Source organism: Glycine max, chromosome 5 (genome assembly GCF_000004515.6).
Source record: "Glycine max cultivar Williams 82 chromosome 5, Glycine_max_v4.0, whole genome shotgun sequence".
NCBI classification, from domain to species: Eukaryota; Viridiplantae; Streptophyta; class Magnoliopsida; order Fabales; family Fabaceae; genus Glycine; species Glycine max.
This window is the reverse complement of record NC_038241.2, coordinates 39,944,697-40,088,160: the sequence shown is the minus strand read 5'-3', so window position 1 is coordinate 40,088,160 and position 143,464 is coordinate 39,944,697. Positions and strand designations below refer to the sequence as shown.

The following is a 143,464-nucleotide window of genomic DNA, read 5'->3' as shown; positions in this document are numbered from 1 at the left end:
AGCTGTAAGAAAACAATAAATAAAAATGTAAATGTACAGAAAAGGAGAGCCAAGATGCCAATTTTTAGTAATCTAATACAATTTCATCGCCGGAGCGGCTCGTAATCATAAAATGACAATGTGGAATGTGAAAGATCCAATTGCAAAATATTGCATAAAAAATGCAGCCCCGGATTAAAATCTGCAAGTGTGACTGACTCTACAAATTTGGTCAGGAACCTAGTAGACATATGAGCTTACCACTTTTTTCCATCAAATGAAAGATTTCTTCCACTTTAACGAAGCTTTACTCTATCAGAATGAAGCATTTTTTGGGATCAAATTCAGTATACCCTACATCAACTAGACATAAACCATCAGGGGGTGCTGGAGGAGCAGTAGCACGTCTACATGTGGCATCCATGAGCTTTATCAAGGCATCATCTTCAGCACCAGCAGCAGCTTCTCTAATTGAGGTTGCCACAAGTACTCGAACCATCTATAAAAATATGATGCGCCTCAACCAAGTCAGGGAGTGAAAATAAACAAATACACATGCCACAGAAGCAGCAAATTTTAGCCCAAATTAGCACGCCAATTATTTTACTGAGAGGAATTAAGACTAAGATTTTCACAGGAAAACAAAAGAGAACAGTACTTTGCAAATATTATGGAGAATAAAAGGACTATTGAAGGCAAGCTATGAGCCAGAAAGCAATCAGGTAATTAGAAAAACCTTCTATCGGTAGAAGGATAAAGCTTGTGTCCTTTAAATTGATTCATCTGTGTTTGGAACATCAACTTGTTATAATATTTAGAACAATAAAAGGTTTTACTCCAAGCCATGTTAATATATCAACTTCTATTCATATTAAGTTACATTAACCTTACAATCAAACTTATGATGCTTTACTTTTCATATTTGCATCAACAATTTCATTATCTATATTTAGTAACAGTTCCAAGTAAGAAAAGCCAAAAACTTCAATGTATATATGTTTCCTCTAAGGAAAGCAAAAACACAACAGTTACCTTACGCAAAAAGCGATCAGCTACCAGCTCAACACACATAACCTTTGTTTCTTCTCCATGATCCTAAAAATGTCACAAGTGAAATCAAACATAAATATAGCTTTTCTCTCAGCAAGTAAAAGAATCTCCAGCTAGTTAACAAGATTCCATTATATATCTCATAATGTGTATGTGAATGCATTATAAAACCATTGAGATCCTAATGAATGAACAGAAGGTTCTCTAGTCCTTTAAATGATGCTTGTGTCAAAAATTCCCATTTAGTCATGCACTCTTCAGCAATTGCACTTATTTCCCATATTTGTTATTCACTTGGAAAAATTTACCCCAGCCATTCTGATGAATAATATTATGAATAATTGATTTTTCATCAAATGGTTAATGAATATGACTTGAATTCAACTCTTGGTTTCTCAGTCATGTTTCTGCCTAAACCGTGTGAAAGAATAAGCGTGAAGCTAAGCTAGAAATAAAATGAATCTATTCTTCCTCTAATAGAGCCAGCCATATTTGGGCAAAGCAATGTTGCCAATCTGGGGCAAGCCACATCCACAAGCTTAACCACACATACCAAGAGCCGCACAAGCTCAAATAATTTCATTTATAGAATAACAATTGTGGGCAACAAAAAAGAGATAAAGGTAAGACACAAAAAAAGGTTACATGGCACTCACAGTTGTAGGCGGCTTAACTTCCATAGCTCGAGCATGGTAAACAAAACACTCAGTTGGGGGACCACTGAAACAGAATGACAGTCATAAGCCAATTGAATGAATGATAATTTTCCTCTTTTAGGTCATGGTAATTGGTAACACCAAGCAAATATGCAAGTGGTGTCATGCAACAGCAATCTCAAAAGTTTAAACTATTAGGTGAAAACATATGAATGGTTTTATATCATATTTCTAACATGCTCCCTCACACAAGAGCCCTTTCAGCCTTGAAGAATATTATGTGGTAATTTCTATAATGTGCACTGCAGATGAATGAGATAATGAAGTGAGCAGAGATAGAAATTCAAGAATTAAGTTCTTACTCATTTCTTGAAGCTTTTGTATCACGGGCAAACATTTTGTAGGATAACAATTTTCCTTCTAATTTTCGCAAAAGCCGGTTTACTTTGCTTGTGCTGAACATGTAGGATTTCTTTCCATTTTCTAACTCATCCTTGCTGGCAGAATCATGAATTTCGTTATATTTACAACTGTTGTAAAAGTGCCCATTGTCATTACTTTGGTCAGTATACCTTCCATTGGTGAGTGGAAAAATATAAAGGTAACGCCTCCATTTGGCAGAGAAATTAGGATGAAAGACACGTGACACCTACAGTAAGTCATACCTTATCAGATTAACTATACTGTGAAGTGTGAACAACAAAGAACTCAATTCTGCAAGCCATATTTTTTATTTCGTTTGCTTTTTTCTTTGGATTCAAGGCAATTGATATCTCTATTGAATATTAGCTTCACATTGCAGATTACTTAAGGATATTACCTCAGAAACTGATATGACCCTAAATTTTCCTGGTGTTGCATGATTGATAGCATCCTCAATATCTCTTGGTTTAACATCCTTCTTCCAAGTGTCTGTGCATAATGAACCCTAGATCAGGGGCAAAAAGGCTTAACCAAAACCAAAAAATGCTAAAAATGAACCCACTCACCCACCCGCCCTGCATGCCTCAATAATTGGGAAAAAATTATGTAACTTCTGAACATTTCCTTTCCTTTCATGGCATAACAATAATTTAATACATTGAAAAATAAATCCATGCATAATTAGAGCTATTTCCTCCAAGACTATAACTTGTGTTCGTGCAAGAATGTTTTAGTGTTCTTGATTCCATACATAAGAACATGGGAACAGTCTACTGAAGAAATGAAGATTTCTTTGCTTCTTTAACTAGTATTTAATATGTTATAAATAATTTCTATCAAAAGTTCTTACATGCTTAAATCAGAGTGTGTGACAATTCATATATACAAAGGCTTGGACATAGCAAAACCATTGCTATGAACAGCCGAACAGGGAAATGACTTACAGAAAGAACAGACTTGTTGAAGGCCTGTCACTCCTTTGTCTGTACGACCAGCAACAACAGCACAACCTTCAATAGGCAAACCATTGTCCTTGAGCAGTTGAGTTTTCTTTTCATCAACAAATTTACCAAGTGACCCTTCTACTATGCTGCATGAAGAAATGAGTACAAGAGCAATAAGCATAATGATCATCCAATAAAAAGATAATTCATGGTAACACACTTGTTCATTTTGACTACCGTACATATTAATATAGTTACAAAACAAAAGGCATGTGTGTTGAATCCAGAAGTGGGGCATAAAGCAGTGAAGGAAGAGACAAGAAAAAAAAGTGTTTAATTGTATCACAGTTTTCTCAAATATCAATATGCAATGTAAAGATTAAATACTAGGTCATGGATTTTTCATACACATAAAAATGAAGTACAAAAAGAGAAAGCTAATTGGTAAAGGCATGTTATGTGTGACCGAAACCACCATGTGCTCGTATTTTAATTCTCTGATAAGAAAAAAGCATCCCATCCAACAATTCGTAAGAGCCCTGGACAAATCAACGATGCTTCCTAAGACATGTCGTTTGAAATATGCACAAGACTGTAGAATTTGTAAGAAGAGCAACATGCCTTTGGACGGTGTTCAAGCCTGGCTGCTTTTGCCACCCATCAAACGAACCCCCGTGATACGAAAGAATGATTTTGAACGTTGTCCTTGCCCGCCTCCCACTGCGATCCTCAGTTGCAACACTTTCCAACTCACATGTATCAGAAAGTGCTGCAATTCCAGTATCATTATGATCAACAACAAGTGTCTGATTGAAAGTCGCGAATTAACATACAAAAATAGTGAAAGGCAGTACCCACACACCTAATCATGCATAATTTTCAAGTACAAAGTGATAGCAGCATGTAAGATAGCATTCCTTTTATATTGAAGCCATCGAATCGAAATGAGAAAATTAGGGCTCAAATGTTAAAAGCAGGAAAATTACAAAATTACCTGGGCTCCGAAGAGAAGTGGCAGAGACAAGTTGGCACGGACAATGTTCAAGTAGAAATCATCGACTCGTTGCCAAGGCCTTGCATACATAAATTGGAAGCTCTCTCTGTGAAATCCAAATAACATAACACCCATCGCAATCAAATCAATGTCAAATTAATATAAAATGTAAGCAAAAAGAAGAAAGTTAGTTACCTAGCGGTCCATCTTGCGTATTTGGAGGGATGAGTGTGTTGTAATGCACGTGAGTTTCAGTTTGAAGTTCGTTATTCATGGAAACGGAGGATTGAAAGAGTAAGCGATGTTGACGCTGAAGGTTTCTGGGGAAACAGAAGAATATGTGTTTACCAATGCCAACAGAGAAAGAACTCAGCATAAAGAGCATAAGCAATGGAAACCTGTGACGAATTCCAACCCTGAATCAATTTCGCTATTTTCTTCCACTTTGATTTTTGATAGACGGTGTTAATCTGAGATTTTACCATGTCTTTTTCGATCGGATAAGAAGTGAAACAAAGGAGGAAAATAATAGAAAAAATAAAATAAATAAACAAGAAGAATGAGAATAAAAAGAAATATTGAAGAAAAAAGTTGCTTAAAAAGGAAATAAGTAAAAAAATGTTTTCTTTTTATAGAGTAAAAAAATCATATTAAAAATCTTTTTAATTATTTAAAATTTATTTTCTAAAATCTAAATGATAAAACTGTTTACTGAAAATTGGAGACAAAAAAGTGCATTGTAATTATATACACTAACCGAAACAAACCCAATCACAGGCACGACTCAAGTCCTTGCCCCCGCATTTTTATTGTGTTAAAATTTATATATTATAACACATTTTCTCATTGTATATTGACATATATATTAATTTTAATTTAATAATTTATTTTATGTCTATCTATCTATGTATATTGGCATTCTTTAATTTTTAAATAAGATGTTAGGATTTTTTTTTATTGAGAATAATTTAAAATAAATATACATAGTCTTAATTGTTCACGTGAGATATCCTAAAAGAAATTTTCATATATTATGAAAAATGATTATGTTACTAATAAAAAATATAAGTATTATAATGCAGTAAACATATATGGTTATAAAATATACGAAAAAGGCTTCAACATCCTTTAAAAGTTTGACTCGTTATTTGTAATTAATCATTCAACTTATAGAAACACACAATAAAATATCTAGATTGGTTTAAATAATAATGCAATCATTATCATCATTTATTCTGTCTGATAAAAATATATTTGATACCTGAGATATACACTACAACATTTTTTGTCTACAGCTATGCTAATCTAGATATTTAACCAACTACAACAATAAATATTAGATATTTAATTTTTGCATTATGGTGCAAAGACTTGGGTGTTGGATCGTGTGATTCGTGTCACGATTGAGGAACTGCACCATTGCATTAGATTTAACATTCTTGATGGGTATTTATAGAAGTTTACAGAGCATCTATAATCTTAACATTACAAAAAGTTAAAACAAAAACACAGTGATTATACACACATAGCATCTTGAAATTTCTAGAAGGCTTTAGAAACAAAAAATTTGGAACAAAAAGAAAATGACGACAAATGTGTGTGAGAAAAGCTTGAAATGAAATGTCAAGATTTTCAAACCACTAAATTAAGGGAGCAACACCATCAAACCATGGAGTGGATACCACCTACAATAGATCAAATAAAAATTAACTATGATTCGTTGGTGGTAGCAAGAGTTGGGTTGTAATGTAGGATGCAACAAGTACAATGACTGTTACTGTCACAAAATTTTCAAATCAAATCATCTCTTCCCCCTCCTTCCTCTCCAACCAGTAATATTATTTGTGAGTATGCAACTATTCATATTTAATAGAAAAGGCTACTTTATAGAATAAATCATATATGTCCACCATACAATTGGAGCATAGCATAAATTAATTATTGAAAGGACCAAAAAAATAAAATCAAAATCAAAAGAAAAAAAAAGAAACATGTGCATTATACCTGAATTGAGTCAAATGAACCTTCTTCTAACATATCTTCTTAAAACATGTGCATCCTCTCTTTTGAACCATCAAGCACAATTATTCCTGAAGTGAAAAGTGTTTGTTTGAGCACTAAAATGTGAGAACATATCAAGTTAGTACAAAATGGGAGATAAATTTCCTGAATAATTTGTTTGGTTATTGAAGCGATAGGTGTTTCCTTGACAATGAATTGGGTATTTGATTGAAATTTGAGATTGAGAAAGATGTTTTAGTTTTCTCTTTTCTTTTTCATAAGCGAACCCAAGTGAATAAGTGCAACAAAGGATATTGAGATTTATTCTTGAATGCAATGTTCTCCCCTTATCCCTTTTTCTAAGTGTCTAACAATGCAAAGGATCTCAAGAAGTAGCCACCCACATTTCTTCATTTATTTTTCTTTGATTTTCTTTAAATTTTTATCTACATTTTTTACCTTCACACCCTCTCTTTCTCAAATTTACCTGCAACAAACATATGGATAAGGGGGTTACTCAATTTCAAAACTAATGTCAGTTATGTAATCCAAGAAGTCATGTTAGTTACCTAATCAAGAGATAAGTATGGTTACTCAATTCAAGAGATAATGTTAGTTACTTAATCAAGAGATAAAGAATGTTAAATCATCATCCTCTTTTCTAATTCAACTATTTATCTACACACATAAAAAATTATAAGTATGCAGATGCAAATATATAAGTGGAAGTAAAAGAAAAGATGATGAAATTTAAGTGACTAAAATTTAGTGAGAGCAATAGAAAAATAAGAGAAATCTAAAGAATAAAAATGGAGTATTATGGACAGCATCCCATGTGAATCAAATCCTGTAATTACCATTAATGAAAAAAATGTTAAAATGTTGTACTTAATAAATGTAAAATATAAATTGAAAAGAATAATGATAATCTAAAACTTTTGAACAAATTAAAGCAATGCAAAATTAGAAGGAAAAATTGATTAAGAAAAATGATAGTCCAATAGAATGTAGAATCATGAAATTAAATGTCAACTTTAAAACTGACCTTGAGAGCCTACTCATCCCTACCATTGTCCTTCTCGTTTGGATTTTCACCCGATTTGAAATTAGGTGGAATTAGGCCCGTGACACTTCAATTTGAAGCGTTACGAATGTGGGAAGTTAGTTACCATATCTTGAAGAAAGTGAGGAAAATTTAGTAGAGATTGCAAGATCATAAACGGAGAGTGTGCGGTGAGTCAATATGCGTGGTTACATGAAAAAAAAAAGGAAAAGGTTTAAATTGCACAAACAAAATGTTGGTAAGAGAAGAATAACATTTCAGAGTCCAAATAGTAGTGAGGTTTTTTTTGGGATAAATATGTATGTCTAAGATTCAATCCATCATGTTATTAATTTTAGTAAATAATTGTTCTTTATTTCATTATCATATTTATTGTTTTACTAAATTGTTAATTTGACAAGTCCTTAATTAAAATTAGAAGTATGTTATCATGATAAAGAGTATAATAACGATAAATAAATTTTTTATAATTTTAATTTAAATTGTTTTTGATAATAATCAGGATATATATATATATATATATATATATATATATATATAATGGTCTTTATTGGATAAAGATTAATAGGTATCTTTTACTAAATTGCATATATAGATGATGTATATATGGACGTCATAATTGAACTGACTTAGAATTCCTAATCGTTAATATTACCTTGATATGTCAATAAGAATTTCTAAAAAAAAAATATAATAGTTTCCTTTGACATGAGATTAACTAATTAACAAGTTATGTGTTATATTTTAATTTTGGAAAACTAATGCCTTGGAGCACTAGTTGAATCAATATTGAATATGATTAAATAATTGTAAATTAATGATTAATAAAAAAAGAATTCATGATAGAATTAAGACATTGACCAAAACAATTGAATGAAAGAAGAAAATAGTTTTTTTAAGTCATTAAATGTGTTAGCCTATAGAGTTTGACAATAATATTAAGAAGTGTTGCTAGACGCATACCTTGATTAGAAATTTAATTATGATTAATTTACTATCTGTTTAGTATTGAACTTATAAGATTACACACAAACGAGTGTTCCAATCGCAAAAGAAAATAATTTATTTGACAATTTAATCAGAGAATTTAATTTAACCAGATAAATATTTTAGTGAAATATTATTATATTATTTGCTAACACCAAGAATGTAATTAATATAAGAAGGATGTATTATTTTATAAATATGAGAGTTGTCCTTAAAATAAGAATAATAGTTTATTGTTACATATCAAGATAAGATGATGTGATTAATTATCGGGATGAGTTATGTAATTAACACTGAATTATCTGTCTTATATAAGGAACCTCTTAAAAAATAAAAGATATGAGATAACTTTTATTGGTATAAAGATATAGAGATATTAAATTATTTAAAATAAAATTTTTCTTTTTTTATTTGAAAAAGACTCAAATTCATATCTCCTTAACATAAGTATATAATTGAGACAAATTATACTTAACAAAAACTAAAAAAATTTAAGCCTAAAATGTGAAAAGTAAAAAAATAATTTATTCTTTAGTCTTCACACTATTAAAAAAAAAATGCGCATTCGGGCATACAAATCTACTTTTCTCTATTTATTATTGTTATTATTGTTGTATATTATATATTTTGAATACAAAATAATCCTAAAAACTATTAATTTTAATTGAAGCTTTAGATAAAATTAATGAAGACCATGTCAAAAATGGCAGAGAACCCATTCACCATTGCTATGATCATTGTAAAATTGTAACATTGAGAACCGACTATGTCCCCGCTGGGAGCGGAGAATGGGAATGAGACAAAAAATAACCCCATCAAGAAGCAGGGAAGGAAAACAGGATAAGATTCGGGACGGAAGGGTGGGAGTACTCCCTGCAGGTGCCATGCCTAGAGGGGGATGTTGTTGTCTCTCTCATTCCTCTAGTGCGTACATAGGGTCCTTTCTCTCTCTCTAATTTTAGCTCTTTTTCATCTGAAATGGGATGGAAGTCAAAGCTTTCATTGCATTTCATTCACCGGAAACAAATGGAAACTTTAGACAAAACATGCCACCCCAGGTAGGCGGAGAGGGAGTTTCATGAACAAGGTTGTTCCGCTGACGCTTGTCGTTCTCTCATGACCTACTTTGTAAACATAGAAAAGTGCTTTTCGTTTTTATTTGGAAGAAACAACCGAGTAAAAAAATAAAAGAAGAAGAAAGAAACATGTGGAAAGCTTAGATTAATTCATAAAAATCAAACGGCTATAACATTTTTAATTGCACTTACAGTTGCCTCAGAAACAAGAAATGATTCGTGCCCTTATCTAACTTCTGAACAATTTCTATATAATTATAGATCATAGATAACAAAATTTACATTTTTACTATACGAGTTTCATTAAAAATTTATTTAATAATTAAACGGCTATAACTTTTTTAATTGGACGTACAGTTCCCTCAAATACGGGAAAGGATTCGTGTCTCTCTAACTTCTGGACTGATTATATATAATTATAGATTATAGATTATAAATATCAGATTTACATTTTTACTATATGAATTTCATTAAAAATTAATTTAATAATTCCTACACTCACTTTATATATGATTTCTTGTATCTGAAAAACACGACGTTACTTTATTTTAGCACTATTTTAAAAAAATATGAAATTACTTTGACAAAATTCAAACTCAATCACACTATTTTATTTTGGTAACAAAATCTGCATTTATTATTTTATTTCCTAGAAAAGAAAAGGAAATTAGTTAATTAATTAATGATTAAAAACAGCGGTGGATGAGATGAGGATGTCATTCCCGTAGTTATTTTTGAAGACGAAGGTTGAATGTGAAAAAGCAAAGAAGCGTTAGCGAACTGAACAGTGTAAAATAAATTAAGAGGAACCCTCGATTTGTGCTTTTCAATTTTCTGCCCCTTCTCTTGCGTTGCGTTGATTTGATTAATACTATCAACTAAGCCCTTGTAAGTACACATTTCTTCCTCTAGGGTTTTATTTTTTTCGCGGCCTTTCTGTTAAATTTTTTACTTGAACTTATTTTCGCTGCTCATAAGTAAACGGATACTATGCATTCATTTAGAATACATGTATGCATGTTTTTTTGAAATTTATTTGTAATGATTCGTGTTATGTAGTTCTGTTTGCAATCTGGAGCTATGAGTTCGTCTTCGGCAGATGTTTTTCCAGCAATTCAGGTAATAATAATGCCTTTGTATGTCTTCAGTTGATGTTTCCCTCCCTTTTATTCGCTCATGAAATTTTCTCTATGTTGAGCCTAACACAATCTGGATTTTGTGAGAAAGCCTATGGTAGTGCTGTGCTACAAAGTTTATAACATTATGGATCCTCATTACTTTAAATATAGATTATTATATGTGTGCTACAAAGTTTATAGCATTAAGCCTATGGTTTGCCATTTGATATGAAGTTAATGGTAATTTTTTTTTTTTTTTGAATTCGATGAATGAAGTCAAAGAGATCTGGGATCAAAGTGTTAGGGTTTTTTCATTGTGTTTTCCCCCCTGTTTTTTCATTGGATGAAATATATATTGACAGGAAGTTATGCTGGAGTTCCGTGCTGGCAAAATGTTTCTTGAGGAAAAAAGGGTTGTTCCCGATACACGGAAAGGACTTGTTCGAATTGCTAGGGTATGGTTTACTTGCATATCTAATACTTTATTATTCATTGTGTTTTAAACCCACGACTGCAACTGGATTTTTAAAGTGTTTGCTTCTGTTTCAGGGTGAGGAGGGATTAGTACATTTTCAGTGGCTTGATCGCACACAAAATGTTGTTGAAGATGTATCCTTTGTTTTCCCTCCTCAATTTTGTACACTTGGTCATCATCATTTAAGTGGATGCACAATTAGGTTCCTTCCTTTTTGGTGCAAGTATTTTGTACTCTCTAGATTCTTTTGTTGTTATTCTCTTCAAGTGAATGTTTTCTGGTTTTGATTTGTGAGGCTGATTGAGTATTCTGATGAAATAGATATAAGAAAGTTCAGGGGTTGAATTTCTGACAGAAGAAACCTAAGGCTTTAAGAAACTGTTGGAGAAGATTGCTCTGACCTAGGTATTATAATAATAAGTAGAAAAAGTTTAATAAATTGCAGACACTGCTGCTAGAAGCAAATTCACCAAATGATGGTAGTAAGTGGTCCACAATTGTAACTAAGCCAATTTCATTTTGTGGAAACAGTGATGGATAACTGAAGTCAAGAGATTGAGCTGTGAACTTATAATCCTAGTTTTTTTTTTGGGTGAATATTTATCTGAGTTTGTTCTTAATGAAATAATCCAAAGTCTATTTTTTTGGTCTTAATCCTCCGGTTCATCAGGGGAAAGGGACCCCAACTTATCCGGAGTTTGGCCAAGAAGGTAAGTAATCCAAAGTTCATTTCATCCAGTGTAGGAGGTACGGGAGTTTTCATTTATTCTACATGTTTAATTCAAAGTGCAATTTGATTATTATTCTCAAATTTAATGTCTTCTGAGTTGTTCTTCCTGCTCCTTTCTGAGCATTATTCTGCTGATTATCTTTATTTTTATACCATATCACAATCATAATGATATTTGAAATGTTATGTTGCTTCCCGCTGGATTTATCTAGATTTTTCTTGACCCAAGCTAACACAGGATCAGATAATATTTCCCAATGAGGCTATTTTTGAGAAGGTTTCATTGCTTTTCTCTCAATCATTTTGGTTATACTATTTGTTTGATGATTCTTACAGCTCTAATTCTTGGTTGTGTAGGTTAATCAAACATCTGGAAGGGTTTACATACTGAAGTTTAATAGCGATGACAGGAAGTTCTTCTTCTGGATGCAGGTTGGTCTTATTACTCATTTCCTCTGATCTCCTAAGTGCTTACCTGTATGATTAGTTCTTACATTAATACATGATCCTTCATTGTGTCTAGGAATCAAATGCTGATGGTGATTCACAACTGTGTAGCTCAGTGAATGATTACATTAATAGACCATTAGGTAAGATGCTTCCTCTTGGTAGCTTAAGCCTTATTTCACTGGATAGTCCTGCTATTCTGCTTAAACGTCATTGTTAAATAGGTTTTTGTTCCTAATAAAAATGAAAGGAAAGTAGTCATGATAACATTTGTCTATGTCAAATTTTAAATAGTTCTAGAAAATATTAGAGTTTGCTTTCACTTTGTATTGATTTTTGGATCTGAGAAATTTAATACATTGGAAACCACTTCTTTTCAAGAAGTATACATATTTCTTTGTAATTCAACTCTATTATTGACAAAAGTTTTCAGAATACATGAAAACCATTGAATGTGTTTCAAATGACTCTTAGTTTTTATCACGGTTATAGGTACAGGTGCTTGTACCTGTACAGGTATGGGTATGGGATACAACAAAATTTCTACATACTTGGGGATCATTACCGCAGGGTGTTTTATAAAAAATATAAAAACATGTATAAAAGGATTAAATTATTAATTAAGTCAGCAAAATTATCTAAGGGTATGTACCCAGTATGGCTACAACTAATATTTAGAAGTATCCATGTGTCACAGACACTTCAATAGATTGATGTTTCTGTTTAGTATTCTGTTATTGTTTTATGGGAATATATAACACTAAAGCATTTTACAGTTGTTTATTGTTTGGGTTGTTTGATCCTTTTGATTAAGGTGACTCATATTTTCTCGTTATTGGAGCTATTATTACAAGACCAAGTAGTCTGAGTTGGCTCCATATTATCTTACATGTAGTCATATACATAGTTGGGTGAATCTTAAATTTCATCCGTCCACTGGATAATAGGTGAACCCAAATATTATGGTTATTAATTATATATGTAGAGGGTGCCCTCTAGCTATTGAACACTACTGAAATTTTTTTAAGTTGGCACCCTTTTATTTGGTTTTGATTCCTAGATGTGGTTGAGTTCTACAGTCGTTTCAGAGTGACATGGGCAAATAGCCAAATTTATAACATACTTCAAACTTTTATCTCTTGAAATAAAAGACAACTATATACTGATTAACAGAGTTGCTTGGTGAAGAGGAGCCTGATGGATCCCTTCCACTTCAAATTTCTGAAGATATGACAGAGGATGACATCTCGTCCAGGTACTGATGTATTTTGGATATTCAAATGTTTGCCGATGCTATGACTTGCAAAATTAATGAGTTTTGTTTCTTTGTTTTTTGTAATCTTGTAATTGATGAAAGGTAATTTGCACTTCTTGTAGATGAAATTCTGGTAAAGTTTCAATCAAAGTGGAAAATAATGCATGTTCATGCATTTTCTGTGTTTATTCAATCTTTCAGATCTTCTCACTCTGTACTGTCTATCTTATTTACTTCCCATTTTTTACCCATTTGCTAGATACCTCCATTCTGTTAGAGATTGTGCACTGGCCAAATCTGATATGGGTGGTTTTGCCTGTAGAATTCAGTGCGTATCCTCTTCTTTTTAGAAGGATTTATATCCTTTTTGTGCTAGACCGATTGATTCAAAACAGAGCTACCCAATCATGGCTATGAATTTTGTACCCTTGCCTTTTGCAAGTTCAATGAATTAGTTGAAAAGAGAATCATCATTACTCTGGATCTTAGAACCAACATCAAGTAGATTGGGTGTGCATGTAATATATGCTGTAGCAAATGGTTCTTTAGTGAAGAGAAAGAAAGTATAGGCCTGAAAAGGTCATGTCTTAAACTACTAAACTTTTCATTAGCAAATTGTCTCATCTCAGCCAGCCAATGTTTTAAGTACTAAATGACACATGGCTTCATATTCATCTCACTGCTAAATATCTTCAATTTTTCTTTTCTAAACATGAAATGATGTTATTTAAGGTTGTAGTGAGTTGCGACCGATCTTCCTTTGAGATTTGGTTCCTCTAAAATGAAGGTTGCATTTTATATAGGGTAAAATGTAGAGTTATGACCATTAATTGGAAAATAAATAGTTGGGATTGTGATTAAATACAAACATATGTATAACAAACTATGAAGTTGTTAAAATCTCAATTCTTTATATTTTATTTGGTGTGTTCATGCATCTAGGGAGGTGGGTTTGTTATCAAAGGACCCTTCTTATTGCTTTCTCTTATCTATGGCCAACTGGACACTAAATGTATTGAATTTTGTTGTTAAAAAGAGCTGCAAACTTAGGTATCCCAAACTTGGGTGTGGAAGCAACTAGTGATGTAACATCTTCTGGTCCGGTTAAATTGGAAGATCTCCAAAGAATATTGAGTAACATTGGACCTGCAGGTAATAAGTTCAATTGAAAGAGATAATCTTTTATGTACTTTTTAATTGTTGAGATGTAACCTGTTATTTTTCTGATGATGTTTGCAGATAGTATTGTTGATCCTGATGGAGGTAATCATTTGATACTATATTCCATTCCTGATTATCTATGAACACAATAATAAAGATGTGTGTCAACAGATAATATTGCATGCTATTACATTCAAAGTTCAAACTAGAGACTGTATAGGCCATACTGAAGTACATTTTTCACAATGACGATGACGGGGAAATACATGTCAATTAACCAGGATATGAAATTTTATCTGCTTAGTGATGAGTAATAATGTTTGGTTCACCACTGGAGTGATAGTTTTTTTGGGGTGCAGGGGGAGTCATTGTCTAATATGTGGGTGCATTATTATAATATCCAAGCATGTTTATTGCTAGTTTCATTGCTGGTATCATGCTTTTTGATTTTCATTGTATTCTTTGAAAACTTAAGCCATCCACATACAAAACTGTCTCATGATGAGGTGGAATAAGTTAGATTTTTTTTCATCTTATTTTGGGGCAACATGTTCATAAAATATAAATCTACATTGACAATTTTCTTGTATTTTTTTATTAGGCTTGGGACTCGGAGATATATTGAAGCCTGATCTAATAATGCCATTGATGGACATGTTACCTTTGGAGCAGCGTTTAGCTCCCTACTTACCTGAGGTATATGTCAATGTGGAGATTAAGTTTTAGTATTCTTTCATTTACAGATTCATGCAATATTCTTTGATGTAGGGTAAATGGTCTCCAGAAGAGATATTGGAGTTGTTGCAGAGCCCACCTTTCCGTCAGCAAGTAGATTCGTTTACTTATGTGAGAATGCAGTGCCTCACTACTCTTATTTAACATTTCTTTTCAAAATATACTTAATAAAGGTTTTTATGTATTTATTTATTGCTATAGGTACTTCGAACGGGACAGATAGACTTGTCTCAATTTGGAATTGATCCAAGTAAATGTGAGTAGTACTTTCTTAGTCTTTAGTCTACCCCAAGTATTATTGAGTTCTATACTAGTGTTTTTAATGCCCACAGTAGTTGTTTCTTCTCTCATCTAGCTTGTTGTATGACATCTAGCTTGTTGTATAATGGATGCTGATGTTTTTTTCCCTTTATTCCCTTTTTCTATTTGGTTTGTTAGGGGTTTCAGTACAAAAAAATTTCGCAAGTTTGGAGTGGGTGGTATAGTGGGAAAAGGGAATTATCCTTTTAGGGTTTAAACGTCTGATGCATGGTAGTCTCATATGAAATTGGTATTTTTACTATTTCATGTGTTTCTGGAAAGGACACAAAATGACAAAAAATGTTAGAAACTATTATCAGATTATTGGTTTGATGATTTAATATTGACTTTTTTTTTCTTTCTTGGCAGACAAGTTCACAGTTTTGTCTTTTCTTGAGGCTCTTGAGGATTCTGTTTCCAAGTCGGTTGAGTCTGAAGAGGCTAGGCAAGATGATCAGGATTTGAGATCTCAATCTTGTAACCGTCATGACCCAATGGATGAATCTCAGTAGCGTGGTTCGTTCAGCATTGTTCTTTTTTCTATAGATACAAGAAACATCTCATGTTTTTATTTTTATTTTTATTTTATCCGACACATTTTCTGCTTGAAAAAGGAAATTTAAAATGCAGTGAGAAAAAAGTACAAATATTATTTGAGATCTTTTAAGGTTATACGTTGAATTATTGATCAATAAAGGCCAAGCCATTTGTTTCCCTTTCCTTCAAAATGTTTATAATTTATAATCTCTATAATAACCAATGCTTCTCATTAGGTTATTGCTCAAAGTGCATTGAGTCACATAATGAGTTTCGATTGATGATGCATTTTGGTGCATAAACTTGGAAAAATGTTTTCGTTATATCTGAATTGCGTATAAGCAACTTGGTGCCTGTATTTAACTATTTTGTTTTTGTTTTTGTTTTCGTTGGAATCGAATATAATTCGATTTTGGAAAAGTTAACAGAGAAGTGTTGAAACGCGGTTGTCATTAAAAAAAATGTGGAAATTGAAATGGTCTAATTTTGAGCACTTGGGATTGGTCTCTGCATTTGAAAAATTTGCAGAAAACCAAGATGAATGCAAATCAGTCACTCCATACAACCATTATTTCGCGATCAGTATACTTGAAAGCGTTGAGCAAGGTTGCCGAAGCCCGAGAAGTAGGTTACAGATGATCACATTCATCAATGACTTTTAAATGACCTATAAGTATAACGTTTAATTAAACTTTTAAAACAATTAAGTATAAACTAACTTAAACTAAAATGTTATATGTGAGTTCGTTAACAATTCGTGTAATCTATTAACATCCTCACTATTGATTAGACGCACAAGATGCTTAATTGAATGCATACCGAATGCAGAAAGTAGTTTAAAGAATGTTTTACAATAACTCTGTTGAATACTCCAATAAACAGCAACTCAAAATTGGAATAAAAAACAACAGAGAATGCTTAAGCCACATAATTGCCTTCGCCAATTCTGCTCAAAGCAAACACACATCTGGAAACACCGACCGGATCCACCTGTTAACATTTTGTACAAATTTTAATTGCCATCCACATTGGTGAAACTTCAACTTCTGGAAGAAGACTTATCTCGGGCACAAACATAGGTGAAGGAACTACATAAATTAGAGTCTTTTGAAGGCTGGCTTCAGCTTTTTTCTTTTCTCACCAACCTTTGCTCCTGTAAACCTCGTCGTCATTTGTAGTTTGGTTTTAGCCCTAAGTTGGAGTGCCATTGCTGCCCTTAGGAACCTCATAAAGGGTTATACTGGTATCGCCAGTTTGAAGCATTTGATCTTCCTCATTTTCCCCCTTTGACTGAAAGTTTTCGAGAATTTCAACAACCTGGCTCATTAGTGGTCTACCTTTCGGGTTTTGGCTAAGACACTGGTATGCTAAATGGGCCACCTTCAATGCCGTTTTACTTGAATATTGCCCCTCTAGTTTTGGGTCTAGAATTTTCAAAAGCTTTTTGTTATGATTCAGTAGTGGACGGGCCCACTCAACCAAGTTGTGCTCTCGGCTGGGCCTGCTCTTGTCTAATGCTCTTCTACCAATAAGCATTTCAAGCAGCACCACCCCAAAACCATACACATCACTTCTAGCTGTCAAATGCCCTGATCATAATGACAATCCGGTTAGTTAACAGATGTAATCACTCATACGTAACTGTTAACATAGTGGCTTGATCATCAGTTTAAGATTGAAAGGACTATCAACAAGAATAAATGTAGGTTTCCTACACCATAAATAGTTAATATATACCAAAAGTTAGAAATAAAAAAGGACAGTCAAGTGCACAGGGCTTACACTTGTTAGGTTCACAAGGCAGCAACCTTGTTGCCAAGGGTCACCCCCTCACACTCTGAATGAACGAAATAAAGCACTAAATATGTTTTTAGTTCTTACATACAAATAAGATAAAATTGTTTCTAGTCCCTCAAAAATCAATCTGTCTACTTTTTGGTCCCTTATTTATAAAAATGTCATGTGATTCTTGTCTTTCATAAATAATTGTCTACTTTTGGTTTCTCATGTATGGAAAAATAGGGATAACAAATGACACATTTCCATGAGGGACCAAAAGGAAACAATTTATTTATTAAAGACTAAAAAATATATTTAATCCTAATATTTATTACGTCTCCGAGTACTTGGTGGAATGCTACTTCCACCTTTTCACTTATCATTAAAATGCTTATCTAGATAAAGAAAAATGGAATCCAAAAGCAGAACTTATGATATATTATGACCTCAAAGAAAAAAAGTTCACATATCACACATAAATATCATACCAATTCTAAATTTCTAATTTGTCATTAAACTCCAACCACGGACAGAAATCTAGAATATAGGAATTGACATACTTGTTTCTAATATGTCGAATATGTTAATGCAATACATGCAGGCTTTCATTTCCAACAACATGCAGAAAACGGCTCAGCATGTCTAATAACAGTTGTTTATGTCAATTCACAATTGTGTAAATTACATAAAAAAAAAAGAGAATTGCACTTTTTTTATCATTTATGATAAATCCATATTTCTGAGAAATTAGAAAAATGAAAGGAAAAAAATCAGCATCAATAGCTTTGAGTAACTCACCAGTCATGACATACTCAGGAGCAGCATATCCATATGTGCCCATTACTCGTGTTGAAACATGGGTTTGGTCCCCCATCGGACCATCCTTTGCAAGGCCAAAGTCTGAAAGCTTCGCGTTGAAATCCTGCTGGTTTATATACCTTTATTATATAGCAGAAATCTAGGTTTATATACCTTAATTAAATTCACTTGTTTTATAGAGGCACACAAGTACACATTTTTATAAAATCAAGGCCTGTTTTTCTACTTTACTCTTTTCAAATTTTCTTTTTAGAAAAGGAAAATACTTTGTCGGAAGATTTCCAATGAGATTATGACAGTCTTTATCAAATCAGCAAAATAATAAATTTTGCTAGAAAAGGAAAATAGAGAAATAAGCAGCTGAGGATAAGAATCCTCCAAAAAGAATCAAGAAAATACAAACCACGCATTGAAACAAAGACATATCAACTAAGCAACGGTCATCCATCTCTCTGCATTATGGCTATTGAAACTTGAAACCCCTCTAAAGAAACCATTAACTGAGCACCATAAAGATGTTAAAATAAAATTTTATACCAGGTCTTTTTAAAATTCTTGGTAGTAAGTCAGGTTGAATAGTTAGGAAAGATATTTATGGAAGATCAAAGCAGTTTCTTTTTCCTTTCAAATTTTGCAGAAGCAAAAAATAACTACTAATGTTTAAACAAAAGAAGCTCGCTTTGAGAAAGCTACAAATCTGTCTCTAGTAAAAAGCTGATAACAAAAACTTAGTTTTCCAGAATACGATAGAAGACAACAAACCGCATCTAGCAAGATATTTGAAGTCTTGAAATCACGATATATAATAGGCCTTTCTGCACCATGAAGAAAAGCGAGTCCCCTTGCAGCATGTAAAGCAATCTTCATTCTTTTTGACCAAGTCAATGTTGAGCCCACTCCTAGCATCAATAAACAATGTGATGGTTAGGATGGTAAAGTAGAGACAATTTCCTTACCAGTTTTTTTCTTTTTAGTTTTTAGATACATTGGCCTATGCAATGCACTTAAGGAATTAAATGGTAAGAATAAAGAGTTTATTCAAGGTTTCCATGTCAAAAGGAAGCTTTGACGAAAGATGGGACACTCATTACATGAATTGATGACATGACTGGGAGCTTTATTTGATTAGATTTAATTACTCATTTATCCTTTTTAATTCTTATAGTTAATAAGTAGATTTTTTAGTCCTAAAATTTACATTTTAATTTTCAAGAGCTTCTTGCCATTAAATTTTTTTAACTAACGAACTTAAAAAAATTTAACGACATGAACCTTTTAAAAATTAAAATATATACTTGAAAAACTAAAAAATTCACTTAATAAATTTCAGGATTAAAATATCCATTTATTAACTATAAGAACTAAAAGAAATAAATTTAAAAATTATAAAGGACTAAATGAATAATTAAACCATTTAATTACTAGCAAGTTAAATTTAAAAAAGAACATTTACAAATGGATAAGTTTTTTCAACATTTTGTTTGGTCATATAACTAACCCATCATGCTAAAAGCCATATAGAAGACATATGCAAAAGGCCAAATACTCCAGTATCATGCACAAGGTTAAAGGATAATATACTAAAGGCGTTAACAAATTTGGGACCTTCGGTGCCCCCAAGCAAACTACATTTGAGAAACAGCCACCTACATAAAAGGGAGAGATGGGCAGAGAGGGAGGACAGGAAGGTGGAGTACACTGTACACCATTTTGAAGCTCAAAGAAGGCTTCCTGCCTCCAATCCAGAAGTTGAGCTAGTCTTTCAGATAAATAGATAAATATGTAGGCCTTAGTAAATAACATGATAAGGTACAAACCCAATTACATATAACATTGGTTATGAGAATAATCTGATTCCTGTACATATAACCTTGGTCCAATTTAAAAATTCAAAATTAGATACATTTGCAAATTTCATGCAAAGCTTACTGCGAAAAAGATGTTTCTCCAAGCTCCCACTTGCCATGTATTCATAGACCAATAACCGGTGGTCGTCCTCACAGCAATATCCAATGAGCTTCACCAGATTTGGGTGACTGAATTGACCTAAATAGTTAACTTCCGCCTGCAAAGGAAACAAAACCATGCAGCTAAGTTCGGTCCTGTCTACTTTTCACTTGCATAAACTCCTTTCCACTCTAACTGTCTATTCTCATTGTTCAAACACCAAATCAAATTCAACAAATAGAATGCTCAACAACAAATGATCCATTATTTCCTCTTCTCAACTCCTGACTGTATATCTGTACACCATTTGTTTTCGTACATTAACGGGAAACCAAACAATCATACAATACCTACCTTACATAATATGTTGGGAATATTTAGCTACCATGTTCTCAGAAACAATTTAGATAGAATAATGATAAATCATAAATGTACCGCTGAGATTCTCTACCCAGTTTCTACCCATCACACTAGGTTAACCCATGCTAATATGGTTAAACAGTGGTTAATAAAAAATAGAAGTAATTGTATACAATTATCAATTTGTACTTGCGGCACAAATGGTTAAAATGTCTTAAGATTATAGAAATGTCTAATGGTGATTAACTTTATCTCACAGGAAGTTAAGAGTAAATGAACGTGTCTATATAATTATCACTGTGTACTTGCATCACTAATGGTTAAATATGTCTTACAAGTGTTTAATAGTTTCATGAGATTATTAAGATGTACTTATAACGGTGAATTAACTTTACCTAACAAGTGGTTAATAATAAATGAATGTGCGCACACAATTATCGATATGTACTTATGGCATTAGTAAAGTCAAGGCAAATGCTAACCAGTAAAGGGACTGGTTAAGTAACTTAAAAGTATAAATGATTTTATTGGGTGGCGAAAAATTACACTCTTCATTGTTTGTTTTTTTATTTTTACTTTTGTATGATTTTCACAATAAATAATTTCTTTTTTTTTAATTCTTTAACTAATATTTTATAATTAAATATACATCAGAGGTGATTAATATGTCACGACCTCATTAGTTAAAATGTCCAATGGCAGTTAACTGTGCATTAAAATGAGTTGGATGTTACAAGAGAAGTAGGGAAAAGTGAGTTACGTACGAGCCATTCCCTATCGCCTTGAAATCCTTCGCGATTAAGTTCCTTAATGGCGACTTCAGTGGACTTGTAACCCGACCTCACGCTATGGTCTATGACGCCTTTATATACAACTCCGAAGCCTCCTTCTCCCAAGATGAAATCGGGCCGAAAGTGCTTCGTCGCGAGCCTAAGCTCCTCGTAGGTAAAAATATCCACATTGCTGTATCCAGCACCTTCGCGGAGATCTTTGATGTTCATGGAAGCCAATGGAGCGCCAGATTCATGACCTACTGATCAAATTTTCATACGACGACTAACGTTAATCGATGAATGCAAAGAAAACGGTTCGGATCGAATCGGAAATTGAAGTTACCTGCAGGTTTAGGCTTCGCGTTGGAATCGGAGATGGAAAGGTGGTTTTGGTCTTCAATGCTAAAGCAAATCCCCATGAATCTGGATCTAAATCGAAACCGCGTTCACATTCGCATTCGCATACAGTTACATTATGTGGCGGTGGATTTGAGATGGTTCGTCGGAAAATGGAACCAACTCCCCAGGAATTGGAATTGCAAGTTGAATTTGAAGAAAGAAAGAGAGAGATAAAGGTTTGACTGAAACGAGTGAATAATGATTCAAAGTTCAATGGCGTTGGGTTCACCGATGGGCGTAGAAAGCGCCAAACTAAGGGCTCTAATCTTCTTTCGTTTTGGTCCCTTCTCTGTTGCACAAAATACCCCCAAACTCTACACTATTTTCATCCTTGCCATTTCCGTCACGCATGCTAGCATCAGTTTTTTTTTTTTTTAATGATCAATTTTGTCCCTCCACTCTATAAATATAATTTCATTCTTGTACCGTAAAAATAATTAATTTAGTTCACAATTCCATAATTATACCGAGAATTTAGTTATACTATTAATTTTTCTATATTTTTGTTAATATTTAGTGTGAATGTAGGATGTCCTCGATGACATAATAAATCTACGTGTGTAAGAAATGTTCTTCGTCAACTAACGATAAGGTAAAAAAAACATATACTTCATTTGACAATTTGATCTAGACATACTTGATCTAGTACATGGCTTTAACTTTCATTACGTGAATTTGTCATGTTGTCTTTCACGTGCTATGTCATCGAACACATTAATGGAAACAAAGTAAACTTGATGGTATGGTTAAATTGTTAGTACATTAGCAAAATTGTGAACTACATTAATCATTTTCATAATATAATGACTAAATTGATCGTGAGGGTAAAGTCTTGGGATGAAATTGATCATTTATTCTTTTTTTCAAGCAAATGTTGATCGAATCGATAATAAATAAACTCATGTTGTATAAGGACACGAGTTTAATTCCATTGTCAATGAGTGTGTAACTCATCTAAACTTTTGATGCAACAAAAACAAAATTTATTTTTTGTTTGGTTAAATTAATGCGTAAATTTGACAACTTTAAATTAATTTTTTGAATTATTTTTTTTAATCTTATCTTATTTTTAATTGAATCTTTTCATCTATCCATCATTATGGAAAATTAACTTCAGAGACCTCAAATCATACCCAATATTGCCACATATGTCAATCTACGTTAAGTATTCTCACATTTTCAAATCAATTTTCTCACTTCTCCAAATTAATATTCTCTTATTTATAGGGTCCATATTTTCAATTGTCATATCTGGATGTCCATTTAACTCAACTATTATTTTACAAGTCTTTAAAAACTTCACCTTGCAACAACTTTGTTGCAAACTCAAACAACTAATTTAGATGGTTAATTTTTTCTAACAATGCTTAGATGAAAGAATTCAATTAAAAATAAATATGAATCCAATGACCAAATAAAAAACAATTCAAAGACCAAATTAAAAATTATCAAACGATTCAAACACGTATAATTTCAAAAATCATTGCTTAAAATTAATATTTTTCCATTATACAAAAAATATGATTGAATGAAAATATAATAAGTTTTACATGTATTTTAATTTTTCATTGATTAAATTATTTTTTAAAATCTTACATATAATTTTTTTAATTTGATTAATTTTTTGTTAACAAATTTAATTAATATTTTTTTCCATCTACTTATACGTGTAAATACCATACAATGTCTGGGGTACCTATAGATTAACCGTGAACGGAATATGTTTTTTTTCGTAAATACATATTTTCTCTTTTACTTTTTCTCAATTTATACTACTTTGCAATTTAATACCCAATATACACGGGACTTTTTCTCTCTTTTTTATTTTTTTTAATTTAAAATATTATAAAATATAAATATTATATTATACAATTTTTTTAATTGGTTTTAAAATTACTTATTTATTAAATTAAATTTTATAATTTTGTTTTTTAATTTTTTAAAAGAAAATGATATTATTAAATATAATTATTTTTGTTTTATTATTTAATTTACTTAACATATTTTTTAGGTGAATATTTTTATTTAAAATCTGAATTTTCTAATATAATTATTTTTAATATAATTATATTACTAAATATAATTAGTTTGTTTATGTGATTAGATTTAATTAAAAATAAGAAGACTTTTTATTTAACAACTCATTTATAGAAAAATTTAAGATGAAGATATATTAGGACAATTGTTTCTGTAATGATCATGTTATCGGCAAATTTCACATTTTTTTTCTACTTTTTCGTTCATTTATTTTTCGTCCATCTCATTAGGAATGCTAGTTGAAATAGGACGACGCTTTGTCATCCTCTTTCTCTTTGGATCATGACCCCACCCCACTTATTTCGTTCATATTCTTGCCAACATTCGGGTGACAACAAAAAATAATTGCTAATTAAATATCTTTAAAGATATTTTTAATATATTTTTATTATTAAAAATAGCTTATATTCAACCGTTATCGTATCTTTTACATATTTTAATATTTTCTTTTCATATCTGCAAGACATAAGTAATAAAAAAAATCAATTCTTATCAATTAAGCAAAAAATAACGGTTAAATAAATATTTTTAAAGATATTTTTATTTAAAGATATTTTCAATAAATATTTATAAAGATATTTTCAATATAGCAGTTATTATTCTTTGAAATTTTATATTTATGGTATAAGATAGATGTATCAATTATTTTTTATTGTATTTTTTAGTTTATTTTAATACTACTAACTAATTTTCTTATTTTTTAATTAACAAACATAACAAAAAGATATCAACAACACATAAATTTAACTATAAAAGTACATACAAAATAACTAAAAATATATATTCTAATTTTATCCAATTTTTTTATTTTTCTTTATTTGTATACTTTTTCTTTAAAAAAATAAAAAAAATATAAAATTTAATTTAATAAATAAGTAATTTTAAAACCAATTAAAAAAAATTATATAATATAATATTTATATTTTATAATATTTTAAATTAAAAAAATAAAAAGGAAAGAGAAAGTCCCAAGTAATATATATTGGGAATTAAATTGTAAAATAATGTAAATTAGAAAAAAATAAAAAAAGAGAAAGTATATTTAGGGGAAAAAAACCCATTAATTCACCTACATGACCAAATCTATATTAACAGAATTTAACATATTTAGAAGACAAGTTTTGAACTTATTTTAAAATAAAATCTTGAGCAACACATCTTTTCAAAATTATGCATACACGGACAGATATGATTTAAATAATCTATTTATTAAAACTATAATATATATATATATATTTAATGAAGTGAATAAACTCTTACAAAACTTATTTTACTTAAAATAAAGAATAATTATTTTCCAGACTAATAAATTTACTAGATGAGATATGATAAATACAAGTTTTATTAATAAATAGCAATATAAATCACCGAAAATAAATCAAATTAAAAGTGACAACATTTTTATTGTATCAAATAGTAAGATATGATTATTTCTCGTAAAAAGATAAATAAATATATAAATAATATAATTATAAGATATAAATTAAATTTTTTTTTCATAACTGATATTGTTCAATTGTAAATAATATATATATATATATATATATATATATATTTATTTAAAAAATAAATACAAAAAAATTACATCATTGAATCAACGGATCGTCGGGTAAAGGTAGGGTCAAATCAGATCATATGCGCATTCAATCCAAATGCTTGGTGGTTTGGACTGATTGAATGTTCTGGTTCTTGAACCAATGAGTTGATCCAACATCTGAGTTGAATCTGATAATTATTATCTCCTATGTCTACCTAACATTCAAAAGGATAAAACACGATTAAAGTTGTTGCCATTGGCGTTTCCACGGAAGCTCTTAGCGTCGTATTGAGCATTAATAACCAGCTAATATTAATTCAATATACTGAAATTTACTTAATGAATTAATTTTTTAATAAATATTTTAATTTGTATAGATTAGAAGAAAAGAAGATAATTTTATTCAAATAAGATAAAATTAATATATCAGTATGAACAATAAAAATTTTCTTCTAATTATTTACCTACTATATACGTAATATTTAAGAAGTAAAAAAATATTAAAGTGAACAATTTTGAAAGTGAAATCTAGGTTTGCATTCTTCATAATTACTATTGACAATTTCCAAAGTTTGAAAATAATTTTTTTTTCTATTTATTTTACAAAACTTCAATCTTAGTAATTTCTCTTCAAATTTCTTTAGTTCTCTCATTTTTTTTGTCTTATCCTAATTTTTTTTTTTGTGTACAACTTTGACTATAATAACAATTAACTTGAGTTTTCATACATCTTTTTATGTCATGAAGACCGGATATGAAAAAAAGTTTTCATGCATTTACTCCAATCCTCCAACCCTAGTGGGTTCTCTTATATATTCTTATTATGATCATACATTAAGATTTGGATAAATAGTGATTTTTTTTTCTAAATATGTAATTTCCTGAAAAATGCGTATTTGAAAGATAAAAATATAAAATTTAGTCATCGAAAGTGTTAAAAGTGCGTCAAATATATTTGACTGTTAACTTCCATATGTCACCGTTAATAAAATAGCTTACATGGCACAGAGGGACGAATTTGTCACTGAAATGTTTGTTAATGTGATCATGTTGACTGGATTGGACGAAAGTATTAATAAAATATTATTTTTGAACGTAAATGTCAGTAATTTTTTGTTGGATGAAAATGTCAATATTTTTTTATTAGAGAAAAATGTCAGTAATTTTTTTGAACCTAAATGCCAGTACATTCCATTGGACCAAAATGCCAATAAATTATCATTATTGGATGAAAATGTTAGTAATTTTTTATTGGACTAATTTGTTAAACCTGAAATTTCGTTTAATTTAAAGGTAAAATATAATTTTAGAGTAAATTTTTGTCATTTTTTATCGTTACAAGCATAACATTACAATAACCACTTAAAAAATATATATTGACAAACATAATTTAAAATAAACATAATAATAACGATAATATTGATTTTCAGCCATAATTTATCTGTCACAATAGAAATTATACAAAATAAACATTATAATAGTCTACCAAAATAAACATTATAACAGTGTATCAATCATTATAATTTTTTTTTCAAATTATAATAATTACTCACAATCTACTATAAATAAAAGATAAATATATGACATATTTCACTTTTTCGAATCTTGACTATTTTATTAACGATGAATTGATGATGGTTGAAAGTTAATGACCAAGATATATTTGTCACACTTTTTACACTTTTGGAAACTAAATTTTATATTTTTTTTTTCAGAAACACATTTATCAGCGAATTATACATTCAGGAGACAAAAATGACTATTTATCCATTCCTATTTCCAAAGAGTGGGAAGAAAAAAAGTTAAGAAAATATTATATGACACATATGTTCCTATATTGATAATTAGAAATGATCACGTTGATAATCATCTCAATAAAAATTCGTCCATCAATATCATGTTGGCTATTTTATTAACGATGACAGACAAAAGTTAACGATCGAATATATTTGTCACATTTTTTACACTTTTGAGGACTAAATTTTATAATTTCATGTCTCAAGAACGTATTTATCAATAAATTACACATTTAAAAATAAAAAGTTTTTTTTAATACTTTCGCTTAAAGTCTCAGTTTTACGGAGAGCCTTACTTGATAAACTAGTCCTTACTCTTGCAAATTGGGAAAACTTGAATCAAACCTAAACCTACTTAAAACTTTATTTTCTTAATTATCATTTAGACATATATATGTCCATAGAATCAGATTTAATTTCCATACCTATTCCTCCCTTTTAACTTTTAAGGCTAGGTTTACTTTTATAAAAGATAAACTTTTTTTTGTTTTTTTCTGTTAAAGAAACAAACCGACAAGACAAACACTACAGTGAAAGTGGAAACCCCAAGTGTAATTACGAAGTTGATACAATATAGAAAGGTAAAATGCAAATTATCTCATCAACCCAGTAATTGATGCTTTATACAAAACAATGTTCACTTGCGATGCATTGAATAATTAGGACAGGTAACAAAAATCATGTTTTGTAAAGTAATCATTCAATTCGAGAAAGATGCGTGCCAATCACATGCGACCATACAATCTTTCTGCAAGTCACATTTGTAAATTTGGTCTACACAAAAACATTTGGAAAAGAAGTTGTGTGGCTATTTTATTTATAATAAGTCCCTTGAATACAAGAAAGGATCGATCGATACAACATAAACTGTAAATGAATAAATATAAGCGAGAGAAAACATTTGGGCAATATATGTATTGTATGTATGTATATAATAGATTGATAGCACACATGACTTGTATAAGTGTGCTGATTCAAATAAAACATGTTTTCAGGGTTTGTGAGGATGAAGACGAATTGGGAGGTTCTTTGCAGGTACGGGCAAGGGATCAACGATAATCTTCTCATCTGGAATCAATTTTTCCCACTTAAACCTCTTCACTAGGTTGTGCATGAAAACCAATATTTCCAATCGAGCATACTCTTTTCCGGGGCACATCCTTGGTCCTCCACCAAATGGTACAAAAGTAAAAGGAGCTGGCCCTTGTCCTTCGAATCTAGTTGGATCGAATTTCTCTGGCTCTGGAAAGTATTCCGGATTTTTATGTGTTGAATTTGCACTCCAATACAACTACACACATAGCAAAAGAACCAAATTAAGTGACATCAAAATAAATAGCAGAACATATGTTGGATATCATTTTCATCTAATTCTATAATAAGGATTGTTGGATGTCATATAAAACTCATCTTCATCAATTTCCTTACCTTCCATCCCTTTGGAATTGAGAAGCCATTGAAAATAAAGTCATTGATAGCTTCCCTAAAACCTCCTTGAAGTGGAGGAGCGATTCTCATTACTTCACAAGCTACATTCCAAGAATACTTCATCCTGTTGATATCATCCCAATTCAATAACTCTCCGGGCAATTTCGATTTTGCGATTTCCATTTGTTCTAAACACATTACACAAAAACGAAGCACGAATAAGTATATATCATCGAGAATCACGGCATATATATTAAAATATTTATTTTATTTTATAAACAAATACCGTCTTAGACAATTCTTAACACAATAATGTTTAAAACTGTATTTTTATATAGTTTTGGGCTTAACCTAGTTATTCATCAATTCTTATAAAATGTTCATTTCAGGATGAAGTGTCCTAAAAGAAAGGTTTCTTGTGGAATTGTATTTAAAAAGGTAAGTTTTACTATATTTTCAATAAAAAATATATAATTATATTATTAATAAAATAATAATATGCTTGACTAGCTTGTTGCATGAAGTGGGATTCTTTCAAATTTTGACAAAAATAGCACGAAATTAGAGCAACAATCAACCGCATAAATGATGAGGTCAGCCTTGATAATTTATTTAGGAGCTAGACTAGTTCGTAATTCAAACGTCAGCCGAATCATGCATGTGAAAATCGGTGTAGTTTGACGTACGTTAAGAGGAATTGAAATCACGAAGATTTGGACTTGTAGACTTGATAGTTGACTTTAAATACTTTTTTAAAGATAATTCAGAAAAAAGTTTGACTTTAAGTATTGATATTAACTTTTTAACAAGCAAAATCAACACAAAAATTTAACGATAGACTCACCTTGATAGACACTATCATAAATGTGAGGGAGTTCAGCAAGATATTTGACAATGAAAGTGCATGCAGCACTAGCAGTGTCATGGCCTCCAATCAAAAGGCCAAGAATCTTGTCGGCAATATCCAATTCATTCATGAATTGTCCATTCTCATTGCATGTTAACAACATGTGAGATAAAATGTCTTGTGTTGGTGAAGCTTTTCCTTCAGCTAAATCAACCTTCCTCTGTCTAATGATCTTTAACAGTTCCTTCCTGATTGCGTTTGCTGCCTTGATTGCTTTGTTGAACGGCGTTCCAGGAAGATCAATAGGCACTGATATGATTCCAGACGCCAACAGGTGAAAAGGGTTCTCAAATTTTGCTACGTGATTCACATCCTCAACGCTCATAAACAAACGACAAGCCAACAAGAACGTGTACCTGTACTTAAGCATATGCATAAAATCAATTAACTCATGCACTTTAATTAATTGATTACAAGGTACTTGAATTGTGATTAATCTACTAAAATCAGTCTAGTGATGATAGGTTTGAAACTAGCTTGTTGCATACACACACACACACAAAAAAAAACGATTATGATCACCGATGCATTAGTGGAATGTGTGATTGTGTAAACGGCAAAATTTGTAATATTGCATTTCTAGTTGCACAATACAACTGAAAACCATGGTTATTAACATGAACAAAACTTAAAAACAATATTTATGTGTTTTTAGTATTATATATTTAAAGAACAAAATCTAAATTTGTGGACATATATATATATGATTATTAATGAATGAATGTATGACCTCTTAGCCAAGGGATAGACGGTGAGTTCCGTCTTGTTGTCCCAAAGGGAAGCGAAGTGGTTTTGAGCGATGGTGTCCATGATGCCAACGTAGCGTTGGAGAGCCTCGGGCTTGAGGAACTGAGGGAGCAACTTCCTCATCTTTTTGGACTCTTCTTTGGAGTTGCTCTGAAGCGTGGAGGGGAACACCTTGTTGACGCTGTTGGGCCACCACGCTGCAACAAGCTTGTTCTCGTTAGAGAACAAGAACTTGTTGCAGGTGGCCCCACAGAATATGACCGCGGGTTCCCCGAAGATGGAGGTCTTGAACAGTTGGGAGGAGTACCTGATCATCCGGTCGAAGATGAACTTCTCCGGATGACCCTTCCATCCTGTTGACAGGAACTCCAGGCTCTCCCCGATCACCGGGTAACCGGTTGCTCCAGGTGGCAGGTTCGGGGCCACGAATGGAGACCTGTGTTTGTAGAAGAGGAAGAAGAGGGAGAGGGTCACGAAAGAAACGAAGAGGAGAAGGAGGGAGAGGTACAAGTTATTATGGTCCATGCTTTTCGTGTGAGTCCCAGTTTGTTGATTAGCTTTGCTTTGTTAGTGATAAATGAGCCTTCTTATAATGTTTTTAACTCACAGTACTGGTGCAGTGGCATGCCAATTTATAAGCACAATGTTACGGGGTGCGCAATGTGAACAGATACATCAAATGATTAATAGTAGTTTAATCTTTTTTCATATAGAAAATTATTTATTAAAAGATGTGAGCTTTTTGATAGATTTATGTATTTTAAGGAGCTTTTTTTGGTAGGGACTCGCGAGTATTTTTCACTTAATTATGTAATCTTACTTGAGGGGCTAGAATCATTAATTATGTGTGTCGAAGTATTCTCTAAATCTTTGATGTACTTGGTTGTATCACTAAGACTATAATTTAAGATTATTAATTAACTTAAAAACAATTTTGCATTAATTAATCCATGGAATAACTATATTAGATATTAATTAGTCACTTAAAAGAATCTATATATCTCAGGAAATTAATCTTTTGTTGCGAGGAATATTCTGGACAAAACAAATTAAAGAATGGAAAAAAATTCCAAAGCGGCAACACTATTGATTAGTTACTGTGTGTCATATATATAGTCAAATTTATAAAAGGCTGAAAAAATGAAATTCAATTCATTTTCATCAGGTTTCGTCGGATTCAAGAAAACACATCTCACATTAAAAAAATATTTTAAATAAATCATAAATTAATTATTAATTATATTTTAATTCAATATATCTATATATATAATTTAATAAAGAATAAATAACATAAACATACTTAAGAATTAAACTATATTTTTAGTTAAATATATTTTTATAATTAGTATTATAATTATAATATTATTTATTTAACTATCAAAATAATTATTCTATATTTTTAATAATTATGAAAAATAAAATATAAAATAATTCTATAATTAACAATTATATAATATATATTTATATAATTACATTATTAATAAATATAAAAAAAAACATATGTGGTGGGTGGATATGAGAGTGAGGAGAAGAATAACATATCCGTCTTTATTCACACTTTTTCAAATCAGAGAAAATTTATTTCCGATCATAACATATTATTTTTTTCCGAGATGGAACGGACACTCGATCATAAGTTCCTGTTTTTTCGTAATTATTGTTTGTGTATTCATTAGCTGCAAGAAATATGAGACTAGTATCCGCGTTTGGCAAAGTGCAATTGATAATTAAGGTCATTTGCTGCTTGAGGTTATCTTACCAACTTCTCAGTAGAACCTATAGTTCCTACTTGTCTCGAGTCCCAATACCTTTAACCCACCCATTTAATGAAGGCTTTTCATTACTACGCCTTTTGATCTTTTCATACAATTGTAACTACATGCTTTTGATATTATTGCAACAAACTTGTAATTCAAACTGCTGTAGCTCTATTGGTACTGCTGCTACCTATTTACATAACTTTTTTTGTCGATAACAAAAACCTTTAACCCAAGCTAGGCATATTAAATTACACGTACGTGTTTGCTTACAAATGAGTAAAAAGATAAAAGCAGTTAGCCAGCAGCTCCATCGTGAAGATAGGATTACCAGTGTATTATTGGAATCACGCCCTTAATTTATTTTAATATTTCAAATATTTTTTTAAGATAATCTTATTTAAAATAGGATTAGACATTAAATATGGAATATTAATTTAATAGTTATACACTTTTAATATAATTTTTTACAGAAAAATTATTATATATTATATGATTATTTATAATTAAATAATAGTATAAAACTAATTTATAGAGTAATATATAACTTATTTTCTCATATATATATATATATATATTAAAAAAAAGTGATATTTTATATATATATATATATATATATATATATTAAAAAAAGTGATATTTTTTATAGCAAAGATTCAAATCATAATTATTATGATATGAAGACTAATCAATTCTATTAGATTAGACCCGGTGCCGTTGGCAGTTGGTGGTATCACCCTTTATTTTCAACCTACTGTCAGCTATTATATATTAATTTAGATTAACTAAATTTTTAATCTTTCAACTTTTTAAAAATTTAGTTTTTAGTCTCTAACCTTTACAAATTTTAATATCTAATATGTAAATAAAAATTTAAACCTATTATTTTTATTTAATTAATGAAATTTCATAGAATAAATCGAATTTTTTAAAAGTTTAAAAACTAAAAACTTTAATGAAAAAAATTAAAGAATCTTGACTGGTCAAACTTTTCTTTAAATTAAAAATTGAATTTAAAAAAAATTAAGAATTAAAAAAGTAATTAATCCTATTAATTTTGACTTTATTTCTGTAAACAGGGAGATAGACTTCAATTTGTGACTACGTAATGATTATATATAAGACAAGAGTTTATATGTGCATGTTTAGCTTAACATTACTGATTTAGCGTCCAAGTTGTATATCATTGTGTCAAGATAATTCGCTTAGTTGCACCGAAATCTTTTTAAGATTAATATACGTATCTTAACCGTTAATTACAATTGCAACTGCTTTTTAATTTTACTTTTAAAGTTAAAGCTAGTTAAATCTGATAAAACACATGACTACATATAACTAATTATTCTTGAAACTCTCCTAATTATGATGCTATTATTAATGTTATGGAGTACCTAATTTCAAAGGGATTAATTAAGATTCTAATTAATGAGTTGAAAAACAATCATAGAAAGTTTTTGTTTTGTTTTATGCAAATGCATGTGCTGCATGGAGAAAGATGCATATATATGGAGAAAACTGTTTTATCAATACATTCAGATAGACATGTAGTCTTCGCTAAGGTTGAAATTACAGCACAAGGAAAAATCTTCTGCAGAATGAGGCAAAAAGCAAACATTGCCGCGTAAGTTACTGATTCAATGGATCTGCACTCGTGCGAAGAATCATAGTTCTGCTGCAGTATCAAAATTGAAGATCACATGCCTTTATCAAAAAAATAAAATAAAGTTCAAGATCATGGTCTGAAAATATGCTTTTACTACTGCACAAGTGCTCTTCGTTCATTTTATTCTATGCTTACTCCCTCTCTTTTTCCATAGTATAGTAGATCTACGATATCGACAACGTTTTTTCTTTTGTTTTGTTTTTATAAGTTATTTTCTCTAACATAACCTTGACCAAAGTAAATATAGCTGAAAAAACAATTAAAATTTATCAAATTGAGATTTTTATTTTAGCTTATTTATACTTTAGTTCCTTAAATTTGAGTTTAATCCGATTTTGCTCCTCAAATTTAAAAAGATAGTTTTAGTCTCTCAAACTAATTTGAAAAAAATACGTTTTAGTTTCTAAACACTCAATTTTAGTGATTAAATTTTTTTTAAAACATTTACTAAACACTCAATTTTTTTAAGATCATAATTTATTCTACGTATTTATTATCCTATTTATTGTTAAAAATTGAAACTTTATTTGGACATTAGAATGTCTTTTATAGATATTTCTTTCAATTCGCACATATCTCATTAGTTCTAGACATAGGAAGACAAATAAGAACAAGAAACCTCTCAGCAAGAAGGATATTTTCTGACTACTATTCGACAATAACAATTAATAAAAGAAGTAAGTCAATACCATCATATTATTAAACTTCGAATCTTCCTTCGCAGACGAAGTCATGGCTAATCCATGCCAACCACGCATTTTAATTTTCTTTACCTCGTTAACACGGATTAATTTAATTCTAATTAATTCAACTCGCGCGCAGCACAATTCCTCTTGTGCGAGCCACTGGTTGTATTATTATTAGAACAAATAATATTGCATACCTTTGCGAACCACTCGTGCAGCACAAGGTACGCCAGGACAAGATGAATAGATTGAATAAGATTATTATTAATAATAAACAAATAAAAAAGAAGAAGGCCTGTATTGCATATCTTTTTTTTCTGAAGCAAAGGGTAGAAAAGAAGAAAACGCGACAAAATTAAACAACCACAATTTTTTTTAATAATGAAAAGCAAGTATATATTTTTTATAAAAAAAATTAGTTCATCGTGTATGTAAAGTTTATGTAACTTGTGTTTTAAGAAAGATCGATTTTCAAACTATATGTTCCCTCGTATGTTTTCCTTTTATATATACTAGTATTTAAAACCATTTACGTGTGTGCAAACCAATATTAATCGTGGCCCAATGTCTATTGCCCTATATGTATAACTATAATGTGAACCTTCCAGTTCCGCGTTATTCTGTGTTTGACACGAATGTCGGAATGAAGCACACAAGAGCGGAATTGAGTTAGTCACAAATTGAATCGCATTACATATATATGCGTGTGGGAGGATTATTAATTAGTACGTAGCCAAAGACATTGACCATTAATATAAGCATTAGCTTACAACATCAATAATTTTTTTTATCAGCCACATAAAAACTTTCATTATTAAAAAGGTACCAGTGATACTACAACAATACACAGCATTTGAAACTAAGTTAATTACCCGAAGAGAAAGCACTTGATAGCAAAGCCACTTTCCCAACATAACTCAGCTCAAGATAAAACATAAAATCTAAACTAAGATACAAAGACCAGCCGCACCTATAGTATCTCAGATAGTCAGATATACTAAGGCTTAAGAATATAACTCTCCCAACCAAAGGCTAATATAACTCTCCCAACCAAGGTGGATCATCTACACACCTGAGACTTCCCAAAAACCATTCAACCAGGTTGTAGCAAGCCATGCTTCCAAAAACAAACATTTTGATCACTTACACAATCCTTCTTCTACGGAATCCCAAAACAACAAAGTTCTGTTACCCCCCTATTAGGCATTCCAAAGGTAAATTTAACCAAACGTGTAGAGGATAAGAGAAGTTTTTCACCTTGCATGATAACCAAGACCATGCAGGATTTCAACACAATCAAATCCCATACCATGTCAAAATTCATGGCTGCCCCACTGAAAATAATATCGTTTCTATGTGTCCATAGGGCCCAAATCGTTGCAAACAACAACAACAATAAGAGAAGGCATCCTTACTAGCGTCACGCACACAGGTTGGGTTAATAACCAAGTTACAAAATATAGAATATTGGAACTAGCTATAATATATTAATTATCAAACTAGCTAGCTAGCTAGCTCATGTCATCTCGATATGATATTGTTGAAAAAAGCATACTACTCTATATATCTCAAAAACCTGTATATATGGCAACCAAACTCAGCACGAAACATTCCAAGTTGGTAAATTAATTTGGGATAGAAAAGTGATATTTGAACACCCCATTACATCAGATACTCCTTTCTCTTTTCCTATCATATTATATTACATTGTCTATCATATAGATATTTTTCTCTTTATCTCTCTCTAGTGTCAATAAGCATTGGGTGTCCATATATTTTAATTTTTTTCCTTTGGGACATCTGAAATTACAGAGGGGTATTGGTTTGCACCTCCAGCACAATAGGATGAGTCCTAATAATATAATCAGGACATTAAGTACACCTCCAGATAAGTCTTCCCACTCCCTTTGCTTTTATGCTTTTCGCCCACCCGATCGTGTCAAAGTAGTGATATCATAGCGAATACAAAACATATAACAGGTGCCCTTGGTAAAAAAAAAAAAAAAACCGTGCAGAAACCATTAAATCACTATCAAACTAGCTAGTGTTATTCTAACTGTAGATACAAAACATATATAACACATGCCCTTGATGAGAAACCAATATCCGAAACGCCATTACGCCACGTACTGTCAATAAAAACGTCCCGGTAAGGTGTATCGGTATCATAACACGATAGCAGCAACATAAAAGATACGATGGCGGAAGTTGCAAATTCATATCCAGCTCGCATATCCTTTGCAAGTAAGCCAGTCTGTTCCATCAATTGTGGATAAGATTATGAATCTCAATACTTTTATACATCTTACTACCATAAATGTTATCTTCAACAATATTTTTTGACTTAACTCAACTAAAAGCTTTTGACAATATCTCTATTACAAAATATGATCTTTAGTAGCATTGTTTTTAATCTACACTTAATAAAAATATTATTAAATTTTGTTGACGAGATTTGAAAAGTATTGTAAAATTATGAATAAATGATATTAATATGCTTTTATAATATTTATCAAATATTACATATAGTCTGTCAAAGTCTTTTTATGATATTTTTAGACTTTAATAACATGAATTATATACAATATTTGATAAAATATCGCAAAACATATTATAATATTTATTTATAATTTGACAATATTTTTTAATATGATCAAAGACTTTTAGTAATATTTTTATTAAGTGTTAGACAAAATAATGTTACTAAAAGTCACCGACAAACATAAATAAATATGACTAATATGTATTTACAACACTTTATTAAATATTGTATATAATACATCTCACTAAAACCTTTCACACAAATTACAGTTATGAGCCACATTATGGATTAATGCACCAAAACCCTAAAAAGAAAAAAAGCCTATATATTATAACATATACATTTTTTTGGGTTAATTTCATATTGTTATTATCCTTTTGATATGATATGTTTAAGATACAAGGTGATTTTAAATGTAGAAATTAAAACCTTCATTCTTGGTATTGTTAGAGACTAATTACTTATATAAACTAATTCACTTATCACGAGATTAGTATGTGATTATTTTAACTTAATTATAGATTTTGATTTTGACCTAAATATATAATTATATTAAATATTTAAAGAAAGAACTTAATTTATTGTCTATAATAGTTCTAGTTAACCTAACAAAATTGTCTCCAAAGAATAAAGAATATATGTGGCTAGAAAAAAAAAAAAAAAAAACCCTCAACCCTCGTTATATAGTAATGCATGTATTCATTTTCGAAGGGCGGGCTCTTGAATGATTTACAACGACAATGAATGATTTGCGTTATTTTCTACTCGTATTCATTATATGAAGATGAGGAATATCAATATATTTAACTATACAAGAAATAAACTACTCCATTAATTTTTGGTCCAAGAAAAACACTACTCCATTAATTTACAGCTGGATTGCCTTCTATGTCAACGGCACAAGTTTTAGTAATCAATATCTATCTGTAACTGATAGTTACTTATTAGCTAGTTAGCTTTATAAAATTAATTCATTATTGCGTCCACGTCTTCAATTACGTATGTTCATGCGTTTGTAGCCTATCTAATGAAAGTCATCCTGCAAAAATTAATCAAAAGGTTTATTATCATTAAAGCAAAAGTAATTAATAAGGTTCCTTTTGATTAATTTTTCCCATGAACACTTACTGGGAAAAATAAGCAGGTAAATTATTAAATTGATTTTCTCGCATAGTTTTTTAACTTTCGTAATTAGGATTTTGGTTTTCCGATAAAATCCTAATTAATATATAAAGCCTGGGGTCCTTTCAATTAAAAATATTTAAATTAATTAATTAATCTTTAATATATAAACCATACCTAAAGTTTATGCTTTAATTCCACACATGATATGTTTTCTTCCACTGCCGTACAGCACATGCAATTTCAATTTCAATTCCAATTCCACACGGTGCATGCTTCACGTACGGGATTCCAACACAGACAAACTGAATAAAAAAGTGCCAAGGAAAATTTATTTAATTTAAAGAAGATATTGGAAAAATAAGTTTTTAAGAAAATATTTGAAATCATATATTTTTATATTCAGATATAGCAAGTACGTATAGAAAAAGATATTATTACTTTGTGACTTTCTTTTAAAAAAAAATATTTTTTAGTTATGAATATTTTGTTTTATATAATTATTGACCTTGCCATGTGTAACACGTCTCTTATGTATCTTGGAGACCTTTTTTTTGGAAATGTAAGGAAAGAAAAAGAAAAAACTACGGCAGAGAAGAATCAAATTCTAATTGAGCTAGAACCAGTGGGTTGTGAGTACCAGGACTGCATCACCGGAGCCCGGAGGGATAAAGGAATCAAATTCTAAGTATTGTAATTTTTTTATCTATCGATGTAATTTTAAATACTTTGAATTAATTTAGAAAAATAAAAATGCGTTAAAAATAATTTACTCAATAAAACTTTATTGAAATTAATCATTTAAAACTAAGATTATTATTTTTTTATCGTATCATCATTTATTTTAACATGTGTAATTTTACTGTGACTTAAAATATTTTACTTTAAAAGTTAATTTCATTTAGTATCACGTTATTTTTTATATTTTAAAATATAAGCATACAAAATCCCTTGATATCACGGCACAAGGATATTAATTCTCATGTTTGTAAGTATAGGTAGCTAGATTCTTCCTATAATGTTTTAATATTTAGTTTTTTAGAATAGTATTATCTATTTTTAAACAAATATTTATATGCATGACTCATTTTCAAACAAGCATAAAGATGAGCACAATGAAACCTGTGTGAAAGCACAAATTATGTAACTAAAATTCAATTGAACAATTAAAAAATTCATAACAGAGATCCCGTCACTACAATTAGAGAAAAACGAACATAACAATTTAGCATAAGAATGAAAAGGAAAAGAAGCCACACAAAAAACTACATTGAAGTTTCACATTTCATTCTTAGAGTATAATTCCATTAATGATCTCTCATAACTCAGTCCTAACTCTCTTCATATGCATACGTGTGCACGAGAAATTGTTATAAAATTTGGGGCCATCATATGATCTTATTGGGAAATACAAGCACTATTTCCATCATCTTTCGGAGTTTGGACAAAAGCCTTGCACCCAAAGACTCTCAAGTGATCATAGGATGCTTTGTTTCTAGACCGAACTTCTCTGGTATCTCTCCATTTAAAGGTCTTGAAGGAGACAAATTGATTAAATCAACTGCAGTCTTCACTGTTTCATCCCAAAATGTCTTTAGGAGTTTTGAATGTGAAAACATACATCTGACATTCTCTGCAATTGTTATTCATCCTTTCAGCTAATTCATTCAATTGAAGAGTTTTGGGAGGTACCTTCTCATGTTGTATCCCATGAGCCTTGCAGTATGCCTCAAATGAGCCTTTGTACTCTCCACCATTGTCTAATCTAAAGCATTTTAGCTTTCTTCCAGTCTCCCGTTCTACTGAGGCATGAAACTCCTTGAAAGTTTGAAGAACTTGATCTTTCATTTTCAATGGATACACCCATGACTTTCTTGAGTGATCATCAATGAAGGTAACAAAGTATTGGGCACTACTAAGGGACTTTTCAGACGTTGAGCAAGCATCTGAGTGGATAAGATCCAGGATTTGTTTTATCCTTATGATCTCATCCGATCTTTGGAAAGACATTTTGTGTTGTTTACTTGCAAGACGATCTTCGCAGGATTTAAGTGGTTGTTCTCACTTGTGTGACCCAATTTCTTATGCCACAATTCTTTGGTTGTATCTTGAGTAATAGTTGCCTCCCCTTTGCATATCTTTCCTTACATGATGTACAAGAAGTCTTCCTTCTTACCTCGAGCAACAACCATGCTTCCTCTACTAGGCTTCTATCTGTCGGCACCGAATTGGTTTGTCATCCCAGCTTCATCTAGCTTTCCTGTTGAGATAAGGTTTAAACATATCTCAGGCACATGTCTTACTTCGTTCAACACAAGCTTGCTTCCATTTTCAGTCATCAAAGTCACCTCCCCTATGCCAACAATCTTGCTTGTAACATGGTTGCCCATCTTCATCATACCAAAATCCCCTTTTTGACATGACGAGAAAAATCCTTCATGAGGAGTAACACGGAAGGATGCTTCAGAGTCGATTATCCATATACAATCATTAGATGCAATATTTAAATAATTTTCATTACTGATAAGAAAAACATTCTCATCGTCTGATGCCACAGCAGTAGTGGTTCCACCTTCATTCTTTTTCTTTGGGTCAATTTGATTAGCATGGACAGTTCCAGCCTTCTGATCTCTCTTCAAGAATCTGCAGTTAAACTTCTTATGGCCCAACTTTGCAGTAGTAGCAACTCAAGCCTTTGGGACGAGACTTGGATCTTCCTCGTGATTTCCCATGGCCTTCTTTACCATGGTGCTCGCTCCTCCCTTTATTTTCAACAACATTTGCTTCGGAGTGACTACTCAAGCCTCTCTTATTTCGTCTGGACTCTTCATTTAGAAAACTATTTGTGACATTATCCATGTTAACCTTTCCATCTGGTGCAGAGTTGCTGAGAGTGACAACCAATGTGTCTCAACTCTCAAGCAGAGAACTGAAGAGTAAAAGAGTTTATAATTCATCATCTATATTCATATCTACTTTTTTCAATTGATTAAAAATACCTTTGAAGGTGTTTAGATATTCAATCATGTTCTGACCGTCCATATACTCCAGCTTGACCAAGCGTCTGACAAGATGAGCTTTATTCCCCGGTGTCTTCTTTAGAATCAAAGATTCAAGCTTTGTCCATAACTCATACACATTGGTATAAGTTGATACATGCTCGAACAAGCTTTGGTCAATATACTTACGAATCATAGCTACAACCTTCCGATTAAGGAGCTCACATTCGTTGTCCTTCTTCCCCTCTGACTTATTCTCATGAGTGATTGACACGTGTAAATCATTGCAGTACATATGGTCTTCCATCATCGACTTCCAATAAGAATAATTTTCTGCCGTTAGCTTGAACATATCCCCATAATGAGTGACAACTCCCTCCATCTTGAATCACACAGGATAATAGCTCCCCTTGAACCAAACCAGACTCTAATACCATTGTTGGGAAATACAAACACTATTTCCCTATCTGTAGACTCAAAATAGGCACTTAGCGGAAACGGAAAATCAATAATAGAGTAGAAGAATGACACCAAGAATTTTTAACGTGAAAAACCCTTTCAATTTGAAAGGTAAAAACCACGAGAACAAGCTAGTAAATATCTCCACTATTAAAAGTAGAATTACAATGACTCTCTCAATACAAGAGAATATCTCTTAACCTCATCCAACAAGGATGATTTATAATTTTTCTTAACTCCCACCAAGTGTGATGGAAACTAGAACTCTCTTTCTTACTATCAATCTTATTTTGTTTCTCTTTGGATGGGATGAGATGGGATGCTCTAACTCTTCACAAGTCTCCCTATTTATAGAAGAGGGGTGTGACTTCCTTTCAAGAGTGAGTGATAGATGTCAATAAATGAGTTACATTCATAAAATTCCTTGCAACTCAAATATTCAATTTCTTAAGTAGAGCGTGCAAGTTTAAGATTAAAGGAATCAATTTCAAACCCTTGAAAAGTGTTCCACAACTTTCTATGTATGTCTTGAAATGTTCTATTCAATTTCTCATATATTTAAATTTACACGTTTACTTGAATGTGAACCAACTTTACTTATGAAGGAATTTCTAATGAATCTTATTCAATTTTCACTCAACATAGTCGATATTTTAAATTTCAAAAATTAATAATTTTTTGACATCTTACATTAAATATAACCAAAACTATATTTGTTAAAATAAATTTTACACATCTCAATTTTTTTCATCACCTAATGGAAAAAAATGAAAAATGTACACTACTCCTCCTGAAACGAACCACGATAAATGGAATATACATTTCTTATTTTTCCGTTATTTTCTCGATTCACCTGAAGGGTACATTTTTCATTTTTGGCGTTAGTTGAAAGCAAAAAAAATTACCCATGTTTCTGGCTGCAATAAACAAGACCAAGGAAAAAAGAAAGCTAACAAATCTTGACTTGACTACACAATTACAGGGTTTATATCTTGAAACCATTCATTAATACAGAGATGTAAAGATGTTAAAAAAAATCACATGCATGTGGGTACTCCATTTCCCGTTGTACCATATGGTTCACATTTTTAATCCAGCGCAAGCAGTTTCATGCAAACAACGACCTAAATAGTAGTGTAGAAAGAGCATTGCTGGTTTGTAAAAGCCATACCTCCAATATATAAATACATATATAACAGCATTGCCCGTGGTTAGATTGGCATCTAAACTAAAACAAATAAGTACATGATACTCTTCCTTTACTTTACCAATGTCAGCATCTACATATACAAGGAAATAAGTAAAACCTTAATTGATTTTGGTTCAGTATAAAATAGTATTAAAATACATTATATATCAATTTTACAGTATTTGATATAACAATATTTTATAAAAAAAAACTATTTTATAGTAATTATGCAAAAATTATTAACATGTGATAGTATTCACCCGATTGTTTTGTTCCATGATGATAGGCATTAACAAATGATATGGAGACCAAATTGTTAAATGAAAATAAACAAAACTTAATAATTTAAATTTTAAATTAAGTTAAACCAAATACATAATTTATTTAGTCAATATAAAATTCTTATTTAATCCAGTGCGCTTAACTTTAATAAAGAAATTCTTTTAAAAATTAAAACGTTATAATTGTAATCTGGCATTGATACGTATACGTAGCAGTATATTAAAAAAGTATTTATTCAATAAAGTCGTACTGATGTCTGCACTCTGTAGTGATGCATTAATATACTAAACTTAAGTGCGTTAAACTCATGCAAAATTTTCTCCGTAAACGGTGTCAGAAGAAAATTGTGGTCAACTCGTTCTCCAAAACACGAAGTTGAAAAGCTGCAAAGAAAAAGAAAAGTGGGCAACTAATAGTGGTGTGTTCAGCTAACAAAAAAGTTTGCTTTTAAACTGGCCGAGACACGCTAACATTACATTTACAGCCAGTCTCGGACACGGACGGAACTATAATTAAAAAGGAATTAGGGGACCACAATTTGTACAATAATTTATAAGCTAGTAAAATGAACAATGATTATTTTTACTGTTACATAAATATGTAAATGTACACATTAATCACTCAACCTCCCAATGATATATTCTAATTCTTTCTATTGATAACCATTCTTATAAATTTCTGGAAAACAAAACATTCTTATAAATTAAAAATTATAAAATGAAATAAAAGAAAAACTTAATCTTATAAAAGAAAAAATAATGTACGGAATATTTGAAGAAAAAAAAAGACTCACCACATGCATAATTGAAAAAAGGAAACGCATTGCTTAACTTATTTCCCTCCCTGGGTCGGATCCTGTCAGGGCAAGCACTGTGATGTTTTTTTTATTTAATTTATATTTGCTTTATCAAGTTTTTTATGTGCAAAAGAAAGAGATCACCAAACACGTCTATGGATGGACATAGTTAATTAAATTAAACCAAGTATTTGTATCCAGAGCATGATATTAATTAAATACCTCCTCCTGGATACCGAATCCATCACACCATAATGGAGTTTTTATTATTATCATCATCAAGGGAAAAGAAAGACAAAATTACAGCACCATCAAACACATAAAAGAACAGCCTATAGCATCAGCTGAAACCAATTAACAAATCAAACATGGGAGAAAATGATGAAATAAAACGTTAACTGGGCAGTAGCACCGTGACTCATTTTAGTCAAGTAATCCGCACAGTGGTTGACTTGGCAAAGAGTATGGACAAGGAAAGTAGAGCATCAATTAATATCCCTAAGGTACCATTTGATAAAACAGAAAAAAATAAAATTCATATCAAAATTTAAAAATTTTCTCTCCTTCTTTTCACACAAGCAAACGCTTCCTAACCAAAGGAGCCAAATACTGAAATCCAACGAAACTGTCCGGTTTGTATGATTTGGACATCAACCAAAGAGTTCATTTCAAGGATAGCTTGTTGTATGTCAATTAAGGTGAAACATTTAATAACTAATTCTAGCAGAATACCTCCACGAGCAGAAATAATGGCTTTCTGGATACTGAATGCATTATAGTAAATAGATATTAATAATCACACACGTCTTATGAAGTTAACACTACATTTTAATCCTAAACCTTAAGATTTAAGTTTATAAGTCTTCTCTTTAATTATATGATACTCAACTTTTTTACTTTTGATCCAAGGAATCTTGAATTAAGGATTTATTATCGTCATCTTACTCGTCTAAGTCGATCACCAAATATATTTGTGTCTCAAATAGGAACATTCAAACTGAACTAGCTGGCCATCATTTACAGGATCAAGGACAATCATTTATTTCTAATTTTAACATTGCCTCTAGCTACTAAAATTGCAGAATTTTCGTCCCACCTAGAGTGTTTGGTTTGTTGGAGTACTACTTCATGTTTGGCCTCATTCCAACCCCACGTACACCGTTTGGACTTAGACATGGTAACTAACGGTTAGGCATGATAAGGTGGCGGATCAAGACCACTTTTAATTATGATACTAACAGTAACAGGTAGTTAACTATTGAATTATTGCAGAGACGTTTCACTCGTTTATTATTTAAGATATATAATTCTTGAAAGTGAAATTTGATAATACTCATCGAGATCGTGCTTGAATATATATTATGAGAAAGACGTCTGGTGGGTTTTTATGAAATACCCACTATATATAGTGGATAGATTAAAGTACAATTAACACCTCCAAAATGAGCTTCAGAATGATTGTTGAGTGATGCTACTAGGCTTAGGACTTAACCCTAAACCCTAAAATGATCCATTATTTTATAAGAACATATCTATGTTATGTTGTCCATACACATTTTTTTAGTATTTCATTAAAAATACATTCCTTCATTTTAAAATTTGATTTCTCATTTTATTTTATTTTTTAATTTAAATGTGAAGATTATGATTTATTCCATCAAATATCATTCTATTTCATTAATATTCTAGTAATTTAAACTACGAAACCTATTAAATAAATTTGAGATGAGATTAATTGACATCAAATGTCAAAAAATTCTACATACATTAAGTTTATAAAATTTGATGGAAATTATATTTATTTATCTATTGTTATATTAAAGGATATAATTATTGTTAACCTCTTTTTTTTTTCAAACTAAACAACAATAAATAAATTTTTATTTTATTTTTAATTCAAAAAGTAAAAAAGTCTTACTTATTTTTTATTAATACTTCTTATGTTATGTTCAAATAAAATATGTTGAGTATGTGAATCAATTAACCTAATATTGTTTCAGCTTAATAAAAAAAAAATTAAAATCTGAATATATAATTATATTAAATATTTGAAAAAATAATTTTTTGTCATGATATTTCCACTCAAGATTATCTCTCTATCTAGTTTAGACTACAAAAACTGAATTATATGGAGAAAAAAAAAAACACACAATGAAATGTGACAATGAGGTGGGGCTGTCGAAATTAGTCAATTGGACACCCCTCACATCATGTAGGCAGATGCCATTTTTTTTTCTTGTGAGCTGTGACTAACTGACATGTACCAACGAAACGTTGAATGAATGTCTTATTCTTGTCATTCTTGTTTTACTCAGATGCGAGCGATACTCAGTGGTTTTTTTCGTGAATATACTTTTTTTTCTCGTTTTCCTTTTAATGTATATATGATTTTGTAATTTAATTTCTAATCTATATTATTTTTGACTTGTTTTGATTCACACCACATGAATATGATCAAAGAGATTTGATGATTGTAAATTCAAATGAATGTGAATACACTCTATTTTCTTTTTGTTTTATTTTTAATTTAAAATATTATAAAATATAAATATTATATTATATAATTTTTTTTAATTAGTTTTAAAATTATTTATTTATTAAATTAAATTTTATAATTTTGTTTTTTATTTTTTTTTAAAAAAACATAAAAAATTGGATAAAATTATGATATAATTTTTTAGTTACGTTGCATGTAATTTTGTATTAAATTTATGTGTTATTGATATTTTTTTTGTTATGTTCGTTAATTAAAAAATAAAAAAATTAGTTAATAGTATTAAAATAAATTAAAAAATATAGTGAAAAAATAATTAATATATCTATCTTATTCACTATATAAGATAAAAAAAAAAAGTTAATAAAGTAACTACTAGAATCAGCCTATTGTGACGAGGGGATTGGGTTGAATGCATAAAGACTTAATTAAGTTTGATTATGATTATTATTATTATACACAATTTTTTTTAATAAAGTCATTTAATTGCAACTACAATAATTATTTGTAACCTTTAAAATAACAAATAAATTGTGAAATGCTAACCTCATTCTTTTTTTAATATTTTGTTTATGATTGACTAAAATTTATATAAAAAAGAAAATATTAATTTAAATGAGTTTCACTTATAAATTTGAAGAAAGTCATTAAATGAAAAAGGTAAAAAAAATAAGAGAAAGAAGAAAAAAAGAAAATAATAAATATAATAAGTCATAAAATAGAAAATCAAGAAAAAATAAAAAAAATGATTACAATTATTCACCCCTTAAGGAGTCGTGTTAGGCTACATGACAAAGACGGGACCAAATTATTGCGGATGGCGGCAACTTGTCAGTTTTGAAATCAGAAGTTGGGCATCCCACCGCGCATGCAGCTATTAAGGAATCTCGACGGCAATGCAACGTAGAGGGTAGGGTTCTTTCTTTTCTCCCAAAACCTTCATTCATTTGGACTGGTCCCTTTCTAATTAACAACACTTTGTCAATGCTGAGTACATCCTAAAGGAAAATGGTTCGTGAACGTCGATCCTATGCTATTTGTTGATATCTAGAGAGAGAAATATAACTGTAATAGATTGTTTGATTTAATAAAAGGAAAGAAATATAAAGAAATTAATGATACAATATATTAATAGAGTAGTTGTAATGTATATATTATCATTACTTCTTCCTAAATGTTTAAGGAGGACTCAGACCCTATTGTTTTTGGCTGTCTGCCAGCAAGCCACTAAAGTTAATATTTTCTTATGAGCAGAACTTCTAAGATAATTTTATTTTTCTTCAATTTTTTTTAAATATCATATGATTAAATTTCAAAAACAAATTATATAAAAAACTTATTTTTGTTGTTCAATTAGTTAGTATTTGTTTGGATGATAAATTATGTAATTTATTTTTAAAAGGCGCGTCATAATATTTTTTAGCTGTCACACTTTTAAATTAATTTCAAAATTTTTAAAAGCTAACGAAATATTAATGTTTTTAACGAAAAATAAAAAATAATCAAAATAAAACTTTTAAAAATATAAAAAATTAAAATAAATTTTTTAGAACTTAATATACCAAGAGAAAAAAACATTAAAATACAAAAGACCAAAAGTCACATTTAATCTTGTATTTTCATAACTGTGTTTAATTATCGACAAAATACTCTGCCATTTTATTAGAAATTACTTGCGATCATATTGTTGTCATCGCTTTGATGTGATTTTTCGTCTTACTCCATATTTTTATGCTCCATGATTATTTTTGTCATCGTTTTGATGTGGTTTCTCGCCTGATTCCATAATGTATGCCCCATGATCTCATATTTCTCCAAAGTTAAGACGCTTGTAATTAATCACATTTTGAACCAATAAAAGTTAGCATGTTCACCGGAAAAGAAAATTGTGAATGAAGCAAGGGATGTTAGGAAGACCTGGACGTCAAGAGATTATCGGGGTTTGTTAGTAAGTATTGAATAGATTTCTAAAGACAATGATAAATGCTGGCTTCAAAAACGTGAAACTTTCACTTGATATATTGAATTCCCTGTATAAGAACAAACACTCGTACACCAGTAGCTGTATGTAAAATAAAAATATAATAGATTGAAAGCCCTATTATGATGAATGACTAGACACTCACAAGCAATTAGCATGGAAAATGATACTTTGATAGCATACAACTAGATGAATTAGGGAAGCAGGATAGAAGGAGAACAACCGGAATGGCATGCTACAAGGGGACATGGAAACTTTGAATGAAAGCAACACTGGATAAAATAAAGCAAAAAGGCCATTTGCATGAATCGGAAGTTACAACAGATTACGTACATGATTCAAGATTGAGTAACATATAATACAGGAACCAGTCCAGCCATCTTGCCATCCCTACCAGGGCGTTTCTTCTTAACCTGCACGGCAAAGTATGCGATCAACAACTGATTCTCCTATGTATGATTAAAAAATATAAGGAATCCATGTAAATTCTAGTTAAATCTCTACTTCAGACAAGATACAAATTGTTATCTCATCAAAGACTTACATAAAACCAGCCATCTACTTCGTACTCAATCTCAACTTCTTCTCCTGCGGTTAAACTCAACTGCCAGGAAAAACAATGAAATTATATACATGCTTGCATCTAAAATATCCAAGCCTACCTCTAAATAATATTATAATACATCTACAAAGTGAACACAACAGGCCGAAAGGCCAAGTCCAAAGAAATATCGAATATGCATCAACATGTGAGACCTTAAAAAGTAAATCCATCAAAGTTAAAATCAACGTTTTCAAAAACCAGACTAGTTATTGAATAGGTAAAGGTTTATAGTTCATCAGTGTGAGTGTGTAACTGTAGTTGAATTGGTGATAATTAAATATATATTTTAATATTATAGGTGATAATTAAATATATATTTTAATATTATATAATATATTGAGCTGAAATAAATTTAAATCGTGTAAATTTTAGACTAACATAAACCGACCATATATAGGCTTGAAAGAAAAAAAATCAACAATAATAAGTTGATTTTGTGTATTTTTGTTTTTCAGGTCAAGATCCGTGGACACACATGCAAGCATTGCATTGTACAGCCGCGGTTCAAATTCACGCCACCATATGAGATCTTCGGTCTCTATTACCCATGCTATAAGTTGATTTCTAATTTATAACATAACTATACCATTTTCTTTAAGCTTTGTGTTGTCTTTGTTTTCAAGTCACGATGGTTTTGTCTCAAAAAGCCTTTTTAATAAATAAAAAATTTAAGAAAAAAAAAATAAGAAGTGAAAATTTAAAAAGGTTCAAAATGGGTTTCCAGGCACTGGTTCAACTAGTTTTGCACTATTTTTTATTCAATTTGTTGGATTGTTTAGACCGCCGACCTAACCTATTCCTAAATTTTCCAATTAAATGGCAGGTATGATGGTTTTTTCATCTACTGTTAAAATTTTAAATCAACTTACTTCATCGTCTCCTCCTGCTGTGAAGTCATAAAGTGCACTTCCATGTTGAGGATTTGCAGATGAAACTTGCTCATCATCTTGAGACCCAAAACTATGTGATCCATTCCCTGCTAGGGGGTTCTCAAATGACTCGTGTCTTTGTATGACAGAGGATGAGTATGACGGAGGCTCTTCTCTTATCTGAAAAGATTTTAAAGAGATTTAATATCAAAACTAGATAAGAATAATAAAATAAAACTAAAGCAGGCAAAGGGATCTTACTGGAGAACCATAACCTTCATACGTAAAGCCTCGGCTTGCTGGTGCCTTATCCTGTCATGGATAATTTAGATTTCCATAAGTAATTTCAAATACAAAAGAAGTTGACAATAACAGAGTTATGACATAAAAAAAAGTGAATCAATGTGATTATATTGCAACATTCAAGGTAAGGTGATTAAATTAAGAACTCATTGATGCAAAAATATTGTTAGAATATTTACAAAATATCTTGGTGGGGGAGAATGATGCACAGTAAATTAAGATAATTCAAAATCCCATAATTTCTTCCATCCATGTCCCTCTATTATGTATTCTGAGTATTCCTTTCACTCCCTTCAGTTTAATCTTTTGGCGTTGATTTTGTGCATTGATCTCGTGCTTGCATCTATTTACTGCTTGTGGACTTGTTTGGTGACCCAAAGTCACTCTCCTTGCCAACAGGCTTGGTTTCAATTTCATTTTTTTGGATCTCCTAAAACATTTTGCTGTTTGAAGCTTCGAAATGTTGTTTAGAGAAGTTTGGGACTTGCTAAGTTTGATTGCTTACCATTAAATTTCCAACAGGCTAATGATCATGATCATTCCAGACATCTCCAGCATCTCTAGTCCGTCTTTGAGTTGTATGCCATGCATGTCTGATGGAGCCCACTATATTTCTTCTTTTTTCAACTTTTATCTAAGGGTTTGTTTGTAATAAGTTTGAAGCTTAGTAAGCTTCAGCCTAAGGTACTAGAATACTACAGAAAGATGAGAATTATACTAGTCCCTAGAGACAGATAAATGAGGTCTAAAGGCCAATTGCCTACACACATTGATCCCATTATCTTGATGGTGGAATCCAATTCTCCATGGTTTACATATTAAAAAAAATACACTTCCCTTTGTACCTGTAATCTGATTTCAGAAAATTTAGGGAACTTTGAAATCTCTAATCCAGGGGAAATGTAATTGTAAGTTATGTTTCTAACTAACACCAATACCAAGACTTGACCATTCAATCCCCACATTAAATTAGAATGCTATGCACTATATCAGTCCTCTCGTGGCTTATAAAAGTATGCATAAAATATCAAATATAAAAGGTTCAGAAATAGCATCAAATTAGAAGTGTGGTACATGTTGCAAAACAAATTGATTCTTAATCATAATATTTGGTACCGTAGTTTGTGGCCGGGAACTAAACAGCGAAGGGTAGCTCATTCCTCCAAAGTGGGATGATATCGAAGTTTCAACTGATCCTGTTGAATCTGGAGATGATGATCCCAATGACTTTGCATCATCTTCCTGTTATTTAAAGGAATGAATTTAAGTGATACAAACCATAAATTTTAATACCCAATGCATCATATGTAAAAGGGATCTGGCTTAATCATTACCTCTAGCTCAGACGATTCTAGAAGTGTTTTTGCCCACATATCATCATAGCTAACTGAAGGCCTAGAGATCATATTCTCTTCATCAACTTCTGGGGCATCTGTTCCAGCACCTGCCAGAAATTCATTTACCTAAATCCAAAAAGAAAAAAAAAAACATTTCAATTTAAAGTCAACTTAGTTTCAAATCACAAAGAATATTAGCTTTAAATTTTGCACACAAACACACACATATTGCTAACCTCCACACATTCATGTGGAAGTTAGCATCATCCACATTTTGATGTGGACTATAAATCTATCATTTTCTGTTAAAAAAATTGAACAAAATGGGTAAAATGTCTTTCTGAATTCTTAATGCTTTGGCTTTTTAAATTACTCACATAACAATCTCTCATTATTTTTCTCACCCACCCCAGTGTTCCAAAATATGAATTCTGTTACATGAAAAGCACGAATTTTCAACTGCAATTTGTATCTCTTATATCACCAAGTGTAAATGCTGGCTGCCTGGTTGATAGTCACCATTCAACAACTTGCAGTTTGCTAGTCTGGCATGCCTCTTTACAAATAAGAAATTGAAGAGTCTAGTAATAGACGAGTTTCTAATTTTCAAATGTAAATATCAGAAGTAGTAATTTTTCTTAGGCAGCACATGGGAACATCAACGTAAGGAAAGTGTGGTTCAAATAACTGAAAATATTTAAATATTTAAATTTTAAAAAGTAAAAAGACAATAGTGTCCATTATATTACGTTATTTTAACAAGAATAGATGCGAGTTGTTAGTCCAAAACAAAATGCAAAGCATGTTAATCTCCACAGGAAGGTGAGGAGGTTAGCAATGTGTGTTAAAAGACATGATCAATTGACAGCAGGTGTCAAACTTGACAAGATGGCACCTTTAATAACATTTTACAATGTTAAATTTTCTCAAACCAACCATACTACTAAAAGTTTTCAGGAAGTAGATTAAGTATACAAAATTTCATATAATTTAAAAACTTATTGATACTTCAATGCACCACTTTATTTGAATGTATAACGTGTTATTTAAAATATAAATATTTTTTTACTATTATGAATGTTTAAATTATCTAAACTTTGATATGCATAATCATCAAATGATAACATCATCCAATGGTTAGATTGCTAAAATTTAATATTTGTAAAAGTTATTAAAAGCTTTGTTTCCACTCTTCTAAAATAAAGGCTTCACAAACTCAGATATAACTAATAATTTCGTTTTATAAGACTTATGATTAAGTTGTTTTATCTATTTCTAGTTTAAAATGATTACATTGAACTCTATATATTATCTATATGATATATTTGAAGTAATTTTTCATTGTCATTGAATCTTACTAATTGATACAAATTAAGATTCAAAATTCAAAAATTAGCTTGGCAATTCACAATTTTATAACCTATTTTATATACACACACACACTCTACCACATAAGCATTAGTAAAATATTTTCTAATCAAATTAAAGAGAAGGAAAGCAAAATAGATAAAAGGCAATACATTAACTAACTTATACCCTATTCATTGCTGGTGCGTTGTTCCCCCATAAGCCATCATCACCAAGGTTTGCTGCCCAAGCATTTACTAGGTCATCATCAAGTGTATCAGGCTCAGCAGCTGGTGGTTGGGATTCATAGACAAGGTCAGATATACCAGTGGCAACAGCTGGATCACTCAAACCAGTAGATGCACTAATATTGTGGCGTGTACGATAGATGTCAATGAGTTTGGCACTATAAAAAATTCAGAAGAAAATCATATTTAGAGAATAACACCAATAAGACTTGTTAGTGGTAAAAATACTATGTTATTCTTCTATTCTCAGGAAACTTATATGAGAATATTTATGATCAACCAAACAAGTTTAGTCATTCTTAGGAATCATAATTCCCAGGATTTATGAGTCTCAGTAATGATAATTTCATGGCATGAAAAAACTTTTCTTGTACCAACGCCTAGGTCTTAATTTTTACAAATGCCTAATGAACTTAAGGACAAAATTCTAAAAAAAAAAAAATCAGAATCACAAAAAATGTGAACACTCAAAATTCAAAACAAAGTTCCTCAGCCCATTTTGAAAAGTTATCCTTCTGATGCACTCTCCTGTATGCAGAAGAGCATACTAGTCTCTTTAGATACAACATGAGTAACATGCAAAATTAGTTCGAATACAGAATGCAATTAAATATCAATACCTTATTGGGCCCAAAGGTAGATACTTTGTTCTTGGAACATAACAAAACAATGAAACAAGGTCTAGCAGCCTTTCATGGGTTTCATATAGTTTCTTCAGTTCATCGTCAGTCCATTCTTTCTTAGCATTGTCATGATTGCGTATTTCCCTATTCATAAGCAGTTCATGAGCATTAGTAATCAAGATCATCAAATTTGAAAAAAAGCACAAAATTAGGATTTGGCTCTCACTTGATCAAATCATCTTGTGCTCTATACATCTCATCCAGAACCTTTATCATAGGACTTAATAAAACTCCAAGGCCTGTACCACTTGCTCCTTGATCTTCTCCATTACTAAGATGCATATCAGAGAACTGTGACTGAAGACCACCTTGCCCCAAAGTGTGCAGAAACTCATAAATCTGTAACCTGAAAGGTTCACCAGATCTAATTGCCATTGTTGTAAGAGCTTGAGCAGCAATAATTCGAATCTGCATGTTCATTTAACAGAGAATATTTAAGTTGAACAGCAAGAACAAATAACCATGTGGTAAAACTATGCACTAATACCCAGAGGCTGAATCAGACCAAAACTTTGTGAAGGCCAACTAACACTATTTTATACTAATAAAGCATATCATTGTTCTCATAGTCTATCTAATACCATTTAAAAAAATCATTTCAAATTTTGAGATAGGTAATAAACAAGGGAAACCACTCAAGTGGGTAATATATACCTCCCAGCTGCCATTGAATGCACACCTCTGGAGCCTTGTCAAGGCACCTGCTAGAGTAGGATTACGAGAACTAGCAGCAGCAACCATTTTGTCAGCATCTAACATCATCAATGCAGTACCAGGCGGGGTAGCAGATTCCCAAGCATATTCAGAAGCAGCATAATTTGCATTTTCCCCAAGAAACCATACCTTAAAGCACAAGTTGTCAGAAAAAAGAGAAACTTAATTCAACATTTTTATTGGGTTGCAGAAGCCAAAGAATGAGTAAGGTATCTGAATAAATAGTAATGCTTACAGCAGCTTGAACTAGTCTTTGTAATGCAAGAGCAGACTTTGGGTCAGATGCAGACACCCTGTCCACTGAAGTAAGACCAAGCATTGACCCAGGCTGCGGAGGTGGTAGATCAAGTACAATTGTGACTGCTTCTAAAGCTTTATGTTTTCCATCAGGACCAGCTCCAACAAGACAAGTCTGAAAGCAGACTATTCATTTAGTCACTCATTCTTTTAAATCAAAATCATCAAGGAAACTCAAAATTGATCAAATGAACTGGGTATCTGTGTGCATGCATCTAGTATGTAATGTGGATATGTTGCTTCGGAAGTTGTGGTTTGTATTTGTCTCTACTTATCATTATTAGACCACTCTGTTATAAACAGTTGCGTACCAAACACATCAATTTTAAAAAATAAAAAAAATAAAACTGACCTTCCAGAGCAGTTGCAACACATCAGCATCAACCTTTCCGGGAACTTTGGTAGCAAATATTCTTGCAATTTGAAGAAGAGTAACAGCCATATCTGGAGAAGCCTTCAAAGCAAAATTGAAATAACTATTAAGCAAACTTAGGTTTTCTATTATGCATGAATACAAAAGCACATTTACCCATTGCATGCACTAAGATATACAAAGTTTATAAGGAAGACTGGTACTAAGATATTGTTATTTATGTCTCTTCAGCAAAAGACATTTTTAAAAATTTCCCTGCATTCAAGCTCATACCCCCTCATTTATAGTACCCATGGCTTTTATCCTTACTCAGAGCATGGGCAAAAAATGCACACAGGCACAATAATATTTGAACATAATCCAACAAATGATAACTACAATATGGTATCCTAATAAGGTGTTAAAAGAAAAGGAGTATTGGATATAAAAAACCATTCATGATCCTTTCACCTAACAACTTAAGCTTTTAGGAGAGTTGGTCTTTCACATGATATTAAAGCCTCCATGGCCAAGTGATCAAGAGTTCAAACATTGCTTCCTTATTCTTTTAAAATGAAGTTGGAAAACTGCAAAAAGTAATGCATTGTCCATCCTTCGAGTTCAAAAGGATCTCACATGAAAGGGGTCATGCAAGGTATAAAACCCCATCCATAAGCCTTCACTTGAAAGATTAAAATTTAAATAGAGTTGGTCATTTAAAGGCAGCAAATCAATCTATATTATTACCAAAAATATTGCTAAAATTCAACCATATTGGTTGCTCATTGCCTCATCCTTCAGGTAATGCTTTATTGAACAAATCCAAGTATGTTTCACACAGATATTCCATTCACAAGAGAAAGTCCATTTACCTTAAAACGAGCATGCAAAGTGAGTAGTACATCATTCAATAGTGCTGCTGGCCAAGCTGGATCAGAAAGTTCCGATGCAATAATAGATTCTAGTTCATCAAATGAGTCAAATGGACCTTGCATCCAGATTAATGCCTTGATCACCATGGCTCTTACATAAACACATTCACAGGCAACTGTTGTCCGTACCACTTCCATTAATGAAGCCAACATACCCGAGACAGTATCTCTGCCAGCGGTTAAATTAGATACTGAAGAAGTTCTTCGAATGCCTACATTAAGTATCAATTAAGTATATAATAAGATAATAGTTCAACATGTTGAGCTATCACTGAGACTCAATCTGAACGTGTGTATTAGATTGGTTTTAGGATAACTAGGCCTATGCAACTATGGTGTGGTAATCAAATTACAGTTATATTGTATCTAACTTTACATGAAACACACACACATAGAAGTGAACTTTCTTTGTCAAAAACTTCACAGGGATTCATTTTGACTATGAGTGGGTGCAGAACTAACAGACATCTTTATAAAAGTCTTTAAGATTAACCTCTATGATCCAGCATGAAAAGGAGTGTTACAAAAGAATCATGTATATGTTAAAAGTATTAAACATAGGTTGTAACTATGCTTGTACTAAACCTAGCTTATTAGTACAAATCAGACAAGCAGCCTAATCAAGCAAATCCACAGTACAAGCATATACCAATCTCTTTGTCTTTTTTTCTACAAAAATAATCAGAAACAACGACTATAAGCATCATTGGAAATCTCCAAATACAATATAAGAATATAGGAAAAATCCAAGTCTCACATCAGCTAGAGATAATGCCAAGATAGAGTATACAAGTGGGAGACAAACCTCACCCTATGAGCCAACTTTTGGGGTTGAGTTAGACTCAAATACACATTCTAAGATGGTATCAAAGACTATCCTAGATCCATCAAACAGGCCACCAACTGTATTATCCACACACCAAGCCCAAAAGTGTTGGGCGTGAGAGAATGTATTGAAAAAAATCAAAGTCTCACATCGGCTAGAATAGTACCAAGATAGAGTATATAAGTGGGGGGACAACCCACACCCTATGAGCTAGATTTTGGAGTTGAGTTAGACCCAAACCCACATTCTAAGAGAAAAGAATAGCTTAACCAAAGGAACAACTGAACAAACAAAAGAAACCGGAAGGGAAGATCATGAAGATAAGAACCTAGGAAAAATATTATGATTCTCAAGGATCAATTCTCCTAAAAGCTTAAGTGGTTTTGTGAAGGTACAAGATTGTTTATATATCTCTTGACAATGATATTTAATATTCAAGAAACTTTTTGTAACTCTCCGCATCTATATCTAACTATTTACAATAATAAAAAAAAGAAGACCAAAAGCCTTGTTTACAATGCCACGCAAGCATGCACCATTAAACAAATAAGTAAGCATTACTTTCAGGATGTGTGCTTTCATCTGAATCATTATAATCTGTAGCCTCAGCAAATGTATTGACATGTGCTCCTTCTTCAACATCTTGTATGCCCAAAGCAAAGGCAGCAGCCCGACTTTTCCCCATCTCCTGTACAACTCTAGCTGCTGCATGAAGCACAGGTCTAGAAAAGCTACGGAAAGAACTCTCTAACCTGAAGAGCAGTAAATAATAGACAATGTGCATTATGATTAGAAAGTTTATACTTCACACGAGTCAATGACTTGATAATTCAACAAGACAAAATAGACATGCAAGCAGAAATACACAAATGAGTTTTTGAACCTTCTCATTACAAGTTTAATAAGCAGTTGAGGTCGTTTCGTCTTCTGTTTATCTTTAGAACTTTCCTTTGATGACGCATCTGGTAACTTGAGAATTTCCCTGGTCAAACGATACCACCCAGCTGCACGCTCCTCAGTCCTAGAATGTGTAAACATAATAAGATTACATCTAACCCAATCACAAGGCAGAATGTTAACATAGTAACTTTCAAGAAACTTATAAAACCTAGACAATCAAAGTTAAAAATATGATTAGCAGGGTATAGAGATTATTATTATAAAACATAAACCACACCTCTCAGCATTATCATATTTTCCTAGTACGCACAAAATTGCCTCAAAGCAGACTCTTTCACTAGGATCCAATAGAAGCTGATAGAGCACTGAATTGAACTGAGATCTAATATCTGATCTCTCTGTACATGCACACAAAACAGAAATTTAATCATAGCAAATTTCCCAAGGATCAATTTTCATTAAACACAAGCTTTTTAATATACCAACCATCTAAAGCTCTAGCCCTTGATATTGTACAACATAACCTCGCTAGAGAAACTCTAGCGAGAACATCATGCAAGTGGAGAACATCTTGTAAAGCCCCTGCACATAGACCAAATAACCATCACCAAACTATATAATTATGGTGGAAGCGTGGAACAACATAAAGATAGTAAATTATTAAAATCTACAAAGCCTTATATCTTAGCAGAAAAACGCAAATTAATTATGCAAAAATGTTCCACTTATATTTTGATTCTATGGTTTATTAAATACCAGAAGTGGAGTTCCTCTCCAAGTACAGTACACACGCAAATTATGAGACAGATGTTATGCAATTTAAGTGTTTTCACATATTTACTGACTAAAAACTGGTTCTTGGTCACTAAATACTTTTTTTTACTGAATAAAAATATATCACTTTCAATGTCATATTCAAACAAACACACAGAAAGGAAGGCAGGAAGCAAAGACAGTGAAGATCCAATAAGCATACCTCCAGGCTGCACATGCTTTCCTGCATAAGAATATCCAAGAAGCATTAGATTTAGGGGATTTTGGAGAAATTTGTTTCCAACACTATTACAAAAGAATATGCAATGAAACACTTGAACACCATTTGAATGGAAAATTTATTAAGATGTACACTGTTACCTAAGGCCATTGCAACAGCATAAGGATCCATTGTAGCTATCTCAGAAACAATTTCCAGTGCATGCCTCACAGCAACTGGATCAGCAAATGAAATCCTGCAGTCAACTCTAGTTTTGAGATTTGAGAACTATAGACCAGAAACAATGGAAGAATGCAAAAGCTAATAATAAATTATGCAAACTTAATGCCAGCTCCAAAATAAACGAAAAGCAAGAAGAAAAAAGTTGCACAAAGAGACGCCATGAACTATTTGTTCCTCTAAGTTTTGGTTCTAGGAGTAACTTACCCTTGTACAGCATAATGCAGAAATGCTGGATTCCCAGGATCCAGAGGGAGTCTTCTCAGAGCACTCAAGGCAGCATATTGTAGATTGCTTCGGATGATAGACTATATGATCAAGCATATAACATGTCAGAGATGTAATATAATATCATTCAAGTGTCTTCACCTACTAACTTAAGCACTAGGGCTTGTGGCACAGTGAACTATCCATGGTTATAGCCCAACAGGCCTTGCGTGAGTGGGTATGTTAGAGATGTGTATTATAAAACCATTCATGTGTTTTCACCTAAAAGCTAGGAAGCACAGACACTTAAAACAGCTGTGTTGTTGTGTCGTATCTAAGTCGAACATGTGTTTATGTCAACACTTCTAATTGTGTTTACAATTTTTTTCTTTCAATTTTTTTATTTTTATTTATATACCAATACAGATAGGAAAACTGTAATAATTATATAAATGATACTACCTCCGTCCCTAAATATAAGACCTAAATATAAGACTCTTTTTTCAAATTTGTTTGTCCCTTTTTATAAGACTCTTTTCAAGTTGTCTTTTGCATTAATTATTTATTAACCAAAACACCCTTAATTACTTTACAATGAATGCTATGAATTAAAGAGATAAATGCATTCTCTCTTATAAGGATTGGAGAAGAAGACTAGCACACATTAATTAATTAGGTATAAAGTAATTAAGTGGAAAGAGAGAGATGATGAGTCCCGATATTTTTAAGGGTAATTTTGAAAAAATAATACAGATTGCAAACAAACTTAATGTTACTAACTAAATTAACCAACTTTCTTAAAGGGTGGCAATTAGTTAAAAGAGTTTTATATTTAGGGACGGAGGTATAGCATTTTATTATGTCTAAAATGACTCACTACCATTTAAAATATTGATTCTCTCTTTCGATTTAAGATTTGTTTTATATTAACTTTATACTAAAATTATGTGTTGTATTATAGTTGTGACATGGCTGTAATTTTTTAACATTTGGCATATCCCCATATTAACTTGGTGCTTCAGATGCAGTATTGTCAGTACCAGCAATCATGAATTCTGGGGCAACTGTATTTCCTCCTTTTTGCAAGGTTCTTTTCAGGTATAGATTTCAGACTCAAGGAAATTACAATAAAGCGAAACACCTATTCTGCAAAATATTTAACTGTAAGAATCTTTTGTCAAAAGTTCTGACATTATGGTCTGATTAACAGAGAAGGTATTCAAAGTCAAAGATCTATGCTAGACAAGAGAGTCCCAGGAGATAATCACCCCAGTGTTATACCTCTATTTTTATCCTTTTCTCATACTGCAGGACCATTGATAGCTCTTGAACTTAATCTTGTGAGGAGTTGTCATTCAAATTTTGGGAAGTCTCTTTTCTTAGATCTTTTTCCACCTTGATTGGCTTTCTACTATACATCATCTACTTTTTGAGGATTTACATATATTTAGAAACCTTTATGTAGGTAAAGACTGATACAATATCAAGATCAGTTGTTTTCTCCTAGTAAAAGAATATTATATTATCAGGAAGAATGAGAGGTGTCAAACAGTTGTTCTAATAGCTTGCTCTCACCATATTTTTATAAACCTAGAATTGTGCATTGCTTTGAATGGTAAGAGGAAACAGTTCCATCATAGGATATAAAAAAAGATTCACTTAAGTTAAAAATTTAAAAAAAAAATGCATGATAAAAAAAAATAGTACAAAGCAATGATCTTACGTCTTTATCACCACCTTTAACCCCAAATATGCCTTTCTTTCGCTTTTGCTCAGCATCACCAACCTAAAAATCATTAATGGCAGAAAAGGTGAAGAAAGCTCAAGTGCCATGATTTGAAAACTCTTTTTGATACAGAAAGAACTTTTTTTACAGAGAAAGCAAGAAAAGGAGAATAACTCCAAATAAAGTTTAAAAAAAAAAACTAAAGAAAACAAAAACTAGATTGAAAAGGAGTAAATACAAAATGAAAACAAAATAATGGAGCTCTTCAATCCCTTTGTATGTCAGACAATGGAACTCTTTCGAAGAAACCATGCATTAAACACCATTAAAGAGTCTATGAAATTGTTTTTTTCCCAAACGGTTATAGGGACAAATATTTTGAAGGAGTTGATACATAGAATTCAGTTCACCCAAAGACACCAAACAACAGCATATACAGTGCGATTCATACTATAACCACGATGATTCAAAAAACCTTAAATTGAAGTCCAAAAATTCCGAGAAGAACTGCTGGATCATCACTTATTCAATGAATAGATATAATTAAAAAAACTCAAGGAAACGTTTGTCAAGAAGAAATAATTTCAATTTTCTCTACTATTTAGTACGACGACGAAGAATCAAATTATCACTATATTCCTTCCTTTCAACAAGATATTAAGAAAATTTTGGCCTATTCCACAATGTCTCAATTGAGTTATATGATGTTAGCACTTCCATATAACGTTGCCCGCTTTTTCTAACCAAAGACCGAAATCTTAACTAAAAGAACAAATCCAAACTCAGGGCATACCCAAGATTGACAATGCACATCAACAGATTCAAACAACTTATTCTGAATAAAGGTGGCTACAGGAATAATTAAAAATAAATGGGTAAAAGTCAGCATCTTATATACATAATGAAGACAGGAAAGCTCAAACCTTCTCTAGTATACCAAATACAATTTCATACAATCTGGACAAAACATCAGAGTTGGATGAAGGAGCATATGTAAGTGCCTTCAAGGATTGCAATCTTCGAGCATGAACTTCAAAACATAAGTTGAATAGGAATCAAGACATAATCTCAATAAAAAATGAAGGCATACTTCAACAACTAAAACCCATGCATTGTTTTAAAGAGATGACCAATTTAATTTTCAAACATGACAAACTCGCGTTTACCAATATAAAAAAATCCATTCCATGTGCATAATTCTGATGTCAAAAAATTTCAAGAGATGATATTAACTCTGGATTTCATGTATCTCTGTACTCTACTACTACAATTTAATGACAACATAGCCACAATGAGGGCGAGCCCTGGTGCAGCGGTAAAGTTGTGCCTTGGTGACTTGTTGGTCATGGGTTCGAATCCGGAAACAGCCTCTTTGCATATGCAAGGGTAAGGCTGCGTACAACATCCCCCCCCCATACCTTCGCATAGCGAAGAGCCTCCGGGCAATGGGGTACGAAGTTTTTATAGCCACAATGACGTCTAGATTGAGTCTCAAAATCCAAATTACTGATTGCAGATGCTCCAATTACAAGAAAAATTCTTTTTGTCAAATCAAAGAAATGCAAGAAGTATCCTGCTCAAGATAAACTATAATTTCGGATTATTTTCATGCAGGCAAAATTATTTGTTCATCTATCCAAATAAATAATAAAAGTTAATGCAAATTATATATCGCCATCACAGCATCACTATAAAATTTAGATAACAGAAAACCTAAATTTAGACTCTATTTTCTGTTGTGAACGGAATATTTCATTTCTCTGAATTTTCCTTCCTATAATGTACCAATCTCATTATGCGTAGAATCTCAATAAACAATTTATATTAAACTAAACACATCTTTGAATGCAGTGATTTCCTGTCTCTCCAAACTTTGTCTGCCTTCACAAGTGCATTTTATGTACTAGACAAGCCAGGACACATGTATTTGCTTTGTCAACAAAGAGCTTAAAATCTAATATATATGCCAAAGCTTATTGGTCCAAAATTCTTAACATCTTCAGGTAAATCTATTTACAAAATTACTGCAATGAACAAGGAGTGGATGGGAACTCAACTCATTCACTCCACATGAGTTCGAAGGATTTTGCATAAAATAAAATTTAAATTAACAGCCCAAAAGAACTATAACTCTTTATCAACTTAAGGTAAAACATATAAGCCCGTACATGCAAGTATGCAACCTTATGCTTAAAATGATTAAAACCATCAAAAATAAAAGTGAGTAACCACTCACATTCAGTTTCAGCATTTGTGGCTGCTGCAGTAAGCTGCTCTACGATTCTTGGCACAACATCAGCTCGAGTAACACCTCCAACTGCATCAATATCAGCCAGAGCATCCCAGTTAGGAGTTGGTATCCCACCACCTGTGCTCAAACCTTGGGGACCAGTGTCAGATAAAATTCTGGCAAGGTAGTAATAGACGTATCGGAGAACACTTCTATCTTCACATTGCTGATTAAGCTACAGAACAGAGACAGAGATACAAGATTTTGACAACAGATTAAGCAAGGGTAAACACATTCCATAACGAAATATCAGTATGACAAATTATTGTACTATTACATGAATTCAGAAGCATGGTCGTCCGTTAGAAAAAAAATGCCACTAGTTTGCCATAGGCATACAAAGACACACCTAAAGTTTTAATCTAACAAGTCAAAAGAACAATTCAAGCTACATTGAAGATGAAAACAGCTTATAAGAAAGCATTCAATTTCAAGGGAATTGGGACATACTAGATAAGGGAAGATCAGAAACAACTTATAAGAAAGCATTCAAGTTCAAAGGAGTTGGAGCATACCATGAGAAGAGAGGGAGCCAACGAAGGGTCCACAGAATTATACACTGCAAGCTTTGGAAACACATGATGCACTAATTGCCGTTGAGAACTTTTCTGAAACCACATTACCATCAAAAACAAAAACATAAGAGTAGACCAGCCACGAAAGCACATTAGTGGATCTTATGTGGATAAACTTCTCCACAAGCACTTAGAAGAAAATAAAAAGGTAAAATGAAATAATCTTATCCCATAAGTTAAAATCAACTTATGCAGTCCTCTCATCTAACTTCTCTAAAAGTTTAAATGGGCAAGTTGATTTAGCCTATTGGAGAAGCTCAATTCCTTTTCTCTTTATTATTTACTTCTCCTACATAAGTGTTTATAGAGAAGTTAAGTTTATCCAAACAGGGATCTGCAAAGAAAGTGGCCACACTTACCTGATCAGAAGTGGCAGCTAGCTCGTGAATACTTCTAGCGAGTTGTGAATAGGAAACTGGCTGCAGAAGCAAACAAGCACGAAGATCAAACGCACAGAATTATGCACTATGACACTACCAATACTAAAAGAAGAATCTTGTATGAGAGGTATCGTCGTATCAACTAAACTCTGGCTGACAATAACACGGAACTTTCAAAAATACATATGCTAAAGCGATATAGTTACACTCAAAACTAATTGATCCACGACGCGCAACAAATTAATCATGAAGCGCGCAAGTTCTTGTAATAAGAGATGAAATTACGGTACTTTTTTCTTTTGCCTTTGCGGCATGATATTGGTCCTAACTGGATGCAAAGCAGCTTTGGCAGCAGAAATGGTATCGTTCTGGATCTGCATCAGCGCGGCTCTCTTCGATTTCTTCTCCGCCGGAGGCTTACCTAACGCCGAGGGCAGAGATGCCGGTGCCGTCGGCGCCGAAGATGCAGCCGCAGTCGACGAAGACGACGGCGCCGGAGTAGGGTCCGCCGTTATCAGATCCATGAGCGTCGTTCCCGACGAGTCCTAACCAAAATCAGAATTAAGAAGGTTGGAGTTCGAATTCCGAAGGAAATGTAATGAGTGCGAAGAAGAAGAAGAACTAAGTGCGTTGTAAGGAATTACAGCCATTTTGTTGTGGTGTGATCGAAGGATCCCTTTTCGCTATCTTCTCTATTGTATGCGCTACGCTAATTCGTCACCGGGGGTGTGGCCAACCGTAAGAATAGACGAGTTCCGCCATCTTTTTTATTCGCCTTTTTTTTTAAATTCTAGTTGCCCTTTGGACGTTTTTTTTCGGTTATTAATTTTAATTAATAATTAATATGTCTTTTGTTGGAAAAAAAAATAAGAAAGGAAAAGTTACTATCTTGATTTTGATAAATGAAGTGAATAATAGTCAATTTTATGATATTGATAACATAATTAGTAATTATCGTGTGTTGTTCTAGATTTGACATGTTGAGTCCCAAATTCATGAAAAATTATAAATTATATTATTATAAATTTAACATGTTGAATTACAAATCATGAAAAATAATCAATTTGATTAGAATATTGATAGAAATAGTTTATGATACAGTAAACTAACACCTCTTAGTTACAAAAATACAAGTTTATTTTTTTTTCTTTTAAAAGGATGGTTATTGATATGTAAAAAATAATATATAAGTGTCTTCATGTCTTAACTCAAAGTATTAATATAAGTTTGTTTTTTTTTTCACTTTTAAAATAAATGCAAAGAATAAATTATAATTATCACTTTAAATGATGTGCATGTTTGGGTTTTTGTTTAGAGACCCAAAACATAGATTTGCAAAATGAACTTTTTTTATACTTTTAGACTCAACTTAAGTTTGAGAGGTTGTTATTGGTTTTACAAACATGTATTATATGTATTTGTTATGGATTGGATTGAGGTTCAATTTTCATCATGACTTTCACAATCTTGTATATCATAAAATCCCAAAGATATAATCGATTATCAAAGTCACATTAATAGCAATACAAATAACTTATCTCTACATTAAAACATATAATTAGGCATAAGAGGTGTTAAGCCCTACACTAACAAGGTAAACCCATTCACCATGATATCTCAGTCGTGCTCAAACTTTTATTGGGTTCTAAGAAGTTTGGATGAGTCAACAATCAACTTTAGACTTATATAACATTCTACTTTGAATTCTCTATCACACTCATTTTAAACATAATTTTAGCATTGTTTGTAGGAATTGATCAATTTGATTCCCACCTAACAATGTTAATAATAGAAGCCAACAAATCTAACTTGATATCACACTTGATGATTATGTGCATGGTATCACTTTGCCCGACCAAAACAATATAACAATCAAAATAGGCTTGAAAAACACATAATCCTTTCACTTATACAATAACAAATCTATGATAATACATGGACAATAAGATTATAGATCTAATACATGAAGCATTATGCTGCCTTTAGAAATAAAATAAGGAGTTGTGTAAAGTTCAAAAGGCAAAGTTGTTGGAAAATAATTCAAATTTGAAATTTCAAATCCTTGTGATATTGTTTTGATTTAGAAGATATTATTTATCTTTAGGTTTTGTTTGTATATAAAATATACTATTTATAAATTAGAGTTTTGTTTCCTCATTTAAGATTGGGATGTTAGATCTATAGATAGGAATTTTTGAGATGAGAATAACCACTCAACCTTGAAATAGGTCACTACCCCAAGTGATAGAGAGGAATTATGTGGAAGGAAGATTTATAAGTTTGTTCAACTTGTCTCAAAAACTTATTGTGAGATTGTGGGTGCAGGGTGAAAATCTGAACCACGTTAAACAAATTCGAGTTCATGAATGTAGGGATAAAAACTTGAATCATGTTAACAAAATAAACTATGTGGACGTATAGATGAGGATTTGAACCATATTAAATAAATTTGTATGATCTTTTCATTTTTTTATGGTGTAGTCCTTTTTATTTGCTCGTGTGATTTTTCATGAATAAAAAGATGTGTGTTTTTCTCCAACAAAAGTAAATATCTCATAATGATTTAGAACAATGAGTTTGAAATGAATAATATGATATGCATTCCTTAAGACTTGAGGACAAGAGATAATGTCCTTAGTTGGTTTTGGTCTTTACTCTTAAAGTCAATCCATAATTAGGACGGCATTTCATTTGCCTTTGCGAGACAATTTATTACAAAGCATGAAATCCACAAGGACTCAAACATGCTTGTTAAGGTGATTTTATCGTTAGAGTGTATTTTGAAAAGTTTTCTACGAAGGTTTTGTAAAGAGATTGGTTAAGTTCATAATTTATCTAAAAATATTAAATTTCACATGGTAATATGTCAATTAGAAAATGATCTTTGTTTGCCTCATTCATAACCAAGGCAAAACTAAGGAATATAGATGAATTTGGGATTTGTATAGTCAAGCATGTCAAACATAAGAAATACCTTGAACAAGTTGAAATCAATGTCAACACCTTGGTCTCATGAGGAGGAAATGGAAAGAACCAAGAGAAAAACAAAAGTTAAATGAAGAGTTGAAGTTGAGAAAAGTATCACAATTCCAAGAAAAATTATGGACCATGTGATAAAATAAGAAAAAAAATGTTTAGAGAAAAATGCAACAAAGTTTACCCAAATTTCACGATCTCCTTATTAATTAAACAAGTTTGGTTTATGTATATTTTTCTTGAGTTCTAAAAAATAATAAGTTTTGTTTGACAAAAAGTCATTTAAACAATTAGGAGGAAATAATTATCTTTTTAAAACAAACTAAATTAAATATTTCGTTAAGCACATGTTTTTTTTAAATATCTTTTTAAAATGTTTAATGGTAATAACATTTATATTTTACTATGAATCATTTAATATATTGAAAATAGCAATGATATACTAGTAATATATAGTTGCAATTATAAATATAAATAAGTAACAAATATTAGACATAAAATAAAAAAATATGCACATTATTTTAATTAAATAAAAAGAAACTCATTTGTATTTTTTTTTGTCTCTTGATACCATAATTATGAGATTTGGGTCTTCCAAATATCGCAATGTAACTTTAGTCTATTAGGTTTCAATTATACTGATTGAGTCCCTGAATATTTCAATACTCCCTTCGCTAGTAAAATATGTTGATGTGGCATTGGTTAAAAACATGACACTTGCATGATGTCATGCTAATGCAATATTTATTTTGATAAGATAATGTACAACAATGGTACGATTTTAATCTCCTAATATTCATAATTGATTGATTTTAAGACTTTTCCTTGTTGAATAATAATGATGTTGTTTCATTCATAAAATGATGAGAAATACAATAAGAAACTTGTTGAAAATCAGTGAGACCAACATGACACCTATAAGCCCTTGTCAATCATAGGTAACTAAGTTGGCTCCTATATGGAACAAAAACACTTATGTTTGTACTAGAGCTAATTATCTTACAACACTTATTGAGAATACAACCAAACACTAAGTTTTCTTCCTTTCTCCTCCTTAAACTAGTACTAATCCATTGGTAGTTCACTTCAATGATGATATTTGATAAACCAAGTTCCTACAACCATCTAAGGGCTTTTAGGAGAGCCATCACCTATCCTTCATGGGCTTTTGGCAAAAAATACTAACGAACAGATTGTGCCCCTCTAAAAACACCAACTTTGTCGCTCAAACGCATACCCATTTCAAACTTCTACTCGTGATAAAAAAATCACAACATCCACGTTGCACTTGAGGTAACCAACAGGTGGGGGCTCCAAAATCATATTTTGATGATCCCTTTCTAACTCAACTTGAGCCTGCCATTTAGCCTATGCAAATATCCCCTAATTAAGGACCTTATTGGCTCAAAGCACTACCTCATCCACTAAAATGTCCTTCTCCTCCCAAACTTTTTCGTTTTTGGCTTTCCACACACTCCACATAATCATAATGTTAGTTGTTATTCATAAGTTAGTTTGGTATTGAAAATTTGCAAAGAAATAGCAATGTGCCTTCAATTTATGATTCTTTTTGTAGAAATTGTACATAATTTCATTATTGTGTGATTTATTAGAGTAGAAACTCTAATTTTGTGACCTAATGTTGAATCCAACTCAGTTTCAGGCCAAAGAAGAGAATGTTAAAGTTGTTGATGACTCGCTTAACGAGACAAATTGGCCAAGCAAGATGCATCTGCTTAGCGAGGCATTTATCTCGCTTAGTGGATGGGAAGCCCTAGAAGAAGATAAGTCAGAGATCTGCATGCCCAACGTGCAGTCAGCCCACCCAGTGAGGACATTGTCTCTTTTCGCGCTCAGCGCACCTATTCTCATTTAGCGGAATTTCACTTACTCTCACTTAGCGAGACATGCTCGCTAAGCAAGCTTTTGGAAGTTGAAGAGTCCAAGAGCCTTTAAAACACTGAAGTTGGTGGAATTTCAAAAAAGAGTCGATTGAGAGCAGCAAAGGAGCTTAGCTTCATGAAAAATATATAGATTTAGGGTTGAGAGGCTGAAGAAGACATTCTCCACCATTTTCTTCCATTTTACTTTCACCAAAAATAGTTTTCTTCTTGCTTTGTGAAGCTTTGCTTGTAATGGAAGGCTAAGCCTTTTTGTTAGGGAGTTACTATTGAACCTCTTGTTGTAATACTCTTATTATCTATTTAATGTTATTTCTTTGTGTTCGTTGCTTCTATCTATGCTTATTTTACATGCTTGTGGCTTGATCACCCATTTGTATGCATAGTTAGGCTTTTTAGTATTGGAAAATGCTTTAAAACCTTAGAACTTGATAGAGCAAGCTAGAAATCTATATGTTTAGGAATTAAGTGCAGTGATCTAGTCCATTTTACACTGTAGGCTTAGTGCAACTCTTTTAGAACAAGTTTGTTGAGGAATCAAGAACAAAGGCTAAAGAGAGTTAAGCTCATTCATGTGAGGAATCATGATTTGAGTAATTTCTCAGTGTAAGAACCCTATGATAACATTAAATAGAGAAAAACACATTTTATACAGCAAGAGAAATTCAGTAGGACACTCCCCAATGCTTTTAACTGGATAGTTGTCACTTTTTACAATTTTAAATATTTTGTTTATGTTCAAATAGATTTTATAGTACGAAACTCAATATTTGCTTTATTTCAACCCTTATAAGTGTTTTCATATTGAATATATATGGTCTAGGTGAAACAAATTTCATGTGGATACGATACTCGTTCTTACCATTTTATATACTACTCGTGCGAATCAGTACACTTGCCGACAAGTGAACACATAACACTTTTATATCTTTGCACCTCGGGGTCTCTACCAATAGAGTTTCAATAAACTGTAGGAAACTCTCTACTATACCTACCAACACCTCTATCTAATCCCACAATTCTGCTGGAGACCAACAATTACTAAGCACTAGACATTCCAAGAAAAGATGCCTAGAGTTCTCAAGATTAAACCCATATAGATCACAAATAGAGGAACACTCTACATGGCGTTGATTTAAGGCCGCTCGAGTGGGTAGATAGTCTCTCAATACCCTTCATAAAAAATGTTTCACTTTATGAGGTATCTGGAGTTTCCAGAGAATGACCCATTGGCCTTCAACTTTTAAATGATCTAGGTTGAGCACCCTCTCCATAAGACCATGATATATTGACTTCACCATATATGCTCCATCTTCACTCCAACCATAGGCCTTTTTATCATCCTCGTATTCGAGCATGATAGGTACTATAAGGATTGCTTATGTAACGATTTGTCTCGTTGCTACAATATTACTAACTCTAAAACACGTAAATTTTTATTTTTAAATGAAATTTCCATAAATTTGATTATGAAAACAAGAGTAAATTTTTCGCGATATACATTCACCAAATAACACACAAACACTTAAATAAACACACATATATGTATATCTTAAACCATTATACACCATTCACATGACGTAAAATAATTTAATTTTTACATGTATCTAAATTCGAGTTTTACATGCTTAAATAAAAAAAGTCATGGAACCACTACGGAGGAGTTGATAACAAAATAGAACTCTCTCCCAAAATAATTTCAACATCATTAGGTCGGCTCCGTGACTTCCAAAAAAAGAATCTCCATCCATGTCATCTACTGTTGTTCATCTACTCCCACAAACGAAGGTTCGCGATCATCACAGGTACCAATCATACGGTACAAAATTGCAAGGGTGAGTTTATTATAAAAGAAACCAACAATTATCAAATGACCATAATTAACAAGAGAAACAATAACAAGTGTTATGATCATACACAATTATATATCAATTCAACATACACTTAACAACTATTTATCAACTTTTCCATAATTCCAATCAATCATGTTTAGTATGATGCATGCACCTAACCTTAACTCTCAAATGTAATATGATACCATTCGTCAGGAAATAGCCCGAGCGTGTTCACACGACACTCATATTCAGGAAAACTAGTAAGTAAGTGTTGAGGTCACCCTGTCATACATAAACAACTCCCCCCGATGGTGATCAGTCTGAGTCATAAGGCAATTCCAAACCGAATGACATGTCCCCAAGTACAAGTATTTTCCCTCATGAAAAACTACAAGTACTTACTGACAAAGTTTATACTATTTCCATGCAATATGAAATATGACACATGAGCACCATCAATGCATTGACCGTGGATAATTAAAGATTCTAAGCCACCCATTTAATTCAAAGATGCTTAAAACTCTTTAACCACTCTATTTCCCTCACCAGGGATGTTCAACTTGGTCATTACATCCCTTATGTACATACACAACATACATAATTGCAATGACATTGTAAACATCAATGACATTTCATCTCAATATCATTATCAATATCATCTCATCTTAGTGTCATTATCAACATCAACATCATCCCTGAGGTAACTTTTACAACGTCTCATTTTTAAGGTGATAACTGCAAAATTTAAGTTAATTTGATAGTCAATTTTGACTAAGAATGATTGTGATTTCTTTACTTTACCGTTGTTTTTAATGAAATAATAAAAAATTAATATTTTTGTAATTTTTGATTAGCAGAAGTTAAAAGAAGAAGATTTCAAGTGTTTTAGAGGAAAATTGATGTAAAAACTTGAAGAAAAAGTTGAAGATTAAGACAGTTCGCTTAACGCGCAAGAGAGACCTAGTGCATTTCTTCGCTTAGTGAACAGTTCACGCTTAGCGCTAAGAAGACCCACGAAGAAGCCCAAAGGCGTGTTTAGCGTGGGCTTTCGAGCTAAGCACGAGGTTGCGTGGAAATTAAGCTACCTTAGGCCTATAAAAGGAGTAGGAAGCAAAGGAGAAATACACACTGGGATACCAATCCCTAAACCCCGAGACACCAAGACTCAAAGCTCTCTAATGAATATATCCTAAGCCTGAGTATCTCAAATAGGGGAAATCATCTATCTATGTCCATTATCTCATTTTCCTCCTCTATCCATCTTTCTTTTTCTATCCACATCAACCCCTAAATTGTAAAGTCTTTCATGACAATGAGAGACTAAATCCCCAACGTTGGGAGCCTAGCAGTCAAATGCCCTTGTAATGTAATTTTTCCTTATTATTTATTTAATGCAATGCCAAATTTTATTGTTTCTTTCCTGTGCTTTATTGTTATTGTGTGGAATGATCATCCATGCATTAGTTTTAGGGGTTATGCATTGGAAAATGATAATTTCTAAAAAACTGGGAAAGAGCATCTAAACAATTCATTGCTAAGGATAAAGTGATTTTATTTTGTCTCTGCATACATCTCCATGTTTCATGTGATTTACTATTCTATCCTTGTAAAAGGATTTGAGACAGAGAATAGATAAATTAGACTCTTCATCGTGAGGGATCGTGATTAAGTGTCTTAATAGATATGACTGGAAATTGAGAAAACATTAAATAGAGAAAAACATTAATATTGTATCAAAGGTAGTTAGGCATGCTAGGCTGTAACACATTTGCATTTTGAATTTATCTTTTTTTTCATCATCATTTTATTTTCTTTTTCTTTTCTTTTACATTAAAATTTCTTATCTATTTTATCTTCTACTTTTTTTTTACCTTTATCATCTTTTAATTTAAATCTTTATCTTTCTTTATCTTCTATTTTAAATTCATTATCTGTTGCTTGTAAATTGGGTTTACATCAATCTAAGTACAAACAAAGTCCCTGTAGATTTGACACTCGAACTTCCGAGTACTTTACTATTTTAGACAAATTGGTGCACTTATCAACGAGTTAACACAAGGATTTTTCAAATGAAGTATAAAAATATCTTATTCGATACCCAAAACATAAGAGATACTAAGAAAAATTCAAACTAACTAGGAGAAAGATATAGAAGTTAAGGTTACCTCAGAGAAATTACAAAAGAAAGGATTGTGAGCTTATTTCTCTACTGAATCCTTGAGGTGGATTCTAAAGATTCTGCTCCAATTAAAATGTTCCTCTCCATGCAGCGGTTTGGCGGCAAACAAAAGTGGACTTGTGGTGGCCACCGATGGTTGTGGGTGGTGGAGAAGAAAGTGTTAGGGTTTGGGTGGGTGTTTGGAGAGAAGAAGAGTGAAAAATTGTGTTTTTCATGCTGAATAACGTATTTATAATCTACTGATCTCACTAAGTGAAATCAACTTTTGGCGCTGAGCATGAAATTTCATATTGAGCATAATTTCTCTACTGGCTAGAATTACGCTTAGCACGCTAATCTCGTTGACTGAATTTTTTCCTCGGGTTGAAATTGCACTTAACACACAAGTCTCGCTAAGCGAGATGTTTGAAAGTGTTACTTTGCAAATCCCAATGGTCAAAATGTAAAGATATGGGTTACGAACCAAAAATCCAAATTTGAAAGCGATCCAATAGTTAACAAGTCTAAAATTGTGGTTTTACCTGAACATGTTTTGGTAAAACTTAAAATCTCACAATTTCAATATAGGTCAAACAAACTTCACATAATATAACATCCACATCAAGTAATTACACATAACTAATTCACATAACACCCTAACTCATCTAAATCAAATAAATAATAAAATAACACATGAAATACATCAAACATCATTTTCAGTTAACAAAATTTTAAGACATTATAACTTTTACAAATTGATTTTAAGACTCAGAACCATATAAGCATGTCAAATTAGATGTTGTGTTGGCATGACATCATACTGATGCCATGCTCATATTTTGTTTAACCTTTACTATCTTTCTTATATTTTGTTGTTGTTAAAAAAAAAATAGAGAATCACAATGTTAATGTGTTTTTATTTTTTTCTTCTAGTAATTAATATTAAAAGATATTTTTGGTTTATATTACTATATTAAAATATATTTTAATTTTCTATTCAAAATATTTTTTCTCAACAATCTATTTTAAATAATAAAATGCATAAATTATTTTATAAAAATTCACGATTTATAATCTATTTCAAACAATAAAATAGTAATCTTTAATATATACGTATATAGGTTGAGATATTAATTTTTATAGTAATATACTATCAATAAACAATTATTATATTTATTAAATCTAATAAATATGTTATATTTAATAAATATAATGATTGATACCATACAAGAAAAAATACATTTATTTATATCTTTGTATAAATTAGAAACGTTAGCAATAATACATTTTTTAAAAACATATTTTTTATTATGAATTAAAATTTATTAAAAATAAAAAATTCACTTTTAATTTTTTAAGACTACTGATTCTAATAATTTCTTTATTATATTTTAATAAATTTTGATTAATAGTAAAAATTAAGTTAAAAGTATAATTAATAATATCTCATTAACACTTACAGGTGACACAATGAGCCAACCTAGTCTGAACCTATGCACTACAATGTAAGACTTAAACTTGAATTAAGCACGAACATTTTTAGCTCGAGATCATGGTCTAATGAATCCAAATTCAATCTAGATTATTCTTATCCGACCTATGAAAATCCACAGCTTGCATTGAATTGAGTAACCAATTTTATCACCTCTAATAACACTTATATTATATAAATATACACATAAAATTAATTAAATGTTGCATTAATAACTCTTCTCAATTATATATATATACATACATACATATATATATATATATATATATATCATATTAATTCAATTAATGCACACATGTATTTTAAATGTATATATATTAATAGTAATAAATGTTTTAATAACTCTTCTCAATTATATATATATATATATATATATATATCATATTAATTACAATTAATGCACACATATTTTTTTATTATTTTAACATAAAATTAATTGCGTATTAATATTTGTAAGACAAATGGACTTTATTTTAAGGAGGAGTACCATTAATTAAGATCCAAAGTAAAAAAGAAAAACTTAAAATAACTAGTAATTCTCCCGTCATATAACAGTTGTGTAAGAAAAAATATATTTAAAAATAATTATTATTTTAACCTTTCAATGTAATATTAATTATTTTTTTACTTATATCTCTTATGATATTTATGATAAATAATAAAAATTTAAAATAAATTAATGAGGTTAAGATTAATTATATAAAATTATTATTTTCTTTTACCTATTTATTAATTTGTATAAAATAAACTATGACAATAATTATAATGGTCTCCCTGAACCATTTGATTCGTCAATCCCAAAAAAAAATAAAAAAAAATAAATATCCATGGTTAAGTGATAAATGAAAAATTAAATTTCTTGCTTAAAAATTTACATTTTATATTCAATAACAATAAATGCATACATATATCTTTTTACGTATTCAACATTTATAATTAGCTATGCGCATTTATTTTGACTTTGACGGTAAAAGAAAGTGCCAAAGTGGGGGTTAGCGATGACGATAACGGGGTAGGTTTTGGACCAAAAAGTCAAGAAACGTAAAAACGCATCGCGTATTAAGCGGGGACGCAAAAAAAGTGAGTGCGCCGCGGGTACTTGATACTACCCCAAGTGTGTCGTGAAGAGTGCTTAACATATTTTTATCACATTATTTTTTAAGCACATACTTTATCAATATTAGATAATTAGATAAAATTTATACTTTTTTGATTAATATGTGTTAAAAAATATGCTAAAAAGTGCATTATTATTAATTAATAAGAGTTGGATCACCAGTAAAGATTAATTTTTCCACCATATAACAATTTAACAAACTAAATTTTCAAACTTTGTTAAAAGATATTCACGTTTAATACTTAATCTTATGGGATAAAATTATTTCTAAAAAGAGATATTAGTTTAAAAAAATGTTTTATTCATATCATCATATTAAAAGTTTAAAATATCTATTAAATTTATTAACAATTAATACTTAATAAAAAATATTGTTAATGAGATCTGATCTTGCAACCATCTATCCAATTTAGTTCTAGTAAGACAAAGGAAAATATTGATAAAAGAGTTACTAACCTTGAAAGGAAATAAATAAGAAATAACTAGTGAATAAATAGAAAGAAGATTAGAAGGAGTGAAGAAAAAGGAGCAATGACGACTTTAGAATGTTAGAAGACAAAAGGGAAAAAGACTATGCATAAATAAAATAAATAAATAAACTTCACAAACAAATAAATAGTATAGAAAAACCATAAAGAAAGTCATCCGTTTCATTTTCTTCTGCGCTTCTTCTCTGGTCTCTGGCTTCCTTGGTACGGGAAGAACTCAATCTTGTCCATTTCCCTTTGGTTTTTCTTTCTTCGATCTCTTCACCTTCTTTTCGACTACTCTCTTATCACAGCTCGCTTTCTTAACTAGAGCCCTCTCCGTTGAGGTACGCGTATCCGCGTCTTCTTAACTTTTTTAGTTTCTCAACTTTTTCAGATTTTAGGGTTTGTTCAGGTTTTCACTGTTTTCGCTCTTTTTTCCTAAGATCAGTGAGGAGTTCGTGAATATTCGCTTGAGATTTGACTGCGAAGCTGGTTTTAGAGGTTTCGGAGTTTCTATTTATTGCTTTTGTTATTATTTTTTTCCAATTCTAGCGTTCGTTTGTTGTGTCTTGTGGTTGTTTCGGTCTCACTGTGTGTTCTTTTGACGAATTCTCTTTCAATTTTGCTTGCTTTTGTGTTTGATGTGGGAGGCATGTGTAGCTAGTAGAGTTTGTGGCTTCTAATCGATGATTTTTGGTTAATTGTTGCTAATTTTTTAATTGTTCTCATGGAAAGTGGTTGTGTTTCAGAGAAGTTTTGGTATGCGTTGATTTGCACAAGGGATTGCTCGTGAATCTGGTCTTTGAGGGTTTACTGTTGGAATTTGTTTATATAGATCGTTTTATGCGTGTTTAATTGTTTTTTTCCCCTTTTTTCAACAGCTTGTGTCATATGCATTTGATTCTAAGTTTTGAAAGAACTAACGGTGTTGGATACCGGAGGTGTTTTTTATTTGGTGACGTTAACTAGAGCAGCTTTTGCATGTTTTTCTTTTGTCATAAATCCGGATTGTAATTGGAGTATCTTTAGTGTTTTTTATTTTCCACTGGTTTCAGCAATTGGTAATGAGACAAATGCATACCATGAATGTTACTTTTGTTGCTGTAATTGAAATTTTTATTATGTTGAAATGCTAAATTATTTTGCGGTTTATTTTGGTTCTAGGGTTTCTCCAGGTGTGGTTTGATTTACAGTTTCTGATGCTGAAGAAATAAAAAAGCTTGAAGGCTTTTGCTCTTCTGTGTGAAAAATGTTGGAAAGTGGTGCGAAATTCCCAGGAATAATAGATCTCAACAAAAATAATAACAACTACTATGATTTCTCTCAAGGCTTTTACCATAAGCTTGGGGAGGGTACCAATATGTCAATTGACAGTGTTGGGAGCTTGCAGACAAGTAACGGCGGAGGATCTGTTGCGATGTCTATCGATAATAGCAGTGTCGGGTCCAATGATTCCCATACTCGCATGTTAGACCACCAAGGGTTGCGGAGGCGTGCCAATGATAACTACTCTGTTGCACATAGTGCCAATCGTCGGGGAAGAGTCACCCATGCTTTGAGTGATGATGCTTTAGCTCAAGCTCTAATGGACAATAGTTCTCCGACTGAAGGGCTTGACAATTTTGATGAGTGGACAATTGATTTGAGGAAACTGAATATGGGTGAGCCTTTTGCTCAAGGAGCTTTTGGGAAACTTTACCGAGGTACTTACAATGGTGAAGATGTTGCAATCAAAATCTTGGAGAGGCCTGAAAATGATCCAGCAAAGGCTCAATTGATGGAACAACAGTTCCAGCAGGAGGTCACAATGTTGGCCACACTAAAGCATTCTAACATAGTTCGTTTCATTGGTGCATGCCGCAAGCCAATGGTATGGTGCATTGTAACTGAGTATGCCAAAGGTGGTTCAGTTCGACAATTTTTAATGAAGCGTCAAAACCGCTCAGTTCCCCTCAAATTGGCTGTCAAACAAGCTTTGGATGTTGCAAGGGGGATGGCTTATGTTCATGGCCTTGGATTTATCCACAGGGACTTGAAATCTGATAATCTTTTGATTTTTGGTGACAAGTCAATTAAAATTGCTGACTTTGGAGTTGCCCGTATTGAGGTGCAAACTGAAGGAATGACACCTGAGACTGGAACATACCGTTGGATGGCTCCGTAAGATCTTTTGCTGTTCTCTCTTTTTATATTTATATAGTTTTATATGCATTCTAGCTTCATTTTTGGAATGATTTTTGGAGAGCTTCTCTATTATGGTTAATTTTTTTAAGATGTTTATTGAAGGCAATATTGCTTAAATTTTAAATGCTTCTGACAAACAACTGCTTGTTTTTGTTTTTATATCATGTTTTCCTTGTTGAGGGCGAGCCCTGGTGCAGCGGTAAAGTTGTGCCTTGGTGACTTGTTGGTCATGGGTTCGAATCCGGAAACAGCCTCTTTGCATATGCAAGGGTAAGGCTGCGTACAACATCCCTCCCCCATACCTTCGCATAGCGAAGAGCCTCTGGGCAATGGGGTACGAAGTTTTTTTATCATGTTTTCCTTGTTCCTAATCAGCTGTTTGTGAATTGTGTTCCTGAACAGAAATGGCATATACAGCTGAAATAGTAATTATGCAATTTCCTTGAGACATATATGTTTGTTGTACAACTTTTTTGTTTGCTTCTGGTTTTAATATTGCCCGGTGCTGGTAAATCTTGTTCTATTGTTTTTACAATTTTTATTTTTAGCTAAATATTTGTCACTATAATATAATTATAATTATGATATACATTTCTTTTAATCACATTCTCGCAGTGTCTTCTTATCATTATCTTTCATGCATCAAGTAGTGGCTGTCATTTTGTTGACTCAAATGCTAAGGGCATGTCTACACTGCATCAGACTAACCCTACAGAAAAAATAATTGCAATTACTTGCTTCATCATTTATTTTAGAAGCAAGTTCTGATGATAATGCTAATTTCTGAAAGTTGCCATCATTGGAAGCTGCACTTGACATGACAGTTTAAAAATATAGCTCTTGTTTTTGAAACCTACTTCTTTATATTCTTTTAAACTTTGTTTTTCTTTTGACTTGTGCACATTCATGGTTTATGGCTGATAATCTCTACAATGGTGCCATCAATTTTTTTCTCATCTATTTTCTGCTTTATGTGTCCCCCAGCCTGCCCAACTCCTTGCTTGGATAATGACAGATGTATTTTGCATCCATACTGAATAAACAATCAAACTTTTGATTTGAGCTTAGAAAATTTTGGCTGCATGTTTTTGTGAATCTCATGATTTTTTTTCCTCCTTTATTTGTGTTCTCACATCTCAGTGGCTTGATATATTTGGGTAGATGCATTGCACTCTGCTGTCTACCAGCTAATTCCTATCATGCAACATTTTGGTGGTAGAGTTGACAATTCTGCTTAGGGGATCATTGACCAAGCTTTGGGTATACTAGAGGAATGCTTAAAATCTATGGTTCATTCATCAGACAAATCCAATATACATGTGTTTGTCCCAATAAAGACATGCTTTCTAATTACTAGCCCATGTCAAGCAGAAGTTTAATTAATCAAAATTGCCATAGCTTGGTTTTGAGTTAGTAATCTTGTTGTGGTTTAGGGTAAGCTGCTAAGCTAGGGTAATGAAGCTAAGTTGTTTATAACACTTGTTGGTATTTTTGTTGGGCAATTTGGGCAAGTGAATTTTGTTTCTTGTATTTGGCTTTAGGTAGTGAAAGCAGCTGTATGTTCTGGTCTTTTATGCATTTATTATCTGAATATTGGCATGATTTGGCGACCTACATTGCATGGCTATTTATTGGATATGTATTCACGTGCCATATCAAGGGTATTTGGAGAATATTGGGTATGTATTCACATGCTTCCTTAAATACTGGCATGATTTGGCAAGCTACAATGCATGGTTAGTCATAAACAGTTGCCACAATCCTACGTTACTGTCTGCGATATCATAGTAGCGTTGTGAAATGTGAAAACTTCGCATGATTATGAGCATATCCTGTTGCATTCATGTATTTTCTAATGCATATTGTGTTGCAGTTTATCTTGTCTTGATGCTTAATGGCCGTTGCATGATGAGGGAGTTATGTTTCTATTGGATGTTTAATTTGTTGTGTTTTTGGCCACTTTGTGTTCGCTGCATTGAAATAGGTCCCAGTAATTGTTTTTTGTTTGGACATTTGTGTTTTAATGGAGGTTTGATTGCATGCCCATTACATTCATGTGCTTGTATCGGTAATATTTAATGACATGCCTTGAGTATTTTCATTTGAACTGTTGCACTGTTTGATTATTTATTTTAACTGTATTGGGCAATATGATTAATTCTTCTTACAGAAATGGCAACATGGAATCTATATGTAGGATTATGAATGTGTAAGATTAGGTTTATTGTGGCTGACTCAAAAAACTGGATTGAGGCTTGTGTTTAGTGCTGTTATTCTTTAGGGTGTTCTGACAGGCATGTATTCTACTCAAAACAAGCCAAGGAAGCATGACACCCCCTTGCTAATGTTTTGATTTTTCTTGTCAAATACTTTTAAATAAATTTGAAACATTTGTTATGCATTTCTAACATTCTTTTTTTGTGTTACTTTGAAAATATTATAAAATATGGCTTGGAAATCATGTGAAAAGAACTGGAATTTTTCATTTTTTTTTACTTTGCTTTCTGATAACTTTGTTGTGGATCTTGGGCGTGCCCTCAGGGTTTATAGGAATATAGGGAAAAGTGCTCTGATGATATTTTTTATATGTTATATGGTTTTGTTTTTGTTTTGAGGAAAATGCTTGTATTTTTCTGGCAAGCATTTTACAGTTAGATTTGCTTTGAGATTGGATTGTTTTGGTTGATTTTCTTTGGTTCTATTCAAAGGGAAACATCCATGAAACTTCCTTGTTAGATATTCAGAGGAATTGGAATGCCATTTAGTTGTTATTCTTTTTTATGACTTTCTTATAATGATATATTTACCATTTGTTTCTTTGTCTTATTTCTTTCTAAGACTATTCTTCTGCTGAATGAGGGATGTTGATAGCTTTCTAGAACTAGCTGGTAATCAATACTGACTATATAGGGGAGATTTATGCAATTATGTTCAGCGAATATATATATATATATATATATATATATATATATATATATATATGGACAGCTCCATTCATCATGCATGATATTACTCTAATCATGTCTGCTTCAGAGTCAGCATGTTTTCACATGCTTCTGCTAATGATCAAAATCCAGTTATCCATCTTGTTTGAAATGCAGAAATTCATGATTAATTTTAACTGTTTTATATTTTTGTTTACAAAATTAATTTGTTTTGGTATTTAGATTTTGTTGTTTGCTGATCTACTGCAGGGAGATGATCCAGCATAGGCCTTACACACAAAAAGTGGATGTATATAGCTTTGGGATTGTTCTATGGGAACTCATCACTGGTATGCTTCCATTTCAGAACATGACAGCAGTACAGGCCGCATTTGCAGTTGTCAACAGAAATGTTCGCCCAATCATACCTAACGATTGCCTAGCGGTTCTCCGTGACATCATGACAAGATGCTGGGATCCCAACCCTGATGTCAGGCCACCATTTGCTGAAATTGTAGGAATGCTTGAGAATGCAGAGAATGAGATCATGACAACAGTTCGGAAGGCTCGGTTCAGGTGTTGCATGACCCATCCAATGACTGCTGACTGATCTGATCCTCTGTGAAAGCAAATGCAAAAAAGTCATAAAAACATAGACTGGAAAATTTGGGGGCAAGATGAAACTCTGGTAGTGAAGGGTGACTATATTATAGCTTTGTGTATCTGTGTGTTTTATTTATTTATCTGGAGACCTTTTGCTTATTCGGTATCTGTTTACTGAATGTCTGTTCTGAATTAGTAAAGAGAAGACGGTGTATGTAATACATGCATGTTTTACAGTTATGTATAGCTTGAGTTCTGAAGGCAACATAAAATGAGATCATGGGCGAAAACTTTTGCTTTGTATGTACGCTTGCTTGCACCAAAACTCACAACTACCCCGGGGATTGACATACTGCCAGGTTTGGTTCAACGTGGGGCTTAAATTTAGCTATTAAAAGAAAATAACTCAGACTTATCCAATTTTGACATTTTTTTTCTCCCTTCGATAAACAAGTAATTTGCTTCTTAAAAAATTTATCCTACTAATCATCTCTACTTCTAAAGTCTTAACACACCGTTGGTCGTTGAACTTCCTTTATTGCTTTGAGTCCTTTCACGTGCTTCCTTCAATAATATTACTTCTAGTTTTCTTTCGAGTTCTGATTTTTTGACATTCATATATCTCATAAACTTACTTGATATCTTTATTTTCTCTTTATTTCTTTCTTCTCATCAAATTATATCATTTATCATATTTATACTTCTCTTTTTCTCTCTCAAGGTATCAAGTAGTATTGAATGACAAAATATCTTTTTTGCTTTTTGTATTCCTAATCATCGTTCTTTTCACACGTTTCCTTCAATAATATTACTAGTTGTATATCCTAATAGAATATTGCACTACCCTCTTTTTTCTATATGGAAACAGTGCATTTTTTTAACTTGTTTTTGTGATGCAGAACATTTGTGTGTACTGCAATTAAAACTTAACTTGCGTAGAATTTGTCATAAACTATCAACGTTATTATTTGTTATGAATGATTTTCATCGATGTTAATAAATTAACTGAAGCGACGTCAATCTTGTGAGGGAGAAAAGTTAAGTAGCTCTGGTAGAAAAGAGAGGTAGTGGAAGAAAAAGAGAATAAATTTACAAAAGCTCTGATATTAGATCTACGATTTTGATTTTGTAATGTTGCATTCTAACCTCCAAGCATCTTTAACTTTACCATTCACACAATAATTAAGTCAATTAATAGACGAAGAATAAATAAACCCAGTTTATAATTAAAAATAATAATATTTTCTTTTGAGTGGTAAAAATTAAAATTGGCTTATTGTTAATACATTAATGAAAGGAGAAAACCTTAAACATAAATAGGTAATAAGATAAGATAATAATTTGGGAGGTTCATTGATTCATTTAAATAAGAGAATAAAATAGAATTTATCTCTTGTTACAAAAAAAAAGGGAATAAAATAGACAGAATATGACAAGAAAAAAATGTAAGGTAAGGAAAACAAACATCTAATTACAATTTAATTTCTAAGAGGGAAAACAAAAAGGTATATGACAGATGTTGTAAAAAAAGGGGAAAAAGAACGAAGTTGTAACCCTATCTGTTAGTTTTGTTTCTCTTTAGCTTCGCCAGTCCAGTAAGCTTTTTCAGCAACAAGAATCTTTTCAGGGTTGAAGGGCCCGCTTTCATGATCTATTATATTGCTTTTCCATTTCATTCCATCAGTAATGCTTTTAATCTTCACCAGAAGCTCCACTGTCTCTCTGAATATAACAGTACCTTCTGGCCTCAAAATTCTATCCATCTCCAGTAGTATCTGAGTAATGTTGCACCTTCCACACACAACAATTAATCCATTTCAAAACCATATAATAATTAAGACACAATTCATAACATGGTAAGAAATAAATAACATAACCTAGAGAGTTAGATATACAATGTCCATAAGTTTACCTACCTATCCTGATATATGCCAAATACATTACTAGCATGGATGAGATCATATGTTCTTGGATAAGTTGAGAAAGCTTCACACCAATCATGGTAAGTTCCAATAAAACCTCGTTCATAAATTGCACCAAGAGTGTCATGGTCTGAATTTGGGGGAACAACATTCATAACCCATACTGGAAATTTTATTAAGGCTGCTGCAAATCCACCAAGATAAGCATTCATGTCCATGACGTTTCTATATCTCCCTTGGGAAAGAGGAACGAGATGCTTGTAATGTGCTATCCTTTCCCTCCATACTTCATTGTCCTTTTGAAATTTCTCCGTATCAATGCTTGGTATTGAACCACTACTAATTCGAGGAGGGACCGCAAATGCTCGTTTAGGCCATTTTTCTAGTGCCCCTCCTGCCATTTTGTCTGCGCTGTTAACTTCTGGCAATGGAGTTATGCACTTTTCCATATTTTGGTACCTTTTCAATGCAATTAAACAAAGAAAATGCTATGAACAACCAAGATTTTAATCATAAGTGATCCTACCCATAGTACAAATTAAGGACAAAACTTAGATACGATAGTATGACTTGTCAAAATAGACATTTGTCTTAACAATAGTTTGAGTTTCCATAAAAAATCATGGTTGATATGACTTCTGTATTAGTAATGATAGGATAAAAATCTTTTACACGATTAGTGCATAGGCCATTTACTCATTTGTTATTGAAATGAAAACAATGATTACTAAGATTAGATGTTGATTTTGATAAAACACTAAAAGTAGTTATGAGATTATGTAAGTTTTGCTGTAATAATAGAAATGGTCTAAAGAATTACCAAGCCATGTCAGGATTGTCGGATTGACACATGTGTGGTGTTTTGTAAATCTGTTTAGTTTGTGCACATCCAACGTGGTTTTTAGGCTTTTGCCAAATGGAGAGGTCATCCTTCTCAACTACTTTTGTCCAACATATGCGTTTGGCCACTTCCTCAATAGCATCTTGCTCTTGCTTCAAATCCTCTTCGGTCCTTTCCCACCCCCTCCAGTATTTCTTCCATCTAATAGGTGGGCCAGAGAGAATCCAATAGCCACCTGGCCTCAGAACTCTATCCACTTCAATCAAATACAAACCATCTGTGGGATGAAAATTAGAGAATTAATGACTAATGAAAATGCAAATACAACTATTTTTCTTTTAGGAATGAAAATGAAGACGTACAACTTATGAATTCCTAGCAAAAATGGTTCCATTTTCATGCGCAATGTTGAAAGAATAATTAATGCCTTAATTGTATATATGTACTTAAGTTTTGTTCTGCATGCTCTTCTGCCGTATTCGAACCCAATATCCTATGGAATTGTCCTGACAACAATTGCCATAGGGACCAAGACGGCCTGTAAATATGTACTTAAATAACTATTTGTTTGATTAATTATTTCTTATTAAACTAGATAGCCCATGAAAATAGTGGGTCATCATAATCTAAAAAGTGTGAATACCAAATTTGTGCCAAGGTATCAAGCAGCGAGAACAATGAGCCATATCAAACGCCCTTGCTGGGTATGGAATCCTCTGTGAAGCCATGATGCCAATCATTGCTGGAACTCCTCTTTCCAATGCAAACTGGACCTGTGCTTCATGTGTATCTCTTGGTGCAAAGGACATAGCTATGATGTCTCTTTTCAAAAGGTAAGCACCCCAACTTGCAACCTTTACAGTGCAAGAAGGAATTAAGTATAAGCAACACACCCTACACACAAAAAAAGCATATGTAGTCCTAACGTTTGATTTGATTTTCGATCAATCACGATCACCTATTAAACTCAACTGTGCAAAGTTCCAAACACTACTAGGTTACAACAAATAAAACTCAGTTAACAAAACGTAAATAATGTATGCAGGATGAAGATTTTTACACTTTAATTCAATCAGAAATTCACACATATAAGTTTATTGACTATCAATAATCACCTTAAAAGTTTATCTAATCTAACATGATTTCTAATAGGTTGATAGTGTAAAACTCAAAAAATAAATAGAGGCATAGAGATAAATGAGGATAGAATATAGATTAACTTACACCACAGCCAGTATCAATTGCAGTTCTGATAGTACCACTTGTGAGGGGAATAAGCTCATTAATGTCGTCAATGTATGCATCAGCTCCACGTGGAAACATTGTACCTCCTCCAGGGAACCTGAATCTGTCACCTTCAACTTGAATCCAGTTTTGAATAGCTTTCTCAATGCTAAGCTCTTTGTGTGGAATATTGTCGTACCAAGCATAATCTCTGCTTTGAGGCCATTTAAAAGGTGTCTTGTATTTTGGTGGAGCAGGTATGAGGCAGTTTAGTAGTTCCTCCTTGGCGGGGCAATGTCTCTCCCTATACTTCAACATGTTTCGGTCAAATTTGCGACCTCTAACGGGATCTTGGCACGGAGTGTATTCACTAAACGACATGTCACATGGTGGGAACTCTTGTGCCCCTCCAGAATCATTGACGTCAATTTGATGGTGACTTTCAAAATTTAAATTAGTTGCTGAAGATGACATGCCTGATGTAGTTGACCCAACATTACAATCCACTTTTGAGAGGATCTCAGATTGGCTATTGGGTGACGGAGTGTTCTTCCATGCACCCATTATGTAAGATAGAATGCATAGCCCACTAACTCCTAAAATCCATGTCAGACGATTTCTCTTTGAATCAAACTGACCATAATGTTTTGGTGATCCATCCTTGCCCATTTTCCTTCTGCTTTCACCTCTGAGGAAATTTTCAAATAAACAAATATTAGTTTATGTTCATAAGTTTGAGATACATGAAGCTGCAACAAGTCAACAACAATTGAATGGTTTAATAGTGACATTCTTCTATCAAGCTACCTTCACTTCTTTTTCGTGTATATTAGAAATGTAGAATCTAATTTTGATATAAGTGACAACCAATAAAATATTTTTTTTGGTTGAAATTAGATATCTCTCAACTAAGGATTAAGACTAATCTCTCAAATATTGAAAGTCATTTAAGAAGTTGATCTACTTAAAAAGATAACGTATTTTAGGTCGAATGAACCATACTTTGCTTCCTACTTTAGAAACTATAAAAGTTTCGTGTAAGTGAAAATGCCTTAGTATATTGATTTGACCATAATTTCTTATTTGTCAATAACATGCAGAATGTTTTTCACTAATAGTAAATCAAAATTTAAAATGTTTTTAATTGCAACATTAGTAATCAAGTTTAGGATGAATGTATCTAAAGAATCAGACTGAGAGCTGAAATAAATGTGGTGATTTTGAATCAAGAAAACAACTAGACATTAAGCAAACGATCAGAAAGTGGAAAATGAATAGTGCTTGTGCTCCACTTTAAACTATGGAGCTGCCTTTAAGATATTTAGTTAATTAGTTGAAGATGAACCTGTTTTTGTGTATTATAATTGAATTTTGATATATCTACTAACTATTAAATCTTTACACTATTAGCGAACCGTATTGTTCTACTTAAGAAACTAAGCACTCAAAGTTTAATGCAACCGAAAAACTTTTAGTTAGTATAATGATGCAATGCTTTCTTATTTGTACTAATAATGTACAATGTTTTTCACTAATGCTAAATCAAATCTAAAAACAGATTTTTCCCTATTGCAACAATATTAGTCAAGGCTGAAGATGAATGTTCTTGTATAGTAACAAAAAAATCAAATATATTTAAAAAAAATTGAAAAGAGAGAGTTAAAATGAATAAAGTGATCAAACAATGAATATTAGCAACCCACTATCTACAATTAATTAGATGGAATTCATAGCTAAATTATAAACGAGATTATTGGACAGAGAGTTAAATTTACATGATTTTGTGAACACATGAATTTCATCATATTACGGTAAGGTGTAAAGAGTATGTTGTTATCATATCTTTAAGATATATATTAATGATCAACTAGGAAAAGGTGAAAAACATTGTTGTTATGAAGAGGGACGAGACCAGAAAGATAAACAATCGTATTTGGTTAGGAAAATTCACGGGAACTTCAACTTTTTTAGTTCTATATTTCAAAAACAAACAAATAAGGAAAGATAGAACAGTGGTATTATAAGAAATGTGTATCTTATGTCAAACAATTGCAAAAAATAAATTTAGTAACTTCAAAATTGCAAAGAATGAAAATAAGTGGTGCTATATTTTTTATAAAAGAAACAAAAACACATAACTGAAAGCTAGAGGAGGAAAGAACATGTGAGGTTAAAAAAGTAATACAGAAGGAGTCTTAAATTGAAGATATTTTAGTAATTCTTCTTTCAATTAGACTATTAATAGCTTTTAATTTATAGATGCTTGTTTGCTCTTGTTTTTACCTCAGTTATTAGATTCCTTTTTCTTCTTAAAAAAATCTGGGAAGGGTGGAGGTTAAGTCTTCTAAACTAAATTACACATAAACTACTGATGATCTACTCATTTGATATAGTAGCTAAGTGTAGAAGTAATTTATACGAAAAAAATTAAAAGAGAAAACCTGAGAAAGGGAACAAAAGAACACACGCACCTCAAAGTTTTAAGTAAAATATACTATCGATATTCTACTCTTTCAATGCCATCTTCCACAAATAATTGGGTATCTATCATTCTATCATATTTGAATTATCCACACATGACAAGTTTTAAAGCCAGAGTAGCAACTAATGCAAAGAACAAAAGATGTGAAGACAAAAGCAACAAAAGAAAAAGAAAACAAAAGAAAAGGAAGGTGAATCTTGCTGACATACCAGAGGTGATGATATTGAGAAGACTCGAAGAATGTGTAATTTTTTTTTTATATATGACGATATTAAGAACAAAAAAAGGAATAAAAAGAAAAGGTAGACAGAAAAGGAAGGTGGGGTTTGTTTGTAGCTACATTTTGCATCTTCCATTGTCCCCTAACTTCTTGTTCATCCAGAGAAATGATGGAAGAAAATAGATAAATTGGATTTAGTCAACAAACCTATTTGTTGAGATGGCAAATAATGAGACATGGTAGCCTCTATTTACTCTTTTTTCACAAACAATAAGGATCTTTTGTTCCTAAGAAATGTGAGAGAAAAAATAGAAGGAAACTAAAGGAGGTTTGTTGTGAATGCTCCCCTCCCACACACAAAAAAAAAAAATGTAGTAGTAGATGCAAGATACAAGTGTGTTGTGTGTAGGTTTAGGAGTGGAAAATAACAATTAAAGTATATCATATATATATATATTATTAAAATTCGTTAGCAAGTAGATATACACTCACATTTTAAAAAAATTATTGGTGAGGCTACTTAAAAAGAAAGAAGAAGAAAAATTAAGTTGTAGTATAACAATGAATATTTTATATTACGTACACTAGTTAAAATCTAGTAACTAAAAGATTGAAAATAATAATGAATGACTCTAAATATCGATTTAGAGACTAAATCTAAATGTTTGGAACCAATATAAAGTTAGCATGCATCTAAAATATACGCCGATAGTTGTTAAGGATTCTATTCATTTATTTAGAGACTGTCAAGTGTGACTGTGTGAGCCACCGCGTGCCATTGCCGGGAAGGGATTTTGATTCTTCTCAAGCGTTAGTCTCGTCGGTTTCACAACAGTTGCCTTGTCTTCCATTATCATTTGTTTGAGATGAAATTTAAAATCATAAGATTATTTTAAGAATCAATTATATGTATAATTAATCATTGTTATTATCTATTATAATCAGAATCAATTCTTTATTTCACTTTGTTAAACAGTGATTTGTAATAATTAATTTTGTTCGGATGCAACAAAAAATCAACTTTTATATGGTAAAAGAGTATAAAAACAGCTGAAAAAAAATAATTTTTTTGATAATTTTCTTTCTTTCTAAATTTAATCTAAAATTTCCAAACATCTTTTTTTTATAAAAAACTTAAAAATGAAACAAAAACAACTAAAATTGGAAAGAATTTTTTTTCCCAAGCATGCTCTAACGATGTTTTAGATTATGTTTCTCAAATTTGCTTTAGTGTATTCTAACGATGCTTATAAAAAAGGATGTTTGGAAATTTTAGATTAAATTTAGAGGAAAAAAAATTAACGATGTAGTTAATCATTGTTGCGAGTCTCACATCGAGTGGTTAACCCAACATGGTGAGTACTTAAATAGTTAGATAAGTTATTCTCTTATAAATTAATTTTTAAGGAGGGATCTTTTGGATGTCTGGCCGCACTTTAAAAATTATGTTTCTCAAATTTGCTTTAATATTCTAATTTTTGGCACTCTAAATTCAAGGGTAGTTTTTTTTGGATGAATTTCTCTTTATCCTAGTCACCTTTTCATTTTCATTCTTTGCCTTTATGTGCAGACTTTTATTTCACAGTATTTGATTATTAAGATAGTGTTCGGTAAAATGAGAAGAAAAAGAATAAAAGAAAATGAAAGTGTGAAAAAAAAAGATAGTAGAAAAATAATGAAAAATATATTTGTTTGATTTAGATGAAAAAGAGGGTAAGAAAGATGAAATATTTTAATTAAAATTTTTAAATAGGTAAAAAAAAAACATTAGTCCAATTCTCATTTAACTCCCAACTAAAACAATTATGCTGTTCTTTTATTTTTACAAAAACTTTTAAAAAAAATAAATAAGCATATTGAAAGAATACTAGCAAATAAAATAAACCTGATGTGATATAGTTAACTTATGCTCTATTGTTTTATTTCAACTTTCTTCAATAGTCATGAAATTAATGATCGAATATACAAATTATGTCTTTTACAAAACAAAAGAGACAATGAATCCAAATGCAACCTAATAAGTTTTTTTTTTCATGTGTATTGCGTTATTCAAATCCATTTAGCCAAAATGCAGTCAATATGCCCGTCTCCTATGTTGATCAAATCGATTATGAAATGAGGACAATCAATTATACAGTTGACATGGGTAAAAAAACATAAAATATGTCACGTCTCAAGTTGTCACACGCGGATCATAAAAAAGAAGAGAGGATAAATATAAACATTTTTTTAACATTATACTCATATTAACTATTGTTTATCTTAATTGAGTTTCATCTCATTTTGGGGTCTCATTTTGGGGTGAAAGAACTCTAGGTATAATCTGATCTCATTGTTCTTATTTTCATTCCTACAAAATACATCTCATTTTCACTTTCATCCATTCTCACTTTCACTCATACCAAACACACATTAAGTCTTATATCTTGCCGGGTATTTATGTAAGCATTGACAAAGGAAAAATAAATCATTTCATCTATAAGTATTGAAGAAAATTAAACCCAACATTTTGATTCAGATGCTCTCTTGTACCAGGTTTACTTTTCAATATTGGAGCAATTTATTTTGCTTTTTTGAGCAAGTTGTGTGCATTTTGAGATTGAGAATACATGTTATTAATTAATGATAAGATATCTCTGTACCAAAAAAAAATCATATTAGATCCCAATTAATCTAAATCAAGTGAATTTATTCAAAAGGGTAAAATTCTTCGAATCTTTTATAGGTTTTGATACCAAAATCATACTTTGAAAGAAAAAAAATCATATCCTGCAGAAACATAATAACAACATTTGACACAATAATTGAAGAGTTTATTTTCCTTTCCTTATAATTTATTGAAAATAAACAAACATGAAATACTATATTCTCAACCATCGTTCACACTTTATTTAAGAGAGTTGGACATGAAGGAAACTTAAATCTAAATATAAATTTCATGCTACTAAGGATCAAGTATTTCTTTTTTTCTTTGTATGAATTTGTTCAGTTATTCCAACCATTGGTTCTTGTGCAAGGAGCAACAAATACTTTGATACCTCTTACGCATCAAGATCATCCTTCACCTTACGCTGGAGCTCTAAATATGAATCTTGTAATTCTTCATACTGAAAAAGTTCTGTTACTTCATGTTGTTTCAGTTTCTTAGCAAGCTCCGCACCCTTCATTTTTTCCTCGCATATCTGAGCTTTGACGTCAGACAATTGTTTATTTAGCCCATCAATGTCACCAATTTCATTATTTGGTTTGGCAACATTTGGTTTAGGCTCTTGTTCAAGAAACTTGGCCGCAACAACATCAACACTTGGGTGCCCAAAAGGAAAATGTGACTTGTTTTGCGCTGGAATCCTTCACCTCTGCCATTTCAATCTTACGACGACCCATAATTCCTTCACCTAATAATACAATTGAACATGACATTACAAAGAAAAGATTATTCTGAAGGTTTAGGGTTTTTTTTTATCAGCAATCAAAAGAAATATATAAAGAGAATGTATATGATCGCAGGTTTCATCCCTTTTTGGTGAAAAAAAACTAATAAATTAATCATTAACATTTATACAGAAAAAAATAACTGAATGTAAAAGAAGCAACATATATAAAAGTTTGTCGTGAAAGTATAATAACCATGACGTAAGTAGCAAGATAACTGCCACTTTGAAACTAACCATGATATCAGTAACAATAAGAACAGTATAACACTAAACCAGAAAACTATCTACTTTAATTGTCTTATATCCCTGCTAAAAAACTGAACCGAGGAGAAGGATTCGGTAACATCATAGAACCTGGTTCGTATTTCAGTTCATGAGCCACTTACCAGATTTTGTAAAAAGTTTCACTCCCTTAGAAGTAAATCTGGTATATGATATGATATACATTATTCTTTATTTATATGCACACTCTTTGAAAAATATTCAATATTGAATTTAAAGTTTCTGATTTTTTTTACTATGTATGGAAAGTATTTTAGTATATTCCCAATTTTATGAAATTGGTCCTATGAACATTTGACTTGCATTTTATTTCCATTTTTTCATAATTAAATGATAATAATACTAAAAACTTAGGCATCTTTGATTTGTTGAAAAACAAATAATATAAGTTCTTTATTTGCTAGATATCATTGTAACATTACAAAAAATGTTTTTTTTTGTACCACAACTAACATTAACTATTCTTTTATTTATTAATCTCGCCTAAAATATTTGTTTAAGTTGATATGTGTGGGATTAGAACAAGAACATACATAGCTGCTAGAATATGTACTTTGTACAAAATGATTTGTCTTTTCTTTTTCTTCAGAAAATAACAAATTAATTAGGTAAGAGCAACGCTTGAATCTTAGGATGATCTTCTCAACCATTACTAGATGAGGTCAATTATATACGACTATGTTGACTAGATGTTATTTTTGTTGATTTTAGTTTTTATAGTATTTTTGTTAAAATTGACAAACCTAATTTAATTCCATCACTCAAAAAATATAATTTTAATCTAAAACATAATTTATTTGAACATTAACTAGTTTTTAGAAGAAGAAAAAATGATATAGAACAACAACATTTTAGCAGGTAACTTTTAAAAGAATGTCATTCTAATATAATTAATTTAATATAACATAACCGTTTTATTTTGAGTCAACTCAATTTAAATAGGACTAATTTTTTAAGTAAATTTTCATTCACTAAATACCTATTTTAGTTTTCTACATATATATTACTGTTTTTATATCAAGACAAAATTAGTTGCAAATAATCACTCTCTGATAAAAATAATTACTTTTAAACATATTAAAATAGTTAGGTGAAATCATTTAATGTTATTAATTTCAAGTAAAAAATAAGATTATTCTTAAAATGTTATTCATTGAAAATTGATATCATGAATAAAATAGTCATTAAAAATAGAATATTAATTAAATGAAAGATATTTTAGGAATGATATCATTAATTAAGGTTAAATTAATTAAATTTACTTGTATTTGAGTTCAAAAAATAAGATTTTTTTTTTTTGCTTATACATATAAGTTTGGAGGGAGTACCATTTAATGAAAAGTTGATCATTAAATTAAGGTGTATGGATAAAATAAAGATTTTTTTTCTATTTTCATCTATCATAAATTATTATTATGATAAAATTTTTGACATTTTTAGTGATTTATGATTATTTTAAATGTAATATTTAAGGTAGTTTCTAATGTAGGCCAAATAAAATCTATAAAAATATTGAATATTTTTTACAATAAAATAAATTCTCTAAAAGAAATATTATTTTAGCCAATGAAACATGTCTGAGGCAAATTGAAAAAAAAGTAAATAATATTAAGTCTTATATAAATTATCAATTATATTTAATCTTCTAACATTTTGAACTTTCTAAGTATTGAAATCATATTAATCTTCTAATTTTTTATATTATAAATTGTCATATTTAATTATACCATGTTCTTATCATTAAATCTCTAATTTTTTTAATGAATATTTTCCATTTCTCTGGATATATATATATATATATATATAACACTATCCTAATCAATAAATAAATTGGTATAATTTTTTCTTACCAAAAGAAATCGGTATAATTAAAAATCATTATCCACATTTTAATATGTCGACCGCCTTAGAAAAGATGGTCAAAACTTTGACCAATAACTTATTTTGATTTGGATTTTCAATTACTTGAGATGTAGGAAACTAGGAATGTTAACTTGTTAATATTTATATATGGGGATAGCTTTTCCTTTTTTATTTATAAAAAAGTCACTATTTAATATTTGTTAAATTAGAATATCATTTAAGAGTAATATAATTTTTTGTTTATTTTTTTCTATAAAAAAATAATGCATGTTATTCTTAAACTTACATTTAAATTTAAATTATTTTTATAATAATTATACATTTTTATAATTTTAATTTTTCTCTTTGATGTATATTTCAAACTTTATATAAATAAACATTTTTCATTAAATAATTTCATACTTCATCTAAAATTCTAAATTCTAAAATTTTCAAAAATTATAAAACAACTTCAATTATCTTGTTCGAGTAAAGATTTTATTATATAAATCCAGAATTTGACTTAATCCCAAGCGACTTTTCTCAATTTAGGAAAATATTTTCTTTGTTGGTAAAATACTAGGAAAATCTTGTTGACCAGTCCAATGTCCAATGTCCAATATCGAATATCTCTTCGCTTTGAATAAAGGGTACATGGAAGAATAGTGGTGGCATAATCTTGTTAATCAATGTCAAATTTGATATTGATTAAGAAATTAAAAAATATATTTATTATAAAATCATAAAAAAAATAAAAAGAATCATAAATAATATCTTGTTTGGCATTTATGGTTAAAATAAGATGGTAAAAAAGTTAGGAAACATTGGGAGCCATGAAGGTGAAGGGAAAGTGGAAAGAAAGGAATCTGATTCGTGGGTAATGAATGTAATGTTAGCGTGAACACGGAAAGACTCAAATTAAGAGTGGACTCAGTCAGTCGTAAATGTTCAAAAAAATCCAAACTCATCATCACACACAACACGCTCACAACGAGGCAATCTTTTCTTTTCTTTCTTTTTGTCGAATAATATTATTTGTTAGTTTAACTAAATAGTACTAATAATTATAATGGTTCAATCGATAGGTGAATAATTAATCATTGGATTATGACTAGATTATTTCAAATTAATTACGTGATCAATTTAATAATAAATTGTGATCCGATTAAGTCATCGGATTTGGATTAACAGTATTCCGAATCAAATTTCACAACTATTCTAATAAGTCTCTTTTCTTTTTTTTTTTCTTCTTATTTTTCAGTTTAACCTTCTCTGCCGTACCATAAAGTGGTGGGTAGGTCTTCCTGTGGATGCACAGTGCAGACTGAACAAACAACACAGCGAAGATCCCTATGAAAATTGTTTCGATTTCTGCATCAAGCTCCAATTTTGAAACCCCAGGTCAGCTAACATCGCATGTTTTTCTTTCTCTCTTCTCGTTTTTCCACTCTTTATCCTCCAAATCCATGTTTTTTTCTTCTCTTGTTTAGCTCCCCTTTCCTTTGGGTCCTGGATTCACCATAACGGTTCCTGATTTGTGTGGTTTCAGATACCCTTTTCCCTGAATTGAAGTAAAACCCATCCATCCAGCTCAGAATTGTTTATTTGTTTAAGAAAGGAATCTGCTTGAGATTAGAGGTGGGAATTGGGGAAAGGTGGGATATGGAAGAGGAAGAGGATCAATTCTATGAGACTCGTGAGGAATTGTGTTCTGTCTCTGATGTGGGTTCGGATTGTTCTGAATCAGATGAATCTAGTTCTGGTAATAACGGACATGTTACTAGGTACCAGGTTTGGGCAAAAAAACTTGAAAGTGTTCACCAGCGACGCCTCAATTTCCTGAGATGGATGGATTTGGAGTCTGATTTGAATTATTCAATGAAGGGAGAAGAGTTGGGAGATCAACCTTGTGGGATTGACCGAATCACTGCAACAAGTGGGGCAGTGCTGAGAACTTCTTTTGCTGTTGAGGAGGGTCTTCCCTCAACCTCAAACCAGATTGTGTTGGATTCCTTGTCTGATGAGGCCTCCGGCTCACAAGAAAATTGCGAAAATTTGGCATGTATGATAAGGAATTTGGATGATGGAACACAATATATTGTGGATAAGCTGGGTCAGGATGGAGCTCCTAGCACACTGCGGGTTTTGGGTTCGAACCAATTGATTAGTTTAGAGGAGTTTCAGAGAAATATTGGGCCATCATCGTTTGTTCGCAGACATTTGCAGAGAGACACTGAAAACACAAGGTTGTTGCGAGTTGGGAAAAGGAAAATGAAGAGGGGTTGGCTAAGGAAACTGGATTCTATTGCTTGTTTTGTTCATAATCATGGGCTTGATGAAACTAAATACAAAGACTGTGATTCAGTGGATAGAAGTGGGGTACAAAGAGTTCGAGTTCATTCATATAGGAAGCGGGTTAAGGAGCTTTCCTCCCTTTACACTGAACAGGAGTTTAAAGCACATAAGGGTGTTATTTTGACAATGAAGTTCAGTCTTGATGGAAAATATCTGGCTAGTGGTGGTGAGGATGGTATGGTACGTGTGTGGAAAGTGGTTGAGGATGAGAGATCAAGTGAATTGGACATTCTGGACGATGATGCGTCAAATATATATTTCAAAATAAATAATTTTTCATGCGTTGCTCCCCTTGATGTAGATAAAGAGAAGTTAGTTAAAACAGAGAAGTTGAGGAGATCCTCTGAAGCAACCTGTGTGATTGTCCCACCAAAGACCTTCCGCATATCATCAAAACCTTTGCATGAGTTCCAAGGGCACAGTGGTGACATTTTAGACCTTGCTTGGTCCAAAAGAGGGGTTAGTTTCCGATAGAAGCAAGCTACTCTTATTTTTCTTGTTATATTTTGCACTATCTTCAAAATTTGTTATCATTTTATTTTCTATAAAATGGAACTTTCTGTTGTTTACATTCTTCTTTGTTGCAGTTTCTACTGTCATCCTCTGTTGATAAGACCGTGCGCCTATGGCATGTAGGAATCGACAGATGTCTTAGAGTTTTCTCCCACAATAATTATGGTGAGCTTCTATTGCCTTGGTTGATAAGTGATTTCGATAATGTTGGTTTTTCTGTGATTGTGTTCCTCTGTATTTTTCTCTTTTGCTAAATATCGACTTGTTACTTTTTCCTTTATTGCAGTTACATGTGTCAATTTCAATCCCGTCAATGATAATTTTTTCATCAGTGGTTCAATTGATGGAAAAGTACGCATATGGGAAGTTGTTCACTGTAGGGTTAGTGATTACATTGATATCAGAGAGATAGTCACAGCAGTGTGCTTCCGTCCTGATGGAAAGGTCTGTTTCATTATATATTTAACGATAAAACATTGTGGCAGGAAAATATCTTTTGTTTTGTTCCTAAAGTTTGTTTTCTCATTCTTCCAGGGCACAATTGTGGGTACCATGGCAAGCAATTGCCGTTTCTATGATATCGTAGGTATGTACATATTTGGATCAATAGATGTTTGGAATATTGCTACATCTTGATGTCTTTGAGCACCATATGATACACACTGTGCTGTTATTAGAAATAACGTATATAGGTTCTGTTAATAAAAAATTAGCCATTTAATTTGTGCATATATTTCCTTCCCCGTTATTTGAGTGCATTTTAGGTGTTGATCTTCAAATTCATTGAATGTTTTTTGTGGATATAGAGGGACTTCTTAAACTATCAAATGCTCTTCCTGTATTGTGATCAATATGCTACTTAAAAAAGAGAAACTTAAATGCCTGCATGGAAATGGAAGTATGCTTGGATTATTGGTTTGTTGGTTCACGTCTACATTTAGTGTGTAGTGACTAATAATTGTATATCGCTGTAGGTTCTGTATCTATGCTACTTTGAGTAGCTCCATTATTTTGAGTATTGGGTAGATTTATTATGTTGAAGTCCATTTTTCCTAAATGTATAATTATTCTTTTATCTTTTTTAAGGATTACTTATCTTCCTTTCCCCTGTAATATTATTCTCTTGGCCTTAATATATCACAAAAATAAAATAAAAGTATGGAGTTACACTGGCTGGAACAACTACAAGGTCAATGTGCATATGGTCAAACTATGGATTACTTTTTTGATTATTTTCATGCTATATTCTGCTTGTAGTATAGAATAGTGTCTGAATTTAAACATTTGATCTAAAAAATGATGAGTAGTAGCTTCTAACAATCTTTTTTATATTTTTGCATTCACTTGTCTAGATAATCATCTGCAATTGGATGTTCAGTTGTGTTTACGAGGCAAAAAGAAGACATCAGGGAAAAAGATCACTGGCTTTCAGGTAGGTTGTTTCTGCCACTCTCTTTTTCTGTTCTGTAGTATTCTTTTCTATGCCAACCTATACAAAATTATTGAATACTGATCATTAATCTTATATGATTAATTTTGCAGTTTTCACCTAGTGATCCAAGCAAACTATTGGTTGCTTCTGCTGATTCACATGTCTGTATACTTTCGGGAGTTGATGTAATCTACAAATTCAAGGGTAGGTTTATACATGCTTTCCTTATCTGAAAAATCTTCTGAAGTTCATCCCATCTATGCCTGATTCTTCTCTTGCAGCATCTTACAGAAACAAGCATTCATATAATTTTATTTATGCATGTCTCTGGAATTCCTGCAATGAGGACTTAATATGGACATGCATGAGGTTTTCCCAGTCAAATTTGTGCTCTGATAATTGATTTCGCCCAGAATTTTCATTTTTGCAAGTGCATTAGTTGTTACTTGTACCGATTCCTCTTCTTTGCCTGCAGGTCTAAGAAGTGCAGGTCAAATGCATGCTTCATTCACCACTGACGGGAAACATATCATCTCAGTTAGCGAGGATTCACATGTATGTATCTGGAATTACACCGGCCAAGATAGGAGTACCTCCAAAGCAAAGAAAATTTGGTCTTCAGAGAGTTTTCTCTCCCACAATGCAGCCATTGCTGTACCTTGGTGTGGCATTGAGTCAATGCCAGGAACACTCTTATCCCCATCGCTAGGAGAGGATGTGAATCAGAAGTGTTCTCTGCCTTCTCCTGATTGTTTCTTCTTGAGTCGTGGATTTCTGTCAGAGTTGATCCCAAAGGTTTCTGCGACATGGCCGGAGGAGACGCTTGTGGACTCATCATGCCAAACTCAAACTGTTGTTTCTCCTACAATGTGTAAATCAGAGTACAAGTTTTTGAGAAGTGCTTGCAAGGGAATGTCTAATTCCCACTTGTGGGGCCAAGTAATTGTGACAGCAGGATGGGATGGATACATAAGAGTGTACCAGAATTATGGATTACCCGTTCGTGGCTGAAAACAAGGCTTAAGCTCATTTGTTGGGGCATTATAAGGTTAGATGCTATGCTCACATAGCATTAGAGGGTTCTTGGATACAATGGAATTTGCTACAATGCAAAGCTCCACTGTTTTCGAGCATTATAGTATAGCAGCCCGGGCATTCTTCAATGGCTGATTGGGGATTGCCCTCACACAATAATATTCTTTATACTAAGTCAATATCAATTACATGATTCTTTTAATTTTTAAGGACTGTTGGTTGAAAGAATGTAAGTTTCAGTTTTGCTGATGGTCCTGGGCGAAATGTAATTTATGATCATGTGTATATTCTATTTTAATTTATACAAGAATTTTTTGTTTACACAATCTGAATGCCGGAAAGTGCATGTTTGAATAATCAGAACAAAAAATACAAAGAGTTCAAAAGTACATTGAGAAGGGTTATCCAAACATGTACTTTATTGCTTGAAAGGGAGCAAATTGTAGTAATTACTCTATTATATTTATTATTTTAAAATTGATAAACTTTTTTTTTTAAAATTTGACAAACTTTTTTAAAAAATAGCCATATAAGGCAAAATATCATTATTACAACTGGAGGAGTATTGGAAGACAAAAAAACTCTTCAAAGAAGATTCTGATTGGATGAATGGTAATATAGTTATAATATGGATAGTCTTTTGTCACTAACACTAATTTCTGTCACACAAAAACTTAAGGAACGATCTTATCACCCTTTTTCCCTTTAGACCTCAAGCATTTGTAGTCAACATTTCTGTGTGCATTTGTGCTTAAAATTCCTTTGTTATAGTCGTTTCCACTCGATATTTGATAATGAGGAGACAAATGTCAGTTGCATTGCATAAATAAAGTAGATAAATGCCAGTTGCCTGTAATGTAATGGATGGCACTGTTTTAAGCCACTCGTTTTACTTTCCATGAGGTATAAGTAGAAAAGATGCTTGTGAACACGACATTGCTCTAACTCTAATCTAAAAGTTTATGGTTTATCCTATTTTTTATGCCCACTTGGAAACTCTAGTGGTAGGCTTTGTTAGTGAATAGTGACAGTGGTGATTCGAATTTAGCGCAAACAATGATGCGCTACAGTGATGGATAATTAGCTTTAATTTTGTTTAGAAGGAACATTTTTTTTAAGCTGATTTGATCTTGACAGGACCTAGGAAGAAATATTTTTTTTAAGGTTATACAGTCAGGATTCGAACCCAATCCTTTAAGGATTGTCTTACAATAATTACTATACGGACCAAAAATACCAGTACCTAGGAAATATTTGTTTCGTTGCGAGGGGATCTTTGCTTGCAGCTGATGATGGTGAATAAAGAACTGAACAAACCACATGTGCTAAGTAGGACTCAGTGGATCCAATTCATTAATTAATTTGATAAACTTGATTCTTGAGTTAAATGAATTTAACATGAATTGAAAATTAAGTTCCTTGATTAAAGGAGTTGAACGAGCCAAGTATAATTTAATTTGTTCAATGCATGAAATATATAAATGAATGACTATGATGATTTGTATGTAAATTATCTTACTGCAGGTTTAGTTGGACTTAAGGAGCTGGTGAGACACGTTCCTTCCAAAACAACTACTCAACCTTACCTTGCTTCTGTTTTTTTTTTTTTTTTTTTTGACGTGAATTTCATGTTTTTATTCTGACCATTGATGCATTTAATATTTTAATTCGAATTGAACAGCTTGTGAATTTAAATTGAAACAAAATTGAACTGAGAAAAATTAGTATATATAAAACTCAAATTGAGATAAATCTAAATAAGATTTATGCTTATTTACTTGAGTTATTTTTCAATTCTAATGCTAGATAATTTCAGTGGGACTCATACGAAGGAAGGGCGGCATGTACCCCAGTGTGTTAGGAACCACATTTAACGGAACTAAAACATTACTATATTATATATTGAATAAAAATGTTCTTATTTAATATATTGGTCTTCAATGTTTCCACCATTACTAGTGAGTATCAAATAGGGATATATTTTCTTTAAAAGAAAGATATAATTGAGACAAAAACATTCATTAGACTTCAAAACTAAAACGCCAACTGTTTTGAAAAAAAATAAAAAGGTTAAAACGTCAAAATAAATGGGGAAAGAGAGTATAAATTATAATTTTGGATTTAACAGTAATTATAATCGAGAAGTTAAAAAATATAAATATGATGGTTATTTAAAAATGATAATAAGACTCTAATTATGATTATTATTAAAAAATTATAATTTGGATAACTCTTTATTTTTTATAATTTTTTTTACTGAATTGTAGTTTAAGAATTACAAACCAGAAAACAAATTTAATATGAATCACTTAGTTAATTTTTTATCAACAAATTACATATTTGAATTTAAATTCCTAGATTTCTATAATTAATAAACCATATATAATTCCATCGAAAAATATTGCTTATTTTAATTATTTATTATTGTATTAAATAACATTGTCGTATACTGGTGAAAAAAAAAAGATTGTCGTATATTGAAAGGTCAACCGTCAAATACATTTTTTATTTGTCATTATTACTCCGTTAAAATATCCCACTAACTTGAGCATGAAAATTGAAAATACTTTTAAATGTTCATTTCAATATTTTATTTTATTTTTTGGTAAATGCCCTTCTCGATAGTATTATAAGTTTTATAATAATCGTTATATAAGAAGAAAAAATAATAATTGTTATTTTAATTTTTTTAATATAATATTAATTATTTTTTCATTTATATTCTTTAAAATATTAATGATATGGGTTAAAAAATAAAAATATAAATTAATGATGATAAAATTAATTTTATAAAAATTTTATTTTTTTATCTATTTATTGATTTTTCTTTATCTCTCTAAAATAACTCAACTTTAATTATCATGCCAAGGAGGAAGTAGTGTGCAAAACCACTAAAAGGAACAATGCTAGTACTATGGTAAAGGAATGAATTTTAATCCACAACTGAAATCCAAGCTACATAAAAAGGAGCGGCATGACATGAATTAGCAAAAGAAGAACAATAATCAAGTGGATGAAACCATGTATAGCTTTCATGCACCGTCATTAATTTGGCTCCTACAGCAATTATATCTTTCATTACTAAAGAAATATATATTTAAAAAAAAATCCTCCAAAAATTTAAGAATATATTACAAGTTTTCAACTAATTTATCAACTAATTTTATTAAATATAATCATAGTTTTCGTTTAGGGTATATTCTTTTAAATAATAAAAGATATATTGTTTCATTATTATTTTTTCCTCTTCATACTAATTTTCATCATCCTACTTTTTCCGACGTGATGATATTATTTTGTCCCTACAACCTAAGTTTTTATGTCCATCATTGAACTCAACAAAAGATAGTATTAATATCTAAAAAAAAGACGATGCTTATGAGATATTGAGATTCTTCAATATATTTGTTAAAAAATTTAAAATAATAAATATAATAAAATTAAATAATTTTTTTAAGTTTTTAACGCATTTTTCATAAAATATTTTAATTTAAATTTCCTAACAAGTATCGTCAAGTCATTTGTTTGAAGGTAAATATTTTTTCTTTTGACTGATAGGTAAATGTTAAGTAATATTCCTAGGACACTCCTTAATAGGACTATTTTTTACAACAATATAGGACTTTTATTAGTTAGAATATTAAATTAAAATAATTATCGTATGCTTGGTTAGTCACAGTTTTAGTTAATCAGTAGTTAATTAATTGTCCATATTAATGATTTAAATAATCTGCATACACAAAACATTGCATGAATAAATATCTAACATTGGGCCATGGTTGGACCAGAAAATAACATTGGGCCAGATAGAGCTTGATACAACCGAACGTATTGGTGCTATCACGTGGATAACGCGATCTTAATTCGTGCTGTCGTTGGATATAGTGCCAATTTGAACATAACCATCCACGTGGATTCAAGCGTTCCACAAGTATTCATAATATATATATATATATATATATATATATATATATATATATATATATATAATTTACTAAACTAAACTTTTTTATTTTTTTTAGTATAAGTGTATTAACAACTTAGATATATTTAATTATAACTTATTAATGCATTCATAAAAAAAAAATATGTAGGTTAACAAATCATAAATATTTATTAAAGTATTCTTCCTTATTTATTTTTTAGTATGAGTGCTTAACAAACTACACCATTATGTGCTTTAAAATATTTTATAATTATAATTTATCAATTTACTCGTGCTAAAAAATAATGATATGTATATTAGCAAAACATATATATAAAGAGCATGAATCAACCTATATCGATATAACTTTAACAATTATTAAATTATTTTTATAATTTAATATAAAATATGATTTTTATTGATTCAATTGTTAAATTATATCCACGTATTATTAAGATTATCAACATCAAATTTTTTTAAAATTAAATAACAACAAATAATTAAATAATTCATATTTTAATATATTTTAAAATATTTATATTACGTTGATTTTAATATATAAGAATAAGATAACAAATGATTTAGAATTAATAAAAATTTTGTATATATGATTTATGTAAAAGGATTTTATCTAATGATAAATTTTAAGAAAGTATTATCTAATTAAAAGTTATAAAATAATATAATAATTATTAAAGTTATATTTTAGTTTTTTTTCTTCAGGTTAATCTTGTTTGAGTCATTTAATTCACACCTTAAGCCAGGAGAAAAACATCTTTTGAAAGAAAATATAGAAGTGATTACACAGAAATCCTAATCATCTTTTACGAAAAATATTTCGTACTATAAATAATAAAGATGAGATATTACAAAGAAAAGTACAGTTTTAGGTGATTATAGTTTTACAATTTTTAATTGATTTTGAATCCTTATATATTTTTATTGCATGAATCTTATAATTTTCTTTAAAGATCAAATATTTTGTAAAAAAATTAAAATAAATATTTTAATCATTAAAAAAATAATGTAATATTAAATGATAAAATTTATTTGAATAACTAGTGTAATATAAAAAAAACAATAAATATTATTATTATTATTATTATTATAAAATATAAAAAACGAACCTTAAAAGTTGATAACTTTGCAAGGATTCTAGTCATCATCTTAAGTCTTAATCTATCTCCTTGTCATAATATCAACCGTTTATTTTTTTGAGAAATAAGCCGGTTTTATGTTTATTACATTATTTAACAATTTATTTTAATCTATTATGATTGCCGAGTCTCTTTATAATATCATCAAATAATTTCTTGGAACTTACATGATTAGATGATAATACAAATAAAATTATTTTAATAATGTATATATAAATGCTTAAAAAGGCGAATAAATATATGATTAGGAGATATATATAGTAAACAAAGTATTTAAATCAACATTAAAAAATTACATCTAAAGATTTTATTTTTAAAAAAATGAGAAATTTGTACTTATACAATTTTAATATTCAAAAGTTTGTACAATAAAAAGTAATTAAAAAGGAAAGGAAATGAAAGGGTTTGGGATGAGAAGATATGACAGTAAGAGAAAAGAGAGAGAAAAAAAATAGTATTATAAAAGTAAGTTTATTTTTCATGTATTATTAATATAAAGTCAAAAAATTAAAAATCATTTTAAGTTTTAGTTATAAAATTTATCTCATACGACAATATTTGATTAAATAATATAATTTTTAAAAATAATCAATACATTCTATTTTTTATATATAAGAAAAGACAATACTAAATAGTTTATAATAATTTACATATTATACTTAACCAAATGAGTTAAATCTAACTCTTGACATGGTCAATACATTCTAATTAAATTTATACTAATATAAAATTTTATTATTAATAATATGTGTCTTTAAATAATTAGTATTAGTATTTTAATCAAGAATTTTTAAACATTATGATATTATTGGATGAAATGATCCAGATCCTAAATTGATTTGTTCAAATACATGAGTGACCAATCACTCGTCCATGAATTTGATTACTTTAACCATCCAAAAATCTGTTGCAAAATTATTTTTCTTCAAAAGCACGCTCTCTCTTCCACGGGGCTCATGTTAGTAGGTCCCACGCAAAAACCATGAGAGAAAGATATTCTTCGAACAACAACCACCACATGGGGGATGCCCGGCCCCATGTTCTTTAGTTATTTTCTTTGATTTACAAAGGCTATTGTCCGCTTATAATAACTCCAATGGAACTTTCTGGTATAATTTTGTATTATCCCCAGATATAGAAGTACAGCTACATCCCAGAAACAGAACAATAAATTAAAGAATATGTACAATTAGAGTTTTCCTGCCACTTTCATTTAATTCCAATCTAGCTAAGATCCAAGAGTTAACATAACCCAAGCTCTATAATCATTGTATCATCATATGTCAATGCAATCTAACTAGCATCTAAAGCAATCATATTTTAGACTTGCAACAATTAATAAAATAAAACCAACAAGTTTCCTATATATGATTTAGTCTAAGTAATGATATATATATCAAAATAATTGTACATTGACATGGTTATATTATACCCTAGATATATAAAACTGTGCAAATTAAGTTAACCCTTCCTATCGATCATTATCTTGACTCTATTAAGATCAAAGAGAGAGCAAAACAATATTAGGGTTGCTCTCTCTAGACCCATGTATCTTTTCCATAAAATCATATCATATATAGTACTGTATATATTGCAGTGTCCCAAGAAATTAACTTCAAAATTCAAGGTGCCTAAGTAGGTCAAAGGCAGCTTTTGGACCCCTAGAAATCATGAATTCGGATGCGGCCCATAGCCTTGCAGCTTCAGTTGAGTTGGATCCCAATTTTGAGGTTGAAGTTTCGTTACAGTCAGCAAAGTACTTGCCGGAGACATTGAAAAGCCTTGGATGAGTGGCCACATAACATGTCGTAGCAGCTGCCTATATTTTTACATGCAGTAAACCAGAGAACAAATTATGACAATGAAATACAAAGTAAAAAAAAAAAATTAAACTGCTCATATGATAATTATTTATATTGTATCTAGATTATGTAGGACAGACACAATCGAAAATAACATGATGCATGCATACACTATAATATCTTTATTTCATATTGTATTTAATTACCTGAGGAATGGTCTTCAAGAGCTTGGAAGCCAAAAAGAACACCAAATCTGCAATTTTATTTTAGAACATAAAAAGGAAAACCCCAAAATCAGTGACCACTATTAGACCAAAAAAAGAGAAAAAGAAAAAAGATTGGCTTGTTTGGGTGTTGGTTCCAACCTGTGAGCAAGCCCTCACGCTCTCTAGTGAGTCTGGTTCTGACGATCCCAGGATGAACACAATTCACAGTGACGTTGGCCCCCATTTGCTGTAGAAATGAATTAATTTGTTAATATTATCTTTTGTGGAACAAATGAAATATGATAAACTAATAAAAGCAAATAGCAAGAACGGGGTTAAATTCCTGAGGAAGCACTGATTACTGAGTAGGGAAACAAACAAATGTGACTTTTTGAGATGGATAGGATCATATATAGACAGATATTGCATTGCATGTCAATTATTAATCAATTAAATATGAATAGTAGTAAGTGTATTACCTGGAGTCTACGGGAAAGTTCCTTGGTGTGGAAAACGTTGGCGAGCTTGGAAAGAGCATAAGCACGTGTGGCGTCGTAATGCCTGCAATGGGGGACACCAGACAACAAATTTTATTTCCGTTCAAACAGTGGTGCAAACACATCACATCATTAATTAATTTCTAAACACAACACCTTTTGTTGCGGCTTATAAGAGCCAGATATGAAATTGCATCGCCGGAAAACCACCCGTGGATGCTCGACGACACGTTCACTATCCTACCCTGCACTCCTGTCTCCTTCGCCGTTTCCACCATCTTTTTCACCAACAAATTCGTCAACACAAAATGACCTGATACAGACAGTATATAAATCCATTCCTACTCTAAAATTAGATATATTAATATTATTAGTACTATATATAATTGTTTTTATCCGTAATTAGATTTACAACAACTCATACTTTGTTCAATCAAGCTCGATCCCTTCACTTGACTATTAGTATATGATTTGAGATTACATACTAATTTCATGTAACATATTAAGTCTTTTTCATAAATTAAAAAATGTGAGATCTCAGAACATACATATAACATGCAATAATTTCTCACCTAGGTAATTAGTGGCAAAAGTCATTTCAACTCCATCCTCAGAGATAGCATGCTCGTGTGCGAACTTTCCAGCGTTGTTTCTAACAATCATGATGAGAAGGATTAATTCCTATTTTTATTTTTGAGAAGAAAATAAACTAGTACTGATACGTAAAGTGAAGGATTATATATGTATATACATGAGGAGATGGAGAGGCAAACCGAGAGAGTGGAAGTGAGCAACGAAGGTTGTAACCGAATTCAGAGAACTGAGATCAAGAGACATAACGATGATTTCCGAATCAGGACACTCTGACACTATGCGCGCTTTGGCGTCTTCCGCGGCTTTCATGCTACGCGCCGGCAGAACCAGCCTCGCACCACGCTTCGCTAACACACGCGCCGTTTCAGCTCCGATTCCAGACGTAGCACCGGTGATGATGGCGGTGATGGAGTGGAGATCGGCGCGGTTTTCCGTGACTTGTTCGGCGGTGGATTTGGACCCGAAGCCGCTTGGACCGGCGGAGCCGAGAAGGTATTTAACGGTCTCGAGCATCTTAAGGATGTGTTTGGTTGTTGGATTGGAATTGTAAAAAAAAGGTATTAATCTTTTTCACTGTCAGGTTTTGCAGATGCTAGGTAGCTAGCTCTGCATTAGACAAAGAAGAAAGCAAAAGTGATGAGTGCTGAGAAAAGAAAAAGAGATACTGATACAGATTGGTTAGAGCTCAGGGCTACACAAATCAAAAGGAATGCAGCTACCTCACTGCATTTTTATAACCATAATAAATACTTGACTGCAGAAAAGAAGGAATCAACTAGTAGAGAGAGAAAATAAATATGGAAAAAAGCAAAACAACCTACTATAGCCTACATATTTGTCACCCATGTATTAGATAGAATGAAAAAACAATATACTATAGATATTACTCATCTCTTTTAGAATAACTATGTACTAGTTATTTTATACAAAATAAAAATATAATAATACCTTAAACAGAATAATAATTTTAAAAAATTAATAATCTTGAAAGAGACAAATGTCAGTGTCACTCATTAAAAATATTAGTGGAAAAATAGTTAATATTTCATTAAAAAAAATTAACACGGTATTTATTCTTAGATAACTTTTTTCCCCTTATAAATATAACATTTATTTTAAGATGAGAAAAGGATTATATTTTTTAATTATTCATGTTACCACTATAAAATATCTAATGATTTATCAATAACAAATGGATGAAAGTAAATTTTAGTAAAAAAAATTCTTTTCAAACAAATCTTGATAGGAGGCCTTACTTAAAGAATATATTTTTAAATACAATTTTTTTAATGGTTAAAGTCCATGTAAACTATAAAATTTATAAGTCATACTGTTAAAACTCCTTAAGTTAAGTTTATTGTTTTTTAGAATAATTTTTCTTAAAAAAATTATACTTATCATAAATTTTTATTGGCTAATAGCATAAAAAAAATTATATTAACACTCTATAAATAAACTTCAAAGTTATTTGCACGATTGAGACTGTGTTTCTTTACTCTCTTTTTTATTAATTGTAAATTGTTTGATGAAGGCTTCGTCTTTGATCAAGTACGGTTTCGGATGAGCTTTTCCTTTTCCCTTCGCTTTCCTCTGGAATCTGTGTGCCAGGGAAAGACACCGATGAGATATACTACTTTTTATTTCTTGGCACCACTCTAACCTTTCGTGACTATAGGTAATCTGGTTATAATAGTACACCATTATTTTAAGAAGGACAGTGATACCCCGTACAGAATTTTTATTACAATAAATTATATATACTTTAAGAGAAAGGAAAAAAATTAAATAAAACGATTGATGTAATGAAAAGATAAAGAGAAAAAATAAGTTGTAAATGAGTTTAATAACTTTGTATCGCTATCATTTAGCTCATCTGTTAATTAACAAAGTTTCACATTTATATCCTTTTGTATTTGATTCTACTTGTGTTTATGCTTTTGTTACGAATGAAATGACAAGCAATATTCTAAGAACGGTTTACCCATAACTAGGGTAAGGATTCCAAGAATCCCGAGTGTGTATTGTGGGTTGTTACCTCCAAGTTATGTAACGTCTCTTTTGGTTCTCACCTAAGGCTCTATTGGCGTACACCCAAAGGATATTAAAGTGTTCATATCAATTGCATCCATAATTAATGTCCGACCAACAGGATTGAAGGGGTACACACTCCCGTAGTATCAAGTGTGTAACCATGAGACCTGAGTGCGTGATCACAAAGAAATTAAGATCAAAGCATTGGTCGTCTAACATCCAACCATGAGGGCCAAAAGGATACAATTGTAAAAGTCAAAAACCTGATTATACATTGTGATTTATAGCTAAATAACAATATAAAACTTCTATATTGTACACTACACAATCTAATTTCTCAAACAAAAATGAGTTTAATAAATATACAGAGTGTCAGTGTAAAGAAAATTATACTATTGATTTATCAGACATTACAAATAATTTTTTTAATAATTATTAAAAAATGAATAAATTTACTATATGCAATAATATGTTATTAGTGATGTTATAAGTATAAAGCCTATTTTGTAAAAACATTATTATAAAAATTAATGATAAGTATAAAACTTCGTTACTATTATAAAAATTATTATAAGCATATGATTAATTATTCAAAAATATCTATCAGTGGCTTTATTATCCAAACTATCGATAAACATGTGTCGAGAGATAAGACACTTTGTTTATCATATTGACTTTTTCATTATTAACATCAACAATGTATGTTAAATCAATCTCATCTATCTTTTATATCATATTGATGGCTACTCCTTCAAACAATTGTTAGAATTTCTGATATTAAGTACTTTTATTTTTCAAAAATAATTTTAAAAAGTGTTTTTGTTTTAATAAAAATATTTATTTTTTATTCTCATCAGAGAATACAATAGAGAGAGGACAAAGAACTTTAGTTCAAAATGACCATCAATATCTCTCATTAGCTTTAATCTAACCATGAACATGAAATGAACTCTACAACTCATCTCTATCTATACATGATATCCTCGACAATGCTGTCAACGTGATAGAATCTTATTAATTCCTTTTTATCATGTCACTATGTGGTTTTAGTCATGTCCCTTACCTACATGGTGTGGGATACATGGTTGTGTGTCTGGATGTCAAGTCACGACATTTCATCTTCATGGTACTATTTCATATTATGTCTCATTAGTTCACTTTGTCAATCGTAATAGAAATCGGGTGTCAATTCCACTACCTGGTATCTTACTGATGAGTCAATCATCTGAGAGACTTAATAATCTTGGATGATTCATTTTGGATGATATATAATCTTCCAAGCGAAACATTGAGTCTTATAACATAAATGCTTAAAAATATTATTTTTCTTCGTCAAAATTGATATTTCCAAAATATTCATCCCAAGATATTATCGTCAAATTCGGCATTTGAAGGGTAATAGAAAATAAAACAGTATGCCTTTTATTTTATATATTTAAAAAAAAATTGATTTCATTTTCAAAATATTGTGTAGACGATTGGATGCCATGAGGAGAAGAAAAAAAAAGAATGCAATATATATTAGTCGAAGCGAGTAATGGGCACTGTGGGTTGATTAATGAAATCCTAATAAATGTGAGGGATTGGGAAGAGGGATAAGCACGAGGGTCGATGTACGTGAAATAAAGCATCAATCGTCAAAGGAAGAATCAGCCCGCACGTGAGGATTGAGAATTCAGTAAGGCAACCACAGAGGCACATGAACATAATTTCTCCATCTATAGTGCTTACTTTAACATTAACAAAGATTGGTCAATCCTCGAATCAAGCATATTCTCGGGATACATGGTCAATCATTCTTGTTTAAACACTAATTATGTTTAAATTACTACTCATTCTCTTTTCAATAAAGAAATTTTTAAGTACAAGTAATATTTTAAAACAAAATGTTGAAATTATTCAATTAAATATTATTATGCTATAAAATAAAATAAAAATTAATGACGTTTTTTTATATATAAAACCCTGAATGAAATAGTTGATTTACCCGTTGTTGGGTGAGAGGTAAGATGAAAAATAATTTATGAAGAATAGTTTTCTGAAGCTCCAGGATTTGGACTCACAACATTCTTTCTCCTCAAATAGATGATGAATGCAGATACGTGATTTGTGAAGAGGATGGTGACAGAAATGGTAACACCGTAATACTGACCATTCAAGCAACAAAGGGAAGGCGCGGGCAAAAGATCAGTGCGAAGGAAGTAGGAACAGTAGTTCACAGAATTTAGGAATAATATTATTGAATAAATTTATTTATATTTTAGTTCATTGTACTTCTTGCATGCAGGGATATAAGATCATATGTTATTATACATAATTGCGTAAAAAAGTCATGATTTTGTGATATAAGAGCATGTACAATAGAGTTGTTTAATGGGTTGTTTAAAAAAAATATTATTTTAGTGTTTCATATGTAATTTTGAATTGTTTAAAATTTAAAAGAATTATTTATATAAATAATTATTTTTCATGAGTTATTTAACTTTATATCAAATACAGAAGAAAGAAATAAAATATTTTTGAGTTAAACAATTTATTAATAGAAATACCCGATGGGAAAAAAAACTAATTAAATCGGTTAAAATTAAGATAACATAAATTGAGTTGCTTATATCAATACCATTAAAAATACTCTAATAATGGAAGACTAAATAAGAAACTAATGATAATTGAAGAGATTAAATAAACAAGGCTACTGTAATTTTTAAAGAGATTAAATATGTAAATAAGAGAAATGCTAGCATGTTAAAAGAAATGTGCTAAAGTGTGCATTATTAACGTTATCATTTTAAATAAAATAGAACATATTGTCAGGGAGAAAAACAGAACAGACTACATAAGAAGAAAGAAAAAATAACTATAAGTTAAACTTATTTAATAAATGAATTAAGTTCATAAGTAACATTAATCATAGTCGTCTCACTTAAAATATAAGGCATTCAAAAGAATAAAATCGAAGCTACAACGCTTTTGCAGACTCATTTGACTACGGATATAAATTTCAGCAACACCAAAGGATGCATTCACGTTTGCCTATCATGATGATTGTGTGCAATGAAAACATAAGGCATTCGGCTAATACAATATTTACAAATTTAAGACTCGGGATCATAAATAATTTGTGAGCTAAAAAGGGTCATCATATACATGATAGGATTAACTAGGCTATGCATGCAATAATGTAATATCAAGAATTAATCATCTTAAAATCCTTAAATTCTGAGGGATAATTAATTTGGTAATGACTAAGTTATCTTCAAGAATTCTATAGCCAATAGGCAAAGAATTGTTTAGACACAAGTAGATGATTGGTCATTACACCATGGAGTTTATGATGGTTAAAAAATGATTAATGAGATTAAGGAGGGATGATACTACCTCAGTTAAAACTTGTTTAGTTGTACCTAAAAGTGGCTCTCTCTTCGATTTGTCTCCTGCATATAAACACAACCCATCCTATCGAGCCCTAGATTTTATGTGCATTTTTTAATATGCCACAATCATCAATCATATATCATCCCCGTTTATCCACTGCTTTTGGGTCATTAGTGATTCCTAGCCATCTTTATTTGACCAATCAATTGTGGGACTCGAGTCAGGAGAAGCAAAATCCATTAACTATGTATCGCATATTAAATTGTATTTGTGGCAATTACTTCCCACTCACTCATTATAGGGTGGCTATTTGTATATATTAAAGACCCCATAAACACATTTCTCGCTTGTTTTCATTATTGAGTGAAAGTATTCTTCAATGATTGCCGCTCTTTCATGGGTTAGAGTAGAATCTTGGAGGACCCGCGTCCTTGGTTTTAGGAATAAGCTTTTCTAGTTTCTTAATCTACATAAATAAACTATAAAATGATTTAGTGATACTAATCATCCATCCACCATTTTAATTTAATAATCTATAATCTATTGTTCGATTGATTACCGAATAATAGCTTACATTTGTTGATTGGTAAGGCAAGGTTGGGCAAATCTCCACCAATATATGCCAAAAAAGAAAAAGTAAAGAGGGTGATGCGTGGGGGAATGGTTGGTGACACATGCCAGAAACGCAAAATATTAAGTTCTGTGACTCGTTAACCGAAATGGAGAAAGTTAACGGAAACATTATAAAGAAAGCAATTTGATATAACAAATAACCTTATTGTAGATTTCATTTCATGGATGTGGTACATGTAGTATATATCTTGGATAAAAAAAAATAAAAAATGAGCGTAGTGCCCAGGTGGGACATAGTATACATTAACGAATCCAGTTGGTTCCTGCAGATTGAAACTGTATTTCGTTGCACCGAAAGAGAGAAATAAAAACTTAAACCGTACAAAATATTTTCAATAAAATATAAAATACCACCTGAGTCCTGACAACTACTAAATATTAAATACATCACTAGACAACTTATTTGTGTTTTGTAAACATAGCACAAATATTACCAGATCATCTTTTTCGTCAGAGTAACGACTTTACTAATAGATGGACGAAGATATTCTCGAACCTTTTGAAGTGTATTCCATCTTTATTTTTATTTATTTATTACACCTTTTAGAAACTGTGTTGTGGGCTTCAGATTCATTACGTCAAACGCCAAGCACATGAATTTTGAGGTTTGATGGGGCATCGGAGAGTGCACGAAACAAAAGGCCCATGATTTTCTCAAGCCCTTTTTTTTAATCTTCCCACACACAACTTTTTTTGGTATTTTTTGTATAAATAAATTACCTCTTAGACTGAATAATTTGAGAGGCCTAACTCAACTTCAAAAGCTAGCTCAAGAGACGAGAGTTATTCCTCACTTATATATTCTAATGTGAGATTATAGCCAATGTGGGACTTGAATTATTTCCAACAATACCTTCAATGGAAATTTATTTCTCGTTGAGTGTATTGACCAAAACTGTCAAGATATACAGCAGAAACCAATTTTCATTATGTTCATCGACAAAATATTTAGTTTAATAAGATTTTGTCAAAATACATTATTTCCGTCATATTGGCAACACAGAAAAAAAAGGTGACGGGAGGGGGGAGGGAGGTGTGAAGAGAGGGGAGTTGTGAGTGTAACAAACAATATAAGCCCAATACAGTCTTGTATCACGGTGTTAGCGCCGCCCAATATACGTGTCACATTTGGATCGTGTTTAATCCCGTCAGACGCCAGTATATTAAGCAACTCACATCAAATGGTCCAATTATGCATCAATTTGTGCCAAAGCATTGATATGTGATGACATCCATCACTTTTGTTGAATTTTCTGAACATACTTCCAAGTAAAACATCAAATGGCAAATAAAGTAATAAACTCGAATCATCTCAACTTTTATTATAGGCTTTAACAAGTGGCTTTTGACGCATTTATTAACTACTTTTCTTCAACCCCTCATGCAAATAGCTTTCATGAATAAATTCTTGCAGCGTACCAAATTTTTTCCACCTTTCTATCTCTGGGCACATCAGCATTCTATGTTCCGATCTTCAGGCCATCCAAACTCCTCCAAGAATGCCAACACAACTCCATTTGACCAGCCAAAACCAGTCTGCATTGCAATACAGTTCAGTCAGATACATGTGAAACAGGCAGATGGCAAAGATGTCATTTACTTTTTTCTCACTGAAATAAGAAGTTAACAAATCCATACAGAAAATTTCTTCCATACAGTCTAATAATAACATTTATTTTTTTCCCTCTGAAATAAGAAGCCTAATAACAAATCCATAGAGAAGAAAGTAAAAGTCAAATTTCTTCCAGTCACCCAAATCATCTTATATTTTTCTCGAACGTTTCCCTAGACCAAAAACAATAATGGTGAAGCATAGCCATACCTGGGGTACATATTCGCCCCCACCTCCAAATTCTCCACAATGCTCCACGTCAAACTTTTCATGCATTACACCTGTTTTCTTATAAACAATATAATTGGTTGTGACCCATCTGATGGCAATTTCCTCAGCCAATAACCTTGCTTCTTTCAATCCCGATTTTAGCAGTCCTTCCACTAGCATGTGTTGAAGCGGCGCCCACCCATTTGGAAAGTCCCTGTTGAAAGTATTTAAGGGTCATTAACAAAGGCTGATTAAGTGTAATATTTTACCTATCTTTCCCTCCCTCACCTTGCTTATTACTTACCACTGTTGCCCTGAATCAGTCAAAGAAGTTGCAACTCCAGCATCACGGAGCAGGCCAGATGTTTTGAGACTTTCAACAACACTACTCACAAGCGAAGTATCTTGATAAAAATAAAACATCAATAATCAACTTAAAATGCAGGAGGATTTTTTTTCAATGTTTCAGAGATAAAGGTAAACAATTTTAGTTATTGGTTGGTGGTGCTCGTTTGATATCCAATCAAAAACAATTTTAGAAGAAGAAATTTGTTAAAGCATCCTTTGTGTGCATTCAATAGAGACTCCTTCCTTAATTAAATTAATATATACACCAATAAAATAAACTAATGTTACGCTGCTTAACAGCTTTTTAGATCATTTTTCATAAAAATGATAAAATCACATGCTAATCTAAACTAGTTTAGCAATCTATCCATATCTTTAACGACCAACAATTCAACTTAAGTACTTAATAATCTACAGTTACTTTAAAACTTGGCATGCAAGATCAATAAGGCAACTAGTTAACCTATAATTGAACAATCAAACTGACAAAATCACAGTCCAAAGTATGGATGGTGTAATTGTTTACACTTCGGAAATTGATCTTAAGTTCATGATTCTCTATGCATGAATGTGTGTATTCAAGGCAACCTCCAGTAAATAAAGTTCAAGCTTGCTGATTAGCAACAACAAGGATTGAACTCGATACTAAACTGATACCACAATTTGCAACAACCACTTGAACTCAATACTAAACTGATACCACAATTTGCAGCAACCACTTGTGTACTTAAATTCACTTGCCAGTCGCAACTAAAGTTGATGTGATAGCATATCTATCAAGCATACCTGAGTAAAATGGCTTCATCCACAAAGGAACAAAATTGGAAGCAAATACATTTTGATTCTGATGCTCGTTTTTCCAAACATGAACCTCCTAAAAGTATCAAATAGACCGTCATAAGAAGTACAGAAGGCAAAGACAGCTCATCTTATGGTAGATTAATACAGAGGGCTCCAGGAAATACCTCACATGTACTGCTGAGCCAGTAATCAAGCCACTGTTTCTTGTTTGCATTCCAGAAAATAGAGTCCATTGCCTTCTTTCTAAGATCAGAATTTTCCAGGAACCGTTCAGCAGTGCTATTATCTCCAGTAACTTTTGCAAATAAGGCAATATTAAGTTCCATCTGAACCAATGGGCATCACAAAATTGATAAGGTTATAGACACTGATTTCAGTTCTTCTTTTATTCATTAGTCTAAGACATACCCCGAGTAGAAATGCGTTCAAATCAACAGGTATTACAGATGTTGTAGCCAATGTTGTGAAATTAGGTGGATTTCTGCGTCATAAGAGATATGATTTCATTGAACTGTAAGTATTGTCGACTCTTAAAGAAGGCAAAGTGTTAGAATCAAACTTGAGAAAGGCGAGCATTTGATTGAAAGTACTTAGCCTTAGGCTTGGGAGCCTTACAAACACTGAGTTGCCACAACAGCATCTCAATGCCTAACTTTTATGGTTTTTTCTCTTTCTTTTTAGGAGGTCGAAAATGTTAGCGTATACAAAATAGTACCTCATCCATCTGGTGCTGAAATCCCATCCTGATTCAGCAGCTGATGCCAGTTCACGGTAAAACTGCTGTTTTTCTGAAACACTGGAGAAGTTGGAAGCAGATGCCTTGTCCTATTGCACGATGAATTACCCAAAGTTATAATTTAACTGTTTAAGTGCCATTTCATGAATACCCCAGTAGTTAACAAACCACACACACCATTATGGACGATTCCGGCCTGGGTTTGTCCCACTTTGCATAATAACGATTTAAGGTATGAGTGCAACCTTGAGCATCCAAAATGGTCAGTTTATGTATATCTACAAGATAAAATATATGGCAAACCATTAGACTTGACCACTTAGGCAAACTAGAAAATAAATATACAAATATCATCCAACCACAGTTAATAAAGTGATTGAGGCCAAAAGTTGTAGTGCAATACCTGAATTCCAAAATTCATATTCTTTCAGTAAGGCAGGTAGAGATCTTTTAACTAATTCCAAGTCACCCGTGCTATTGTATATCTCATAAATCATGGCGCTTAAAAGGGGAGGCTGGCTATAAAATCATAGTAAAGCTTATAGTCACCATTTCAGTTTATAAGAACAATAATTATTTATAATAACTTCCTTTTATAGTTTTATTTCACAAGGAACAGAGTGCTGATATGAATGAGAATGTGGCATGATATCAAAGGTAAGATGACGAGAGTGAAATCAAGCAATTCGTTAAGTTGTTTTAAAATCAAAAAATTAGTAAATTATAAAACCAGAAAAAAATTGATATTCGTCAAGTCTAATTCAATAAATGGCATTAATAACGTTGTATGAAAGGGCATGCAACTAAATCATAAGCACACAAAAACACCAAAGTCAGGCAATACTTATTTATTATAGGACAAAAGTTACATGTTACTAGTACACTACTCCCTCTAAATCATATTATAAGAAAAATAATTAATTTCATTCTAATTGAGAAAGTTAGTTGACATCATTTAATTTTTTTAATCTCTAATAAAAAAAATAAGATTATTTTTAAAAATACCCTTAATTGGAACTTATTATCACGAATAAAAAAGAATCAAAATTAGTTAAATTTATTTATATTTAAGTTGAACATGAAAAATTACTTTTTCTATGTAAGTGTAGAGGGAGTAGTATATTAGTTAGAGGTATTATTATTCTGACATAAAAATGAATGTTTTGGCAAATGGCATAGCATAACAGGCACAAGACGAGTGGAGTGGAGTACCTCCTGTTAGTGTAGTAAGCTCTAGCCCCATTAAGAACAAAGCCATATTTATCTATCAAGGAAATGAGATTGGTGACAATAGCCTTAGCTGTGTCATGCATTTTACTGGCCAGCAGGCCCCTGAAGCCAAAAAACAAAAGCAGGTAAGCAGTGGCAGGCCAAGTAGCAATAATAACAAAGTGCAGAAGCAAGGTCAAAGTCAAGGCCACCTAATAACCCAATAGGAATCCCAGTAATAAACCTCGCGAAAACGCGACCCGGGAATGACAACCGAACCAGGGAGAGGGAGCAGCGTATGTAAGTCTGGCTGTGCCTTCACCGCACCGGATATTTTCCGGCTCAAGTTTTTCCAAAGCGAATGGACCTGCAAGGCCCAGGCCCTAACCTGAGGCTGGTTCACCTTGGGCAAGAAACCCTCCGGCTCGGGAACGAAATCCTGTGGGTCCCGGTACACCAGATCATCCCCTGCACCTTCAAAGTAGGCTTCTATGAAACGCTTCAAATCCTCAACCGGCACGGACCCGTTGGCGTTCCTCGGAAGCTTCTGGAACGCGTCCTCGGTAACCGTGAGGGCGGACTTGAGAGGCATGTCCACGTAGGTTTTGGGATCGAAGTTGGAATGGGCGAAGGTTTCGAAGGCTGTTTCTTGGAGGCGTTCGAGGAAGGAGAGAAGAGGGGTTGAGGGCGTCACGGCCATTACACAGTGTGATGCTGTTACAGTGACTAGTGTTAGTGAGAGCCATGTGAGGATGAGCACTTTATAATTTTGAGCGTACTCGGCCATTGTTTGGAAACTTTTTTATTTTGGTAATTAATCAAACACATAACATGAAGAAGAAGAAGAAGAGAACAAACCCATAATTGACAGCGATTTCGAAGCCGGCGATTGACGCAAGGGGCCAACCTTGACTTTTGCTAGGGATGCTTTCTAGTTCTACCCCAACTCTGTTGTCATTGGTTTATTATTGCTTCAATACAAATATCATTTCTTTACATCCAACACATAACATCTTTTGATAAATATACACAAATTTTATTTGATACCTAGGAGTTAATGATATAAGGTGATAGTAACACATATTTTATAATAACATTTTTTTTATATATTCACTTAAAACTATTATTGAACATCATGAAAAGTTGTTGGTCTTATTTCTCCTTTAGTAAGCTTGCTTGTGGTGTTAACAAATGAATTTTGAGTCAAAAAAAGTCGTTCAATCCAAAGATTAACATAATATGGGGTTTGATTCGATTTGAATTATTTTCATAGAAATATAGTCAATTATTTTCATAGAAATATAGTCAATGTAATCCAAATGATAGAATGTAGTTTAGATTAGATTTGATGATTCAATTTTTTTATCATATTCTTACATAGTTATATTACATCTAAGAACATATTATAATCCGATTTTGGACCATATTACGTTGCAATCTATTGGATCATATTACATAGTTTCATAGAGGAATTACACATGAAAGCTACGTAAAGGTCTAATACCACTTTCAGAAAAGCTACCAAGGTCGAAGTGCCTAGTTTTATTGATAAAAAAAACAAAAGCTTACATATATAATCTCAATTTTCAAGGATTAAAATGAAGATTTACTCAATCATTTCATAGAATAGCAATACTATTTTTTTTATGAAGAAACTTAACATAAAAATTAGAATTAATTTTCAAGTTCAAGTTCTAATTTATATTTAATTTAAGCACCAAACAACTAACATTCTAAAAAAAACTAACAATTAACATTGACTCTGAAAAAAAATTAGGCATCAAACAAGCATTAATATAGTATATTACATTGACTAATTTATCCTTGTGTTCACAAAAGGAGCAAAAACAAGAATTACATGGAAGACAATAAAAAGAAAAAAATATTTTTTTTACATAATCCTGACGCTATATTTTCTCTTTTTCGCAGATGAGAGGGTAAAATAAGGAATCGAGAAAAAAAAAAATCATTGTTCATTAAAATAAACAATAACACTCTGACATAATTCAATACATATGCACTCTGTGAGGCTGAAACATTGCTTCTTAGCAATTCTGTGCTGCAACCAATATTACAAGCACTGTCACACAATAAAATTGTCATCATAGAATAGTGGCTTATCTGATACGTGTCTGGTAACACGTTTAGGATGTAGAAAAACTACTAGCCTGTTTGGATCTGTGTTGTGAAGCCCTAAAATCAGGTCACTTTTTTCATTTGATGTACAAGTTACTTTTCTTTGCTTCAATTTTTGACGTTAGATACCATACTTTTTCTTTTACCAATGGCGATCCAAACATGTTATATATATATATATATATATATATATATATATATATATATATATATATATATATATATATATATATATCAATAACAAAACTATTCTTAATAGTTTCTACGTCTTTCTTTGCATTAACCTGAAAAATATGAGATGCACGTACGTTACAACTTACAAATGAGATTCCAAACACGCTATCCTATGGTATGGAAATGGAATATGGACTTTGGTTTGAGCTTGACTGTCTTCAACCTCCATTCATCAATAGTAATCCAGATCCATTTTTTAATCAGATGCATCCTAACAGCGAAGAACATCAAAGTACTACTCGTGTTGGTCAATATTTTGGACGAACTTTAAATATACAATGCACATGTGTGATGAATTAAAATGCTCACGTACGATAGGAAAAAACTGTTCAAATTGTTTGGTTTTCGCATATCTATTTCATGCGATGGTTTTCGCATTAATTTTAAGGGCTAACTTCTAATTTGACGGATGCATAACCTAAAAAACTATTAAGTGTATGTAATTTGCTAATCAGAGACAATATAAAAATGCATCGGCAGAATGAATTGCAGCGGAAAAGAGTGCAATTGACCGGATTTTTTTTATATGTTCAGTTGATCTGTTACTTCTTATTTACTTTTCACTTTATCGGTTGCACAAATTGGTCTTATGTGCATACATGAGAAAGCAGAAGAGAGAAAGCCGGAGGATGACAAGGTAAAAATAAAACGTATCTAGAAGTTCATTATTAATTACTACCACGGCCTCAAATATAGGAAATAATAAGCACATTTTTTTATATAATATAAAAAAATTAATTAATTTTGCCTTATTTAATACTATTTAAAAAAAAACACTTCATTTAATTGAAATTTTAGTTCTAATAACTCTTTTATTTTTTTTTATATCAAGTTTCAATTAAAGATAAGTTGAAAAAAGTTAATTTTAAATTGAGATTGATACAATTAAATATAGTTATCTATCTTTCTTAGTTAGCGTGAAATAATTTTTTATCTTATATTTGATATTTGAGAAAGTATTGATTTTCTATTCTAACTTGTAATAAATATTAAGATAAATACTTAAATAAGTTCCTAAAATAAAATCACTAATCACTAAAATCAAATAGTCCCTAAAGAAATGCTGGAGATACTTTTTCTAGTAAAAAAACATTTAATCTCTTAAAATCATAAATATGAAATACTTTTGGATCACCACCATGGCATTGTGCAAACTATCCATCTACTTTATTGAAGATTAAATGTCTTGTATCTAGGATCTATGACCATTTTGAGAGGCAAGAATCTCACCGAGTGCAAAGGTCCACACATTACTTGTATAGTATTTCTCTTTCAGTTAGACAATATGATGATGAAGAGAGACCCAGTCAGTCAATCTTAAGCATTTAAAGTCATCCGATAAAAATAAGAGGCAAGGCAGTTTCTTTGTCTTTTGGCAGTAAATGGAGAGGCAGAGCAGAGAAGACAGCAGTCCCGGGATTCCGGACGTTAGACCAGAGAAGCCCAAGACCACGACTTAAAGCAGCAAAATCAGCTCTATGTTTGACCGCAGAAAGCTAACTCCAATTACTAATAACTATTTGCCTTTACTTTCACCACTATTATTGACTTCAAACTCAACTCAAGCATAATTTCAGTAACTCCTACAAACAGACACACTTCTACCCAGAGAAATTCCTTAAACTCTTGACGCAGGAGAAGAATTCTAACAGGGATAGTTTGTAAAGAGAAACCAGATCATGGACAAATCCACACCCACAGAAAAGCAAGTCAAATTTCAGCCACCAAAGAGTAGAATTTTGAAGGAGAAGAGAGCAAAGCTTTACATAATTCGACGATGCATAGTCATGCTTCTATGTTGGAAGGAGAATGGAGATCAGTAAAGCCGGTAAAAACACTCACAAGAGCACTGACTACTGTTCATATTGTATTTATTGTATTATTCTAAGGAAAATAAATTGGTTATAACACTGCAGCGGTTCTGGGCAAAGAACCAGTAGGTCCGGATTATCTGCCAAAAAGAGAAGCACTGCATGATGACCAAAAGCAACATATCAAGAAAGTTTTTTCTCCTAGTATTCTTCTTTTCTTTCTGTTAGTTATGATTTCTAACTACAGAAACAATACATATACATATACCATAGGAACTATACACAGTGATTCACCCACACACAAGCACTTTTAAAGTGTCACGCAGGGAAGAGGAGAAAGATGTAACCTAGAAAGAAAAGGACACAGCTTAAGCTCAAATCAGTCTCTACTCTCACATTGCATGTTCTATGCTTAGACTATATGGCATTATACCTCAACATTACAGATACAAGAGATATTTATTACCCATATCCAGCATCCCTATTCCCTCATAACCAAAAGTAAAGGGCACTCCACTTAACCTTTCCCAGGCTTAGATCAAGCATAATGTATCAATTTTAACAAGAATTAACTATGCAGAAAATCTTGTCCTCCAAGCATACTCTAAAACTAAATCTACTCCCATGTTGTTATAGATTAGATAAATTTTGCAGACTAAAACCAAATGACTTAGATCAAGCATAATGTATCAATTTTAACAAGAATTAACTATGCAGAAAATCTTGTCCTCCAAGCATACTCTTAAACTAAATCTACTCCCATGTTGTCATAGATTAGATAAATTTTGCAGACTAAAACCAAATGACTTATACTACTTTTGGTCTTTTTATAAGAAGGGAAGTTTGTCATGATCCATTTTATAGATCCCTTCCAAATTGTCTATTGTCTATTCTCTAAAACATTATTATTTTTTGTTTTGCTTACAAAAATACTCTTAAGTGGAGATGCACCAATTAATTATGTTAAAACTTAAAAGAGGTTAGAATAATGAAATCTAAATAGTTTTAAAGATAATTTTAAAAAAATAATACAAATTGTTAACAAATTTAATACTACTAACTAAATTTCTTAATTTGTGCGAAGTGGTTGAAAGAAACATGTTGATCAAGACTATGCAAGTCTCTCTCCTAATGTTAATAGGATATATTTATGAACTAAAAAGAAATTTGAATTTGCTGAGCCAAAATTATTATGTCTGAGAAATTGAATATCAGAATTTGGAGATATAACACAATCCCTTGTACAATCCTCAATGTTAAACAAACCATCGTAACAGCTTTCATTTCGTTTTCCATCCCAGCAAACTATTGTAGTCATGATAAGTTTTTTAATTTTCCAAGAACCATGACATAGAAAGAAAAAAAAATCCTAGAAGTGTTTTCCCCCACAACCACAAGAACCAAACTAAAGCAATCATTTGTGATTTGACAACCCCAATGAGATAAATGAATGAAACTAGGACTTGTGATCAGCCCATTAGATAAGCATCAGAGGATACACGTATTCATTCCCATACCTGCTGTAAAAACAGATTCAATAAACCTTATCTTAAAGGTGATTCCTGAGTGTTTGTGCTTACCTATTTATTTGATATATGGAAGCAACTGGCAATGGTGTATGTATCTTTATCTTTTTTTATCCCTTAGACATCTTTCCCTACCCATCCAACAAGTCCAAATATTTAACTGAACATCCAAATCCACACATCAATCATGTTTCATCACATTTTTAAAAAAATTGAAATCATTGTCTGCATTCTGCAGTGTAATAACATTTCTGCGAGTTACTCTTAGCAATATAAGGCTCAACTCACAATGGACCACCACAATGCAATAAATGAATCAGGACCTTAGCCTAGCTAGAAAACTTGTAATGTAGATAGAATTCTGAGACAGTAAAAGATCTAAACGCTTCGCTTGTACATTAGAAATTAAATCCATGATCAATACGAAATTTGCAATGATTAATTCAAAGCCTTGTCCAAATCAAAATCAAAAAAGCATCTACCCTAGCTCAAACAAATTGAAATAGCGTCAATAACATAACACAACGGCGAGATAAGATAAAATAAAATAAATTAATAATACAATTTAATAGAAATATATAAGCATGTAATTAGTTAATTATATATGTAGACAGGCATAATAAAATTGCATCACATCTTTTCTTTTTCACGACGTCGAAAGTATGAAGAAATGAAAATCGGGATTCCTTACATAACACACACGAAAGAAGGAAAAGGAAAAAGGTCTATACACAGCGCAGCAACGACGTCGTCGTTATATTGTCTCAAACGGGGAGGTTGGAGACGTCGTTTGTTTTTTTCCCGTCGATCTGAATGGAGGGAGGGCTAGTGGTGGTGGTGGATGCGGCGGTGGGAGTGGCGGTGGTGGTGGAGTAATAATCGTCGTCGTCTTCGTCGTTGTCGGGGTCAGAGGTGGCGACGTTGACGCAGGAAAAGCGTTCCAAAGAGGAAAAGAAAGCGGAAGAGACGGCGGAGCCGAGCCACACGGCCGCCTGGTCGATCTTCTCCCGCGATATGATACTGTCGTTGTTCTCCATCGTCGCCGCCCAATCAGATCTTAAACTCAATTTCGTCCTTTCTTTCTTCCAACGAAACCGTCTTTTTTGTTTTGGGAGGAATAAACAAGGGAGGGAGACAGAGTTTCTGAAATTACCCTGTTGCCCCTGATTTCTTGTTTTTTTCTTCTGAATTTACTAATTGTACTTTTTTTTGGTGAAGTTTACTAATTGTACTTTGTCACGGTCAGTTGTGTTGTATAAATAATCCATTTAATTAATTTTTTTTTTTTACTATTCTTGATCTAGTCTGGACTTCGGATGCTATTGGGCCCTTCATAGGCCCGTTAGTTTTATTTTTACTTAATATTTTATTAATAATTATGAAATCGTTAAACTTCGATTTGCTTCTCGATTTTTAAAATATAAAACTAATTCAAAATAAATATAATATTTTGGAAAAAAGGATATTAATTATTAATTAAAATAAAAATGACACCGCCTTAACTTTTCACAAATTGATGCCCAATTGCCACGTAAGTAATATTGATATCTTATTCTTTTTTTTTCTTTTGAAATGTAGTTCAAATTTTGTATTTATTCAGTTAATATAAATACATGATTATATGAATTAAAATAATTATGACTTGAATTAATTAAGATAATTGTGACTAGTATATATATATATATATATATATTCTTATTTGAATTTATAAGAAATTTAAAATTGAAACGTGAGCCCTTAAGCTATAAGCTTAAGTTTGGGATTACCTATTGAAACTTGCTTGGAAGCAAGTAAAAAATTTAAGTTTAAAGTGAGGGTATAACAAGCTATTGAAGATTGTTTAATTGAAAAATGGGAATTGAAAATTGAAATTGGGTAAGGAAAGATCATAATAAAAACTATAAATTTGAAAATAAAACAGAAAGAAAAACAAAAATTATCAAAAGAAAACACTTTGCCATCTTTAGGTAAGGCATTATGGATTTATATGTCAATTGAAAATCTTCTAAGGATATTTTTTGGATAAACTTAATTTATGAATTCACTTTTCAATCAGCAAAGTCTAAATGATTTTACTAACTAGGGTTGGATCTAACGGAAGGAATTAATATTTCACAATATGGTAAACCAAGGTCTGAATCCTTGCTGAAAGAAATATTCACATTTAATATTCGATGGTATCTCAAACATAATTGCTTCCAAAGGAAAAAACTTCTGGAAATAATAAAATCCTAAATGACTTTTTCATCCACTTTAACCTTAGTCCCATTACAATTAATAAAATACCACACTTAAAGAAATTTGTGATTGGAAAATTTTCGAAACTTTTGCAAACATGTGGTAAAACTTTATTTTTCTTGATGGTGGAGTGCAAAATACAATCTCAAACATTTAAGTGATGTACATTGTGAGAAAAGAGTTGCATAATTCTTGGGCGCGAATTAAAAAAAAAAAACTGCTTATTTCTTAATCAAGATTTGCACGCCAGGTGGTATAGCCCTAATTACCATTTTTGGGTCACTTTGAATTCGTTTTTTTTTCCTTTGGAAAACTTGTTTTGACCTTCTAAGTTGCCAACATTAAATATTTGTTGCAACATTACGTCATTATCCACTAAATCCTTCTTCTTATTATATGGATATCCAATGCTTGGAACATATTTTCATGCCCTATGTCTTGCTTTGGCTAGATTTTCTTGATCTTTATCCTTTTTTGTCATCACCAATCAATCCTCGTACATATCATTATGGCCCTAATTCAAGTGATTGACATGCATGGATCTAAGGATTACATGTTGGGCATCTCCTCTGCATTCAATTCTCCTTCGCCATCACCAGTATAGTTTTCTGGCAACACTACTTTTTTTTCCTGGTTGTTTCCAGCAATATGTCCACATAGACCACAACACTTGCACATTAAATAGAGGTTTTCACACTCAACACTGAAACAATGATTTCAAAACATAACCTTCCCCGCCACTATGTGACTCTTAACCTTCAAGATTATATACTAGCTCTCATGATTTGATCATATTCCCTCTTGTATTGTTTCTCATGTTAAAAAAAAAGGGTTATGTATTCATAACTCATTATATAACCAATTTTTAAAAACAATAATTAATTATATCAAACCACAAAAATTGTTTTTCTTTTCTTACTTCAAACTTCAGTTGTTAGATCGTTCATCTACCTTTATTTTAAAATTAAATAATTTCTTTCCTTTTACTTTTCTTTCTAAATCACGGTTGTCTTAAAAGAGATAAAAAAAAATGAAATTGTCTTAAAAGAGACAGAGAAAGTCACGATGACTTTTCTTTATTTTTATACAAGTAACCAACAACTTAAATAAGTCTCAAACAATTGAAAAAAACTAAGTGAAGAAAATTAGGATGACTTTCCTTCTTCAAAATTATTAAATCCATTTTCATTCTAAGGGAATTTTTCTAAAAATTATTTCTTTTTTCTTTTCTTTCATTTTTCTGATGGTCTCGTATACAGTCTTAAATAGACTTTTCTAGAGATTCATTTTATTATTTGTCAAACATTTTATTTAAATTTTAAACCACCATTTCAAGATCAATGTACGTAACAGACACTAATGCATACATTACGTAGACGCCTGTCGTTCCGAGTCCAACCGTCTTCCCTAGTCCTAAGGGGAAAGTCACAAGCCAAAAGCACGCAGAGGAACATACAGCATGAAAATAAAACGAATCTCGGAAAACCGAGACGCAAGGTGAGTGGTAAAACTAGCCAACCTAAAACAAATTCAAGCATTTATCTTTTAAAGTATTTTCGGCACCAAAAATACAAGAGCTGGGGAAGCTTTTCTCAACTTCCACCTGTTATAAAAACTTTAAGACTCCGCTTAAACTACACTACTGCTCATCATTCATTGCTACGCAAGAACATCTCTAGAGCTCGTCATGAGAATCATCATCCTCCTCGCCTGATGCACCACCACCTGGGGCTCCACCTGATCTCTGATATACAGCACTGATGATTGGGTTGCAAACAGCTTCCACCTCTTTGAGCTTCTCCTCATATTCTTCTTTCTCCACACTCTGGTTGTCATCCAGCCATTCCAATGCTTCTTTTACTGCAGTCTCAATTTTCTCCTTTTCATCAGACTCCAACTTGTCAGCGAGCTTGTCCTTGTCACCGATCTGGTTTTTCATGTTGTAGACATAGGTTTCAAGACTGTTGCGAGCATCAATCCTCTCCTTCACCTTCTTGTCTTCCTCGGCAAACTCCTCTGCTTCACGAACCATTCTCTCAATTTCTTCCTGGCTAAGACGTCCCTTTTCGTTTGTAATGGTGATCTTTTCTGATTTACCAGTGCCCTTGTCTTCTGCCTTCACATTTAGAATGCCGTTGGCATCAACTTCGAAGGTCACTTCAATTTGAGGGGTACCCCTGTTCAATTACCAAATAAAATACCAATGAATTACAAACATTAAATTGAGCAATATTGAGAGAGGACACTGCATCATCAAAGCAGGTAATAAACCTTGGAGCTGGAGGAATTCCAGACAGTTCAAATTTCCCAAGCAGACGGCAATCCTTTGTGAGACTCCTCTCACCTTCAAAAACCTATGTATTGAGAAAAAGCATCAAATTATTAAAGTCCACTACACAGTCATGAATTTTGGATTTAGAAGAAAAACAAGCATCGTGCACTTTTATGCAGTCAGATAATGAGCCATACCTGAATGGAGACGGTAGTCTGCTGATCCTGGTAGGTGGTGAACACCTGAGATTTCTTGGTAGGGATAACAGTGTTTCTGGGAATCAACTTCGTCATCACCCCACCAACAGTTTCAATTCCAAGGGTGAGGGGAGCCACATCCAAGAGAAGGATATCTGGATCCAGAGAGCCACACAACAATGAGAAAGTGTAATGCGTGGCAATCTACTTGCATAAATAATATTTAGGATTTCTGGACAAGTAATGAGAAGTTAGATTACAGACTGTAGTACCTTTGGTTTCTTCACCACCCTCTCCACTCAAAATGCTTCCTTGCACTGCAGCACCATAGGCAACTGCTTCATCAGGGTTGACACCCTTGTTTGGCTCCTTTCCATCAAAGTAGTCCTTCAAAAGTTGTTGTACCTTTGGAATCCTTGTGCTTCCACCAACAAGAACAATCTCATCAATCTGACTCTTCTGTAATCCAGCATCTTCCATAGCCTTCTTCACTGGACCCATGGTCTTCCGGAACAAGTCATTGTTCAACTCCTCAAACCGAGCTCGGGTGAGTGGCTCAGAAAAATCAACACCATCAAAAAGTGATTCAATTTCCACACGGACCTGGTGCTGGCTGCTGAGAGCTCTCTTTGCACGCTCAGCCTCTCTCCTCAGCTTGCCAAGTGCTCTACTGTCCTTGCTAATATCCTTTCCATGCTTTTTCTTGATCAATTTAATGAAGTACTCCATTATTCTCTGATCAAAGTCCTCACCTGGCAAGGCGAAGGAGACATAGCAAGCATTAACATCAGAGGAGAATTTGGTGGAAAGAATAATATATTTTTCTACATAATAAGTTCTTCTTATTAAGACTCATAAAAAAAAAAAATTCTCACCTCCAAGATGAGTATCTCCATTTGTAGCAAGAACCTCAAAAACACCATTATCAATTGTCAAGATACTAACATCAAATGTTCCACCCCCAAGGTCAAAAACAAGAATGTTCTTCTCGCCACCTTTCTTGTCCAATCCATACGCAATGGCAGCAGCAGTAGGTTCATTAATAATTCTAGCAACATTGAGACCAGCAATGACACCAGCATCCTTGGTGGCCTGCCTCTGAGCATCATTGAAGTAAGCTGTACAGTTGAAAGGAAAATGTGAGAAATTGGCATAAAAGCAAAAGCAGGAAGAAAACAATCAAGATTGCAGGAGAAATAAGTCATGAGTTGTTCCAGACTTCCAGTTACCTGGGACAGTGACCACAGCATCATTAATTTTCTTCCCAAGGAATGCTTCCGCAGTTTCCTTCATCTTAGTCAGAATCATGGCACTGATTTCCTCAGGGCTGAACACCTTGGTCTCACCATCCTTAATTTTCACCTGTATGTAAGGTTTTCCATCCTTGTTAACAATCTTATAAGGAACAAGCTTCATATCTCTTTGAACTTCCTTATCTTCAAACCTGCAAAAGGATACATGTCAGTCACCATTGATCCCATCAAATCAAATTGTCAAAAATCAACAACTTGAGTAAGTCTTACTTTCTTCCAATAAGTCTCTTGACATCAAAGATGGTCCTTTCTGGATTGACAGCTGCCAGATTCTTGGCAGCCTCTCCAATTAGTCTCTCACTGTCGGTGAAAGCAACCCACGATGGGGTGATACGGTTACCTTGATCATTGGCTATGATTTCAACATGGCCGTTCTTGTAAACACCAACACATGAATAGGTTGTTCCAAGATCAATCCCAATGACCGTCCCCAACTTGGTGGCTTCCTCCTTTGCAATGGAAATCACAAATAGACATACTGCGATGAACTCTCTCAACATTAATTACAATGTAAACTCAAACTAGTTAAATTGATGGCAAACTGACTCACGTAAAGTAGGTAGTCTCATTCATTCATGACAATATAAATGGTTGATAATCAAGTATACATGCACAGCATTGAATTATGAATGTGATGAAATATCAATAAATTGATTTTCTCATCAACTAGATAACTTATTTACTCTTACTTGCTTTAGTGGAGGAGGCAAATCTTATTTTAAAAGGAAGAAATCAATTATTTGGAGGCGTGACAAAGATTGACATAAACGAAAGAAAAAAAATGTTTTAGGTATCAAATCATGCATCATGTAATCTAATCAGTGACCAAGGATGAGGAATATTATAATACGAGAAACTAAATTAATAAGCAATCAAGCACGTAATTAATTTATTGTTGCACAAGACACGCAACACGACTAGTCTAACGAAGAAAAAAAGGTTTATGCAGCATGCGTTGTTTTTGCGAAATTAGAGAAATTATGGATACAATAATGACGCAAATGAAAAACAGCGACTAATCATTGTTGAGGCATTTCTAAGATGTGGAGAGAGCGAGAGACGCATGATGATAATACTCAGTGGCAGTAAAACGAGGGCGGTGATGAGAATGTTAAGCAAGTAGGGTCAGGATCTCATCAGATCCATGAAAATAGGGGATCTAAACAAGGTTGAAAGGAATCGCAGTGAGATGGATCTGGATACTACGTACATTTGAAATTGAAAGAGAAAAGTGATGAGATCTGGTTGTTACCTAAGGAAACGATGGCGAGAGGAAGCAGAGACCCGCGTGAAAACGAGCGAGCCATTATCATGTCACCTTTTCTTTCCTTTCTTGATGGACGAATTGCAGTTTTATTGAGTTTACGACGGGGACTTCGCCATTTATAGTGCTCACTCGAAAGTACGAGCATGTCATACGTGGTGACGTGGACCAATCGTAGGTTCCGAAAGGATTGTTTGGCCAATAAAATTGGTCCTTTCGCTTGGGGACACCTCGCATCTCCTTCTCTGCTTCATTTATTCAAAACTAGGATTTTAGATGGTGATATATGTTTAGTGTTTAACTTTATACAATTGAAATTTTATAATATATAAATATGTTTTAATAATAAATATATAAATCACATTATAATTTAATTTTATAATAAAAACATATCTAAATATATTTTAAATTTATAATAAATAATTTAAATTATAATATAAAGTTACTTTTCAATACTAATAATCTTTTAAATAATTATTAAAACACAATTAAAATAAGCTAAATGACTTATTTGATCTTTTATCTTGTTTTTTTCACTTTGGTCCTTAATCTTTTAAAAAAATTATGTTGGTCATTTTTTTTAAAATAGTTTAAGGTTATTTTTTTATCAGTTTAAAATTAACATTATTAATAATACTCAAATATTTGTGTATTTTAACCGTCATAAAATATATTTTTCTCGTATCTCCTTCTTCCTCTTCTCCTTTGATATGATTCTGGTTACATATCGTTTGATGATAGGTGCAAGATGTCATTTGTAACATCTCGATGAATCACACCGGAAAGAGAGAGAGATCGTATGTGCAAGTGTGAGACTGTACAATTAAGACTTAAAAAAATTAATTGATACTACCTATATCAACAAGATATATATACTTTTTTGTTAACCCATTATTTAAAAACTTCATATTTAAGCATGATTTACTTAGAGTAGTTATGAGATATGTGACTTTCTACGAAATTTCTTATAAAGTATGTGAATAATGACAAAACACTTTAAAAAATTTTATGTTAGTTTGTGAGATCGATTGATCCTACAAAGATGTTGAATAATGTGAAAGTCGTCGAGAAGTTGACAAATTAATGAAAGACATCGTAAGGGTGATGGACGATCCAGTAACCTTTAATTATTCTAGATATACCATTAACTGTAATTATGAAATTATGAGTCTTTAATTACTCTAAGTACATTAACTGAAGTTATAAAGACAAGACTTTAATTTCACTAGTGCACACATAAAGACACTAAGGCTATCAACTACTAAAACCAATAAAAGAAAGACAAAAAAAATATGACTTCAATTAATTCTCTGAAAAAAAGAAGAGGAATGATTAGTTTGAAAAGATAAAGGACCATAGTGAAAAAAAAAGACTAAATAGGTCACTTGACCATTAAAAAAATAAAAAATGGAAAGAAATAGGTGATTAAGAAAATTAAATATTTAAATATTTCTACCTTCGTTCACTTCTTTACCTTATGCTATCTTTTTTTTTTGAAAAAAAATTAAGTTAACAAACTCTGACCGAATATCAAAGATTATATATATATATATATATACATTCAAAATTAGAACATGCTCCTAACATACATTTCAGATGTGATCTTGTGTTTTTAACGCCAACTGATGGATTTAACTTAATTTATTGTCTCTAATTAATAATAACAATAAATCACAATATAAATTATTTATGATAAATCTAAAATAGTAGTAATGTTCAAAATATTTATTTATTACAAGTTTTAATCATAATATAATTTATATATTTAGAAGCATTTATTTATTACCAATTATAAATTAGATATTGATTGTGTGCAGTGCACAAGTTAAAATACATAGAATGAAAAAGTCTTTACGTGCTCTCATTGTTCCACTCTGCCTCTCACATCCACTTTCATTTGAATAATACTCTTCTCATGAAGTGGTGACTTCACTCTTGTAACATGCATATCACATATATTCTTATACTTTTAATAATAACGGTTTAACTGTAATTAAATACTGAAAACCAATTTCAAGTATATATATTTTGTCTTTAAAATTCAAATATGCATTTAATGTAATGCAGTAAAAAAATATTAATATGATATTTAATATTTTTCTTAGAATTAGCATTTAATGTTATGCAGTAAAAAAACATATTAATATAGCATTTAATGTTTTTCTTAGAATAAGCATTTAATGTTATTAATTAATGTAATATTTGAACAAATGTAAATAAATATACTTTTTTTTTCCTTAAATAGCGTGACAATATTAAAGGAGAATTTGATTCTATTTGAACTCTCTAGAAAGTAATTCCACTTAAGTTGTTCTGTCTTTCTCCAAGCCATCCCGAATTCCTTGGAGGCTGAAAAATCCTTGGCTCAATTGTATTGATCTTGTTTCTAAAATGCATTTTCATGTTTCCCACATGTAGAGAAGAAAATTCTTGGACGAACAAGTTAAACTAACCATTTTTAAGGGTGTATTAGGTTTAGAAAATGGAAATATATATAAGAATTTTTTTTGAATTAAACTAGGACGTAAAAAGTGTGGGTCTAAAAAAAATATAAAATTTATCTCTAATATTATTTTTCTCCTCTCTACCAAACACACCATAAATATTAATACTCTTACATGGTGAAATTTTGTTCCTAATTTTTATATAATTGATTATATGCACAATAGGTCAGGTCAACCTAACTACAGGTATTGTTGATTCTTCCTTCCATGGATTTTGGTATAGTCCCCCATGCTTTTTTGTTATCTTTTTTCTTATGTATAATACGTTGGCTGGTTGAGGGTGTTAGGGATAGGTGTCAACATAGCCCAGATTTACCTCATTTTTTTCACGATAGCTTCTAGCCTTCTCTAATCTTTAAAATATTTTAATAAATATAAAAAGCTATTAATATTAACTTACTTATTTTAATTATTGTTCTTTTCATATTATTTTATTATTCTTTTTAATATTATATTTTAAGATATTCTAACCATTACGGTAACTATTTGCATCTTTCGGTTTTCATTAAATCGAGCACAATGGTTAACAACTTTATGTTTTTTATCATTTTCATGTCATCAAACTCCAGCTTAAGAGATGTGTACCATCAAATCTTCACTAAATCGAGACCATTATCTAACCTATCAGGGTGTCGACCTATTTGATCTAGAACGCAGAACACACTCGACTATACCATCATTAGTGCCTTATCTTATATTATAAATTCTAAATGATTTAAATCTAATCATATATCTTAATTATATCTTGATCGTATTAGACCACATCTTACCTAATCATATATTATCTATAGAAATCATAGAGATATATGATTTGGTCATATTATAATTAAGGAAGTACTATCTAATCCACAGTCAACTTACAAGCAAAACATAGGTCATATTCAATCAAACATTTTAGTCAATTTTTTTTATTTTTTATTTAGCTAAAAAACTTTATGTGAATCTTGTGTAATAGATAGGGATACAGTGCTATGATGTTTGTATTAGTTTTTTTTTTCAGTATAATAGGGATGGAATGTAATAATTTGAACTTAAAATGTAATTAAAATAATTTATATACAAATAAAAAATTACAAGAATTTAAAATTAGTTATAAAAAAATATAACACTTCAAAATATAATCTTATCCATAAAATAAAATTTGATATATATATATATGTCAATTTTTATCATTTTACATTTTTCTGTTACTTTAATAGTTAATTTTATTAAACATTTATAAATCAATAAGTTAATTTTTTAATTATCATCTCACAGTTAACTTTTCAGTTAGTTTTGTCTATATACACTAATTATATGGTATAGACTAGACAACCTCTAATCCTAACAAATGAACACTATTCTAAGAGACTAAATAAAAGTGTTATGTCTACTTAAAACTATGATATTTTTACTTCATTTTAAATGTGATTAAAAATATTTTAAGATATAACATGAATAATAAAAACACAATAGGTAACAAATATGGTATTTGAAAGTAAAAAAAAAAATCAAAATAATTAATCTATAAAAAAAATACATATGCTTAAAATTAAATTAGAAACTAAAATTATAATACTCCAGGATGTACTTTTAGAAATAAATTAAAATTAAAATTTATAATGTTAGAACATTGTCACTCACATTTCTATTTTTATTTTTTAGATATTTATAAAATTATCATGTAGCTTATGTTTATTTATGAAAAATAGATTTAATTAAAAATATTTTTTCTGAACTATTTGAGTTTTTTTTGGTTACTTGAGAGAAAATAAAGAAAAAAAAAACAAAAGAGCAAACAAAAACAACAATATGGGAACAATCACCCTTAAAGCATCTCTTTTAAGATTACAAAAATTATTTGAGTTTTTTTTTTCAGACACCACTCCTAAAACTATTTGAGTTAAGATATTCATAATTAATATTTTTTTATTTACTATAAGACTTTATTTTATCTCTATTGTATATTAATTATTTTTTGTTAAAATTAATTAAAGTGTCTCTCTCCTATAAAGATAAGAGAAGGTGAGTAAATTTTCAAAGAATAAATTTAGAAAAATATTATAATTAATTAATTATAAACAAATTTAATACTAATAATTAAATTGATTAACTTTCTTAATAAATATAAATGAGTCAATTATATCTTATAATTAGAAGCGAAAGAAATATTATTTATATAATAACTTATAAATAAAATATTTAATATTTTAAATTATATTTAATTCTATTTATTATTATACATCTTATCGATTATTCAATATTTTTTTCAAAAAATAAAATAAAAAAAGATTAAAACAAAAAATCGACCGGACAACCTTGAAATTGAATAAGGAGATTAATTGACTAAAATAATTAAATTGTATATTTTTTTTCAATCTCAAAGCATTCAACTTGACACGGTCCAAGGCTACTGGAAGAGAGAATTTTGAATAATGAATATTGAATCTAACCCAGAAGCCATGGAATTGTAACCCAATTCCAAAGCAAAAGCACGATGAGGATATTGAAGGTTGCGACATGCAATCTGAACCAATGGGCGATGGACTTCGATTGCAACGCGAAGCAAATCAAGGAGTCCATAGCGAAGGCCAAAGAAGCCGGCGCTGCCATTAGGCTCGGACCCGAACTCGAGATTCCCGGTTATGGCTGCGAAGACCACTTCTTAGAGCTCGACACAGTTAACCATTCGTGTGTACTAGTTTCTTTTTCTCCTTCAGTTCTCTCTCTGTTCAGTGTTTTGATTTTGAGGACACTGTGAAATTGCAGATGGGAGTGCTTGAAAGATTTACTGATTGGGAATTGGACTGATGGCATTGTGTGTAGCTTCGGCATGCCCGTTATCAAAGCCTCCGAGCGCTACAATTGTCAGGTTCTCTGTCTCAATCGAAAGATTCTTATCATACGACCCAAGATGTGTCTTGCCAATGATGGCAATTATAGAGAACTTCGATGGTTCACTGCTTGGAAGCAGAGGGATCAACTCATCGATTTTCAGTTGCCCCCTCAAATTTCCAAGGCAATTGGCCAAAATTCGGTTCCTTTCGGTTATGGCTTCGTTAAGTTTCAAGACACGTAAGTTATCAATTCACAATTTATGTTTCACTCGACTTTAATATTCATGCACTCTCAGTGTAATTATGCTGTCAACTAACATAAAATCAGGGATGATCAGACTTCTAAGGTAGTTATTGTAAAAGTCAACTGACATTATACATGACAATTCGTGATTGAATGACATTGTAAAAGTCAACCCTTTACACTATCACTGCATTTGTTTTCTGTTTCTTTTTTTTATTGTTACTTAAAAGTTAAGTTGTGTACTCTCTGTGTCCAATATAATCGCATATATGGTTTTGAAGTTATGATAAACTATTGCTAAATGATAAATGCAAATGGTAAACAGATTCTTGGTTCCTTCTTCTTATGTGTGTACTTAACTTACTATTAGTAGATACAGATTTGGATTATTATTGTGTTTTAAAGTTGACATACCCATCAGAGTTGCATCCATGCAGTGTTTAGTTGATTGGCATACCTGTCCACTCTTTCATGCACCCAAGAATTAGTGTGTTTCAACTATTTGTTGTGTCTGCATGCGTGTGTTTGATTTATTTATTGGGCGTTTCCAAGTTTTAGTCAGATGTTTATCAAGTGCTAAATATAAAGCATTTCCCCCTTTTTAGAGCTATTGCGGATGAAATTTGTGAAGAGCTTTTTACTCCAACTCCCCCTCATTCTGAACTTGCGTTGAATGGGGTTGAAGTGTTTATGAATGCGAGTGGAAGTCACCACCAACTTAGAAAGCTTGATGTTTGTCTTCGTGCTTTTATAGGTGCCACTCATACTCGTGGAGGGGTTTACATCTATAGTAATCACCAAGGCTGTGATGGCAGTCGCCTTTACTATGGTAAAAAAATACTTTTCTCTTAATAGAATGCTATTTTGTACTTTTCACATTTGTCCCATTGCATATCATCAAAATTAGTATAAGGGCATTTTAATTTCCGCTTAGCTTGTTTATATTTCATTTACATAGGATTTTTCCATATTTCTATAATTTTATCTTGCCTTTGCAACAGATGGCTGTGCTAGTGTTGTGGTAAATGGAGATGTTGTCGCTCAGGGTTCACAATTTTCTTTAAAAGATGTTGAGGTTGTGGTTGCTCAAATAGATCTAGACGTGGTATGTATTGCATGGTATTCCATATATCAATGTACACAATCATTAAGACTATCGTTGGATTTGATTCCTTTACTCATTTTGTCTGTTGGTAGGTTGCAAGCCTTAGAGGATCTTTAAGTAGCTTCCAAGAGCAAGCAAGTTGTAAAACAAAGGTTCCTTCAGTGGAAGTACCTTACAGTCTCTGTCTTCCTTTTAACCTTAAAACGCGCCTTTCTCTTCCACTTAAGGTTAGTTTATTTTCATTTTGAGTTGCAACTTTCGAGATAGTTAAAATTGATGACATCTTGAATTCTTCTTTCACAACATTACTGCTTACTCAGGTCTCCAAGCTGCTAAGTTTAATATGATATATTCATTACAGATAAAGTACCACACTCCTGAGGAGGAAATAGCATTTGGACCTGGTTGCTGGTTATGGGACTACTTAAGAAGAAGTGGGGCATCTGGTTTTCTGCTTCCTCTTTCTGGTGGAGCAGACAGTTCCTCTGTCGCTGCAATTGTTGGGTGCATGTGCCAGCTGGTTGTGAAAGGTAAGTTCAGATGCAATGAGAAGTGCTGTTAGATTCAAGTATACTTTCAAAGTAAAGTTTCTATTTCTGATCAACTTGTGACAGTATTAGGAGGCAGCATTATTGCATTTATCATCCTGCTTATTTAGGAATAAAGAAATACTTCAAGTGAGCACTAGTCTAGCTTTTGATAAGTATGAACTGTATAAAGATCTCAGGGAAGGATAGTTAAGAGGTCATGTATAATTCATTGACAGCTGAATTAGCTGGAGAAGTGAACCTGAATATTCATGGTTCCTTTCTTGAAAATCCTGCTAAATTGCTTGAATAGTTAAGAGGTCATGTATAATTCATTGACAGCTGAATTAGCTGGAGAAGTGAACCTGAATATTCATGGTTCCTTTCTTGAAAATCCTGCTAAATTGCTTGAATATAGAGCATGATGGCCTTTTATTACTTCAAAGGGTTCAACTTGCAAAGAAGCTAAAGTGCTAAACTGTCAAATGATGGTCAATAAGAAAATTGAGACAGACTCTATTGGCCTCCTTTTGTTTTTTATTTTTATATTTTCAATGTGGAAAAAACAGTGACATTTGTAATTAAGAATTTCGGACATCATTTGCTAATGATTCATATTTGCCTGCAGAAATTGCAAATGGGGATGAGCAAGTTAAAGCTGATGCGATACGAATAGGAAACTATAAAGATGGCCAGTATCCTACAGACAGCAGGGAATTTGCTAAAAGAATATTCTATACTGTGTTTATGGGATCTGAAAACAGGCAAGTGATAAATTTCAGGTTTTAGTGTTTTACACTATTCAGATGTATCTCCCTAAGTTTCTATCTGCTATATTCCATTGATACTCCATCTATATTTGTATAAGAAGAGACATGTCAAATAAATTACTTGAGTTCAACTAAAAACACACTCTTATCAGATGTGATGTTCACTAAAAAATCTCTCATTTCAGTTCTGAAATGACAAGGTCACGAGCGAAGGTGCTGGCTGATGAAATTGGTTCATGGCACCTTGATGTTAGCATTGATGTAGTTGTGTCTGCTTTTTTGTCATTGTTCCAAACACTTACAGGAAAGCGACCACGGTATAAGGTAAATGAAGCATGAACTTGAGAATTCTCTCAACCATAAATGAGACTAGTAAAATAACTGTGTAGTTTCTTTATGGGGAATCTCTCTTTCTTTCCTAACTAAAGATTTGAATCATCTTGTATATTTTATGTTTCTATTTCATGGTAGCCTCAAATAATTTCTTTGTATGGTATTGTTCCTACAGGTAGATGGTGGATCTAATGTTGAGAATTTAAGCTTGCAGAACATTCAAGCTCGAATCAGAATGGTGCTAGCTTTCATGTTAGCATCACTCTTACCTTGGGTTCACAGTAAGCCTGGGTTTTATCTTGTCTTGGGGAGCTCCAATGTGGATGAAGGGTTACGTGGTTACCTGACCAAGGTATCTCTATTTTGCTTTGGATTATGCCTTTATTTGTAAGGGACTTTATGTTTTTCTTCCATTTCTTGTTTTCACTACTTACAAAAATGTCAATTTATTTTTACTTTGCTTCCTGACTACAAATATTATACAAAAAATTATAAAAACACTTGAATCTATGAAAACTGGAAATCAAGGTGGTTTTGTAATTATTCGTGGAAATAGAAAGATTTTCTTAAAACGGATCCTTTGTTTCTCAAATATTTTTCATGTATGTGGTCCATTTCACTCTTGTTATCAAAGTTTAACTCTTTTTATAGTATGACTGCAGCTCAGCAGATATAAATCCCATTGGTAGTATAAGTAAGCAGGACCTTCGGGCATTCCTGCGATGGGCAGCCATCCATCTTGGTTACTCATCTTTGGCAGATATTGAAGCAGCTCCACCCACAGCTGAACTGGAGCCTATACGTTCTAATTACAGTCAGGTAATATTCTGTTCTGTAAATTCTGTTACACCTTTCAGTACTGATCTTGAATCACTTGATGGACTCTTGTAGTTGTGTTTAAATTGCAAATGCACATAAATATTAAATATAATACCATATTCGATATGTGTAGCCATATGTAGGATTTTTGCGTATAGTGGGTCTAAATTGGAGGGTGGGGGTGGTTATCATTAACAATACAGAATTAAATTATTATCTTTATTTTTATTGTGCCAAAGTGAAGGATTATTGTCAACATTACCTGAGAGCAAGAGTTTAAATCTCAGCTCATAATGATGTGAAAATATCTTTACTTTATCTAGAGAAGTTGGTAGCTAGATAATTGGTTTGTTTTCACACCTGAAGTTTGTTGTAATCTCTTGAATCTCAGAATACAGTAGAAACAACAGAAAAATCCAATGACCAACTCCCTCATCCAATCATTAATAAGGATCCATGGTAACCAGGGCAATACTAGAGAAGATGGAAGTCAAAGAGGACTGATCTTTTGGAATTAAATACTAGTAATGTTTTCATAAACAAAAAACCATGAAGCAAATATGTTTAGTAAAACTAATTTTAGGTATACTGCAAATGATAGATAAGGTGTAGGGTGCCAACATAGTTTGGCTTCTATTTTCTTTTGTGATGCCTTTGCATACCTTTTCCAAAAAAAATGTTTTGTATAACTTCTTTAGTTCTTCCATTGTGTGGATAAACAATTAAAGCAACTAGAGGCATGAGTCTTATAATGAACTTAATCTTATGAAAATGTAAGAGCTGGAAAAGAATGGTCTTTGTGACAGGGTCAAAATAGATATATTATGAACGTCATATATAAAAGCAGGATTGATTGTTTTAAGCCTTAACTACCTAATAGCTGCATAGCAACTATTTTTTACCACTTCAAGCTGGACGGAGTTGGGCTGTTTTAATTACCAAGCTTTGCTGTTTTCTCCTTCTACTGACTACACTTGCAGGCAATGTGTGACCTGTGTGTGTACACACTTTATTACATGTTTATTTACATGGTAAGGTGGTCTAGGTGAAATCAAAGAACTGGTATATTCATTTATTCTCTCTTTAGCAGTGCTCTATTAGCTTTTGCTTGTGGATATTTGACTTTTCTATGCCTTTTTCTGCACCTGGTTCTATATATATGCATCTGTAAATTGTTTATAATTGAGTTATAAACAAATACCTCATTCTTTGTTGAACAGCTTGATGAAGTTGATATGGGAATGACTTACGAGGAGCTTTCAATTTATGGAAGACTACGGAAAATTTTCCGTTGTGGTCCAGTTTCCATGTTCCAGGTTTATTTTGTGCTTCTCGATCCTGTCTTATTTATGTCTAAACTACCCATGTTACCAATTGAAGTATAAAGCTTAGCGGAAAGAATAATTGCTCTACTTGGCATGACGAAGAAACTTTTGGCATCCAAAGTTTGCTGTCTGAATAGAGTTTTGTCATTTAATGTTTTGTCCATTTCGCCCTTCAGCCATAACTCGTTGTTTTGTAATTTACTGTTGTAGAATCTATGCTACAGATGGGGTGCAAGATTGACACCATCACAAGTGGCTGAAAAAGTAAAACACTTCTTCAAGTATTATTCTATCAATCGACACAAAATGACTGTCTTGACACCTTCCTACCATGCTGAGGTATGTATGTGAGTCAGAGTTGGATTCTGCTGGATAGCTCTTTGGTGTCCCCGGATTTTGGCTTATTATATTTTTTTGTTGGCTAATGAGAGCTGATTTTTCGATCATCTTGCAGAGTTATTCACCAGAGGATAATAGGTTTGATCTTCGCCAGTTTCTCTATAATGCAAGATGGCCATATCAATTTAGGAAAATTGATGAACTTGTAAATGAATTGGATGTTAAAGATGTTAAAGATTCAGGAGACCATGAGGCAGTGGCAGCTACATCAGATGGTGTTGGTGGGATGGGAGTTGCTGCTGCTGGTTCAGGCAATCCTAATGTTGGATTCTAATTAAAATTAACCCTTCCCCTAATAAAATAAAATAAATGAATTATAGATTTTCATACGCAGGACTGATGAAATTCATTCAACCTTTCATCCCGGCTTTTATTATGTCAGTCTAAAAGTATTATTAATTAGTCAATGTCAATCATGTTTCAGCAGTTTCGCTATATTTGAAAGAGGGAGACATGTGTGCGTTCTGGAACCCATTTTCAGTGATGCAAACACGGGTTCACACTTTCCAAAACATGAAATTGAGAAGCAAGAATTTGTGTTTGCCTGTTTACATGATTCCAACTGGATGTTGCGATGTGAGACGAAGATTTTCAAATTAAAAATATGACAAGACCAAAAATAAGTGAAATGGGGTGATGTTCATATTCTTATAAATTGAATATGACAATAATTAATACATTACTGGCTATCGTTTATGGATTTGTGAAAATTTGGCATGATGGCTAGAAATTATTCTGTGCGTTTGTAGCCAAATCTCTTTGTCCGTCGTCAGGGCCTGCTATTTCAAGGCTTCATAGTCGCTCAGTCCTTTGGTACTTGTTAACCACAACCAAATTAAATTAAAAAATTAAGGTTGAATTAATCTACAAGTCTCTATAAATATGTCAATTTCTGAACTTTTTCCTTCAATTTCTAGTAAAAAAATTGTTTTCCCAAAAGTATTTATTTTTAGGTCCCTAAATCGTCCGTTTAAAATTAGATGAGGCAATGAGACAATAGAATTTGTACAATTGTGGTTA

At 31.6% G+C, this 143,464-nt stretch overlaps 12 protein-coding genes and 1 pseudogene across 22 annotated transcripts; 4 read left to right on the top strand and 9 right to left on the bottom strand.

The window, feature by feature from the left end:
• Positions 1-61: 61 nt before the first annotated feature.
• LOC100804899 (tRNA pseudouridine synthase A-like) lies at positions 62-4,544 on the bottom strand (annotated as a pseudogene).
• A 5,330-nt stretch (positions 4,545-9,874) lies between these two features.
• LOC100799938 (26S proteasome regulatory subunit RPN13) lies at positions 9,875-16,007 on the top strand. Of its 2 annotated transcripts, XM_026128520.2 has the most exons (15): positions 9,875-10,061; positions 10,233-10,292; positions 10,654-10,746; positions 10,841-10,900; positions 11,735-11,773; positions 11,854-11,928; positions 12,020-12,086; positions 13,117-13,198; positions 13,458-13,526; positions 14,235-14,350; positions 14,438-14,461; positions 14,961-15,055; positions 15,128-15,205; positions 15,296-15,350; positions 15,764-16,007. In XM_026128520.2, exons 2-15 carry the CDS (start codon positions 10,254-10,256, stop codon positions 15,904-15,906), a joined length of 1,035 nt encoding a protein of 344 aa, XP_025984305.1. In that variant the 5' UTR covers positions 9,875-10,061; positions 10,233-10,253; the 3' UTR covers positions 15,907-16,007. The 2 variants fall into 2 exon arrangements, with proteins under 2 accessions (XP_025984305.1, XP_003525320.1); XM_003525272.5 differs by lacking the exon at positions 13,458-13,526 and having other exon boundaries at positions 9,879-10,061.
• Positions 16,008-16,731: 724 nt separating this feature from the next.
• Positions 16,732-22,379, bottom strand: LOC100800465 (probable serine/threonine-protein kinase PBL17). Of its 4 annotated transcripts, none has more exons than XM_014775850.3 (6): positions 21,953-22,379; positions 21,601-21,869; positions 20,459-20,594; positions 19,292-19,428; positions 18,509-18,635; positions 16,732-17,520 (listed from the first exon to the last, which is right to left on the bottom strand). In XM_014775850.3, exons 1-6 carry the CDS (start codon positions 22,026-22,028, stop codon positions 17,123-17,125), a joined length of 1,143 nt encoding a protein of 380 aa, XP_014631336.1. In that variant the 5' UTR covers positions 22,029-22,379; the 3' UTR covers positions 16,732-17,122. The 4 variants fall into 4 exon arrangements, with proteins under 4 accessions (XP_014631336.1, XP_006580500.1, XP_014631337.1 ...); XM_006580437.4 differs by having other exon boundaries at positions 18,509-18,632; XM_014775851.3 differs by having other exon boundaries at positions 21,601-21,866; positions 21,953-22,342.
• Positions 22,380-28,165: 5,786 nt separating this feature from the next.
• Positions 28,166-31,061, bottom strand: LOC100801007 (beta-amyrin 28-monooxygenase). Its single transcript, XM_003525274.4, has 4 exons — positions 30,444-31,061; positions 29,651-30,069; positions 28,807-28,994; positions 28,166-28,669 (listed from the first exon to the last, which is right to left on the bottom strand). The coding sequence occupies exons 1-4, from the start codon at positions 30,983-30,985 to the stop codon at positions 28,370-28,372; spliced, it is 1,449 nt and encodes a 482-aa protein (XP_003525322.1). The 5' UTR covers positions 30,986-31,061; the 3' UTR covers positions 28,166-28,369.
• A 17,379-nt stretch (positions 31,062-48,440) lies between these two features.
• Positions 48,441-65,017, bottom strand: LOC100805441 (uncharacterized). The gene is made up of 27 exons (XM_006580438.4): positions 64,878-65,017; positions 64,524-64,778; positions 64,213-64,272; positions 63,794-63,886; positions 63,225-63,453; positions 61,912-62,018; positions 60,986-61,048; positions 59,263-59,363; positions 58,977-59,071; positions 58,819-58,839; positions 58,329-58,424; positions 58,120-58,240; positions 57,826-57,963; positions 57,504-57,694; positions 56,057-56,328; positions 55,185-55,286; positions 54,771-54,947; positions 54,476-54,664; positions 53,988-54,229; positions 53,759-53,905; positions 53,080-53,296; positions 51,541-51,669; positions 51,323-51,448; positions 50,165-50,215; positions 49,904-50,083; positions 48,975-49,034; positions 48,441-48,843 (listed from the first exon to the last, which is right to left on the bottom strand). The coding sequence occupies exons 1-27, from the start codon at positions 64,881-64,883 to the stop codon at positions 48,769-48,771; spliced, it is 3,543 nt and encodes a 1,180-aa protein (XP_006580501.1). The 5' UTR covers positions 64,884-65,017; the 3' UTR covers positions 48,441-48,768.
• An 11,309-nt stretch (positions 65,018-76,326) lies between these two features.
• On the top strand, positions 76,327-82,158 carry LOC100802077 (serine/threonine-protein kinase STY13). 3 transcript variants are annotated; one of them, XM_003525276.5, is made up of 4 exons: positions 76,327-76,526; positions 76,631-76,683; positions 77,347-78,342; positions 81,561-82,158. In XM_003525276.5, the coding sequence occupies exons 3-4, from the start codon at positions 77,432-77,434 to the stop codon at positions 81,898-81,900; spliced, it is 1,251 nt and encodes a 416-aa protein (XP_003525324.1). In that variant the 5' UTR covers positions 76,327-76,526; positions 76,631-76,683; positions 77,347-77,431; the 3' UTR covers positions 81,901-82,158. The 3 variants fall into 3 exon arrangements, with proteins under 3 accessions (XP_003525324.1, XP_006580502.1, XP_003525325.1); XM_006580439.4 differs by having other exon boundaries at positions 76,626-76,683; XM_003525277.5 differs by lacking the exon at positions 76,631-76,683.
• Positions 82,159-82,165: 7 nt separating this feature from the next.
• LOC100801548 (probable methyltransferase PMT18) lies at positions 82,166-86,667 on the bottom strand. The gene is made up of 5 exons (XM_006580440.4): positions 85,881-86,667; positions 85,300-85,510; positions 84,636-84,933; positions 83,810-84,274; positions 82,166-83,684 (listed from the first exon to the last, which is right to left on the bottom strand). The coding sequence occupies exons 1-5, from the start codon at positions 86,547-86,549 to the stop codon at positions 83,456-83,458; spliced, it is 1,872 nt and encodes a 623-aa protein (XP_006580503.1). The 5' UTR covers positions 86,550-86,667; the 3' UTR covers positions 82,166-83,455.
• An 8,656-nt stretch (positions 86,668-95,323) lies between these two features.
• Positions 95,324-99,796, top strand: LOC100803309 (WD repeat-containing protein 44). Its single transcript, XM_003525278.5, has 8 exons — positions 95,324-95,541; positions 95,690-96,954; positions 97,083-97,173; positions 97,295-97,452; positions 97,543-97,594; positions 98,361-98,440; positions 98,551-98,644; positions 98,916-99,796. The coding sequence occupies exons 2-8, from the start codon at positions 95,803-95,805 to the stop codon at positions 99,449-99,451; spliced, it is 2,163 nt and encodes a 720-aa protein (XP_003525326.1). The 5' UTR covers positions 95,324-95,541; positions 95,690-95,802; the 3' UTR covers positions 99,452-99,796.
• A 5,945-nt stretch (positions 99,797-105,741) lies between these two features.
• Positions 105,742-108,545, bottom strand: LOC102670316 (short-chain dehydrogenase TIC 32 A, chloroplastic). The gene is made up of 7 exons (XM_041015668.1): positions 107,814-108,545; positions 107,635-107,714; positions 107,219-107,375; positions 107,045-107,126; positions 106,725-106,812; positions 106,566-106,612; positions 105,742-106,376 (listed from the first exon to the last, which is right to left on the bottom strand). The coding sequence occupies exons 1-7, from the start codon at positions 108,167-108,169 to the stop codon at positions 106,173-106,175; spliced, it is 1,014 nt and encodes a 337-aa protein (XP_040871602.1). The 5' UTR covers positions 108,170-108,545; the 3' UTR covers positions 105,742-106,172.
• A 6,221-nt stretch (positions 108,546-114,766) lies between these two features.
• TRE1 (trehalase 1) lies at positions 114,767-119,606 on the bottom strand. 3 transcript variants are annotated; one of them, NM_001251113.3, is made up of 12 exons: positions 119,470-119,606; positions 118,824-119,325; positions 118,615-118,734; positions 117,806-117,921; positions 117,580-117,680; positions 117,382-117,491; positions 117,075-117,147; positions 116,831-116,992; positions 116,652-116,739; positions 115,822-115,921; positions 115,518-115,731; positions 114,767-115,231 (listed from the first exon to the last, which is right to left on the bottom strand). In NM_001251113.3, exons 1-12 carry the CDS (start codon positions 119,471-119,473, stop codon positions 115,148-115,150), a joined length of 1,674 nt encoding a protein of 557 aa, NP_001238042.2. In that variant the 5' UTR covers positions 119,474-119,606; the 3' UTR covers positions 114,767-115,147. The 3 variants fall into 3 exon arrangements, with proteins under 3 accessions (NP_001238042.2, NP_001336381.1, XP_014630846.1); NM_001349452.1 differs by lacking the exon at positions 119,470-119,606 and having other exon boundaries at positions 118,824-119,449; XM_014775360.3 differs by lacking the exon at positions 114,767-115,231 and having other exon boundaries at positions 115,589-115,731; positions 115,806-115,921; positions 118,824-119,559.
• Positions 119,607-124,935: 5,329 nt separating this feature from the next.
• On the bottom strand, positions 124,936-125,586 carry LOC100527801 (uncharacterized). Its single transcript, XM_003525280.5, has one exon. The coding sequence runs from the start codon at positions 125,353-125,355 to the stop codon at positions 125,083-125,085; it is 273 nt and encodes a 90-aa protein (XP_003525328.1). The 5' UTR covers positions 125,356-125,586; the 3' UTR covers positions 124,936-125,082.
• A 2,430-nt stretch (positions 125,587-128,016) lies between these two features.
• Positions 128,017-131,685, bottom strand: LOC100803843 (Hsp 70 family protein). The gene is made up of 8 exons (NM_001357341.1): positions 131,591-131,685; positions 130,549-130,816; positions 130,255-130,469; positions 129,901-130,143; positions 129,298-129,777; positions 129,026-129,180; positions 128,828-128,910; positions 128,017-128,733 (listed from the first exon to the last, which is right to left on the bottom strand). The coding sequence occupies exons 1-8, from the start codon at positions 131,649-131,651 to the stop codon at positions 128,232-128,234; spliced, it is 2,007 nt and encodes a 668-aa protein (NP_001344270.1). The 5' UTR covers positions 131,652-131,685; the 3' UTR covers positions 128,017-128,231.
• Positions 131,686-136,454: 4,769 nt separating this feature from the next.
• LOC100804904 (glutamine-dependent NAD(+) synthetase) lies at positions 136,455-142,771 on the top strand. Of its 3 annotated transcripts, none has more exons than XM_003525281.5 (13): positions 136,455-136,776; positions 136,855-137,160; positions 137,772-137,995; positions 138,168-138,271; positions 138,364-138,498; positions 138,633-138,801; positions 139,427-139,562; positions 139,754-139,892; positions 140,077-140,253; positions 140,553-140,720; positions 141,941-142,036; positions 142,256-142,384; positions 142,500-142,771. In XM_003525281.5, exons 1-13 carry the CDS (start codon positions 136,583-136,585, stop codon positions 142,716-142,718), a joined length of 2,196 nt encoding a protein of 731 aa, XP_003525329.1. In that variant the 5' UTR covers positions 136,455-136,582; the 3' UTR covers positions 142,719-142,771. The 3 variants fall into 3 exon arrangements, with proteins under 3 accessions (XP_003525329.1, XP_014631334.1, XP_014631333.1); XM_014775848.3 differs by having other exon boundaries at positions 136,630-136,765; positions 137,921-137,995; XM_014775847.3 differs by having other exon boundaries at positions 136,630-136,765.
• The last annotated feature ends 693 nt before the right edge of the window (positions 142,772-143,464 follow it).

What these genes read in the sequence shown, in the direction of transcription:
- LOC100799938 (XM_026128520.2), top strand. Translation starts at nt 10,254, where the DNA reads ATGAGTTCGTCTTCGGCAGATGTTTTTCCAGCAATTCAG. An exon ending in AGTTCTTCTTCTGGATGCAG is followed by an intron (nt 11,929 to 12,019) that starts GTTGGTCTTATT and finishes CATTGTGTCTAG; the next exon opens with GAATCAAATGCTGATGGTGA. An exon ending in GAGTAACATTGGACCTGCAG is followed by an intron (nt 14,351 to 14,437) that starts GTAATAAGTTCA and finishes TGATGTTTGCAG; the next exon opens with ATAGTATTGTTGATCCTGAT.
- LOC100800465 (XM_014775850.3), bottom strand. Translation starts at nt 22,028, where the DNA reads ATGGGGATTTGCTTTAGCATTGAAGACCAAAACCACCTTTCCATCTCC. An exon ending in GGAGAAACATCTTTTTCGCA is followed by an intron (nt 19,429 to 20,458) that starts GTAAGCTTTGCA and finishes TATTGATGCTAG; the next exon opens with GAGTGGGCTCAACATTGACT. An exon ending in CAAATATCTTGCTAGATGCG is followed by an intron (nt 18,636 to 19,291) that starts GTTTGTTGTCTT and finishes TATATAAACCAG; the next exon opens with CAGGATTTCAACGCGAAGCT.
- LOC100801007 (XM_003525274.4), bottom strand. Translation starts at nt 30,985, where the DNA reads ATGGACCATAATAACTTGTACCTCTCCCTCCTTCTCCTCTTCGTTTCT. An exon ending in TTATGATAGTGTCTATCAAG is followed by an intron (nt 28,995 to 29,650) that starts GTGAGTCTATCG and finishes TAATGTGTTTAG; the next exon opens with AACAAATGGAAATCGCAAAA. An exon ending in CAATTCCAAAGGGATGGAAG is followed by an intron (nt 28,670 to 28,806) that starts GTAAGGAAATTG and finishes CTATGTGTGTAG; the next exon opens with TTGTATTGGAGTGCAAATTC.
- LOC100805441 (XM_006580438.4), bottom strand. An exon ending in CTACCTTTGGGCCCAATAAG is followed by an intron (nt 53,297 to 53,758) that starts GTATTGATATTT and finishes AATTTTTTATAG; the next exon opens with TGCCAAACTCATTGACATCT. An exon ending in GTTCCCGGCCACAAACTACG is followed by an intron (nt 50,216 to 51,322) that starts GTACCAAATATT and finishes TATCCATGACAG; the next exon opens with GATAAGGCACCAGCAAGCCG.
- LOC100802077 (XM_003525277.5), top strand. Translation starts at nt 77,432, where the DNA reads ATGTTGGAAAGTGGTGCGAAATTCCCAGGAATAATAGATCTCAACAAA. An exon ending in ACATACCGTTGGATGGCTCC is followed by an intron (nt 78,343 to 81,560) that starts GTAAGATCTTTT and finishes GATCTACTGCAG; the next exon opens with GGAGATGATCCAGCATAGGC.
- LOC100801548 (XM_006580440.4), bottom strand. Translation starts at nt 86,549, where the DNA reads ATGGGCAAGGATGGATCACCAAAACATTATGGTCAGTTTGATTCAAAG. An exon ending in GACAATCCTGACATGGCTTG is followed by an intron (nt 84,275 to 84,635) that starts GTAATTCTTTAG and finishes TGCATTGAAAAG; the next exon opens with GTACCAAAATATGGAAAAGT. An exon ending in TTTGGCATATATCAGGATAG is followed by an intron (nt 83,685 to 83,809) that starts GTAGGTAAACTT and finishes TGTGTGTGGAAG; the next exon opens with GTGCAACATTACTCAGATAC.
- LOC100803309 (XM_003525278.5), top strand. Translation starts at nt 95,803, where the DNA reads ATGGAAGAGGAAGAGGATCAATTCTATGAGACTCGTGAGGAATTGTGT. An exon ending in TTTCTCCCACAATAATTATG is followed by an intron (nt 97,174 to 97,294) that starts GTGAGCTTCTAT and finishes CCTTTATTGCAG; the next exon opens with TTACATGTGTCAATTTCAAT. An exon ending in AAAAGATCACTGGCTTTCAG is followed by an intron (nt 98,441 to 98,550) that starts GTAGGTTGTTTC and finishes TTAATTTTGCAG; the next exon opens with TTTTCACCTAGTGATCCAAG.
- LOC102670316 (XM_041015668.1), bottom strand. Translation starts at nt 108,169, where the DNA reads ATGCTCGAGACCGTTAAATACCTTCTCGGCTCCGCCGGTCCAAGCGGC. An exon ending in TTTTGCCACTAATTACCTAG is followed by an intron (nt 107,376 to 107,634) that starts GTGAGAAATTAT and finishes TGTCTGTATCAG; the next exon opens with GTCATTTTGTGTTGACGAAT. An exon ending in CTTATAAGCCGCAACAAAAG is followed by an intron (nt 107,127 to 107,218) that starts GTGTTGTGTTTA and finishes CCCCCATTGCAG; the next exon opens with GCATTACGACGCCACACGTG.
- TRE1 (NM_001349452.1), bottom strand. Translation starts at nt 119,398, where the DNA reads ATGGCCGAGTACGCTCAAAATTATAAAGTGCTCATCCTCACATGGCTC. An exon ending in ACTGATTCAGGGCAACAGTG is followed by an intron (nt 115,732 to 115,821) that starts GTAAGTAATAAG and finishes TACTTTCAACAG; the next exon opens with GGACTTTCCAAATGGGTGGG. An exon ending in GGGGCGAATATGTACCCCAG is followed by an intron (nt 115,232 to 115,517) that starts GTATGGCTATGC and finishes ATTGCAATGCAG; the next exon opens with ACTGGTTTTGGCTGGTCAAA.
- LOC100527801 (XM_003525280.5), bottom strand. Translation starts at nt 125,355, where the DNA reads ATGGAGAACAACGACAGTATCATATCGCGGGAGAAGATCGACCAGGCG.
- LOC100803843 (NM_001357341.1), bottom strand. Translation starts at nt 131,651, where the DNA reads ATGATAATGGCTCGCTCGTTTTCACGCGGGTCTCTGCTTCCTCTCGCC. An exon ending in AAGAGACTTATTGGAAGAAA is followed by an intron (nt 130,470 to 130,548) that starts GTAAGACTTACT and finishes ATCCTTTTGCAG; the next exon opens with GTTTGAAGATAAGGAAGTTC. An exon ending in GGAATTCCTCCAGCTCCAAG is followed by an intron (nt 128,734 to 128,827) that starts GTTTATTACCTG and finishes GTAATTGAACAG; the next exon opens with GGGTACCCCTCAAATTGAAG.
- LOC100804904 (XM_003525281.5), top strand. Translation starts at nt 136,583, where the DNA reads ATGAGGATATTGAAGGTTGCGACATGCAATCTGAACCAATGGGCGATG. An exon ending in CTCGACACAGTTAACCATTC is followed by an intron (nt 136,777 to 136,854) that starts GTGTGTACTAGT and finishes GTGAAATTGCAG; the next exon opens with ATGGGAGTGCTTGAAAGATT. An exon ending in TACGTTCTAATTACAGTCAG is followed by an intron (nt 140,721 to 141,940) that starts GTAATATTCTGT and finishes TTTGTTGAACAG; the next exon opens with CTTGATGAAGTTGATATGGG.